Consider the following 142900-nt stretch of genomic DNA (forward strand, 5'->3'; position numbering starts at 1 on the left):
AAGGGGTTTTAATTTTTTTCCTTGTGTTTTCAGAAAGATTGTGCAGACATGGAAAGCTGGTCCTGGATATTTTAATAGATGGAGGCCAGTAGGAGGTTTTTGACCCTACTAGTATGTACTAAGTTCTGCCATATAATGGCTGTTTTTTGATAAATACCTAGTAAATTATTTCTCCTGCACCTTACATTCATTTCTTAGTGTAAGGCTCAATCTTTTACATTTTTCAGCAGTACTAGGAGATTATTGCTATCTGTAAATTTCTCTGAGATTCTTGAATGAAAGTTGCTATGAAAGAGTGACATAGAAGTTAGAGAAGTTCTCTACATAAAAGTTTTACTTCATTTGACAACATTACAGTGATGATTAATTTATCTGCCTTGCAGAAAAACATTTTAATAATTTCCACAGGAGAATACATTGATGTGTGAATACTCAAAAGGGAGGAATTCCCTTTCAGCTACGTATGTCTGTTTATTAGTTAACAATCCTTTTATGTTAGTAGTAAAGGCTCTGAAGAACAAGTGCCTACAGACAGCCTGCATAGTTTGAAAAGCAGTGGTAAGGGACTCAGTGGTTTCTGAAGACAAATGAACATACACAGGAGAAGAGAGGAGCAAGGGCGGGATTTGATTAAAGACGCACACATCAAATGTGGTAGTTCATCACTCTAATTATGTTAGTAGGACTAATGTGCTTCAGCTTGCCAGTTGTATTTAGAACTAGCAACACACATTGCTTATTCTAAAAATGTGCACATCCTTTCTCTCTGAGCTGTAGGATATTAGAGCTCAAAAAGCTGCAGTTGTATGAAAAGCAACAGACAACAGCAACAGAGAAATGAAGAGCATCTGGATAAGGCATGATTGCAAACTTCAGTAGCATCCAGTCTGTTATTCTTATGCACTGAGCAGAGAAACTGCTGTGTTAGTGGTAGAAGGTAGGGCTGTTTTCTGTTTGACCAGGTATCATAGTTTAATCCCAGCTAGCAACAAAGAATCATGAAACCACTCACTCACTCTCCTCTGCAACAGTAGGAAGGAGAATCAAAGGAAAAAAGTAAACCTCACGGGTTGAGATACGAGTAGTTTAAAAATTGAAACAAAACAAAGTTTAATATCACTACTAATAACACTAATAATAAACCCAGCAATAATTATAATACTATTAATTATAGTAATAAGAGAAATAATAATTTTAATGAAAAGGAGAGAATAAAACCCAAGAGAAATGAGTGATGAACAATTGTATTGAAGCCCAGCCCAAACAGCAATTGGTCCCCTTCTGCATAACTCCCCACAGTTTATATATGGACATGATGTTCTATGGCATGGAATACCCCTTTAGCCAGTTCAGGTCAGCTGGCCTGCTCATGGTTCCCTCTGGCTTCGTTTGCACCTGCTTACTGGCAGAGCATGAGATACTGAAAAGTCATTGACTTGAAGTAAGCACTGCTCAGCAGCAGCCAAAAACAGCACTGTGCTATCAATATTATTCTGATATTATGTCCAAAATGCAGCACTGTACCAGCCACTAAGAATAAAATTAACTCTTATCCTAGCTGCAGACAGGATAGTATCCATTCCAGATTCCATGTCATTTACATCATCGCACACTTCCCAATGACCCATCATTTTTCCTGTCTTTTGATAAATATACACACAGATATAACTTCCTTAGTCTATGCATCTTCCCTATAAAAGTCCAATTAATTTGTTTAGACCATGACCTTGGGCTCAATCTGTCCACACCCATCTGGATCAGTGCACGGCTGTGTTTCCACTCTGGGGTATTTGATTCCACATGTACAGGAGCCCCACCAACTGAAAGCAAACTGTGGCCTGCATTCTGCTGCCAAAGGGATGGAGAAAAATATGTCATGACATCAGTTGTGGTGTACCACTGGGCTGCCTTTAACTTGGCTTCATATAAGAATTCTAGCATATCCACTACGGCACTAGTCGGTGGTAGTATGAATTCATTCACAAAATCACAGAATAGGGAAGGTTGGAAGCGACCAGAGTGGGTCATCTGGTCCAACCTACCCGCTCAAGCAGGGCCATCCCTGAGCAAGATGCGCCCAGAGGGTTCTTGAATATCTCCAGTGAGGGAGAACCCATTACTTCTCTGGGAGATCTGTTCCAGTATGTGGTCAACCATACAGTGTGAATTCTTCCTCGTATTCAGGTGGGATTTCCTTTGCATTGGTTTCTGACTGTTACCTCTCATCCTATCACTTGACACCACTGAGAAGAGCCTGGCTCCATCCTCTTGACACCCTCCCTTCAGATGCTTACAGACATCAATGAGGTCTGGTCTCAATCATCTCTTCTCAAGGCTGAAAAGGCCCAGCTCTCTCATCCTTTCCTTGTAAGAGAGATGCTCCAGTTTCTTAATCACCTTCATAGCCCTCCACTGAACCGACTCACCCACTCAAGAGCTCCATGTCTCTCTTGTACTGAGGAGCTCAGAACTAGACACAGTACTCCAGGAGAGATTTTCACCAGGGCTGAGTACTCTACTCAGGATCACCTTCCTTGGTCTGCTGGCAGTGATCTTCCTATTGCTCCCTAGGATACCATTTGCCTCCTTGGCCACATGGACACACTGCTGGCTCACAGACAGCTTGTTGTCCACCAGGACCAAGAGGTCCTTCTCCAGAGAGCTGCCTTCCAGCAGGTCAGCCCCCAGCCTGTGCTGGTGGAGGACCTGCATTTGCCTTCATTGAACTTCAGACTCTTTGATTCTGCCCATCTCTCTAGCCTGTCCAGGTTCTTCTAAAGGGCTGCACAGCCTTCTGGGGTATTGGCCACTCCTCCCAGCTTTGATTCATCATCAAACTTGCTGAGGGAGGCATCTGCCCCTCCATCCAGGTCATTGATGGATAAGTTAAACTGGGCCCTGTATTGAACCTTGTGGGACACTACTAGTGACAGGCCTCCAATTACACCCTGTGCCACTGATTACAGCCCTCTGGGATCTGCCATTCAGACAGTTCTCAGTCCACCTCACTGTCCACTCATCCAGTCCTCACTTCCTGAGCTTGTCCATGAAGATGTTGTTGGAGACAGTGTTGAAAGCTTTGCTGAAGTTGAGATAGACAATATCTACTGCTCTCCCCTCATCCATCGGGGTAGTTGTTTCATTGTAGAAGGCAACCAGGTTGGTCAAGGATGATTTCCCTTCAGTGAATCCATGCTGGCTACTCCTGATCACCTTCTTGTCATGCATGTAGAGAGATGGCCTCCAGAGTGAGGCACTTCATCACCTTTCCAGGACTGAGGTGAGGCTGACTGGCCAGTAGTTCCCTGGATCCTTCTTGCACTTTTTTAAGACCAGGGTGACATTTACTTTCTTTCAGTCCTCAAGCACCTTTCCTGATTTCCATGACCTTTCAAAGACAATGATGATTTAGTCATCTAATTATATTGTCTGCCAGCTGTCTCAGCACTCACAGATGTATCCTGTCAAGGCCCATGGATTTGTGGATGTCAAGTTTGCCTAGGTGTTCTCTAACTCAATCCTCCTTGACCAAGGGAAAGTCCCTTCCAACATTCCTTTACCCTGGTCCCCTCAACATTCCTTTACTGCAGGTCCCCTCAATCAGAGATCCCTGAGGGCTGGTATTGTCAGTGAAGATCAATGCAGAGAAGGTACACAGTAACTCTGCCTTCTCTGCATCCTCTCTTACCAGGGTCCCTTCTTCACTTAGTAACAGGCCCACACTATCCCCAGTTTTTCTTTTGTTGTTGATGTATTTGAAAATGTTCTTCTTGTTGTCCTTCACATCCTTGGCCAGATTTAATTTCAGATGGGCCCTGGCCTTCCTTGTCTCGTTTCTACTAACTCTGTCAATCTCTCTACACTCATTCCAAGTGGTCTGACTTTGCTTCCATCTCCTGTGTGTTTTCTACTTACACTTGAGTAATGACAGGAGTCCTTTATTCATCCACACAGGTCTCCTGCCCCTTTGCCTGATTTCTTGCTCATCAGGTTGCCTCATTCTTCACCCTGGAGGAAGTGATCCTTGAATCCTTGGAACCCCCTTCCCTGCCTGGGCCATGATAATCTGCTGTTAGTCTCCATTCTCTGTTAGACTTTCACACTTGCCTTATGAGACTTTGAAAGAGTGATCAGGTCCAGCTATTCAATCCTTGGCTCTCCAGTTAGTGAATCACCAAATGGGAAGGAATTATGGAGTCTTGGTTGGAGTGATACTGGCACTGGTGCACCATTGTTGTAGCAATTGGTACCTGCTGTTCTTCAGCCTTTAGCAACCACAAAACTGAAGCCCTCTGATAGACTAGGCAAGGTAGACAGCTCCTTAACATTCTCCATCTCCAAGGCAGCTATACCAAAGACCCACTGTTATCCTTTCAGGTCCTTGAAATATCCTCTCCTGATAGTCTATACCAAAGATGCCTCTGGGCCAGTCATAATGAGGTGCTTTTTCCACTTGTTCCCAGTCAGGCTGACTTCAGCCTCCAGTACTGTCAGGTCTTGGGATCCATCTGTCACTCCAGAATAGCTTGATGGCATTAGGGTACACTGTGCACTGGGATCTACTAGAGGCTTGTTACCCCTGTGGAGCTGAGGTGCCAGGCCATCAGATCCACACAGTCTAGCAAAAACACAGTGTTCCTCTCCTTCACCTGGCTGTGGGCAGGCCCCTCTAGTCCTGGTCATAGGATTCTTTACTCACTTCTGGTGAAAATGAATTAGAATTCCTTTCCATAGGATCTGGAGTAAAATCAGCCCTTCCACTCTGCCTGGGGAGCTATCTGGATACACTGGAGGGTGGATAGCAACCTTACTGGAAGAACCTGCACTTGTGATTTTTTTCCCTTGCAATTCAGGTACCCATGCCTCTAGGATTGTGGTAGATTTTCCCTCTCACTTACCCATGTCCTCTCTGTACATACAAGGTACCCCATGGTGTGTACTTTCTATATCCTCTCTCTTGAGCAAAAGAAGGCTTACTGTTAACTGCTGAGATACTGGTCCACACATGGCTCATGTGCATTGGACTTTTTCTGGATCTGTAGGTAATCACATGGGTTTTGGGCGCTAATAAGTCATCTCTAGCATGGTTAATTCCCTCAGGTACTGGATACCTCTCTCCATTGTGGTCCACTTGCCTGGGTGTTGTATAACACCTTCCTTGTAGGGATGCCTTTCCTTTACATTCAACAGGAGTCACTCCGGAGAGTGTGAGGACTTGTGTCCCTTTTACAATTGCCTTGTCAATACACCTTTCCCTAAAAAGCAATCCAGCTGTTTGACTTTCCTAGACTCTTATTCCAGGCTACTGGCCCCCTTATGCCAGCATCAGAGCAACCTGGCTTACCAACAACGTGCTCATACAGCTCACTCAGGGATAGGGATCAAGAGAATACCTCTTGTTCTGCCTCTTCCTTCTGTCCTTGTGATGTCCCTGTTTTGTCCTCCTTTGGTAAACAAGCTGCCTTTCCTGTCCATTTCTTCATAAGTAAAGGGGCAACTGATACAGTTCTGGGTTTGTTCTCATTCAGCTTCATCACCCATCACTGGGGTATGAGAAGCTCTAGTACCTGTTGCTGGGGTTTGAGTACACATTGCTTGTCACGAGGGTTTGAGTAGAAGCAGTGTCTGTTGTTGGAATTTGAGCAGCCACAGTGCTTCTCCCAGGGTTTGGATTAGCCACAAATAGTTTCTTCCCCTAAACAAGATCTGAACCATATCCATGCTTCCTAGAAATAGCACCACGCTGGTTTGAACACCCTAGGGGTATTTGAAATTTCAAAAATTCTCAAACACTATTGTAATTAGGCTGGAGAGGAAGGGAAAAATGTGTGAAGATGTCTTCTCCATAGGCTGGTTCTTTGAGAAAAGGCAAGAGGTGTAATTATTAGCAGTTCTCAAAAGATGGCTCCTGAGGTACAGAGGTGATGGCAGCGCTGAGTTGCATACCAAATTAATTTAAAGACTGCCAGTTCTATCACATCACAAGCCAGTATTACAGAGTACAACAACTTGATAACCTAAACCGAGCCCTCAGTGGTTATAAATAGCACAACAGGAAACACATGCTGCAAGTAAACTGTTAAATAAAACAAACCTGGGAACAAATGCAACTCTGAGAGTAAAAAAAGTCAACATTGTGACTAGCAACTATTAAATTAATACAATGAATGCTTACAACAAATTTGTTCTAATGTGTTCTGGTCAGATCTGTTATTATCTCAACCCCTTGTGCCCTTCATTGGGCACCAAAAAGTACTGTGTTGGTTTAACCCCAGCCAGCAACTAAGTACCACACAGTTGCTCACTCACTTCCTTGTCCCTCCGCTCTGGTGGGTTGGGGAGAACTGGTTAAAAGCAAAATCTTTGGGTTGAAATAAGGACAGTTTAATAATTGAAATAACATTAATAACAACAACAACAACAATTAAAAGGAAAAAGAGAGGGAGAAGAATAAAACCCCAGGAAAACAAGTGATGCATAATACAATTTTTCAGCACTCACTGTCTGAAGCCCAGCCCAACTCCAAGCAGTGATCAGTCTCTCCAAGACAATTCCCTTCGGTTTGTATACTGGTCATGACATTCCCTTTGGAATGTCATGTATGGAATACCCCTTTGGTCAGTTTGGGTCAGCTGTCCTGGCTGTTCTCCCAGCTTCTCATGCACCTACTTGCTGGCACAGTATGGCAAACTTAAGAGTCCTTGATTTAGGTAAGCACTACTTAGTAACAAACAAAATATCATTATGTTAATGATGCTATTCTCATACTGAGTCCAAAATACAGCATTGTACCAAGCTACTAAGAAAAAAAGCAAAGGATTTTTATAATGAAGTCTATGATAACAGAATTTCTTCAGGGGAATCACAGCAAAAAGTAACTGAGACAAGTTGAAGGTGGGTATCACCATCTCAAGTAGATTTACTAGTAATAAAATGATGGGTGACATTCTACATCAATAAATGCAAACTACCTTGGGTGGGAAGAAGGGAGACTCCTAATGATATACATATGCAATTATAGGCTTTAACTTAGCCATTATATCTCAGGATGAAGCTGAGAGCATTTGGGACAGTTCTATATTAACATAAGATTAATACTTAACAGGTGTCAAAAAGACAAATAGGACAGTAAGAAATGTTAGGGGAGAAATCAAGAATAGGACTCTGCTACATATAGATCTTCTGTGTAGCTTCATCTAATTAAAAATTCTCATACAATTTAATTGAAAAAAAAAAAAAAAAAAAAAACAAAAAAAAAACACACAAACAAACCAGAAAAGGAGATCTGCTTTTCAGAGGGCTGTTGCAGAACTTGAAGGGGTACAGCAAAGGGGGTGTGGCTGAACAGTGTTGCTGGCTCTTGGAGGAAGATAAATAGATTAGGATTCCTTGAGCCTAGAACATAAATGGCTGCTGGAAAAAAAAGGGTACATGAATGACAAGAAGGAATAACAGGTAATTAACTGATTTGATGAGCATACAATGTGGAAGACATCTTGTGAAATTTGAAAGTAATAGCTAAGAAAAGAAAATCAAATTCTTGTCTTCTGGAACATAATTAAGGTGCAGGCTATTAAGGTCATAGACTCTCATGACTGTAAAAACAGGAAAACACCAAAGGGGAAAAAAAAAGACACATTGAAACACACTTCTGATCACATGTCAATACGAACTATTTGTATGAAATTTGTATGAGTTATGTTAGCCAAACACTAGCATAACCCAAACTCTGAAGTACAGCACTACCTAGACAGGAAAGAAAAAGAGGTTGTATTTTTTGTATCCACCTCATAACTTAGCTGAGGTTCCAGAGGGCACCTCTCTTGTTTGTGATGGGCTCCAAGAAAAGTCTCTTTTAATAAGCAAGATGTGTATTACCAGCTAAGCTGGCAATAGCAGCTGTTCCCAAGCCCCAAAGTGTTTTCACTTCACATAGTCAATTGCTCTTATATAATTTGTCTTGTTTCAAGCTGTTCACACAACACAGGGAATGCACCACTTCTCACTCACATTTCTCATCTTCATTGCAGATGGGTTTGCATTGCCTCTATCAGCACAAGAACATTATCAATCAAGTTGATTCTTGCTCTGAATGTCTGTTATAGATGACTTTCCTTCCACAATTTAACTGTCACTTTGTTTTTGTTACCATTGCAGTTGACATGAGGGAAAAAAGAAAAAGAAAATTATAATCACCATCAGGAGAGAAGGAGCTGTAATAACCAGAGTGACTGTGTTTTGCATTTGGTGTGAATATTCACTATTTTACAGTCCTCTCACAACTTTAGTATGATGCTGCAGCAGTTGCAAACTGAGATGTATCTGATTTATACTATTTTCTGAATTTTATACCAGTAATAGATGCAGTCTCTTTGAAGTCCTGCTTAGATTAAGGAATGTATTAAAGCAAATACTATTCTTTTATCTACCCTTATGAGAAAGATAGCAATGGTGAAAAGATGTCTTCCTTTTATTTATCACTACTGTGGGATGGGAGGTTCCTCAACTGATGAAAGAAAGAATCATGATGTCAGTTGGCTTACTTAGAAAAGAGAAAGACACAAAGCAGAATTTATACCAGCCTCACCTCTTGCCTTCCACTCATTTGTCACATAAAAAGAAAAACTCCTGGGAGCAGGATTTGCAAATAGCATGGAACTAGTTGGGAGAGCTGTAAATAGTCATGCTTCTTTCTTTGCTGAGTCATAAAGAGCTGGGTAATGGACTACTGCTTCTGGGATTATGTGTCACATGCAACACGAAAGGACAGGCCACGACAACCACCTGCACCATTCAGGTGTGGAGTTACTTACAGTGCCCATTTCCATCTAACATATAATCAGGACAAGCCTACAGATTGTAGAGCATGTTGGAGTTCTCAACCTGCTCTACAGTACTGGTCTCAGTTGGGGCAGTTCACTGCACACCTTTACAGAAAGTTGTTAATGTAATTTTTAAATTCATTAAGCACAAATGCATCTGAGATTTTGTGATTACAGATAAGTTGCCTGGAGATGATTATGTCTGCATAAAGATGCTATCAACAAAACCTTATGTTGACTTAATTTTTCTGCACACATCCCTTCTAGACTCCCAGTCCACTGGGATAAGGTCTTACAAATGTCATCCTTAATTACATTTAACACTGTGTGTTTCTGCCAAAAGGCACTAGACACTAGGTAAATCTCCAGTAACACAGATCCCCTTAAAGAAAAGTCAACTGTAGTTTCAGCCTCCAACATTCCCACAAAACAAGAGGAGCTAGAAGGTTGCAGAGACCTTGTTCTGGACAGGCTGCAAGCTTCAGAGTATCCAAATCTTGATAACTGCCTCTGTCCCCAGAGAAACAACAAATTTGGAGACAATCTGGATCATCATGTGGATTTTCAAGAATTTAGGTTTTGGCCTTTAAACAGACACCATCTTAGACACAACTGAGCTGGCACACTGCTATCATTCTTTTAAAAATAAAGAGCAGCTAGTGAGTACTGAGGCTTGACCGGCTTCACAGTCAGGCTGATGGATCATTAGTCTTCTGGGTTTTGCAAAGTCTATTTCTGCAGTCTAGCTTATTGTTTAAGAGCCTAAGGACCAATAGGCCCGTGGAGGCTATTGGAAAGTGAACAAATTCACTTAGCTACCTGGAAGAAAGTATGAATCTCAGGTCCCACCACTGAAGGTTGAAAGAGAGGACAGCAAGAACATGAAGAGCATAAGGAGGTAAAGATGGGGGCCAGGTAAAGGGATGGAAACTAATCTCAACAGGGTAAAACTGGTCTGAAAAACAATGGGGTTATCCTCAGCAGCAGTGTGAAAGCCCTGGTGGCTTTAATGGGGCATGCAAAAGGGAGATGCACTGGAAGGACCAACCTTTGGCAATTTGCACTTTTAGGAAGCTCTGACACCAACTGCTCGGAGCGGGAGGTTGCCCAAGACAATGGGACCTATGCTAGGAGAAAGACACTTCTAACTGACTTTGGATGTCTTTTTGACCATCTTCACTAGCACATGTTGAAGTGTGCTTTGGAGTGATTGAGTGGTGGCAAAAGAAGGCAATAGGGCTGAGGACCGTAAGAGGTAGAAAATGGCAGTAGCCAATTTGCACAAATGTTTGCTGTCTGTTTTTATTGGATACATATTATTTCCACCTAAAAGCTCCAAATCTTAGCACAAAATACAATTGCAGGCAGTTTGCAGTCAGAGAGAATTATTAGATACACCTATTTTTAGATGGGCCTGGATTCCTGGTATCTCAGCAACTAATTTTCAGAGCTGTGAAAGACTTCATTTTAATTTCTGGTGTAACTTCAGCAGTAGCAGCAAAGACCATCTGAAATCTCAATTTCAGATGCAGAAAAGTTTCTCCAAGTTACAGTATGATGTCCCAGTTCAGAGTATACATATATTGGCATACACATACAAGGAAAACTTAGGCTAGCTGGGCCCTAAATTCAACGCAGACTGTCAGTGTAGGATAAAATAGCAAGACCTGATGAATGTCTAAGCCACTATCTATCTCAGGAACAGCAGAAGTGGTTCAGCCCTTATACTGAGGAAAAATGACTGAGCACTGAGGAAATACCTACCCTTGTACTCTTATCTTGACTATTTATTGCGTCCCCATATATCTCATCTCCAACTATCTTTTCTGTGTCTTTCAAAGCTCAATATTTTTAAGTCCTCTACTTTTCTCTACCATTTGGGTTCTTGGCCAACATTTTTTGCCCATAGCAATGTATTGTTTCTTCTGATAGGAGATATGGAAATGAAAGTGACATTGCTCTGGAGGAATCAGACCACAAGAGTATTAAATGAAACAAAATCTAACCACATACACTTTAGTAAGAGAAAGCGGAACGTTCCAAAGTTCAAATAGAAACAGATTACAATAACCTAATTACATTTTAAGTACTAATACACTAGAGAGTACTATACTTAATTGGAAATGTACATTGAAAACTTATATCTTTGTATATATACACATATAAAGATATGGTGAGCTATACTAAGTCTTCTCCCCATGCAGGAGAAGGGAATTTTGCCATACACTTCTCAGTTTCTCAAGTGATTTTGCTAAAGCTGTGGAATGGAACTTTAGGGTGACATTTTGTGGTCCATGGCACTGAATAATTGAACTCAATTCCACATTGCAATCAGGAAAACAGCATCACCGACAGAGGTGAAATGAACATGTAAGAGATTTTGAAATTATTACAATTCACATTTCCAGTCTCTCGTCGAGGCTGGGAGAGCTAGATTCAGGATAAACCCATACATATTCTTGGCAGGGGATACCTGGAATTCCTTATTAAAAATTATCCTATAGCTGTTTTTCCTTTCATGGAAAACAGCATCTGACAGCTATGACACTCAACAAGAGTGTGTCGTCATTGGAGTAGAGTATGGGAATGGGAATTAAGAGATTTCTGTCTTGTCCAGACAGATATGCTCTATTAGCACAGTCAGCACAAGTGTTCTGTTGTGTTTCATTTAACCTCTCCATAAAAGAGGAAATTGCAGGCACAGCTTGCTGCATGGTCAAACTAATCTGCTTAATATTGTAAAGCTGAGAGGGCAGAAGGCAATATCAAACAGGGGGTTATATATCATGTCAGCTAATTCAGTACTTCTCCTCCAATAAATCTGTCTTACTAAATGAATTTCTGTGCTTAAGCAATGTTGGTACCGCTTTGAAATTCTCCGGGAATATGTAATATATTTATACAGAAATCAAGTCTTTGCATTGCATCACTGCCAAAAAGAAACAAAATATACATTTATTGCAGAAAAATTATGTAAAAAAAAAAAAAAGAATAAATTAAAATAACAGCTGTGTGCAAACAAGGACTTTAAACAACATAAGTATCACTTCTTTTGGTGAAGTATTTGGAGCAGTGTAACCTTGAATCTAAATTTGTGCATAGCAACAGAAGTGATTTTGACAGTGGTGTTTGCATTCTATGCTATTACCTTTTTAAAACTTGAATGTCTTGCATTTACCATTTATCTGGTATAAAAGTAACTGTTACAGGAGAAAAGTTGGGGTTTGATTCTCTTCACCCTCAAACAGAAAGGAAATAGAGTGCTTGAGCACAAGTGCAGTTTTTACAGGGAAGAAAAGGTGGAGGAGAAAGGAACGAGAGATAAAAAAAAGGAGAGGGAAACTCCCTGTTCTCCTTTTGACGTACTGCACCTACTGGTGCACCCTATGACCCCATTGGCAGCTTAGCTCTGCAAAGAGGACGAAGATAGCTGTCCTCATTTCTGGAATGGCCCCCTCTCACGCTGTGCTGCAGCATCTTTCAGCCGCCACACTGGCCTGTGGTCTCCTGATGGTCCGAGTACCACTCCCATTGCTTATGTGAAAAGCAAGTAAAAAAAGCAATTCATTGCTCTGAATTCACTTGACTGCTGCCCTCACTCCAGGTGGAAAATTTTCAAGGGTGTGTAGTCAGGAGGATGCTGTACCAGAGCCCTGACTGGCACGAGAGAGTGTTGCAGTTGCAAGGCAGCACAGAGAAGCATAAAACCTACAAAAGCCAGCCTCTGCTCAAACCTCAGCTGCCCCCATTTCCCTACCCCACCACCCAAAACTGCTCTGCAGCTTGGGCTACGCTGCTGCTCCATGAGGGAGACGAACAAAGTCAGGGTGTATTTTTCCCTCCTGCCCCACACATTCAAGCCCCAGTGTTAACACATAAGGGTTGTGCTCATATTCAACCATCTCTCCTGTGGCCAGGTGACAACAGCCCCCACAAAGTGTGCCTGAGCTGCAGCAAGAAGCAGCACACCAATGCCGTATTCAAGCTCTGGGAAACCTCTTCCCTTCGTGGCTGTTCCAACAGTGCACTGACCTGCCAAAATCAGTTGGACTGGAAGAAAAGCTTCTCCACCAGCACTACCACTACTCTTTTTCCTATCTCAATCATATTTGTGCCACAGACTTAATTTCCTTCTAGAGGGAAGGATGCTGTGGCCATGACTAATGGCCTCTTCTCACAGGCTCAGTGACAGACCTCTCACATCTCAGATCAGGAACCTACTGGGGAGCCCCATCCCAACACAAGAAGGACAGATGTTATTGATAAGACTGCAGGACTTCCTGGGATTTCACAATTCACACTTGGGCTGTAAGAGCTGAAACCTTGCAGCAATAAACTCAGCAAAGTATTCTCGCCACCACTGCAGAGACACGTGCAAACTGCATAGAGGATATGCACAACATGGAGTCATGATTTCATTTATTTCTTTTTAAGCACTCTAGCATCAAATCTTCCATCAAGAAAATACTTTGGGCACACAGTGTATATTAGGATGTCCAGGGTACTAAGTCAGGTGAAACAGGCTAATCATGATTTTTATTAGTCTTTTACTGTTAGGATAAGTTAAATAATCAAATCTGTATTTTTCTTCTTGCTTGGGAAAAAAAAAACCCAAGTAACTCAGGAGTGAAAGTTCATGTAAATCTTTTAGATCCCATACATATTTTCCTACTAAAAAGAAAATGAGAAAATTACATTTTTTTTTCCTTGAGAAGATAGCGTCAAGAACACAGTTATCATTAAAAACACGAGCAGCAGCAGACTGGGGATCTCCCTAGTCAGCATCATGTGTCTTCCAGGAGAGAGGAAAACTCCCTGTAAGGCAGACAGGGAGTTTGAATTATTAAAGCTGAAGGAATAATCTACTCAGACTGATCAGAGCAGGGCTCTCTTGAGAGCTGGTGGGGTTTTTCCGTTGGCAGGTAGACTATGTTGTACGTGAGCTGCATTCAAAGCAGTCACCAATGCATTTCCATACTGCTTTCTCAAGCAGAATTTCTACTGCCGCAAGAAATTTAAGAAAAAAAATCCCCATCACTCCACCACCTCACCCACACATATCCCAAACACCCCTGTAGTTAGAGATGATCAAAAATCAAATGAGAAACTAAGATTGGATTCTCTAGAAAATGAAAGGTAATTCATCACTTCACTGATTCCACAGGAAGAATATGGGGGTCTTTTTTAAATTGTAAAATAGTTGCACCTACAAGTGCATAATGCAGCAAAATGAAAATCAATGGGCACAGGGTTTCCCAGGCAACCTCTTATCAATTGTCTGTTTCTTGGTAATACTGTTCTCTGCACTATAAAACCTTGAATAGCCTCATCTGCCGCAGACTGAAAGAAGGGGGGGAGGCAGAGGGAATCACCCAAACAAGAGGCTCATGAATATATGAATGCTTATATGATTTTTTGATTCCTATGAATAATTTTTGAGCTATCTGTGTGCAAATGCTGGTCATAAAGCAATGCATTTAAGCATGAAGGGAGTTTATTATCCTAAATAATAAAGAAAAAGTATTTTCAGTCTCCTACACAAAACGTATCTTATATTTAAAAAAATATTCCCTGATATCCCTGTGAAATATTTCTGGCTTCTTTCATAATTCAGTTCTGTCACTCACATTTATTATGACTTGCACCTCCTGAGGATTCAGAAGAAATGCCAATTACACTGCAGACATATATAATAATCACTTAAATTGGAATCTGCCTCAAAGAGCCAGGCATCAGGAAAAGCAATCTGATGTCCTGCCATTCTCTTCTCTACATGTCAGTTGCTTTGTTTATAAATTCTCCAAGAGAAGGGGTACAGGGAGATGCTGGGACTGTGCTCTCACCTTCCAGCTTTGCATGGTGTTATCACAGGGGACAAGAAGTCCCAGTGAAGCTGAAATCTTATGAAAGCTTATGCTTTGGGGAAATACTTATGGGCCACAAAGGTACCTACCCGCACTGAGAAAACAATTAAAAAGCCTCCAGTTACTAAATCCAAAAGCTTTTCAGGTTAAAAGAATGCTGCTAGCCATAAGCTTCCCATCCTCACTGCCAAAAAACCTGCATAAAAATTCTCCTATGAATTCCTGCAGTAGCCACATCTCACCTTCTCCTCCAACTCAGTTCTCTGTCCCTGCCCTTTCTTTTTCATGCTCTTTTCTGTCTATTTGCCTCCATGAAAATCTGATGTTTCAGTCAGTCCTTCCAAGGTGGGAAAAAGGCATGTGCCAGTAACCTAATATCCACGCAGTTCCTAAGATCACACTCGTATTTCGGGAGCCATCTTTCACCTCCCATCCTGCTGCACCAGCTACAGTAGTTCCACAGCTACAATGACAAGGCAAACCATATTGTCTTTTGGTCCCTTCATGTTCCCTTGTGACGATGATGAAAATCTGCCCCATGTCCTGGCACATGCACACAGAAGGAAGCAAATACTCGGTTTTGTTTTATTTCCTCCTCATATGGAAAAAAATACTGCAGTCTGTTGTTGTGGGCACACAGCTTTGTGGGTTCCTCCTGAATGTGATTTAGACTGGAGATATGGGAAAACACATGGTTGGGAACCTTCAGATCACTAGTAATTAGCACAGAAGTGAGGGAAGAAATGTATGCCAATACAATGAGAAGGTCAAAAGCTGACTCTGTACTTGAATACTAAACATACAAGCACTGTTCCATTACATTTCCATATTTTTAATGCCATCTTGATTCCAAATTTTACTATTAAGTCACAAGATTAACGCACTGGACACAAAGGAAATGTGACACCAGCTTTCGTAACAGCAGTATCTCATAAACAGCAAGTGAAGCAGAACACACACCCCGGATAGTTTACAGTTTACTGAGATGAAGCTTTTGAGACTTCCAAAGTAAAACCCAGTAAGAGTTATTAAATATTGCAAAAGGAGATTGACTTTATTCGGTCTCCGTACCAAACACTATGATGCAGCTTAGTCCAATTGTTTATTTTTGTTGGCCATAAGTACACATCAGAACACACAAACAAAGAATATTCTGCAAATACATTGAAGCAGACGACAAAAAAATCTGTTAGGTCACATCTACTAGAGGTGGGACTAGGGAGGGATTCATAGAAATTTTTCTGGAACATTTAATACACTTTGGAAGACAGTTAGGGAATCAAGACCCTGATCGCTTTTTCTTTTTTATTTTAGCAGAGCAGCACCTCTGGACAGCAGAGCATCCTGCAAGAACTGCTTCACTATTGCCTAGTCTGGGAAGGGCTGGCCACCAGCTCCCTATGGAGGTAAACACAGGATGAAAGAGAGATGGTGTATGGTCAATACGGGTTTAATCACTGCAGCATCACAGGCGCAACTTCTAATTGCAAAACATCACCTTCACAGGACTAATTCAGTGTGGAAAGAAGTCTCATCAGCATCAATCACGTGCAACTATCAGGAAGCAAAAGCCCTACAGGACTATCTCCCATGACGTGGCTATGGAGGGCCAAGACAATAGTCATTTTTCAATTTTATAACAATATACACAAAATATTTAACACTGTTCCAGACCTCCAACAAAACTTATTCTACAGTAAGTAGAGACTTGGGACACTTTACTTAAAAAACCAATTATTTGCTCCAGTTGAACATTTTCCTCCACAATACTTGTTGTCATGAAGACTGGCCATAGTTCTCCTGGCTAAAAGCCCTTCACTATCACCTACCTTCACTGTTACTTACTGACCAATGGGTAATACAGAACTTAAACTTGCAGCTAAAGGAATAAAACTAGAAGCCTTTTTCCTCAATAAATTGAGGGGAAAAAACATGAGATGCAGCCCATGATCTTGCCAATATTTCTCTACCATTGTAAAATGTTTTATTAGCTTATTAAAAAAAACTTACAAAACACTATCTCATTACAGATAAGTAATCTTTACTCTTCTCCATATATGTTTTCTCCGTATCCATAACCCTTAAAACTCCACTATTAATTACCTTGATTAGATGTGCAAACCATAGCAGGCTATTGAGAACTTCAAGGAAGTAGCAAGTAGCTCACAGGCACAGCAATAGTTTTTCATGTGCAGAACCCTTTGCCTTTGTATCACCAGTTCTAAGCTCTGCAGTATCAAAGGCCAGAGGGGTACAACCATCTGACAGCACTAACAAAATGGCATGAAATTAAGAGTTGTATCCATCCTGGACCCAAAGGAAGTGCCCTTCTCAAATGCAAAATCCGGCCACTGTAAACTGTTAGTACAAGGTTTCTGTTCCCAGTGAGCGAAGAGCCTATGCTACCTTCTCATTGTATTTGTGGGTTTTGACAAGATAAAGGATTTGATGCTGGTTTCACTATCCTGCTGCAGAAGGTGAGCTCTGCTGTAGGTATTGGTCTGCCTTGTGCAACCAGGCATTCCAGGGGACCACCCTGCAGCCACAAGCTCCCCACGGTGGCTTGACTGGGATTGGCACTACCAGAATGGCTTCACTGCACAGACATTACTAGGGGTTTTCATGAATGAAAAGCTCCCAAACTAGAAAAAGTAAGTAAAATAACTGTTATGCTTACCCAATTGTTCCCACAGGAGGAGAAAAAGAGCTTTATGACTGATTTTTTGGCAGCAGTTTTACCCAGTATAGCCTAAAGAGACTGAGCCAAAAGCAGTTACCTGCACATAAGCCTGGCATTACAGTGCTGTCTATGGCTGTTTTCAATCCTGAAGTGAATGTCCAAAATCTCCTCTCACTCAAAAATAGGATCAGTTAAATTTTGATAGCATGAATGCCATTTTGAATGCATTACCAACAGAGTTAACAGGATTCGTCATTTTATTACTTTTCAATAAAACCCAAACAATACGGTTATTATTGAGACCTACCATGCTAGGATATGAGAGAAGCAGAGCTACTTTACTGAGGATACAAGCAGGAGCCTCAAAGCTTAAATTGCATAATGAAAATAAAATAAATAAAGGAAATAATAAATAAATAAACAAATAAATAAAAAAGTGTGGTATAATTAAATAAATAGAAAATTAGCTTTCTGTCAAGAGTAAACAAAATTAACCTAAAACATTATCATGATTACAGATGATCTGCATTCATTTCAGATGTGGAATCTGCAGGGTTACTAAGTTGCAGCATTAAAAATCTGTAAAACTAAAATGTTATTACAGAATTCAGACAGTTGCAGAGGAAGTGCAATTTTCATATATAAAAATGAATCCTGTTATTTCAACAAAATCCTAATGTTTGATATGGAAAGCATAGCTGAAATCCTATTTTTTCAGAAAATGTAAGAGATTTTCCTTATGAATGAGGAGGTTTCAAACGTTTTCCAATGGACTTTATGCCAGCAGCCTGTGGACTTAAAATGTTTACTTGCAAGAGGAATGCATAAAAAGTACTCTTTCACTTTCTTATTAAATATGATTTCTGGTTAAATAAAAAAATGTGCTGGATAACCACAAACTCCTTCTAAAAGCTCCTCTCACCAGCAACATTAGGGACTTATCCGCTGGACCTGATAAATCCAGGTAAGCTAAGAGACAAGCTTCCACCTCTCATTTGATACAACTCTATACTTGGCTGTAAAATGAGAGCATGTAAATAAAAAGTAGCATAATAAACACAGGCATATTTATAGTTGACCCGTAATCTCATTCCACAGTGTCCTGCCAGTTCTCCAGTTTCTTAAAGTTTCAGTATTATAGTGATGGGATGGGTTTCCCTCTCTTGCAGCCCTCTTGTCTTCCAGTTATGATTAGTAATAGAATCTTGGTATTTTCCACTCTGAAAAAATCTTCTCTTTTCAGCCTGATTTGACACAGCATAAGCCAGAGAGAAAAGCCTTCAGATGGGGCAGGAAGAGCTGCAGAGCTTCTCACAGGGTGCATCTTTCCTGCTGGGAAAAAGCAAACTAAAATGGAGTAGTTTGATTTTTGCCCAAAAGCCACCTCCATATCAGAGGGTGTCATTAGTACCCTCAGCCATGCTGGAGTAGTCAGGACATTTAAAAAGGATGAATGTAGAACTTATTTGTCAGATGAAATTTGAAGTTTCTCCCAGTGTTTTGATTGTTGCCAGTAAGTAAGCAAGAAGCTTCTCTATAAGGCCTGGTCTGCAGAAAAGAAAGTTAATGAGCCCTCACAGGACAGATACAGCTTACCCAGCAAGGCTGCTTGTGCTGACATAGCTTATTACTACTGCCACAAATGAAATAAACTGTATTGACTTGTTTGTCAAAATGAGTTGTGTTTGCACAAGGCATTTACTCTGCTGGTGTAAAAATGCTGATTATTTTATTTTTTACCCCACAACCCTCACAAACATCACTAGACTTGAAAAAACTCTTTGCACGGACCTGTCCCAATGTCTTTCCCTCTCCCTTCTCTATTGTCTGCATTTCAAAACTGACTCCATTGTTTGTGAGGTTAATGGACAGCCACATGTCTGCATCAGTCTTTGAACATTTATTATTCACTGTCCTTAATAAGGCTTTCTTAGAAAGCATTTTTTAGGTGCAGAAAAGACAGAAGTGAGTTATTTTTTGTTTTTTATTTAATGAGACCCCAGAAACTAGCTTTAGAATGCAATTGTCAGGAACCAGATCTGGGTGGAAAATTTTGGTGTACCATTTGGCACACACACAATTCCCAAAAGACATGTAGGAACTTCTAGACAGGTTGCTGTGAACTCAGGAGAATATTTCAAAATCATAAAGAGAGGATTCTTCTGAAAGTCCAAGTCCTCTGCACACCATTCCCTGTGATATAAACAACTATCCTGTCATTTAATGGAGGAGACCATCCTGGGTTTGGGAAACACTTTTGTACCTCCTTATAAATCAAGAAAGCATAAGACAGAGAAAATACATTTATCAAAACAGAAATTTAGCATAACTACATGTCAACCTCAGCACTTTATTTAATCCCTTCCGTATATTGACTACAAGTGTATTTTTAGATACTAGCTTTGACAATGCAGTATCAAGTGCCAACAACCTTCCCAAGGTCTTTACAGCAGTAGTGTTAACTGACTGGTGATGGAAGATGTAATTATTCACATACAAGGTCCATTATTCAAGTTAAGGTCCATAGCAAATAATTTGTTAGATTAAAATAAATCAACCAGAAAGAGGATTTTTTTCCAAACTTGCAACTTCTGCAAAATTGTAAAGAAAAATCTACAATAATTAAAAACCAGAAATCTCTGTGTTCTCAGGCCTTTTTCGTCCTTTATTCATGATTCTGTAGTTCCCCCATTTTAAGCTTTTCTTGGCAGAATATCACCACCTAGTGATTGTGTGTGCTCACAGGAGCTTCCAGAAATTACATTAGAACTTGAAAACAGAAGGCTGATGGAAAGAAAAAGAGAAAATTTAAGTGGGGAACAATCCTTTTTGTTATTTACGTTGGAAACACTTCCTAAGGAAGCTGAAAAGAACTTTCTAATGAAATGTAAGAAGATTTTTACAGACTGATTAGTTGGTTAATAATTAAGTACAAGTATCACTTTAGGTAAATAAAGTTAGGCTTTCAGTCTGCACTATCTCAGATCAATTTATTTCAGCAATATCAGATATAACCAGAATTAAATTAATGAGTAAAATATTATGAAAAAGAAAATTTAGACATTGTCAGAAAACCTTCCCAGCAGTGAGACTTATTCACTGGAATTACAGTGTCTTGATTCCATGTCATATTTTAAAACTAGGCTGGTACATATCAGAATTCAATTGAATATTTACCACCACTGCAAATAGTCCAATGGATATTTTCTTTCTCAGATATTTTTTTGGCTCTGAGATACCTAAGAATCAAGATATAGATCTCATTTGTAGACAAGGTAGATAAGGTTCTCCCCAGAAAAAAACCTTATTATTGCAACTATTACGAAGTGGTTCTTTCTGTGAGACCACACCACCAATCCAGTTATATTCTGTTCACCTTCAGAGTAATTTTACAAGACAGAAATACAAAATAAAGATTAATTCAGTACATATTTTCTAAATACATAAAAAAAAAAAAGAAACAAACCAGATTTTTGAAGGTGTGTTCAGAGACCTGTAAAATTAAATGTCATTGCTATCTTGTGCTGAATGTAAGCAGAAGATAAAAAGATAATACACATTTAAAAGCCAGACAAATTAGGTTATTTCCAAAATAATTTCTCCAAAGTGGACATACGTGGACTTTTCAGCTAGCTCAGACACTGAACATAGCTATAACTAATACTGAATAGCCTCACAAGTCTGTGCCAAAAGCAAGGGTGCAGCCAGAAAATTAAATTACCTTTCTGTCAGTTTAACCAAGGAATAATGACCTTGACAGCAAGGCTCTTTAAGGGAAGTTCACTTCAGCATATTGGTAAAGTGCTTTGCCTCTTAAAATGCTTGCTAAAGCTTATTCTCCCCAATTTTTTTCATCATTTAGAAGTACATTAGAAGGCTCATATTTATGGCTTTTCTGCCAATAAAGTTCAGATTCTGGCCCCATTCTGGAGCTTTGTAACTATTTTTTTCCTGCAGTTGCCATGGGGAATCCTGTCAGGGGGAATTTTACCTACATCACTGTGGCTAAAAATAATGACAGTAGAAAATAACAAAAAAAACCAAAGCAGGGTAAGAAATAAAGGTGCCATTTGAAGGCTTCATGAAGAAATTTGCATTGCAAAACCCAAGTACAGACCTTTTTTTGCCATAGATGTCAATAAGAATAGGGTCAAACTTAGGTTATGATACCCAGCTTTATCCTTATTTTTCCTAATTTGTTAAAAATGAGATTTGTTCAAATTAATCTCTTTTTTCCTATGGATTGCAAGATGTCCTGGGTTACACAAAAATTCTGGTGTCCACTTTTTCTTTTTTCTCCAAATATACCTTTTTGGTTTTTTGGTGTTTTGGCTTCTCAACTCATAAAGTAAAGCTGTAGTTCTCAAAAATTTCTGATCCCAAATTTATGTTGACTAAATACAAACTTACTTTGCCACACTTCTTCTTGCTCCAAAAATACTGAGTTTACTCTTAGACATAAGCATTTTGCTTACCTACATTCAAAATAACTTCTTAAAATAAATGTAGCTATTTTCTTCTCAATTACAATACTGCAGTTGTATTAATACTTAGAAAGTTCAGCAGAAATCCCTTTATGAGAGTCCTCGACTATCTGTAAACCATAACTGAGGAGGATAGCAAAGTGACAGAGGCAAGAAATTCATGATCTGCCATAAGAGACATCCCGTAGGTCCCTTTTTGTAGGTCCCTGCAAGCCTGGTCAGGAACTGTCTGAGCAATTACTGCATCTGCAGAAGGGCAGACCTGCCTCCCATCGTGCGCGCCGCTGCCCACCGCATGCCACAGGCTGAAGGGGCAGGGCGGAAAGGGGCTTTTTTTCTTGTGTAATCTTTAGCCTTCGACTGGAGAAAATCTGCAAATTGACTCCAACTTACAAACCAGAGACTCTATGGAAAATTACTAGACTCTGAAGGAAACACAGCTACTGTCTCAAACAGCACGGTAAGCCTTTGGTATAAGGTAGGTTTATGAACGTCTTCTGTTCAAGGTCAGATTTAATGGTCTGTGTTGTACAGGAGGTCGAGCTGTGTGATTTAAAACGGCTGATTCTGTCTTTAAAAGTTGCATAAAGTCCGGGAACATCCTGGGCATAAAAAAACAACAGTATCCCACAGGAAAAAGCAGAGAAAAAACATCCCTTTGAAGAATCTGGTCTTATTTGAGCCTCAGCTGAAATCCAGAGAAAGAAGAAGGGTCAGGTAAAGGCAGTAATGCAAGACTTCCTCTCCTTTGCCAACATCAGTGTTTTTTTACTAATCTTAAAAATTTTATCTACCCACCTTGTTCAAGATGTGCAAAATCAGAAATTACTTAATTGCTTTTGAAGTCTTTGGATTAATATAAGAGCATACAATTCATGTCAGAGGCAGAACAAATGAAACAGAAGCTTCTGGCAAGGATAAAAAAAGCAAATATTTTATTTGCAAATAAAAAATCATGTACAAGGCTTATAACCTGTCCCAATTTCACCTGAGAGAGAGTTTGCTTTCGTCTTAGTAGCTTGTACAGTGCTGTGTTTTGGACTTAGTATATGACAATAACATTTATAACACATTAGAGTTTTGGCTACTGCTGAGCAGTTTTTACCCTGAGTTAAGAACTGTTCAGTGTCTCATGCTCTGCTAGTGAGCAGGTGCAAAAGAAGCTGGGAGGGACCGTGGCCAGGACAGATGACCTGAAGTGGCCAAAGGGATATTCCATAGCATAGAACATCCAGTATATAAACTGGGGACAGATTTTACCTTTATCTGATCCTCCTCCCCATCTCATCAGGTCAGGGAGTGAGCAAGCAGCTGTGTGGTACTTGTTTGCAGATGGGGTTTGTGCTGGTTTAAAGGTAAACCACCAGGGAAATGAACTCAACTCAAAAGAGATTATAAATCAGAATAACAATTTAATAAAATAATACAGTAAGTACAATTATACAGACAAACAATTGGTTTTAACCCACGAAACCCAAATATATAACCCAGCACCCTGGGGCATGAACAGAGTGGTGTTCTTTGGCCCCCCTGAGTCCAAAGTAAAAGGAGAGGGAAAAACCTATTGGTGAGAGTGCTGGTGCAGTCTGGTCAAGAGCGGTGATTGCAGTCCGGTCAAGGGTGATGGTTTCAGTCTGGTTGAAAAGTGGTGGTTGCAGTCCAGTCGAGTGGTGGTTGCAGTCTGGTCGAGAGCAGTGATCTGCAGTCTCCCTCTGGATCCCACGAGTGGTTCAAAAAGTCCCAAGACTCCAAGATTATATATTCTCCAGTTCAGGCAGGAATGCTCAGTACTTCCCTCAGGGCGGGGGTTCCTCAATGGGCCTGAGGACAAAAACACCCTTCTATCTCGCAGGCCTCTTAGCACCCAGTTTGTAGCCTGATGAGTCAGGCTGCTCTGGGCAGAGGGTGCAAATGGTCTATTGACAACAGTTTCTGGGAAATGGCATGGAAGGCTATAAAATATACAGTTTTGGGTTACACCCATCCAGTGATGAACTGGGCCCAGCTGTTCTAACTAGGACAGGGTTAAATCATGATATAACCAAACAACAAAAATATGTGGAAAACACAAAATAACCCTGGTAATAAACAACCAGGACCTAATTATGTTGACTAACTGCTAGATTCCACTCCCCAGATGTATCTGGCATATGCACTGTTTTCTACACCTGGCTCAATCCTGATGAACTTCAGGTAGATATTCCTTGAGCTTTCACCAAGCTTCTCTAGGAAAATCTATTCATTTTTCCTGCCCCAATAGGCCTCTTCTCACATGACACTTCAGTTAGGCCTGGGATCGACACCAAAGGCTAGACAGCTGATTTGTCCCTCTGATTTTGGCACCTCCAGAAGCAGTGCATCAGTAAGATTCACCTCTATCTGTATTTGGTAGTAATTACTTGCAATCTAGCCAAACAGGACTCCTCTGCAGAGTAAGAAAGAGGCCCAGCTGCAGCAGGATTCACAGACTACTGGTAAGTAAAAGGAAAGACAGAGGTATGTATTTTAACAAACACAGCAAGCAGGAAGCACTGTGAGAATCTGCACCTCTCCAGCCTGGAGCTGGAGCTTAGCACCATGCTGCACTTGTCTTCACCTGACCATAAACCAAGGGGGTCCTTTTGGTGGTGCTCCAAATTCAGAGATACTATTTTGTTCTACCTCTGCTACTCAGCACCTTCTCTCCATCAGTAAATGCAAACCAAACCCAAACTTTTATGGCCCCCTTAAGCAGTAAATATGTACATCCTGGTTGCCCCACAGGCCACTGGGAGCACTCCAGGAGACTGCAGAACAATTTGCTGCAGAGCCATCTCAGGCAAGATCAATACAAAAGCTTTTATCTATTGTTTCATTACACAATGCTTCATACAGCTTCCAGTTTGACAGCACAAAGACAATCAAAAAAAAAAAAAGCTGGAGGATAGAGAAAGGCACCAAGTATACAAAATACAGAGCTTATGCCAAGCAGAGAATACGCACTGCAATGGGAACACTGAGAGGCTGAACACTTAGAAATTTTCTCTCTCACTTCAATATGTCAGTCAGTTTCAGGTCTAGGGAGAAAAAGACTCATTCCAGCTTCTATTCTTACAAAGAAACAAATTTATTTCTTAGGGTCTTTACAATCAGGATTCCTCTGCCATGTTAATGAGCATGAATGACCACTTTGATCATGCAGAGAAAAAGGGTTGGGTTGCAGTCAGAGGGAACATGACTAACCTTAGTTTTTCACAAACTACACGTTCAACACATGTTCAGTCTCCTAATTTAAAGTATATAATAGCACATTTTTGTAAAAAGGATACTGATTCCTTCCTCCAGTTTGAATAATACAGCTGATGCAGCAAAATTGTAGGGAAAAGTTACCATCCTCAGTCACTGCTTCAGGGGAAAGATCATCCTCACCACACTCCTGCTGTCAAATCTAGATAAAAAACACAAGTTATCCAAAATAAGAAGGAGATGGAGACAAACTGTAGTAACATTCATACAAATGACAGTGACAGCACAGACATTTTTTCAAAATAAATGCAAAAAAACTTTCTCTATGTAATAAGCTGCTCCCATCCCAACATAGGGAATGAAAAGGCTTCTGAAACGCTAGTTAGAAACAGCTGCATTGCCTTCCCTCCATCCAAATAGTTAGCATGTTTTTTCTTAATTGCTGTTCTGCAGATGTCACTTTGTGGTTTTCCCTAACGATAGGGATCATTATTCAACTTTCCTTTTAAAAAAGAGCAGAGGACAACTTTGGAGAGTCAAATTGCCTCTGCTCTCTGAGATGACAGGGTGAGAGTTGGTGTCATTTTGAGTATTCATCAAAAGCCAAAAGTGATTGTGTTATAGGTGAAGTGGCAAAATGAGTGATGGAGGTCAAGGCTTATGAGTATTCAGAAGCAGTGGAGGAAGAGGGCAAACCAGGAGTGCTCAACACAGATGTTCAGTTGTCATTTCCCTTCATCGTGTACTAGTCATTTTCTTCAACTGCAGAGAAAGGCTTGAATATTAGAAACTATCCCCTTTGTGAACACATCCACATCAGAAGTCCGGCAACAGAGAAAAGCTGAACCTTCCTGAGCTTTCACCACTGATGGGAACGTTCTAGAGCTGAAAAATAGAACTTCCAATAATTTCACAAGGTGCACAGCCATCTTGTGTACTTTACAGCTCATATTAAATATAGTTGAAGTGTGAGACAAAATCATGAAGAAGTTATGAGCAGTCCTGGCAAAACGACAGCAGTAGAGAACCAACTTATCTTCATTTGTGCACAAAGTTTAGAAATATTTCTTATGATAAGTGTCAGAAAATTGGTTCAGTTGATTTCCTGTTTTTTTTTTTAATAAATTAATCACAAATATCTTTCCCACTCTTGTTTATGCTAAAAACAATTTCAAACTTTATATACTTAGCATTTATTGAAAAATTGAGAGCAGAAAACTGGGAGAGGAATAGCATCAGGCACCTAACCTGACTAATTTTTTATTTTCCTACAGACATTTTGTAAACACCCAATTATTTATTTTTTTTTTTTTTTAGCCTGCTATCTTGACATTTTCTATGAAGTAAATGTGTTCTTTTTCCTTTTTTTGATCTGGTGGCTCTTTTGTTCATTTCTCATTTACACCAGATACTCCCCATTTTTTACTTCTAGCATTCTCAACAACTAACTCTCCTTTAGTGAGTAAGAGAAAGTGGCTATTTTGTCACACTTGGCAGTGTTAGGTTAACAGTTGCATTCAATGAACTTAAAAGTCTTTTCCAACCTAAACAACTCCATGACTCTATAAAAAACTGACAGAAAATGTCCCCAATGAGAGAGACAGTGTTCCTACAGCTCATTTTGAAAGAAAACTGTTGCAGTGGAGTTAAGAACTGATTTTGATTTTCCATCTGTCTGCTGCCTCAACTAGAGTGTTCATTTGAGCAGAACCTGCAGGGCACAGCTTCTTAGGAAGGCCTGTTTAAGAAAGGATTGCATCTTGATTGGCAGAGACAAGTAGTAACATGTCAAGAATTTGACTGTTATCTGAATACAGGGGTCTTGTAGGTTATCTTGACCATTTATATATAAATTAAACAGCGTGCTGAACTAGGAATAAATCTATCCCAAGGGAAAAAAGGAGACAAGGATGGATTTTAAACAACATTACTTGGTGTAAATGAGTATTCAGTTCTGGATTTAAGATGAAAACATATATAAATTTTTTTTAATTTTTTTTTTTTTTTTTAATGTTTAAAGATTCCTTTCCTTTAAAATTTTTAGATATAATTTTCCTCTCCTTGTCTCTGATCCAGTGAGCCATTAATATCCCTGGTAGCCTTTTTAGTGGCTGCACCAAGTCCTGCAATAGCCTGTTTCAAATTTAACAAGTTTCTAATGATGCTTTGCCAGAGTTTAGGTCCAAAAGAAAACATCCAGTGGCATTGATCTGGAGTCTTTAAAGTTGTGCACTTAACTTTTTTTTGTTGTTATTTTAACATTACTGCAAACACTACCAGTACGTGCTATTGCAAAGTCTCAAGCAAGAACAAGACTATTTAACTTTCTCATCTCTTCTTTGGCTGTTTATAGCAGCTACTGAAAGCAGGAATGCTCCTTTGCAATGCACACAGAACTGATTGTTTCTCTTCTTGAAAACCTAATTACTAACTCTTTATAGAACTAGCACGAAAAAGAGAACAGAGAAAATGATAGAATATCTCGAATTGGAAGGGACCCATAAAGTGTCATCAAGTCCAAGACCCTGCTCCTTCCTGGACTACCAAAAAGTAAACTATACGAATAAAAGCATTGTTCAGACACTCCTTCAAATCTGGCAGACTTGGTCCTGTGACCACTTTCTTGGGTAGCCTGTTCCAGTGACTGACCACCCTCTCAGTGAAGAACCTTTTCCTAATGTCCAATATGAACTTCCCCTGACACGGTTTCATTCCATTTCCTCATGTCCTATCACTGGTCACCAGAGACAGGAGATCAGCCTCTGCTGTCCCCCTTGAGGAAGTTGTAGACTGTGATGGGGTCATCTCTCAGCCTTTTCTTCATCAAGCTGAACAAGCCAAGTGACCTCAGCTGCTCCTCTTGCCTCTGAGGTCTTTCACCATCTTAGTCACCCTCCTCTGGACATACTCCAACATTTTGATGTCCGCCTTATACTGAGGTACCCAAAACTGCACACAGGACTTGAGGTGAGGCCACATCAACACAGAGCAGAGGGACAATCCCCTCCCTCAACCAGTTGGCACCCTCCAGGACACTGTTGGCCCTCCTGGCTCCCAAGGCACTGCTGACTGATATTCCACTTGCCATTGAGCTGGATCCCCAGGTCCCTTTCCGCAGCACTGCTCTCCAGCATCTCATTCCCCAGTCTGTCTGTACATCTGGAGTTGCCCCACCCCAGGTGCAGAATCCAGTACTTGCTCTTATTGAATTTTATATGGTTGGTTACTGCCCAGCTCTCTAGTCTATCCAGATCTCTGTGCAAGGCCTCTCTACCACTGAGGGAGTCCACAGCTCCTCCTAGTCTAGTATCATTAGCAAACTTACTTAATGTACCTTCAATTCCTGCATCTGGATTTATAAAAATGCTCAAGTAATACTTGCTCTAAAACTGAACCCTGTGGAAATCCATTGATGATTAGCCACCAGCCTGATACCACCCCATTTACTATAAGCCCAACACATCAGCCAGTTGCTCACCCAATATATTATGGGTTTGTTTAGCTGTGTGCTGCACAGGTTATCCAGAAGGACATTCTGAGAAGTTAGTGAGAGATGCCTCTGCCTAAATTAAGGTCCAAATGAGCCCATATGCTAAAGTCTATAATACAGATTTTATTTAACAGTGAATGTGAGATAGAAAGAAATAGAAAAGGTGAGGAGAGGGGAGAGAGGGAGACAAAGAGGTCAAGCAGACCACCTATGGATCCAGCGGCAGCCCATTGGTCTTTCTTCACCGTGGGCTTCTTGGTGATGGGGGTCCTGGGAGTCTTTCTTCCACAGGTACCACCTTTATACAGTCCAAGTTCCAGGTGTCCATGGAATGGTTGCAGATACTGTTCCCATAACTTGGGGTGGCGTGTGTATGAGCAGTTGCTTCCTTTACAGTTTGCCACAGTGGGAATTTTTTTCCAGATGCATTAACCAGGATGTACAAATCAGATCTTGCCTCTGTCAGGTCTGGAATTAGCACCTTCCTGTTGCAAATTCCTCCCTTCGGTGCTTATCTTAAGTTCCTGCTGTGGTGTCTTATCTACGTCAAGTTCCTTCTGGTGGAGAGTGTTTGAGACAGGCAACTGTGCTCTTTAAGTCCTTACAGAAAGTATCAGAAACTTTACTGAAACCAAAAAACCTCACATCTATTGGCTTCCTTTGGTCAGCTAGATGTGTGACCTTGTTATAAAAGGAAAACTAAAGTTGGACCTTCCCCTCATGAACCCTGGCTGTGGCCAATGACTTGTGTTGTCTCTTAAGTGTTTTTCAGTACCTCCAGGAATAACCTTCTCAGAACTTTACCAGGCACTGAGGTGAAACTGACAGGCCCGTAATTAGCAGAATCTTTCTTGTTATCCTTCTTTAAAATTGGGACAATATTTGATAGTTTCCAGTTAGCTGGGACTCCCAAGACCATTGAAAAATAATTGAAAGAGAACGCACAGTAGCTTTGTCCAGCTCTTTCAGTACTGGGGATGAATCCAATTGGGTGCCACAGATTTATGCATGTCCAGCTGGTGCAGCAAGGTTTAAACAAGCTCAGGGTTGGCTGCGAGTTTATCATCCACCCAGTCAAGGTCTTCCAACACCAGGCTCCGGAGCTCCCAGGGCCCAGCACTAGTGTTCAAAACCTCAGTGAAAAAGGCATTAAATGTTTCCATTTTGTCTACCTCCCTATTTGTGAGATGTCTGACCTTGTCAAGCAACAAACTAATGTTAACTCTGATCCTCTTTTTGCTGTTAACATCTTTAAAAACCTTATTATCATCCTGCTCAGTGCTGGCCAGTTTGAATTCTTACCAAGCTTTGATTGCAAAAATTTTCTCTCAACAGTGGTGAACAGCACCTGTATAGTACTCTCATGTTACCCAGCCTTGCTTCCAATGCCCATACACTTTCCTTTTCCACCTAAGTTCTAGCAGAAAATCCCTGCTCAGCTCAGCTCAGCTGGCCTGCCTCACTTTCTTGACTTCAGACACACTGGAACTGCTGTCTCCTGCACTCTTAAGAGATGACTCTTAAGGTTACAACTGAAACAGAGTAAACCAAAATTGCTTTAGGACAACAGAAATAGCAAGAAGCAGAGATCAGTGATACAGAGAAGCCTACTGGTATCTGCACTTCAGCTAGGCAAGGACTTATATTTTTCAAGTGCTGAGGGACCAAGAGGTAATAAATAGACTAAGCTAAAGAATAGAGAAGGTGTAACAAAAAGAAGGGTAACAGAGCTGGTCAAGAGTCTGAGGCACCAGGGCTGGAAGCTGGATCCTGAGCCCTGTCCTGAGCTGACCTTTTTACTTAGAAAAACCATCCTCATGTTCATCATTTCTTGCAGGTAATTAGTAATGTTTACACAAGAAAATTACTACTTAAATCCTTTAATAACTAACATATCATTATTGCTTGTCTAATAATGTCTGCTTTCCATGGAGAAGAAAAACAATTAACAAGTATTTAATAACAGTTCTGAAGACATATCTTCTAATATCTACCTGCACTCTAGCACTTCTCATCATCCTCCTTTTTGGAGAAGTAAAAACTCATGGGTATGTCAGACAAAAAGCAGCAGGCTAATAATACAAATTCCTTACCATAATTCACTACTTTTCCTGAGGAGAGTCCACTTTATTTGCAACTGCTCATAAAACTAGGTTTCATTTTAAACAGTCCTCAGGTGACTAGAGCTCATGTGCTAGTCAACTGCACCACCTAGCTTCACTCTGAAGGATCTTCAGAGCCCTGTTTTTTCTGACACCATTGTCTGTATTCCTTCAAAGCAAATGCTTCTTCCTGTACCACTCCTGCTCATCTGGTGTCTCACCACAGGGAATACAAACAATTCAACAGCTCTGACATGTTCAGAGTTCAGGAAACCCCTCACCTAATAAATTTTTTTAAAAAGTAGTACTGGTGTTCACAGGAGTGTAACAGAGCTACTTTCTCTTTCCATTCTTCCACCTTATACCAACTGGTATGACCTTTCTACCCATGGATACTTCCTATAACTCTTGTGTCCACATTTACCAAAGCTGGACAACACCTGTTGTTGGTTTGATTTGTTACTGAGTGGAGCAACATCTATTAAAACAAACCTTAGGAGATCAGGGCTCTGCCACTTACTGATGATGTGCCTGGGAAGTTAATACTTCCCCTTTTCAGCAATATTTCCTTTCCAGGAGTGTTAAAACAGAGTGCCTGTTCAATCAAAATTGTCCCGACTTTTAAATGGGAACTGGCACATTCCCAGTAGGTTTCAAGTCTGACAAAAGCATGTTTTCTGCAGTTTTTAAAATTGAGTACTGGGAGACAACACAGCAAATTCTGTCTACTTCACCTGGGAAACACAGCATGGTGCGGTTTTTTAATCACTTTCTGATCTCATCCAGCTTCAATGCTCTAAATAGAAACAAAAGCAGAACTAGGCAGCTAACCTTACCTCAACTTCAGACTAAGGAGCACTATGACTACAGCTACTGCAGTCCTCTGATGTCCAAACTAGGCCATGGAACTTTGCAACATATTTTCTCAGTGCCTCTGAAGACAGAAGACCAGCAAAATTCACACATGAAACCTACACCACATACATATTAACAGTTCCAGTCAACCGGGTAAACCAGAAAAATTCAACCAGGTAATCAGGAAAATAAGCTAAAGCAACAGTCCATGGGTCTCTCGGAAGCTTCACAGCCTGTTTGTGAGGTGTCCTGTGGCCCTTTTCTCTTTTCTCTTCCTTCTAGATTGGTACTTCTGCTCCACTCCCTAGGCCTGTCCTTGAATAAAAAGTAGATCCCATTTTCATAAAAAAGCTATGAATAGAGCACAGCAGTTCTCTTACAGCAATGAAATCTTACTTTGTACTTTGGTTTAGGGCATGTTGGAACTTAGCAGTGGATAAGCTGTTGAAAGCAGCAGCCATTGAAATGCTGAAATTGTCGAGTTGCAAGACAGATTTCTTCATTACTAACTGCACTTAAACTAATACAAGAAGCGTGAGTATGAAAAGAGATGCTTAATCTGAAAAGACCCATCAAAACAATCAAAGAAAGGAAGTTTTGTGCTCTTAACTAGACACGCTATAAGTTAAAATTCACAGAAAGCTTGTCGGTGCACAGAGAGTCAGTTCCTATTTCTACACAGCTTGCTTTTAAAACAGATTATCAACATGGTTTACAAGAGCATAAGTTATTAAATCTATTTTACATGTGTCATACAATTTCATTCACAGTTTCTGCCCAGTGTCCAGAACATCCTCATATAGTAGCAACTTTGGCAATTGTGTTTTGTTCCCTATTTCTTAATCTTATTTGACTGCTGCTAGGCTTCACCAGACATTCCATATGGATCGAACAAAGTGGTATATTATTTAAGAGCCTCGAGCTACAACCTTTGCTCATATATCAACAGTACCAAATGCAATATGACCACTCACATAGGCAAACTTACAAGATCAGCTTGTGAATCTCAGAGCTATGCACTATACAACACAAGGCAAAAAATAATGATTTCACATCCCCAAGGTATGAAATTAGCATTAAAACTCCTTCTGGGCTTGACACAAATAAAATACAACCTTTCTGAATTACCTGATTTAATTATGGGCATACTTTTTAATATCTTCAGGACTCTTAATTTTTATTCTCTACTGGGGCTATTCCCTCAGTCTACTTTCATGATTTGTCTTTAAACCCAGATTTACACTTTTGATCTAGGCAACACCCTTTCAACATCTGTCAAAAGAATCAAAACAACAAATAAAGCTTTTAATCCAGAGCAGCATCACCTACTTTCTGGCCTGTGGTACCTGTTAGAAGATGCAACAGAGACAGCTGAGAGCAACATAGCATGATCCACAGGAAGGTAACAGTGCAGCTAAGTGCTAGAAGAAAGATGTAGAGCAACAGGAGACAAACTACTAATGTTTAAAATTTTGTATTATTTGAAAGTAGCTAAGTGCTTGCTTGACAGAAGTAGCTAGAATTGTTAAGCCACAAGTTGAACTTTATCGAAACTATATATGTTGAGTATGTCTAAGTCAAAGACGGATCATAGTGAAACCTGGAGCTAACAATATGAACATTAACAACAGTTAGAATAGACATGGTTATCCCCCAAATATTAGTTAAAAATTAATAGCTGGACCAGACAACCCAGAGATCACGGTCTATGAACTGCAACAACCAGATTGTACCATGGACTACAGAACTGACCCCTACCAAAACCAACCTAAGAGGATGTGAAGGGGACCACATAGCAACCACTTGGTAACAAAACAGTGAAGCAACAAAGAGCAAAAACACCCCAGACCCTAATAATGGTGTTGGTCTGGACTGTCACATGAGGGATGGGGAGTTTAGATTGTAAGTGCATAATTGCCCAGGGATTCCTTTTTATGGGGTCTCTCTTTTAAGGCACCAAGATCAAGCTACTAGGTATCATAATTGATCTGTGCCAATACATCTAACAGATGGAGATGAGAGCCTAGTGACAAAAATTTCTTTTAACAGCTAATGTCATTCAGACAGTGACTGAATACATCTAGAAAGTGGTTGCTCTGGGACAATCACTTCAGCTCCTCATGAGAAAAAAAGGGGGGAAAATTAGTAATTGCAGAAACCACTTTAATTCACTTTAAAGACAAAGCACCTCAGGGTAATTATGGACTGATCCAATCACCTCAGAGAAATCTGCCAGCTATGAGCTGTGATTTCATTTTGACAGAAACTGCAAAAAATTTCACAGTAGAAATTAAACCCACAAGGACCAGAGGAAATGTCTTTATAGCTGTTGGGATGATGGAGCAAAAATTATACTAGTTCAATAGTGGCAAAAAAAATTTAAAAAAGCAAATATTGGAATAAGTAGTTGCAACAAATAACCAATACAAATGTAAGATTTTTATAAAAGTAAAATATTTAACAAAAAAAACCCTTAAAAAATACTTAGCAAACTTATTTTGTTCCTAGCAAAAGGAACCAATTTCTGTCTGTGGCAAAACAGCTTGCCGCTTTTACCTATTTTCAGAAATCTGTTCCTGAGAGGGCAGCACACCTCAGCATTTTCTCAGGAGCCACTGGCAAAGATCTTACCTGCTGCATTGAGGAACATGACAAGAATTTCCCTGAATCAATACTGCTAAGTTTTCATGTATGAAAAAAATTTGCAAGCCTGTGGCTGTCCTCCATTTATGTTTCCTTTCTCCTCACTCCAGTGTTTATGGGCAATGGTCTAGCTTGCAAGAACTTCATTTACTTTAAAGCAGAGTAAATCACTCCTGGCTTACAACCTCCAAGACGGGATTTTTACTGTTGCACAGAAGATGGTGATGGGCTATTTCTCCCATTTGTCATCATAGATAAAAGTTGTCTTTTCAGATACAGAGGGCCACCTCTGTGGCCTTCATCCTGCTTTAGTTTTCACTTCACTGAGTTTAATCACACTCAGTCATAATCAGCCAGATGAGGTGTCCCTAAAAATCCCAGTACAGAGGTACAGCCCTGAAGTTCTTCCACAGAGGGATGATACTGTTGGTAACATCAGACACATGGTTACCAAGATCTGTCTCTTCGGGGATCCAGGTGATACAAAGTGAAAACAGAAAATGTCAGTACACAAGGTTAGGAAACCAGAAGGTGCTTGATGGCTGTAAGGAGTGGTTTTCCAAAACATTCAAAGCTGTGGTCTTACAGACACAACATGAAACCAGAGCAGAGGATTCTGCAGAAAGAACTATCGGGAAATCATTGCTCCATAGTGAAATAACTGTACAGACAGTTTGCAACAATTTAACTGAAGGGATGGCTAGCCATAAAGATGTCCTTATTTCTACTAGATGAGACCTACTAAATTTGTATGGATGACAATGCAGAAAATAAAGGAGTCTCTCTGAGAAAGCAAGGTCGCCATCACACTAATCATCCAATGAGAGAGATCAGAGGGAAGCTTCTTGAAGCTTTTTCTTTCAAATCATTTAAAAGCAAGCAGAATTATGTCCTTACAGATGAGCATTTAAATGCTTCAGCAGTATCAAGAAAAGTCCACTAGATCTGTTCTCCAGACACTAACTTTTGTAAGAGATGGGCCCATGTGAGGTTGGCTGCTGTGCCTGTAAGGCCAGTGCCTATTGAAATGGGCTCCAAGTGGACCAGGACCCTTTTTGATTAGCGGGCACTTACGGAACATGTGGGACAATGTCCACACAATGTTCCTCTGCCAATAGGTGCTACTTCTAAAGCATGACTGATGACCACCCTGGCCAAACTCAATCCAAATCTGTGGGACTGGCCCAGGGGTCCTCAATCATCTTGGGGTACTTCTCTGAACATGTCCTAGTGCCACCTGGAAGAGAGTATCTGCACTTCCTGTTGGAAACTGTAGTTGGATCCCAGACCCCAAAGTGAGACTCCAGGCTTTCCAGTCTGAAACTCAGATGGTGTCCTCCATCTGCTGTGTAACATATTCGCCAGCCAGCTTAAATAGTTTACAGTAACAGATTTGTGACAGCACCTGCTTAGTTCGGTTACATCAGATGCTTGTGAAAGAGTGTCAAGCATCACATTCTGTTTTAACAACTGGTTAGATTACCAAGTCCTCCATTTGGGAGGAACTTGACACAGCATTGTCTGAATCTGAATGAGATGAAGTATTATTCCTGTCTTCTGGGACTCTACATAAAGAAATTTCCTTTTCTACAGCCTCCAGACAATGATCAAATGTTTCACAGGCAGATACTGTTACCTGGAGGATCACACATTGCTCCCCACATTAGTCTGATGGCTTTTAACACAGACAGGGGCTAAAGCCTTCTCCTCTATCACAGCCCCAGGGTCTTGCTGGGTAAGGGATGGATCTTTTTGTAGGTAGTAAACTGCATTCTTCAAATCCTACTCAGTATCTCTAAAAGATATAAGGGGAACTCTGTGTTTCCATCCATCTGACTTGCTCTAATCAAAGTAGAATCTGACATGCATGGGCATGGCAAAGTCCTGAAGTAATCAACTGAGGCACCTGCTACAGGGTCAGGGCTGCCCATGATTCAGTGTATCACATCCGACTTCTAACACCAGAGCGTAAGGGCTTAAGGCAGCCGTGCCAGGTTACAGAATATGGTTACAAACACCAGGCCAACAGCTTCAGGGACAAACAGTCCATCTCCAGATAACAGTACAGGCAAAAATACAGATCAGTAGTACAATTACCTGGGTTGTAACAAGAGCAAGTCAAATAATCCTCCAAGACTGAGTGAGACATAACATCTGGGCGTGCCAAAAATTACATGACTGTGGCTGTGACTCAGGCAGCAGGGCACAATCTCTTCTCCAAACAGGAGACCTACACCAGACAACGCCCTTGAGGAATGCAAAGTCCTTGGCTGGACTGTTCTTATCATCAATCTGCAGAAGCCCTCTTCAGGCTCCTTAACCAAACATTACGCCTACCCCTGCTCTCCTTCTGTGCCAGTTCTGTCCTTGCAGTGCATGTAATCCTATACAGGGCAATACACCCCAGATTTCTTTGTGGGTACAGGTCTGCAAGTACTGTATAAGGTAACACGAGCCTCACAGCTCCCTTGTGTGCACCATCTCCAGAAACACTGCATTAGGCATTACAGCATTACATAGACCCTGCTAGCCTTGGCACTAAACCTACTAAAACCGACAGTTTACATATGGAAGTCACTACACAGAATGCAAGAACAAATATACAGGGTATATTTGTGAGAACATCCTGTGAGAAACTAAGTAGTGGCTCAGGAGCAGAAAAAGCTCTTAACCTGAGAATGACCACAAACATAGTGCTGACAATAAGCAGACTGAATTTATACCAGCCTTATAGTACAGGACGTTAAAGACTATGGAGAAGCGAAATAAAGCAAAACAACAGTAGTATGGAAGAAAGAAAAGAACTTGAAAGACAAGGTATAGAAAGGAAGCATGAACTACACTGAAAGATGACAGAAGTGGTACTGCTAATTATTTTTTATTTTTTATAAAAGAAGTAAAAATCTTCTAATAATGCCCAAGTTAGTGAACTATTAGAGTGCCATTTGGCAACAGGCCTCTGAAAGACTGTTCCAGCTTATCCAAGTGTGAGTACTTCTTAAAGGCAAAAAATATTTGAAACTGGAAACACTACTGGACCAACCCACGCTCAAAAGTCTCATGAATTTAAATTAAAAAGTACTGTTCTCCAGCTGTCTAAGTGTTTGTATGAATATATCCTGCTCTCTTGCACTGTCATACAGAAATTTGCACTGCCATACAAACACTTATGGAATCCTCTAATCTATTTGGAGCCATTTATTCTCAATTCATTTCTTTTATGCAAACTGCAAGATTGGTTAATTGACATTACACTGGTTTCTTTCACACATTTTACTGGATTTTACTGGAGAAGTCTTTAAATGTAAACTGCGTGTTTAAACAGTCTGCTGAGCTACTTTAAACCCAAGAATAACTTACAGGTGTTGCATTGTTTCAAAATCACTTGAACTTTACCATGTTTTTAAATATCTACTGGATGCTACTGTAGAAAAAATAATTCAGTCAAAAACAGATTGGTGGATAATGTTATTGACACTTGTTAAAACTAGGAAACCAACATAATTCCCTCTTATTTTTCCACTCCTAGCTGCACAGTATGACTAGCAGCTTCAGGAATCTGTTGCGCCACCTTCTTCCTCATCTTTATATTGTAGACACGCTGCTGGTTCTTGTGGTTAGAGCTGATGTTCCAACAAACACAGCTAAAAGAAACCAAAAGGAAGAGAATTAGTCCCAAGTGCAACTGCTCTTCCACAACCTACAAGCGAAAGGCAGTACTGTAACAATACACTGTATGTAGACATCTTTTCCTCTATCATAAAACCAGAAAACAATGCATGAAATAACTACCTCCATCACATTATCTGACATGCTTAATCAGTTGAGTTTTTTCCTGCTGAAGGAATATGGTCCCAAAGCTGCAGCAACTGCTCTCCAACTTGTGGTTCCAGCTCCTAGAAATGATCAGGAAATTAGAGAACTTATTAGCACTGCTACTACTGACACAGAAGAACTATTAATTACAAAATTCTTAGAAGAGGTTGCCAGTGAACGCTTTCAACCTTTCTGAAAAAGGTCATTCCTTTTGCCCTTGAGTCATACATTAGAATTCCACACACAGGAAGGGCTCAGCAGGAGATTAAAAACTTCCATAAGCAACCCCGGCCTACAGGCTGTTTGGGTTTTTTTTTCCTTCACTGCAACGTGTCAGTTCTCATGAAGAGAATTCCCAATGAACACATCACCATCATATACAAGAACAGATCCACCACAGAATTCATACCTTCCACATGTCACTTTCTCATTAACTAAAGATTATCATTCTCTACATCTTTTAAGTTTAATTCAATCAAGTGTGGTGGAGAACGTGGAAAGGCAGGTCACAGGTCATACAGTGGCTCTTGGTGGAATCATACAAACCAATATAAACCACTTGTTTTTAGAATCATTGAGATTCTTTAGGTCTTAGGAGCCACTTACAAGAGAAGTACTGTCAGCTACAGCATGTGCTACATTCCTGTCCTTGTTCTTGCAGTATGCTCCTTTCCTCATTCTTACAACTGGAGAGGTTTTGGGGAAGCAGTGAGAAGACAATACAAGTTTAGCTCTACAATGTTGTACCAATGATACGTTTTGGGAAGGGACTGAGGAGAACACAGAAACTGCCAGAGAACTCTTGTGCCAATTCTTTTCCGTCTTTTTGTAGTTGAATTTAGATTTAACAAAGTGGAGAACAGTCCTAAGCTTTATTCCATCTCAAATATCAAGGTTCTCTTCAGGTTTTACAGAAAACTCAAAGCTCTAATTATGAACAGTTATTTGGGTGTGACAGACTATTTCAGGGAACACATCTGAACCAAATATGGAACAAACCTCTGAAATTAAAAAAACCCTCAAACATTCATTTGTTGATGTATCCAGACTTAAATTATCTATTTTTTTAATACAAATTAAGTAATAAACTTCTTTTATTTTATCCAATGTTTCCACTAGTTCAACAGTAATTCTCCATTAGCAAAAGGCACAGTGCAGATCAATGAACTCTGATTCAGATTAACATATATATGAGGACAGCTGAGATGAACGTCAAGGCTGAACAAGTTAATAAACGATACACAATTCTACCAAGTAAAGACTTCAGAAGAGAATAACATTACCTGGCCATCTCTGCTTATTTGTACTTTCTTATTGTCATTCCAAGGGTTGAGCAAATGGTGTGCAAACTGAAAAGGAATGCTTTCTTTTCGGATCCACTCCACCTTAAATACACCTCCAAAACCAGTAGATCCCCAGTCTTGACTTTTCTCACACCCTATTGCTGAATCCATTCTAGCAAAACCCTGGAACAAAAATTTAAATATGTAAGAACAGACATAATGAGAGCATATCTATTTATGTTGGAATTAAATAAATGAGTGGACTTCTAAAATGTTTACATCAAGAAAGTTAGAAGTATCATTTGGCTTTTTCCACCTAAAATATATCTTCTAGAGTTTGACCACAAAGAACGTCTCTGAATTCATCTCTCACAATTACCACTGGAGATTTTTTAAGCTTTGTAACAGAGGCTGGGAAGGTGTTGTAAAAACATTTGAAGTGCAAGGAATCAAGATGAATGTTCTACTACAGAATAGTCCATTAGCTACTCCTTGTTACTTGTAGATACTTCTAGAGCAGATCTATTCCTTCCTTCCCCTGTTCCCTCTCTGTTAAGAAACTTTCATATAGAATTAGAAGAGTGCAGCTGTTCTTCAAAGACAGAAGTCAAAGTTGCTTTTAGTTCCTCCTTCAATGAAGTGGAAAGAAGTTCCAACAAGACAAATATTCAGAAAGAAAATGAAAGAAACCACAAATCCAAGGCTGCATCTAACTTATTTAAGGACACCCCTTAAAAACACCCCCCAAACAAACGAAAAATAAACCAAGGCCACATACAGTGTATCAGCCCTTTAGGCAAATTTATGCCAGTTATGATACAAGAGTCCAAGAGATGCAGTGCACTATGTAAGTTACCAGCACATACTGCTGCCGTAAGACATGCAGTCCTAGATTGCTCAAGCCAGATTTCAATGAAAATTAACAAAAGGAACAGAGGAAAAATAAAGGCAGAAAGAAAAGAGACACCTGGGATAAGAGAATATTATTAGAGAAGTTAATCTCACATTCTCATAAAGGTCTGCTACATTGTCAAAACTGGAAGGGTAAGGCACTATCAACCACCCACATCCTGACTTCGGTGTGTCTTTCCTTCCCGGCTTCCTTGTCTAAGAGCACCAACATAACTGCCTATTTTCAGCATCAACCGGCATGCTGAAAATTACTTTTCCATATTACACTGCATTTGCCAAATCACTGTATGTGTATCTCACTGCAATCCTCCAGCAGTATTGCCAAGATAGCTGTATTTGGGTTGGTTCATTAGATTTTAAATTCAGCTGACTTCTACAAATAGTTTATATGTAAAGAGGTAAATTGAACTTTCTTCACCTGGAACAATTGAGTTTAGCTGACTCTCCAACACAGCTAACCTGCAATTTCGCACTACCAGGTCAAATGTAACTTTAAACTGGCCAAAAATCTGCCAACGAATTGTTGACAAATACCTCACTAAATATGAAGTCAAGACACAGCTCAGGAAGAATCATGGCCATGCTTCCCAGTTTCCTAACTTTTAGAAACCACAATTCAGGCAAAACAGTTTTTATTAAAATCTGTAATAAAGTCATCTGTGAGTTTGCTGACTTTAGAAAGCTGTGATTTGTAACTGTTTGTTCACTTATAATATTTATTTTGGTATGCAGAGAAAAGAGCAGCAATCACTTGCTTTCTGTGGATTTTTTTATTTACTTATTTCATTGTAGTTGTTTGAAAGCATTTATATAGGGTATAAACCCTATTCTGACTCATTATGTTTGGATGCAATTTAGTCTTAGCCTTTGAGGGACAAACTGAGTTAATTAAAACAGTCTATTTCAGAGAAAAATGAAGTACTCTTTTCTCAACAACCAGAGACATTGGCATCCTACTCTACTTATCAGGTCAGGAGTCATAAGGAAAGCCCTCCATACTACACATAGGCATTTGCTGCACCCTCTTAAAACATTAACCACAGCCAATATTCAGTATTAGCTACGAACTCACCTGAAAGTGTCCAGACCCTTGAACAGAAAATATTAAGTAAACCATGCTGCTCTCCCAAAAGGCTCCATTCAGTTTTCGCTCATTACTTGGTGTAGTGGACCATATACCCTTCTGCTGAGAAATATCAATGTTCTGCAAGTTGCTACTTTTCATTATAAAGTACCGAACTGGCATATTTTGTCTTGGTGAAGGAGATTTGGAACACTAGAAAAATTAAATTAATAAACACAATAAAATAAACCACGCTTTAGTTCTAAAGTTTTACACACATAAAGACAGAAATCCCTTCACTGCGCTCCTCCTCTCCTCTTCCAGATTATACAAGAAACATAGAATCTATCAGCTGTTCCTGTCTGAATTGATTTTCACATCTATTTTACATTTCTAAGCACTTTTCAACATAGTAATTCATTCATGAGGGGCAGGAAGCAAGTACAGTAGAACAGGCCTGAACAGTTTAGTAATTACAATTCTTTGAAGGTCTGAAGGACCTGAAGTTCCACACAAAATTAATCATCCTGGACTGTAGCCTGCAGCACACTACTCGTATTCCATCTTCAGGAAACATGAAGTTTTCTCTCTTTAACACTGGCTGAATCTAAAAACTGAAAGACTTAAGAGGCATTACTAAATTTTCCAATGAGTCCATGATGAAAAGAGCAATGGGCTGTCCCCTCAGTGATCTGTTTAGTATTAGTGTAGTTTACTATTCAAGTATATAGAGAGAATTATGACAATAACCTAATTAAAAATGTGTGCTTTGTTAAAATAATCATAAAAAAACCCCAAACGCCCAAGCAGCTGTAATAAGGCAGATAACACAAAACTTATAGAATCAGTACCAATGTATGCTATTACAGAAACAGAGGAAGGCAGAAACCAAAGGGTTCAGAAGTGCATGTGCCGTACACACCTTCACTGTTTAATATACCAAGTTTAAAAAAAAAAAAATCTGATTTTTTTCAACTTTGGATAGCTTTACCTCAAAAGTCTGCAGAGAATAATATTTTTACTGTATTAAACTAGTGCAACAAGGATATTTAGACTTGATTTTAAGTTCCAGAAAGAAATATTATGCACTTGTTAACAATGAAAATCTAAGATCGGTTCTTAATTTACCGATACAATACTTGATAGGTGCTGAAAGATACGAGCAAGAAGTTCTATTCATTTTGAAGAGCAGAGTAATATGGTTATGAGAACTTTACCTTTCCAGATATTGGAGAACAAGGACTAGCACAAGGGCTAGGATAGCTACTGCTGTCTGCAGACTTCACTGATGATCGATCTGACCTGTCATCTGAAGTTTGTTTGGAGTGTAAAATATTTTTTCGTTTGTACTTCTTTGCCTGGTGAAGTGCAGGAGGTGTAGATTTCATTAAAACTCTAAAAAGTAAAGGTAGATACAGAACAAAACACAACTTTTACAAGCAGCCACAGAATAATTTTTACCTATATATCAGCCTATTGCATGACAGTAATTCAAAAACATATTGAACACTAACTAAAAAAATATAATTATCATGCATTGATTTTTGAATGTTACAGTTAAACCCCTCCTGCTGTTTCTCAAAGAGCACAACTCATGGTCAATATTCCTGACTGCTCTCTTAACCAGCAGGCATACATATGAAATACTTCTCCATGAAATCACAACTACAACACAGTGTAAGACAGTATCAAAGCTTTCAGCTGTATTTATACTGTTTCTTCCTTCTCAATACTAGCAGAAATTCAAGCCATGCTTTTAGAGGCAAATAAATTACAGTCTCTAGATCATCTCAACAGCTTACTTTTCAGCATTAGAGGAGTCAGAGAATTCAGTTTCTGCTGCACTTTTTCTGCTGTTGCCTGACCTCCGTGTAAATGCTAAAGGAAGTTCTTCAGAAGCCACAGGTCTTGGTCTCTGACCAATTCCTGACGGTTGCTGCAAACCTGCAGACTGTTCTTCAGCAGTTAAAACAGCTACAATCGTTCTTACAGTTGCTTCATCAGCCTGAGACCACGACTTTGAAGGAGCTCTCATATGACGCAGAAATAAGCTATGCCACTTCTGTCTAAGTTGCAACAGCAAATCAGCAGCCTGTAAGGAATTTAAATTCTGTTAAAGACTAACTAAAATTAGATGAAATAGGAAAAGGGTACCCTAAGTGTTTCCTATCAGGCAGCAGCTGGCATTCTGTCAGACTGAGAAGCAAGACTAAGGTCCCAGAGAGGGGGAAAACCCCCCACATTTAAACTAAGCTGTTACCTTTTCTTTCGTCAGGTGTATGATAATTTTTAAAACATTTCACATAGCTCTGCACATAATTTAAAATTGTATTGTAAACACACTGCATTTTTTATTTTTCACTTTAAAAATTAATCTTTTTTTTAAAAAAACCCTAATATTTTCATGTCTTATGCCTTTTCTATCAGTCAGTCTGTATTCCTGCACTCTTCAGTCATACCTTATGGAAAATAGCTCTGAGTTACTCTACCTCCTACCACAGGCACTTCTCAGTGACCTGAAAACTTCTATCTTCAAAGGCTGAGGTTTTTTGATTCTTTTTCTATAATCTCACAACAATTTTCTTTCAGCAATTCCAGTTTCAGGTGCTCCATTTTGATCCAACTTTAGTCATCCTCTGAGAAGGAAATATACAATATGCTATTGGGACTGTTCTTCCAACTCCCGCTCAGATTTTGGCTAACCAAGCTTATACTAAGGTCTGATGTGTGCTGGGAGCACCACACAGGCAATACGGGGGCCGTAAAGAGCAGAAGGGCCGTTATACAGCCACTACCACCTGCAGCTTGCTCATCCCTGTAGCCATTATCTTTTGTCTGGCATCTTCTTTAGAATCTGCTAACTTATGGAAATGGACCAAACTGCCAAGCTGGAAAGTATAACACATCAGCTTACCCAAAGCACTTTTGAAGCAGATCTAACAGCAGCTGGACTGCTGAGTCTTTCCTGCTTCCCAGTGTGCTACAGGGGACACCCACATCATGACAGAGGAAGAAGGATGAGCACTCTCACTGCTGGCTAGGTAACTAATAATTTTTATTCTTTTTTGTTCATAGGTGCAAGAATTGAGAGTTATGGGTTGTAAGTTAGGAAACCTTACAACTTGGATGTTGAATACATGAATTCACAGAATAGACTAGTCTGGGTAAAAGGGGGTTGAGCCTCTGTTGATCTATTTCTTAACCAACTCATGAAGTAAAGGCTAACTCACAGAGTACATTGTCATGTAAATTCAAGAGACTCAAAGGGACCATTCTTACAGAAAATTCTTTTTTACTCAGATGTTTCACAAATCTTTTTAGGATGATTTAACATAAATATCCTTCTATGTGTAACCAACATGGAAATGACACATTACTTACTTCAGGGTCCAGTCTGAGATGGAGCCATTCATCTAGCTTCAGTAGTGATAAATTAGCAGTTGTTTTGTCCTCCATCTCACTGTCACTGCTTTCATTAGATACCCCACCCCCTGAATTAAATACAAAAGATGCATTAACACCTCTATATTATTTACATTTACATACAAAAATTTGAACACTACCGTATTAGCAGCAACAATTTTCTTCCTAAATTTTATTTTTAAATGTAAACATTTGTAAACACACTTTTTAAATTCTGCAAATACACCTCAGTGAAAGTCTTTGCTTCAGTTAGCAGAACAGAAGCAGCCAGACCTGCCGAGGGCCCAAGTCAGTAAACACCTGTATTGATGTGATAGGACTCACTCATGTACCTTCATCAATATCAACAAGCCACTATCAAACTTTTGCCTGAAGTTGTTCATAAAACCCACACACTGTTCTATGCTTTATTTCCTAGTAAAACAGCATATTTAAAGACCCATTAGGGGAAAAAAATTACATATGCACATGGCTATTTTGGATTCCTTTTTTTTTTTTCCAAAGTGCAATTCAGTCATCATTAACACTATTTTAAGAGTAACAGTTTAAGAGCAAGACAAGAAAGCTTCAAAAATATCTTGGACTCTTACTTTGATTCAAACTAGTATTTTTATAGAACTGACAGCAGGATAGATTATTTTTGCTTCTACTCCTACAGCATTCCACTTAAACATGAAAAAAGAAAATTTTGATACATTCTTTATTGCTTCTAGTTAATAGTATGGCTAACTGTCATTAAAAGTTATCAGTAGAAAATATTCTTTAAAATGCATGTGTCAGCTGGAAGCAATATGACTATTTGCTATATTGACTGTAGCTAAATTATTGTTTGAATAATTTGGTTCAAAGAATCAAATAAACTAGGCTGAAGAAAAAAAGACATACATACTACACTTCTCAGCATTAGTACTGTCATTAGACATTTTGTTTGCATTTTTTATTTCTTTACAAACTATACTGTAACTTCTGAGACTATAGAACTAAGTGTAATTTATAGATATGAATGTACAAGGATTCATAAAGCAGAGACATTTATTACAGAGACTACAAACTATTCTTGAAGAGCTACAGGAACCATAGCTCTGTTGTTTTAAGAATTAGCCAATACATGTGGAAAATATACATGAAAAATAAGCCTTCCACACCACCTACTAGTATATCCCATACTCCAAATCCAGGCTCCAGTATACCTCGAAAGGATGAAGATGTCTGCAAAGCATTACTTGGTAATCTAGCTGGTCCACAGAAGAGTGCCACGGTGACAGGTGTTACCACAGAACAGCACCTGATGTTCGCTATCCTGTGAGCTCTCGTCATTTCGTCATATATAAGCCAGTCTGTTGGGAGTGCCTGAACAGCTGCAGTTTGGCCATTTGCTGGGGGAATCTGTGCAAGAGCAAATAAGACTAGGCTATTTCATCCTCTGTTTAATTAAAATAAATTTTAACGTAATGCTTATTTTATATATGTGTAGAATAAATGCATATTTATATACACACACAAATAAAAAAAGCACAAGGAAATTCAACCAGACTACCGAACTATCTTAAACACTTTGAAACAAAATATTTTGCTATAAAAAAGCATCTCAAAAAAAAAAAAAAAAAAGGCTTTCAGAGCAGAACTTTTTCCTGCTGTTATGAGCACAGATTGTTACATCTTGAAAACACTTTTATAACTAGCTTTTTCTTTTTAACATTTTGTTGTGTTCCATTTGGAAGAACTAACTGAAATATTGGAAAAATCAACCAACTCCACTTCTTCATTCTATAGGCTGCCAGAAAACAGTATTTTCTAAAAAGTTAAGTGATTTTACCTTTTTATACTGAGTTTGACTAAGTACAGAGGTAGGATGAAATCGCACTTTCTTCTCCTTTGGTCCAGTCAAAACCAGGCTTTCTCTGTCTACATGCACAAGATTGGGATACATCCCAGCCACTAGGGCAGCTTTAACTACAGCCCAGTTTTCAGAGTTAGTATTAACATCTCTGATATCAGCTCCTCCTCTGGCTCTAACAAAACCTGAAGAAAGAAGACATAAAAATTGTGTTATACTTGCTTGTTCTTAAGATCTATTTCTTTGCTTCTCCAAAGGAATTGGGAAAAAAAAGTGAAATAAACTACAAATTAGTTGTATTTTTCATGACTACTAACCTTAACAGAACCAAGAAGAAACCATTACACTGAAATCCTTCCTGGGAAGAGTTTTTATACTTGCATACAATATAATTACTTTTTATAATACTAACACCAAGACATTCCTATTGTGGTTTAAAGTTAGTTTACTCATAGCATATCAGAACTTAATTGTGCAGGTTTAAGTCTAATTCCTGATAGCTTAGCATGAGGGGGCCCTGCTCAAAATCTGGTGTAGGTGAACTTCAAATGAACTCTGTTGGCATGAACAACAAAGCAGGGGAGGAAAGAAGAGATACTTTCAGATAAGGGTTGAGACCCTAAAGAGGCCCAAGGTTGGCCCGGGCTAGAAGATAAGAGCAGTTAATGGCCTGATGATGTGGACATGGAGAAAGAAACCAATGAGGCGTTAGAAGATCCCAGACCATAAATTGGTCCAAGAGGAGCGTGTGAGGCACATGCAGGGCACGTGAAGATTATATGCACAGACTGTGAGGGTATAAAGGGCCAGTGATTTCTTTGTTCAGGGTCCCTCTCTGGGGTCATCCAGCTAGAGCTGAAATTAACTGACTCTGCCTCAGAACCTGGGGTCTGAACTGTTTTTTAACAAATTCCTATGGAAACAATTTACTAGAACAGAAAAATCCAAGGAAACATATCTCACACTGAAAGCCAGTAGCACGCTGAACAACCAGGGTGCTTTCAGCTAGATCGGTTGTTCCCCAGCCACACTTTCTCACTCTAGCACCTCCACCATGCCCAGCATGGATGCATACTGTTTCAAATTAAGGAAGGAAAAATCACACAAGTGAACACTATTTTTGTTACAATTTGCATAAACTTGACTCTAAAACTACATTACAACTTTTTCCAAGCTATTACCTGAGGCCCTAAGCTGGCCAAGCAACTGCGTTCTCATTCCTACAATGATTTCCATTGTGGCTTGAGACAGGAAGTTCTTTTCACAGAAGGCTCTCTCCCAGCCATCACTGCGTGCTTTCTGCCACGCCTGTAAAAGATAATTTTTGAACATTTGCCTAATAATTTGATTATGTAAAATTAAAAAAATGCATTTCAAAAAAAAAGAATACATTTACATCAATGAAATGAGGGTACAAACCACTTTGAAAGAAAGAAAATGTAGCAAACCAGATTTTTTTTTTTTCTGGTTAAATACTATATTCTCTTTACCCATCCCCTAACCTAATGACCAATATGTTATTATTATATTATTATAAAGATTATTATGTTAAGATCATTATTTTAAGTTATCCGTGTAGCAGGATATAAAGGGGCACCTTGCTGTAACATTCAGAATTTAACCCAGTTAGCAAATATCACCAAAAAAACGAGACAAAAAGTGTTCTGTCACTAAATTATGAGTCCAATATACAGTAAAGCCACTAGGTAAAAATAAAAAATTTCTTGTCTAAGGACTTAATCATAGTCTACCATTCTATATCCAACTCGATTGGTACATCATTTACTTCGATGTGTGATTACTGAAATGAGGCAATACCTGGAAAGCCCTGAGAAGCACCATATGGTCACTAAATGTTCCTGCAGTAAAACGTTTCCTGCAGAGCATGGCTGCACGCTTTTGAGAGGCCAGCGCAGGAAGGACAAAGGGGTCTCGGTAGGCAAGAGCACAGGCAATGGTAAGAACAGGATCCAGGCACTTCAAAGCTACGGCACACAACACCATTTTACCAAGGTGTGGCTCTACCGGCAGTTCAGTGAGATGATAACCAAGTTCAGTGAGATCTTCCCAAGGGTCCATGGCATCTATAGTCTGATTAAAAAAAAATAAAAAATGAGGGCGAGGGGAAAAGGGCAAAGCGAACAAAAGCAGAAAGGATACGAATACTGGACATTACCCAGACTTGCTCCCAAACACTAAAAAAGCAAGTCAAACTAATAACAAATAGTTCAAGACCAGATCTTAAAGCACACTCTTCCCTTAACATGGAAAAATACATCCACACACATAAAATGAAAACAGACAACAAACAGAAATTCAAAGCATCTTTAAGTAACTGAACAATAGTCTCTGTATAAATAAAAGTCAGTAAGATACATTACCACAAATGATAGTAAGATATGTTACACCACAAATACAGATCATACACAATTCCCACTTAAATCTGTTCCTCTACTGACCTTGAGCATTTGCAGAGCATTTCTCACAATTAAAGCTGGTGGAGGATCAGGAGCTTTCATAAGAAAGTCAACAATTGAACAATTAATTGGAGCCAGAAGTTTTGTGTGCAAACAAAGCTCCTGTAAGTTAAAAAGCAGAAAAATATTGTTAAAGTTTGGGAAAAACAAAACAAATACATGCTTTTTTGCAATTAATAGCATGGTTTGATGATAATGCGTTTTTTAAAAGTCACAATTTTTAACTGAACACGCACCTGAAGTGGCATTCTTAGAAGTTCTGGAGTCTGAAATTCCAACATATTCTGAAATCGGAGCCTGCTGAAGAGACGAAAACAGACTCCAGGCTGACAGCGACCAGCCCTGGAAAATAAAATATGGCAGGGTGTGAAATTAGAATTTCTTTAAAAAAAAAAAACAAACAATCGACTAAAAAATCAACCCACACAAACTTAGGATGCAAATGTAGAAGAATGTCTGACAGAAAGATAATTTTGTGGTTAAGAGGAAGTCCCACACAAAAAGTTAACAGTTTTCCAGCACATTAATTATTTTTGGTAGTATGGAAATTTATTATTAGACTTTTAACCCTACACTGAAAAATCTGGAAAAACAAAAGTAAGGGCTATCTAAACAAAGGGATGGGGATGTTTTGCCAATTCAAGATCAATCTAAATCTCATCCATCCTTTGCCATAAGGAACGTAAGTTGTAAACTTCATTTCTTCTTCTTCACATCCCCCTAACATTTAGATGGTACTCTAGGAGCAAAAGATAAAACGAAGACCAAATAGCTTGTGAGTGAAGGGACAGAGACAGCAAATGCTCACATTCACACTCAAATCCCTGTAGGTTAATGCCAATATCACGTCACAAAATATGGGTATCTGTTGCTACATATCTGTTGCTAACTTTTCAGCCTTCACCCACAGTGTTGGAAAGAACATGTTCAAGGCCTCCTAAATCATGAATAGTTTGGAGACAGTGAATAAGGAATTACTGCTCAATGTTTCTTCTAACAAAGATGCCAGGACATCAACTAAAAACTAGCAGTAGGCAGTCCTTTGCCCACAGATAAGTTGTGAAACACCTTATTGGACACTGTGGCTGCTGCTGCTACATGGGAGAAAGAGGAAGAAGAATAAGTTCATGGGGGAACAACAACCTAGATCTAATACAAGTTCTGGGACATTCTCGAGTGTCACTCTTCTACAACTTAGGAAATGCAGAGCATGAGCGTTGGCCATTGTCCAACATCGTACTGGACTAGGCTAGAAACATTACTCAGTGTGGCTGCTATTATGTTTGTACTTTATTCTTACCGGCCAGGACATCAGATATATGCAAAATAAAAGTCAGTATAAAGCATTTATTACCTGCCTTTTCTCTGGATAGCACTGGCTTTTGAAATCCACACCATTTTTAGCATTGTAACACAACTTAGTGCATCAAAAGACTTCTATAAAAGCAAAGCAGGGAACATAAAACCAAGATTTAATAAGAGTACTTGAAATAAAAGTTAGTAATGATTTATCAACAGAAGTTCTTAAAAAAAATTAAAAAATAACTATAAAAAACATCAGCAGCTTCTGGCACAAAGGTATGTTCTGAATATTTAGTTTCAAATGAATTTATGCTACCTCCTTCACAGTATCTTTGTGCTACAGTTTTCTAAATGGAAGTTTTCTAGTCAATAGGTAATTGTAAGTCAATAAAAGACACGGATTGCATTTTAAGTTATCAGAAACCAAGAAAAAATATGTTATTACAGTGATTAATGTTTTTCTCTTTGTCTCACTTGGAAATTACATCCTTATTTTCTTACATTTGATGCAAAATTACAGAAAAATTGTGTTACTGCGAGAACTTCAGAAATTGTCATATCCCCTATGAAATGTAACTTAATTTTCAAAGCAATACACGAGGTCTTAAACTACCTCATTATGATATCTCACTTTTCCTTACAAGTGATTTAGGAATGGGCATTCAATACATCAAACAATGCTTAAAAGCTTAATGGATTAGATTTGGACAAAGGGAACTTCTGGTGTTCTCTAAGTCTCAGGAAGATGTCAGTCTAAACTGACAGACTTGTTTTAAAGAAAAAAATCAAACAGAAATACTGTTTAAAAAAAAGATATATCACTATAACAACTTACAATAGTTTTTACAAGGCTTTTTAAACAGCTACTATTTACAGTATTTGTCATAAAACAAATAAACATCAAAACTTCTCAGTTACCTTTGTTGCTTGACATGCACTAGCTCGAAGCCTACTATAAAAAAAACAGTTCTCCAAAGTTTACTTCCCAAAGAAATTTTAGGCCGATCATACCTCTTTCACCTTGCCTGAGTCAATAACAAATACAACATCATTGACTGTTATGCTGGTTTCTGCAATGTTTGTAGAAAGAATCTGCAATTATAACAAGAAACAACCAAAACTATAGTTAAAAGCAAACACAGAATAGATCAATATAATACCTGAGGAAGTCCTCTGACACTTACTATTTTGCGGACACCAGAAGGTGGACTTTTAAGCACTTTCTTCTGATCCAAAGTCTGCATATTTGAATGAAGCATGAAAACCTGGTACCTAATCCAAGACAAAGAGGACATTTTAAATATCTTTAAAGAAGAAATATAAACCTCAATCACAGAGACTAGGGGCTTTACCTGTGAGCGTTATCAGCAAATCTCCTGTCATCATAAAGAATACGGTCCCTCAGGCTCACTATCTCATCGTATCCAGGAAGAAATATTAAAATTGCTCCTAAAAAAGAAGTAGGTTTACAGAGTTAAACAGAAAGTTCACTTTCAGTATATGCCAGTACTAGCACTTGGAAGGTTTTACCTATTTCGTATTTCTGAAAAAAAGGCAGGATTTATCAAAAGTTGAATCCACAGTAACTTACTGGGACTGTGTGTGTAATACTTACCAGCCTCACAACTATGACAGATGTTATAAAGTAAGTGCATAATCAGGTCCAGATCCACTTTTTCATCATCAGAACTGTGATGATAAGCTGTCAATAGCTCTCTGTCCTCTGCACTAAGGTCACTACCACTTGTTTGGACCAGGGAACTTTCATCCAAATTTCCAAATCCTGCTGAAGCACTAAAATAGATACACAGACCAGGGTCGAGGCTGTTTGCTTTAGGTTTGCATTCAACCACAAAATCAAAATTAGATCAAAACCAGCAAGACTACTTCTTTTGAAGTTAAATTTTGAAATGCAGTAGAACAGCACCTCCAAAATAATATTACTGTTCACTGACGTGTTAACCCAGCAAGCATGCAACTTGATTTTTTAGCATTTACTGTCATTTTTTTACGCTTCATTGAAACAAAACCACAAGCAAAGATGTCAGAACTCAAGGTAGAAAGACACCACTTATTCATCTGTTAAAAATACTTAAAAGAAGCATATTTTCCAAATATTTTCTCCCCATAAGCAGGTACTACATTGACAGAAACTACACTAAGAGGAGTTCTAAGAAGAGGTCTCTACAAAATGGTAAAAAAACTATGATAACTGTAAGTTAATCAAAAAACAACTCTTGAATGGCCTAGTGTATATGTTATTCCTATAAAGTTTCTTTAACATGGCTATTTGTACCAACAATGTATAGATAAAAATATACAACAGATTTGTTTTCAAAATAAGCATCTGAAATTAAAATGGTACATGGAAGAATCAGGATCTCTGGCTATTTATTTAAGTTATTACAATCACATCCTCCCTAGATATATAATTGTGATAGGAATGCCCACATCAAAATGATAAAAGCTAATAATATAAAAGAAGTCCTATATGGGGAATCTCGGCTGGACCGAGACCCCTGACATAGAATGAAAAGCTGACTGAGAATGGAAGCCTTGGTCCTGACAACATGGTGATGCACTCTGAGGAGAAAAACATCAGGAGAAAGCTGTCCCGTGAGAACAAGGACACTGTCCCATGAGAACAAGGACTTATTATGAACAGAGTGGCTCAGAAAAATATAAACATTAAAGGAAAACAAGAACAGACGTGCAAAGATGTGAAAAAGTAGAACTAAGAAAGCCCACCTATTAGCTGTAAGAATTGACCTGTCTGTGTAATATACGTATGCCTAAAGAGCTGTATTTAAAGAGCTGTAAATTGCAGCTCCAGGCTGCTGCTGCTTCCTTTTCTTTCCAACAAACTGTCTTGCTGGATATTTCGTGTCGCGGTCCGTTCCAACAGCGACATCTGGTGACCCCGACGTGGTACTGCGTCTACATGGATACTGTACGGCAGAGAAAGCGGCGAGGAAGTTGCTGCAGGAACGGAGCTCAGTGAAGCATGAGAGCAACGGAGAAGTTGCCTAGGCTGGCCTTAGACGCAGACACCTGGACAGGTGAGCCACCAAGGAACAAGGGGATAACTCTTAGCAAAAGAGGAATCTAGTGTTGTATCTATGTGGAAGTCTATCCTGTTTAAACAGAGAAGAAGTTAAAAGAACTGGCTTTGCGAATGATGCTGCTTTGGTGTAAGAGCCAGGGATATGAAGCAGACACTGTTACTGCTTTTACTGTCTCTACTTGAAAAAAAATTAGTGAAAAACAATTTGGCGATTTTTATACGAAACAGTAAAAGACATTAAAGCACAGACTGGAAGCCTGTGAGTGAAGTGCCTTTTGCCCACATCCCTGCACGTTCCCCGCCTCCCCCTCCTGCGCCTCCTCAACACAAGTGCAGCTGGCGCTTGGAAGGCAAGTGAAGCTCTTGAGAACTTTTTTCTAGTCACTATGGGGGCAGACCATAAGTGCAAACAAAAGGCATATGTTTATCGTCTGGAAAGTTCTGTTTTGCCTGCTGCGGCTGATGTTTTTGTCTGGAAGGACATTAGAATGCTATTAGATGCCATCATACAGAGAAATTGTTCAAAAGAGAAGTCAGGCGGAGCCAAAGGGAGCCGAAGCAGGACCAGGGGTCATGGAGCGGGGCCGGAGGCAGTCGAGCGGCCCGGCCAAGATGAACGCGGTGCTAGCGACTCAGCAGTACATGTCCAAGACGATCGGGGACAGCGGCTATGGCGTGGAAGTGCTGCTGATGGACCAGGAGACGACCTTACGAACACTGTGACTGGTTTCCACCTTAAGAAGCTTCCTGCTTCTCGTCTGAGCCGTGCCGCAGAGCTGCGCAGCCATGTCAGGTCTGCCCGCTCCAAGTGCCGGGCTGGGTCCTGGCAGGCAGCGATGGCAGCGCCCACAGCTCTGGGTGCCGGCGCGGCGGGCAGTGGCGGCAGCGGCTCCGTGCGTGATCACGGTGCCGTGCCCGGTCCCGGCCGGTGCGATGCCAGGATCGTTGTGGCTGTGGCGGCCCCGACTCAGAGCGGAGCGCCCACACGTGTGCACCAGCAGCTCCCCGGGCAGAGGCGGGTGGGAGGCACTGCTGACAGCCGTGGTCTCAAGCAGTGTGACGGGGGGGTTCCCGTCCCCCTTCTTCGCTGATTCTTTCCTCGCAGAGAGTGTTTCCCCTGCTAACCCTCCTCTCCCTGGAGCGGCGGGTTGATGGCGGTAGCAACGGCTTTGGGGGGTGCAGTCGGGGGAGGGGGCCCATCTATCTTTTCTCGTGGTTACACCAACCCCCTCCCCCCCTCCGAAACGTGTGTATTTGCATCTGTTTCTCCCCCTCCCATGTTTTGTCTTTTCTTAGCAGACTACGTGACTAGGTTGCTAGCTCCTTCTGTTGATTTTCTCCAGGTGAACCTGGTCTCTTCTCCCGCTCCTTCATCCTCCGGCAGTGGGGGGGGGGGGTGAGGTGTTCAAGAGAAACGGGTGACGGGGTGGGGGGGGGGAGGCGCAAAAGACAGAAAAAGGGGAAAAAGGGAAGGCGCAAAAGACAGAAAAAGGGGAAAAAGGGAAAGACAACTTAAAACTGACAATGCCCCAACTTATAAATCAAATAAGATTGCACTGTTTTTACAGCAATAGGTGTTATGCATGTTATGGGCATCCTTCATTCTCCCACAAACTAAAGTATTGTTGAGCATGCTCATGGTACTCTCAAACGTTTTCTTCAAAAACAGAAAGAGAGACTGACGAAAAAATCCCCTGAAGCAAGATTAAGAACAAGGCAACATTCGTGCTTAGCTTTTTGCATATTGCAGAAGGTTGTAACCGAGGCCAAGGCGCAGGTAGAAAATTTGCAGACGGGACAATGAGACAAAGGGGGTAGTCCTGCCCCCTGCAGAAGTAGTTCTATTGCCTTTATGACAGAGTATCATTGCTCTATAAGAAAGGTTGAAGATTTCCAAGCTAATATCCTGTCTTTTCTTGTTATATTTGTCTTTTGCATGAAGAGTTATGCAGGATTTGCAGACTGCTGTTGGCAGCTATGCCATAAATTCCCTTTGAATTATGAAACTGATAAGAAGTGCACAGTCAATGACTACTTGAAATGTGTGTGTGAGTGACGAGTGTCTGAGGTGGCCACCTACAGTGTGACTGGAAAAAGACTGTGTGAAAGAGAAAAGCTACGTGAATGCGTAACTGTATAGACTTAAAAATACTTTCCATCGGTGTCGAGATTTTAAGAAGATGTTAAGACTGAGGTTAAATAAGAGATTCTTACAAAAATTTGGTATTTTTCAGTCTTGTATGAAATTTGTGGAGGTTGAATCTCAGGTGGAGCCTTTCCACTCACTGGTGGTGTTCCTTTTTCATGTGTCATGCTGCCCATGGGTGGGCTGTGCAGGAGGCCATTAGTTTTGGAGCAAGTAGAAACCATAGGCCAGCAAGCATCACTGCGGGCTGCAGAGCTGGCAGAGCCCAAAGCGAGGTACACAACCATATGTCAAGGCACCCAGGAACCATTCTTGCAATTCGTCAAAAAGCTGCAAGAAGCTGTAGAGAAACAGGTTTTTGACACTCAATTACAGAAGCTACTGGTTACACAACTAGCCAAAGACAATGCCAATACAGGCTGTCAAAAAGTAATAGAGGTACTGCCGGGAGAACCTACCCTTGATGCAATAATACAAGTTTGTGCCAAGGTGGGATCCTTAGACCATCAAATAACTGCATTTGCATCTGCTATGGCAGTAGTGAGAGTCGTTTGAGCTTTTCTGTGTTTTCAGGGGTTTGAATCAGGGGTTGTCGATGTTGTTGCCTTGCTTGGTTAGCCTGTTGCGGGGGGACCCTGCAGACTACCAAGGCCATCCTGCGTGCCTTCTCCAGGGCATCTGCAGCGTTGTGGATGGTGTGTCTTCAGGTCTCCTGGCTGGAGGCCAGAGCAGACCAGTCATGTTGTTCAGTGTGGCCAGAGTTGAAGTGTTGTTTTAAAGAGTCCTTATTGCTCACATAATCTCACTAGTAGATGTTTAGGATTATACGAAGACAACATGAGTTAAGTCCCTTGTTAATCGGTTGTTCTAATAATACACTTGCAGGACCTTTTGTTCATGTTGCAGTCATTGATGCTAATTATACAAGGTACATCTGTGCTATAGTTTTCACACCTCATCCACCACTGATAATTTCTAAAAGGGACACAAATAGCTCAACCTATACCTTTTGTGAGTTATGTTCCTCAAGCAGAGTTTCGTGAGTCTCGGGATGAGGAATTTGGTTCTACTGATGCACCACAAGTCTTTCGGTCACTGCTGATTTCTGCGTAGCATCCACAACTGACCTGTACTCTCTGCGATACTCAAAGCTTGCTGTCAGTCGTCCAGGCGAACGAACTTCTGTAGTCACGGCAGGGGATGGGGTTGTGAGACTAGGAGGTACTGCTCAGAGTTTTTGGGTTTTTTAGACCATACAGTGCTCATTACTGATCCTGAAAGTCAAATTGCTGCTGTCAGGCCATATGTCACTGTGGCATTTTTAACCCTGTGAGAACGAGATGCTCTATCTCAGTGGGGAGTAAAAGTTCACTACCGATTGTTAACTAAGCTCACTATATTGCAAGGTGTGACACAACTCACCATTGCTTTAAATTGGTTTACAATTATCCTGTGTGAGTTAAGCAGAGGCTCCTACCTACAGAACAGCTGTTGGCCCTGCAACAGCTTGCTAAAGAGCAGCTTGATGCTAATCACATTGAACCATCTCAGAATCCTTTGACTACCCCTGTCTTTGTGAGGAAAAAAAAAATCTGTGAAATGAAGACTGCTGCATGATCTCAGAAAAATTAATGCAATCATAGTTACCATGTGAGCATTACAGCTTGGTTTACTGCTTCCTTAAGAATAACCCATTGTTATTATTAATTTGACAGGTTGTTTTTTCACAATCCAGTTAGACCCCAGTGATAGAGAAAAAATTTGCATTTTCAGTTCCATCTATTATTCGTGCAGAACCCTACAAGCATTATCCATAGAAAACCCTCTCCCAAGGAATGAAAAACTCTTCTATAATTTGTCAGTGGTTTATGATTCCAACATTATTTCCTGTACTAATGCAATTTTCTGACTGTCTTTTACTGTCATTATATAGATGATATTTCTGCTGGCTGTGGCCACTGAGGATCAGCTGGGTGTGTGTTGGACGCTGAAACCAGAAAGCATCTACAATTCTTTGGCCTAGTAGTTGCTCCTGACACGGTGCAGCGACAGGAATCCTAGAAATATTTAGGGTTCAAGTACACAGAAAGCAGTCATTCCTCAACCGGTTCAACTGGATATTAATGTTAAAACTCTTACTGACATACAGTAGCTATTACGGTCTTTAGATTAAATTAGATCGTACTTGAAATTGCCAAACACCCAGCTGGCACCTCTATTTGACCTGCTTTACATTCTAAATTTGTTTCACGAATTGATCATCGTCAGATTGTCTAATTTTTCGTTTTTGCATATCACAGTGTTCCTTTTAGAGTATTAGTACAGTGATCTGACCATTAATCTAATCCACGGCACATTGTGGAGTGGCTATTTTTGCCTTATTGGGCTCAAAAACTGCTCCTGGATTGTTTGAGCTCATAGTTCAAATCATCATTAAGGCTAAAGAAAGGTGTGTAGAGTGTACTGGCACAAATCCAGCTCGCATTGCTGTACCTGTACAATCTCATTACTTTGAGTGGTGTCTGAAAAACATATATGAAGTACAAGCTGCTTCAGCTAGGTTCCACGACCAAACCTCCATGGTTTGTAGGTATGGGATATGGAGGAAAAGGTCAAGTAATTGGAGCAGACAGAACGTTCTTTAACACCTGCAGTTTAACAGCATGGGTATCGGTATCCTTGAAGCAGTGTCTGTACTGATGATGTCCAGTGGATTTGTCTACCAATAATGACTAAGTTGTTGCTTCTGTTTGTCTTAGTTAAAACATCTTTCTGTGGAAAAAATTGACCCTAGTTACCTGTTCAACACTTGAATCTCAAGGCTTGTATTACTTCTCTGTAATTCTGTATCTTAAGCCATAATTGGTGTTAAAAGGTTGCAAAAAGGTAAATCCCCAAATGCTTTTTCTCACACTAATGACCTTGCAGAATGAAATGTGAATATTTTTGCTTAAGAAACAAAAAGCCCCTAGATGGTCTTACAGTCTTTACGGACAACTTGAGGAAGACAGGTAAAGCTGCGGTAGTGTGGAAATAGAATTTGGATGGCAGCATCAACTTATTCATCAAGAAAGTTCTCCTCAAATTGTGGAACATCGAGCTGTAACTCTTGCTTTTCAGTTATTTCCTAATCAACCTTTAAATGGTATTACTGATTCTGTATATGTCGTTAACTTGTTACAGCGACTTGATCAGGCGGCGTTGTATTGTCCATTTCCAGGTCTTATTTTTCAAGCGTTGTTTGTACTCTAAAGAACTCCTTTGCACAGGCTTGTTCCAGCAGGTTTGCTATGCTTCGATCCAGCGCAGCTTCATAGTTTTTTACCTCTTTTAGAGTTTCGGGAAAAACACGCTGTGCTTGGCCAAAAGCCTCCTCCAAACTGATGATCTTGTGGTCTCTGCGGAAGCTGAGGACAGAGCACAGCATGCAGAAGGCTTCAGATGTCGATTTGGCTTGATTCATTCTATTGCTCGCTCGATTGTTGCCTCTTGTCCAGATTGTCGCAGTGCCTGTACTCCTATTTTAGTACTAACCCTCGAGGTCTTACAGCCTTACAGACTTGGCAATTGGATGACACTCATGTCAATGAAATTGGTAATTTGGAGCATGTCCATGTGTCCATTGACATGTCTTCCCATGTGGTGGTTACTAATGCACATATTAAACAAAAAGGTCATGGTGTCATTGAATACTTCCGTCGTGCTTTTGCTGCATTTTTGAGTGCCCACTTAGGTGCAGACAAACAATGAGCTGCCTTGTGTCTGTAAATCTGTCCAAGTTTTCTTTGCCTTGTGGAAGGTCACTCATGTTACGGCTATTTCACAATCCCCTACAGGACAGGCTATCGTGGAGAAGATGTATGGTGCCCTGAAGCAATTGCTTCAAATAACAGACAGGGGGAATTGTGGGGAATCTCGGTTGGACCAAAACCCCTGATATAGAACAAAAAGCTGCCTGAGAATGGAAGCCTTGGTCCTGACAACATGGTGATGCACTCTTGAGAAGAGGAGAAAAACATCAGGAGAAAGCTGTCCCGTGAGAACAAGGACACTGTCCCATGAGAACAAGGACTTATTTTGAACAGAGTGGCTGAGAAAAATGTAAACATTAAAGGAAAACAAGAACAGATGTGCAGAGATGTTGTGAGAAAGCAGAACTAGGAAAGTCCACCTATTAGCTGTAAGAATTATGGTTTGTGTATTCGAATTGACCTGTCTGTGTAATATACGTATGCCTAAAAAGCTGTATTTAAAGAGCTGTAAACTGCAGCTCCAGGCTGCTGCTGCTTCCTTTTCTCTCCAATAAACTGTCTTGCTGGATATTTCGTGTCACGGTACATTCCAACAGCGACAGTCCTACATCTCTGTAACTATATTTATCCTAGGACTTGTGCAAACATAATCACTATGACACTTTTTAAAAAAAAAAACAAACGAGTTTTAGAAACATTCCTATTCCCAAATAAATCTTGCTATTTAGGTCAAATTTTAAGGCATAAAAAGTTAAAAACTGTTCCGATTAAAAGACAAAATACAAATTTCCCTTACCACGTTACACAACTTTTTCTGCAAATCAGTTATAGTTTACCTGTAGGATTCCAACAGGTCAACAACCTCTGTCTGTCCAAACCGCTTAGCCCAGTCCACAGCCATCCTGAAAGATTTACATAAAAACCTTAATTAAATTTTCACTTCAAAAGAAAGACGCATAGCCTAAAATAAAGATTTTGTAATTAGGAATTCAATCTAGAATTTAGAGAATACAATGTGATGAATAGAAGTTAGAAACTCTTTAGACGTCAAAACCTATTACTGCTTACAGTAGTCAGATAAGTTAGCAATTAGTTTAAATATTATAGAAATTTCTCTATATATATTTGTATATAATGACAATTATACAAATTTATTTGTATATTGACAAATAAATCCGCATTTTGGTTTGTCTGTTTGTTTTTACCAGCCATTAGATGATCTGCAGTGGATACTTGCTCCCATACTGATCAGCTGTTCTACTTGATTCAAAAAGCCTCTCCCTGCAGCAATCATTAGTGCAGTCGCACTGGTTTCACTGTGTCTATAATCAACTGAGAAGTACAAAATAAATAAATAAATAAATCAGCAAACACAATAAAAACATTCTTATTTTTTCATCTAAATGTAGTATGAGTATGACTTATAAGACTTTTAAAAACCAAGCCAGAGATATTTTTTGTCCTCCGTTCATCTCATCACTCAGTTCACATGAATTTAACACTACTTCAGATACACGTTGTAACATCTGTTAATATTCCAAAACAAGTACAACAAGTAAGGAAATAATTCATTAATTCTGCTAGTTCTATTCACTTTTTCAATAGGTATCAGAATTCAAAGCTAACAACATTTGAAACTAGAGATGGAATAGCTACAGAAATTCAAGTAGTTTTGTTACTGGTTTTGTCTTATGTAATAAGATGAGAAACTTACCGCTGAGATTTTCAGTTAAAATAAGGTGGAACACTTGAGCAAAGGAATCAATATCTTTATGCAACCAGATGTCAGAAAGACAAGAATCCATTTCTTTTATTAGCCACGGTTCAAGGCAATTCACATCTTTTTCAGTCTGAAGAGAAAATACAGTATTTAAAGATTAATGTCTTCCAAGAGTTGTCTTTATTCTCATACATTGCACACAAAAAAACTGAACAGTTAGTTTTCCAAGTAACAATCAGAAACTCAGCATTCAGTACCAGTTAAAGCATTTATTGTACCATATGCAAGTATTTTAAGCAATGGAAGTTCAGCCATTTAATCTGAAGAAAAGTTATGTACAACCAATGTAATTGAAAAGCACACTTCAGTACTTTATGATAAACAAAAAAAAAAATCTTTAAAATACGTTACTATCCTTCCAGAAATTCTACAGGAGTAATCTCTTTAGAGAATAGTTTTTAATGCAGACTTAAACACACCTACCAACAAAAGGAAAAGCTTACCAGTTGATTAAATACTGTGTCACCGCCATCACCCAACAGATTATACTCTTCCATTGCCCTTGGGACAGATTTTTGTCTCTGAGGTTCTAGTGTGCTATTATTTTCTTGAGCAGAACACCATTCAGTAAGAGAGCTTTGCTGCTTCTCTTCTAGAATGCATAAAGTATTTCCACAGGAAGTGTTACAGTCATTTTAATAATCTATTATTTTCAGTTACAAAAAATAGCCATAACAAATCACAAAGTTTAACCTATTTGATCTCTTATTTAATCTAGAACACTGTTACCAGTCCAATACAAATTCCATGATTAAGGGCACCTAAAGTGCACCATTGCAAACATCTGCTATATAGCAAGGTAAAAAATACCACCTGGGTGCTTAATGCCCTAAGCCTCCAGTATTCCAGCTTGCTGCATTCAAAAAAACTTCCTAAGTAACTATCTTCTAACACAGTTCTCAGTGCAGATCTTTCTTCAGGAGTGAAATGTCAAGGAGAAGTGATACAATTCCTGCATATTACAACTAATTTTTGTGTACAAGTAGAAGAAAACAGTAGCAGACACCGGTGACTTAACTCAGCTTTTTCTATCCACAGTGATCAGAGCCAAACTCCATGATAAACATGTAGTTAGGATTGTATGTTACAGCTTTGAGGTTTGTCTTTTTTTTTTTTTCCATTTTAAATACTCAGTAGGATCATTACTTTCAGCTGCCAGGAAAACTTTTCAAATAATATATCTGCCTAACCAATTGAAAAAACCCCCCTCTTTAGTTCAAGTGTGTTACTGCTTCTGGGCTATATAAGTTAAATACACCTACGTCTGAAGAATGCAGTGAAAAATATTAATAATAGAAACCACTTCTATGCAAAATGTACAAAATCCTGCCTTCTCTAATGGCTGCACTTTAATTTGGCTGCACTTTAATTTGCACCCTAAAGTGAGCATATAGTATCTTATGGTTCTATAGTTTTCAAGTGGGCAAAGGCCACAGTTACACGTAATTCTACTCAATAATAACTACAAAAAAATTAACATTTATGAACTGAAAGCGATGAGAAGTGCAATCACTGAAAGAAAGTGAAAATTTTTTTTAAATCACTGTCCTAGTTAGAACAGCTGGGCCCAGTTCATCACTGGATGGGTGTAACCCAAAACTGTATATTCTATAGCCTTCCATGCCATTTCCCAGAAACTGTTGTCAATAGACCATTTGCACCCTCTGCCCAGAACAGCCTGACTCATCAGGCTACAAACTGGGTGCTAAGAGGCCTGCGAGATAGAAGGGTGTTTTTGTCCTCAGGCCCATTGAGGAACCCCCCGCCCTGAGGGAAGTACTGAGCATTCCTGCCTGAACTGGAGAATATATAATCTTGGAGTCTTGGGACTTTTTGAACCACTCGTGGGATCCAGAGGGAGACTGCAGATCACTGCTCTCGACCAGACTGCAACCACCACTCGACTGGACTGCAACCACCACTTTTCAACCAGACTGAAACCATCACCCTTGACCGGACTGCAATCACCACTCTTGACCAGACTGCACCAGCACTCTCACCAATAGGTTTTTCCCTCTCCTTTTACTTTGGACTCAGGGGGGCCAAAGAACACCACTCTGTTCATGCCCCAGGGTGCTGGGTTATACATTTGGGTTTCATGGGTTAAAACCAATTGTTTGTCTGTATAATCGTACTTATTGTATTAAATTGTTATTCTGGTTTATAATCTCTCTTTTGAGTTGAGTTCATTTCCCTGCTGGTTTACTTTTAAACCAGCACAATCACAAACTACATCAACATTGTAAACACAGAGTTTCACAATATTTGCTGTTATCTAACTTGCTGTCATCTCATTTAATATTCTGACTCTAAAATTTTAATTTTCAATCAATCAATGAGACTCATCACCACCCTTTTAGAATAAAAAGTCCACCAACCTTGCTGCTTCTCTTTTTTGTACTTTATCATCTCTTTGTTTGTATACCCAGTACTTCGTAAAATGTCCTCCAAAAACATTTCTTTAACTTCAAAAGGTCTTCCTTGGACTGAAAGTATAAAAAATTCATGAAAGATTAGATATTCCCTAGCTTTAATTATCATATTAATTTTTAAAAATAATTTTTATAGACAAAAAGAAGTGAATTAAATATAATTAGGGCCTGATTTAAGGAATTATTACTTTTCTTGAAAAGTCTTGTAAGAGTCCCTTCATTTAAGTCTATTTTCATTAAATGATTGGGCCACAAAAAAACCCCCACAATTCAAAAGGGAAATGCCAGCTGCATAGCTTGTTTCTCATTAATTCTTTTAAGTGTTGCAGTAAGAGATGTAAGACTGACAGTTATTTACTGCAATTTTATCGAATGAGAAAAAGAAAACAGACATTTTTGTTTAGGGGCACCAAAACAAATTCACTGCGTGAGACACCTGAATTCCATAATATAGGAGCAATTAATACAGCTTTACTGCAAGGTCCCACGAGCAAACCGGCACCTTTGTATTCAACTACCTTCTTTCATAAGAAGTATATGAGGAGAAAGACTCCTCTCAATGTCCTTAATTAGTGCAGCCAAATTTGGGTCTCTTTACCAAATACTTCCCAACAAATGAGACATTCCAATGGTCTTTATCTCCTAAGAATTTACTCTGATTTCTCTTTTAACATCACTGTTTTCTAGACCTTACTTGACCTAATTTATGGACATAAAATTCTGGTTTTATACAGGAAAAATTAATATCTCTACATTTTAAATTTCTGGTCCCTTAGCAGACATTTCCCACAGCTGAGTTTGTATCACCTAGGACTTTTCTATCCTTCAGAAAGAACAAGCTACAACTCACATATTTTTAGAAGCTGTTATGGAGGAAGTCTTCTAACATCAATCACAAACTCTACTACAGAACCCACAACTACAGCGTGTTGGATTCTGTGGTCAGGATTTTGCCAGCTATACTGCTGAAAGAGAATCAAACCTTTTCCATTACATTAACAAAGTATCTAAGCCCTATTGTTTTAATTTCTAAATTATCAAAAATTTAAAAAGCGCCTTTTCAATTGTGATTAGCCTGTGAAGTCCACTATCTGATAACAGTATAACCACTGCAGTAAAATGGAGACAGCAGTCAAAATTTCCAAAATAAACCTACTGAGCTAAAAGAATAGGAAGCTGCCATAAGAGTAAACTAGAAAGCCACACACCAATTACAACGAGGTTTCTCCTCTCAGAAAAAAAATTACCAAACACTAAAATCTGTGTCATTTCCAGATTCCTGCCTCCAACAAGCTGCAAGCTTCATTTTACTAGGCAGAATTTCCAAACTGAGAACTAGAAATAAACACTTCTTTACGTAAGTAAGAAAAATTAACTCTTTCTCAGGAATATCCACTAAAATTATCCAATGATTTTTAGAGAAGACTCTAAATAAAGCAAGGCATTGTGTGATTAAAACACAAAATCCTCATTTGCCTATGACTGTATTTCTGAAAAGAGCAGGTACAGTTATCTGTCTTTTATCCAGTAACCTGGATAAAAACAGTAATCTGTTGAGGCCTGAAGAACTAAAATCTACTGGTATGTATTAATAGACACATAGACAACACTCTTATAGATCCTAGGGTCTATATTGCCACAGACATTAGCACTTTGAGAACCTTTTCCTCCCTCCTTAACTGAACATGGAGGGGGCCAGGACAATCCTGCATTTACAGAACCTCCAGTGATAAAAACACTTCCCTCTGTAGTAGGTGCAAATAGTTACGAAACAACAAACATGAGTAAACAAAGAAAAAGCATTGCTGTAACTCCCAGTGTATTCATCACACGGCTTTTGTCAGGATGGTATGGTACAGTTCGATAAGATCTATGAGTTTCAGGGCAGATATTCTCACTTATCTGAGAATAAGTGTTCACATAAATACTTACTGTGTATTACTGGACAACATCCAAAATACCTAATAAAGAGATTTGCATCTAGAGCTGCACTAGAAATAATGAGTTTTAAATTAGTCTGGGTTTGCAACACATCTCTCAGTTTTATTAACAAGAAGTCACTGAACCTATCCCTCTCATGTACTTCATCCTATAACGAAAAAGAAAGAAAAACAAAAATAACAGATAAACATCACAGATACAAGATCACAACTTTTCACAAATACAAACTTTTTAGAAAATTAAAATATGTAATTTGGTGGTACATTACATTAAAATGTGGCAGTCTAGTAAGGATCCGTAAGTAAGGATTTTTTTAGAAACTATCCAAAAGTAAAAAAATACTCCAAAAGGTTTTATAAAGACACCAGAGCAGACTGCACTGTAATGTAAAAACCACACAGATCTTGATTTCAGAGATCAAAGTGAATGTCTGAAACTTCTCTAATTCTTGTACTTGAATCTCACTCCCAAGATAATACTGGAAACCACAAATCCTACAAATCTTATTTCAATAAAATCTCCCTTCACAATTGATGAGCATTTAAAGAACTGTATGGTACCAAACAATCACAAAAAAGATAGATTGCTTAAATCCGTTAAATCATGCACAAAGCTTATCATTAAGGCACGTGACCAATTAATCATTTTTGTCTATCTTCTGTTTTATGACATGAATGAATGAAACAAGAACCCAAATACAAGATTTGCAGGTTGAAGTCAAGCATGTATAAATCAGTCTCAGACTTTTTTACTCTTTAGTAAACAGACAGGGTTTTTTTCTGTTTTCAGCACTAGAGAGCTCTGGTTCCACTGACTTATCAAATTCCACAATACGAAATTCACATAATCATATATGAACATACTTAAGTAATTTGCTAGAAATTAGACTACGTATTATCTTGAAAACATTAGGCAAACAAATGAACTGCAAATTTGGTACTGCTAAAACAAGGACATAATAACAGAAATTCTGATATTCACACTGAACTGTATCTACATAAATCTCTCTAAGGTTTTTCTGCTGACAGAGGAAGTTCAGAAAAATTTAGACCTCTGCCCTCTACAACTGCACAACAATTCCAAAATTAATTACTGGTATGAACCTAAAATGAGATGCTTTTACAGGAGAAAAAGACCCAAAAATGGAAAAGCATGCATGCTACAATAAAAGCTCAGTAAATCTTTAAAGTTAACTGAGATGCTAACCAAACGAAAACAACTTAAATATTCAGTAAATTAATGCAGAAAACTAGGATGTCACCTTGCAGTTAACAAGTAATACATATTGCTCCCCCTCACATGAAATACAATAAAGTCCTTACCACAATAACATGTGTCACATTAGATAGGGTGCTGTCTCCTGCCATGAGCGTGCGAAGCAGGATGCCGTTAGTGCAAAATGTTACCAATGTCTTTGGAGAAACCCTATTGAACAGTTCATAAAGATACTTCAGTTTTTTGCACCACTTAAATGCTACTAGCTTTCCACTATTTATTGAAAATTAAAGGATTGAACCGCTGTTTACCAGAAGTGGAATCACAGTTCTCTCACCAAAGAGTTCATGCATACTCCTTGTTTATAAACTATGCCTGTTCCCAAAAAGTTCCTAAGGACTCCTAGTGCTCATGCTCCAAAACTTCAGACAAGGGATTAATTGACACGGTGAGATTCAATCTTTCTCTAAATTAATAAGCAAGTGAAACAGAACCTTGAGAACCCCTCCATGCTGTTTAATTTACTGGAAAATTCAGTGTGGACTGCTTTGGAAAAACAGGTTTCAATTCTTCAGCATATGCTTGGATATAGTCTTGATATTTGCCTACATGCGGTGGGTTGACCTTGGCTGGATTCCAGGTGCCCACCCAGGCTGCTCTATCACTCTCCTCCTCAGCTGGACAGGGCAGAGTATACAACAAAAGGCTCATAGGTCAAGATAAGGACAGGGAGAGATCACTCACAATTATCATCACAGGCAAAACAGACTTGACTTGGGGAACTTAGTTTACTACCAATTAAATCCATGTGGGAAAATAAGAAATAGAACCAAGTCTTACAACACCTTTCCTCACCCCTCCTTTCTTCCCAGGTTTAACTTCCTACTTTCTCTACCTCCTACCCCTCAGCAGTGCAGGGGGACAAGGACTCACTGGGAGGATTCATCACAGTCTTCACAAACTACTCCAGCATGGCGTCCCTCCCATGGGGCGGTGTCCTTCAGGAACAGACTGCTCCAGCATGGGACCCCAACGGGTTCACAAGTCCAGCCAGCAAACATGCCCCAATGCAGACTGCCCTCTCCATGGGGCCACAGGTTCTGTCAGGAGCCTGCTCCAGCACAGCCCTCCCACAGGGTCACAGGGTCCTTCAGGTAACCACCTCCTCTGGCATGGGGTCCTCCACAGGCTACAAGGGAATTTCTCCTCTAGTGCCTGAAGCACCTGCTCCCCTTCCTTCTGCACTGACCTTGGCATCTGCAGACTTGTCTGTCTCACAATAATCACAACCCTCTCTTTGCACTGCTGTTACTGCTGTGCAGATTTGTTTCCCCCCTTCTTATATATGTTATCCCAGAGGCACAACCACTGTCACCAGTGGCCTCAGCCTTAGCCAGTGGCTCCTCTTAGAGCCAGCTGGCACCAGCTCTATCAGACATGGGAAGCTTCTTCTCACAGAAGCCACCCCTACAGCCCATTCACTACCAAAACCTTGCCACACAAACCCAACACACTGTAACTGACTGAGTCACAAAGAAGTCAGCTGAACCTTTTCAAATGCTTTCATTTTTCAGGAATTTAAAAATCTTAAAAGTACATACTACCTCTTGCAGAGTTAGCTGTGCAAGTGAAAACTGCAATTGTCACTACTTTCTCCAGCACTGCCACTTAAGTAGTGAAAATTTCCAGAAAAGAAGGAAGATATAAGCTCACTAGGTACTATAGGTATATTTCTTCCCAAGTTTGGAATTCATCCCTCACTTCAAAAATCCTTTTACATATTAAATTCAAGGAACTCATACAAGATAGAAATGCTTTACTTTATCCATCTCTACTCCTTTCTTCTTCACTAGCCTTCTATAAATCAAGAATTCTGTGCTACTATAACCACTTCCACCCAATATCTTTTTTGGCAGGTGGAAACATTGTCATCTCTCCCTTTTGCTTTTTCTCCAGTGAACTTCTTGATTCGTCTTAAGCAGAGTCTTCTGCACCAGTTCCAGTAATTCTTCCATCTGACCTACACTTTATTCTTCTTCAGAGAGCATAATTCTTCCACACATTAGTCATCACCTTATTTGCAATTCATCTTTACTAGCTCTTTTAATCTCTTAATAGCCTTATGAGCTTTTGTATGACATTCAAATTCTTCTTTAACTTGGCTTTGCTGTTTAAATGCATTCATTAGCTATGTATCTTTATCCATACAAGCAACATAACCAGCTATACTTTTTGCCATCTTCTTCTCACTCATATGCCACCTAATGTCCATTCCTGAAAATCCCACTATCTACACAATTCAAAAACTTTAGCAACCACACACAATCTTCAGATTTACATCCATTTCTTCTCTGCTTTAGGATCAAATTCTTCAGGTCATCTAAAAATCTCTACTTTCATAGCACTTAATGTTTGAAATAAAAAAGCTGAAACAGAGTAAATTTAACCCAAAATAAATTGGTAAATAATGCTCAACTTCATAATTCACTTTCCAGTTTTGCTGTTGACCCTTTAACGTGCCCTATCAAGTCTCACCATGTAGCATTTGTTACAACATGCTGGTCTTCCTACCTATCTTCAAAGTTTGCAGAACTTTTGGATTGACAAATGTCAGAAGTAGGGAATAAAAAATAAAAGGGGGCAAGTGTAGACCTAATTTGAAAATATGACAAGGATTTTCACACACATCCTCCCTAGAAGACATCAAGAGAAATCACTTGCAGTTCCATTCTATAAAACAACTTACTACATGAAGCTCTAAAATATCAGAAGAAAACTGTCGTTTTCACTCTTAAATATTCATTACCCAAAATAACATATCCTACCTATACTTTACCCATGGGGATTTTACTGGGCTGTATCCCGAACATACTATAGTTTAAATCTACACAAGACTCAAGACACCAACACAAGATCAACTGACTTTAAAAAATATCATTATTACCTGCTTTCTAATCGGATCTGATAACCAATGGTCTGGCCAATCTTTTCTCTTCTTTCTGCTGCCACTCTTTCAGCCACAGCAAGTGCTGCCAAACGTCTTGGCTGAGTGCAAAATATACGACAGGGAGTTCCAGTTTTGTAACAGTCGTCAAGAATAAACTGAGGGATCTGTAAAGAAGTGGTTCAAATTTACTTTTTAGTTTGATAAAGTCATAGCTTTTTTACCATGGTGAGACAACTTAACTGCATCTTAATATTACATAGGTTGCAAAAGGCCTCACAAAAGGATTATCACCGCAAAAGTACTTGAAGTGGCAGAAAGGCCAAAAAAATAAATTTTTGCTGTTAAGTCTAATCTGTTTTAAAAAAACAAAACAAAAAACACAAGCAAACAAACAAAACTCAAACAAACAAAAACACCCTGAAGCTTCTCTCTCCTGTCTCTCAGAAAGATATAAAAAAAGCTGTGTAGGTAATCTTTCATTTTAATATGATAATATTCTACTCTAGATACTTAGAACAGAACTAGCTTTGAAAGGAAAAAGGCTGTACAAAATCATAGCTACCTTCCCTTCGATATTCTGTGATTATTTTAATAAAAAACTCATATCTATGAGAAAATTGTGCAGAACCATTTATGGTGTTAGTATGTAACTGTTGGCTTAGTTTTTAAAAAGTAGGAAAGTTAACTGAAACACAAGACTTTCAACCTTACAGGAAAACAAAAGCCTTAAAACTAGAGTAAAGAAATCCCTTATTACAGAAACATTAAAAATCTAGCATTACATTTTAATAAATACTGTTATCTCTTTTTATTTCATTAAAGAAACATACTTGAGTAGTTTTTCCTGATCCTGTTTCTCCTACAATCAAAACAACTTTATTGTCCTTTATTATTTTGACAATTTCTTCCTGTTTTTCAAAAACTGGTAGTGATTGCCTGAAGGAATCAAAGTCAGATTCTCCTCTTTTCACTGGAACCTGGGGTATACCATCATTGAGTCGTCCACTTGTCTTAATCACTTCTCTGCTTTCTGTGAAGAGAAGTCAAAAAATTACTTACACAGATACAAAGGAAAATCATTAAAACACTGCTTAAAAACTGTACTTGAAAAATTAACATTCCTAACTTTGTGTGCATCCCTGTAGATAAAGTGACAAACCCATCACATATTCAAAAATCATATTTGCAATAACACATCCTGTAATGGTACTTAAAATAAATATTTTTCAAAGGAATTTTTACTTTCATACATATTTTGAACAAAACCGGACTATTCCAATACATTTCTGAAAGTCAAAAATGAAGAGCTAAAAGAAAAATAGAAACTAAACCACATTGCCTTGGCCTTTGTAGCTGCTTACACATTCATATCTGCACAGCTTGCCATGAAATATCCACCATACAGTTAAACATTTAAATTATTCCAAAGTGACAAGCACGTCTTCTAACAAAAGGATAACTTTATTGTGATTCACATGCCTTCTTTCACATCCTCACTGGTCTTTTAAGACCTCCTTTCTGTCAGTCTTGCATAACCTAATATTCCAGTCCATAAGACTTGTGTTAACACATACCAATTGAACCATGCTGTATCTAGAGCCCTGGACCCACACAGCAGTGTGATGTATTAGAAAGCAAGGCATAAACAGCCAAAAAAAACCTGCTAGTCTTCTGAGGAGGCTACTTCAAATTCAGTACTGTAAATGCTATTCTATAATTCTGTAATAATTATTTTCCAGAAGAATTAGAAGCTCACTGTAAACTCAATTATACATATTTAGTGTGATTAACAGATTGACTTATTAAATTACAAGCATTCTCTTACCAAGACAGAAATGGACTAACAGATTAAAAGAGCCAAGGACCATTCTGGAGAAGAAAGATAAATTTTACACTATTCATTAATTTATGCCTTACATTCCTAAGGAAGTGCTTTTCAGTACTTTTATTATAGTTTCACTCTGTTCATTAAACAATTCTATTAAACAAATTAAACAACTGAAAAGGAAAACTAGCAAAGGAAGCACTTAAAGCATGAACATCATGAATCAGAAATACCTGATGAAACAAGCCATACTGGTATGTTTTCTGTTCACCACACTCATTTGTGTGTAGAAATACACCATACCTCTTACCTTCTCTTCCAGAGAAGAGCAACGAGGCTGGTGAAGGGACTTGAGCACAAGTCCTATGAGGAGAGGCTGAGGGAGCTGGGGTTGTTTAGTCTGGAGAAGAGAAGGCTTAGAGGCGACCTCATCACTCTCTTCAACTACCTGAAGGGAGGTTATAGCCAGGTGGGGGTTGATCTCTTCTCCCAGGCAACCAACAATAGGACAAGGGGACATGGGCTCAAGCTCTGCCAGGGGAGGTTTAGGTTAGATGCTAGGAAGAAATTCTTTACAGAGAGGGTTATCAGGCATTGGAACGGCCTACCCAGAGAGGTGGTGGATTCACCATCCCTGGAGGTTTTTAAAAAGAGATTGGACGTGGCCCTTAGTGCCATGATACAGTAATTGGAGTTGGATCAGGGGTTGGACTTGATGATCTTGGAGGTCTTTTCCAACCCGATCTATTCTATGATTCTATGATCTGTGTTAAAGAAACAATGTTATTAAAAGCATTGTTTAAAAAACTCCAATATTATATTATAAGTTATATACATATATGATATCCAGCAAACTCTTATATACCCTAGAAATCAAGAAGTTTAGGTAATAGCCTCTTAGAGACCAAATCTATTTTAGAAGATGACAAAACAAAACACAAAGTTCTTATTTTATCAAGAACACCGATTTCAAAAGGTAGAAAAGCCAGTCTCATCTTCTCATAAGGATGTTCTTACACAGAGTCACATTAACACTTGTTATTTCAATCTCACCTCATGGAACTTGCAGGAACCCACATTTCAGAAACGTACTTCTAAAAAATTTGGCTGGAACTGGCTCAAAGATTCAAAACTAACTCGACACAAGGGAGACACTGCAATGTGAGTGACATGACTGCCTGAGCTCCTCAAGACACCAGTTTTAAAAGACCCTATAATTAAAAGTCAAGAAAATTAATGGGATTGTTTGGAGGGAAGGGTGTCAGGTAGGGCAGGAGAGGAAACAGAATACAGAGGGGTGTGTTTTGTGGTTGGATTGTACATTGTTTTGACAAGTAGTGTTGATTGACAAGTCCATATCAGAAGACACACTGAACATACCAGATTCAACAGCACATGCACTCCCTCGCTCTGTCTTCGGCAGAAGTTCTGTTCGTTCTTTATTTGTGACAGGGAAATTCCGAATTAAAGTACAAACAGCATGTTTTGTAACAGGAGTCAAGGCACAAGTCATTACTGCACGTTTTAGTTCTGATCCATCCTTCTTCCTTACAGTTAGGTATCGATTTGCCCCTTTTCTGGGGAAAACAAAAAAGGCATTTTAGGAATAAGCAAACTAGTTACCCAAATGTAACAATCTTTGATCATAATTTTTTCAAGATAGTTGTCAATTTTTTTTCAAATATAATGTTATAACTAGAAACTTCCAAATTATGCCCTAAGTAGCATAACGCACACCAAAGTAACAGCAACATCCCCAATATCCACTACCAAAGGCACACTGTTCACACGAGATAGTGCAGCAGACACTGCAGACTTCAGATCACTATGCTCAGCACAACCTTACAATTAGGCCTCTGTAATGTGACATTCTTCTGCTGTCTTTGGTTAAAGGTCCATTACTGCATTTGCCTCCCAAAATACAGGCAGCTCTATCAATCAATACTGAGAGTTACTACACAAAACTAATTTCTAGACTAACTTAAGAGATCTAGAGGTTAAAAATCAACAAATAGGCAAAGCAGGCAAACAAGGTGCCTGCTAGTGACATTCCAAGCCTTAACAAAATCCAGTAAAACAAATTAAGATTCCCAGTATGTTCATTATCAAAAATCTTCTATTTAGAAATAGTGCCATAACATTTAATTGTATCACTGCATTTGTCCTCAGACTGAACTCGGACACAGAAATGTAAAGAGTAGTTGTAAACAAATTTGAAACGGAACCATCTTGTGCCTGGGCTACAATGACATAATAACCCTTTGAAAATGACTTCTCAGGGTAAGAACAGAAGGTCACACTAAGAGCCCAGCGCCCCGTTCCTGTCAGAAGCAGAAGAGTGGTGCAGGTACCCAGGTGCTGGCCCAGGCAGACTCTGTGAGGAGAGGCACAGCCACTCTAGCAGACTCAGTTTCTGTCCTCTTTACATCCTCACTTTAAGTATTTATACACACTGATGAGATCCCCCTGAGCCTTGTCTTCTCCAGGCTGAACAGTCTCTCTCACCCCTTCCTAAAAGGGGACATGCTCCAGTTCTTTCATCACGTTGTTGGTCCCTCATGGAACTCTCCCCCATCTAGGTCTCTGTCCTCCTGGTGATCCCAGTACCGGACACAGCACTCCAGGTGTAGCCTAATCAGTGCTGAGTAGCGGGCAAGGATGACCTCCCTCCACCTGCTGGCAACACTCCAACCCTCTTCTGCACTTCCCAATAGAGGCACTCTTTTGGACCTGCTGCTTGAAGTTACATTTCATCTGTCAAGGTGTGAGATTCTATGCAAAGCCTTTGAACATACAGGAGTCCATGAAAAAAACCAAAAGGAAGAACACATCTTGGAGAGAAGTCTTTTTTATGGACATGGAGTCCACAGGAGCAAGCTACCTCAAACTAGTATGTCACAAGGTTTTTTTAAGCAGACATCAGGTGCTAAATTTTATGTCTACGTTATAAAGGTTTTATTTTTTTCTAGTACTATTCCCTGGAACAGCTCAAGATATCCTAGAAGTACAGATCGTTTTCATGTTAGCAATGAAATTCCATAAATTCGCACCAAAAAGAGAAAATAATACATAGAAATCAGAGTCCAACTTACCCTTTACTTTTAGATATCAGTCCAAGAGACTGACAGAGCCGGTGAACAAACGCTCTTTCAGTACTAGTGAAAGAAGAGGGAAATTCCATTTCTAGAAAGATAATTTTAAAAAAGTAACAGCGCAGGAGGCAGTACTCTTGACATATTACCTCGATCCTACGAGGGTTTATCAATCCCCGAACCCACCACGCTCCCCCAGCACACCGGGACTGGCTGCCCCTGCACGCCCCTAAGGGGTCCCGGCGGCGCCGCCGCCCCGCTCGGGCAGGTCAGGGCCCGGCAGACGCCGCTCCCGGGGAGGAGCCCGCGGGCTCCGGTGTCCGCCGGCCCCGCTCCGGCCTCACCACTCCCCGGGGCCGGGCCGCCGCACACACCTGTGTCCTCTCCGTAGCGGAACCGCTCCAGAGCGAGGTTCACCGCGATCTCCACCTCCTCGTCCACGCGGACATCCCTCAGACCTTTGCCGCCTCGGACGCGGGCCGCCGCCGCGGCGGTGCCCGAGCCCCCCGCGCCCCTGCCGGGCTGCCTGGGCGGGACGTGCCTGGGCCGCGACATGGCTCCGCGGCGGGCAGGGGGCTCCGCGGCGGGCAGGGGGCTCCGCGGCGGGCAGGGGGCTCCGCGGCGGGCAGGGGGCTCAGCGCACCCCCCGTGAGCGCAGCGCCGCCGGCGCAGCAGCGGGCCCGGCCGGCGCGGGCCGTGACGCGCTGCTCAGGGCCCGGCAGGGAGGGGAGGGCGGAGCCGCCCCCTGCGCTGGCAGCGGGCGGTGCCGAGACCCGGCGGTGGTGTCTGCGAAGGGCGCAGCCGCATGATAAAGGAAAGGAAATGACTCTTAAAAGTGTGTACCGTTGGAGTGGTGCTAGGCAATAGTATCGCAGTCGGCCGTAACTAAAGAAGTAGCACTGATACCTGTCAGGTCAGGAATTATGCGATTTAATTGAATGACGGTATATGTAGGGTAACATCATCGCAGTCCTCAGCGTTGTTGTTTTGAATGTTTTACAGAATCACATAGTCATCAAGATTTTCCTTCTCTTTCTCCCCGTTCCATCTTTATTTCTTCCTCTCTTGTTTTGTCGTGACAAGGCGCAGCTATCATATTCTACCCCTTGCTCTGTACCAAAGTCTGTGCTGAGGACTAGGAGCTTGTTGAAGTTAGTTGTAAAAGTTGAGAGCTTGTTAATCAACACTTCTACGATTATAGAGTGGTCTAGTTGCCAGAATTAAGGCAATTGTATAATAAAAGGATAGGAGTTCCCTGATACATGGACTGGTATCTTTGTTCAGCCCGATGAGAATTTACAATGAACATTACATCCCCAGCCAAATGGGTCGCAGTGTGGTCGGACAGGGAAGTTTCCTTAAGAGTTTGGCAATCCAAATGGGACCCTAGCCCACCACTGTCAGAGCCCTTTTCCAAACATCCAAACTAGCAAAAAGGGAACAGCCAAACTGTGTGAGTTCACCTGGGACCTTTGGAGCAGGGAAGATTCAAAGGATGAGTGTTAAAATTCTCAGAGCATATTCAATATAAATCATAAGAATCTCAAATTATTACTATTAAATTTCTCAGATTATTTTAGTCTCTCTGTTGCTGCAGCATTTTTTACATAGTTGGTGAAATTACTGTAGTGGGTCAAGTATGGGTGAGCAGCCTGATCAGCGAAAGGCACACATAAAAGGGAGTTTTTAGGGTCTCTCCCAAGTCGCACAAGGGACTGAGGTAGCTCGTAAGGCGTGCAGAGGACTGGGGTCCCCTGTAAAACATGCAGGGAGCTTGGAGTCGCTCATAAAGCATGCAGGGGCTCATAAGGCGTGCAAGGGGACTTCAAATTTAGAGTCTGCTGTTGAACATCGGTCAGTCAGTCCTAAGCACCAGGAAAGCGCTGTTCCGAATGGATGGTTCATGATCTCTGATGGTCTTCACTGATTGGAGTGGGGAGATTGGTTCAGATCCCCAAATCTGGAGTGGCAGAGATGGGTGGTGCGTGGCACCTAGTCTGCTGATGTAACCCATCCCAGAGAAACCATCACGAGCTCTGGGGAGAACTCCACCGGTGCACAGTAGGCTCTCACCAGCCCGTGGCCATCCGGGGGAGGGGGAAATTCTGCAGCAGGCTGTACCCGTATCCACAGCAGGTCTCCAAGGTGAACAGCCCATCTCTCAGCATTGCATTGCAAACACTGGGGGATGATTTGAGGGATTAACTGAACCTCAGGATAGCAAGAAAAGATTGATAGGAGAGTTGCTTAAGCATTTAGAAAGATATAGATGTGCTATATCATGTGTGATAGGCAGTGTTTTAGTGTGTGGTGATTCCTTCAAGACAGTCTAAGTTTTCTTTGCAACTAATAGGCAATTGGTGAACAGATGGATCATGTCCCTAGAAAGCACAAACACCCACTGAAAGAATTGTTCGCTCTGGGTTGCTGCTGTGTGCACATGGAATCTCTTCAAAAAGAGGGAACCACGAAGATCTGCATGTAGAGGCACACCATGTGCTATTTGTAACTACTTGAATTGATTGTTTTGGTGTAAATTGGAAATACCATGCCTGGAGGAGGTTCTCTAGAAGACATATGTCAGCTGAAACACTGCTTTATTTTTTGTATGTATATGAGATTCTTGTGGACTACTACTTGCTTGTAATGATGGTAATTTTGTGTATATTTTTAAAAAATTATAAAAGCACATTTTTCTACGTATGCATTTATTTCGGTATCAGCTCTTGTACAATCGGTTCATGTAGGTGATTTCTCATTAGCAAATTGTGATGAGAATGCTTGTATACTAGATGTATTGCACTAGCAAAAAGGGAACAGCATGCATCTCCATCCAAACTTCAGCTGTGTCAAAAGGAAAGATAAATATTTGGCTGTATTTTGGGGAAGGGGCAATGAGTGATAGATCCAGAAAAAACAGAGGCCATAATTAAACTCCCACGTCTGGTTTTCTTGGAGCTATGGGATTCCCAGTTAGGAGAAATGGCTAAGTCTCTGACTGAGGCAACTGAGAACTAGGAGCCAGAAAATAGCTAGTGGAGAGGTACTGTAGAAATTCGGACCTGATGAGAGATCTCTTGCAACCAGATCCAGTTGCAGCAGGGGCACCAAGTCAATTGAACCAGACAGGGGTGCTCATTTTACAGCAAATATAATCAATCAACTGAATATGTCATTAAGAGATCAGTTGGTTTGAAGATGGTGCTAATAACACCAAGTTTGCAGGTTCGATCCCCATATGGGTCATTCATTTAAGAGTTGAACTTGAGGACCTTGTAGGTCCCTTCCAACTCAGCGTGTTCTGTGTGTGAACTTATACCCCAGTTAAGACCAGCTTGTTGGATGGAGATGAATACTTGTCCCAGTACATTGACAAGTAGTGAATGATGAGTAACAGACTTTTGAGAATCCTGTGTGATTTTATATTGATAATCATTTCTGCCCTTAATTGTGTTAAGTTTGTTACTTGTTATAATGTTGTATGTTAGGGCAGTGGTTAAGTGCCTTGAAACTTTCCTTTTGTCCCTTTCAATGTATTAGCTGGTATGCTCAATTAAAACAAAGTTAGGACTGTTGAGGAGTACATTCAGTGCAGATAGGTCAGTGTGCAGCTGCAGTGCAAGCTGCAAATTGGGCTCTGGATAGCAGGAGCCTGAGATAAAAGGTCCTGAACTAGTGCTGATATTTGCATAAAAGAACTTTCCTTAAAAGACATAAAGAAAAATGGTCTTAGAGAAGAGTTGTCCTGTGGGTCAGGAGAGGCCAGAAGCCACCTAGTATTTCCTGCACACTCAGGTGGCCCCAGCAGACAGAGCTCCCAGGATTAGCTCTGCAGAGACCTCCAGCAGTGTGGCCGACCACTGTAGCAGACAGAAGGCCAGCCATTGTCCAAGAGAGAGGGCCGCCTCCTCCACGCCATGCGGAGCTGGTTTTGCAGCAGCCTGAATCTGAAGGAAGGATGTCTCTCTACAGCTCTTAGAAAGTGCAGGGTTTGAGTTGCGAGGTTTGAGATGGAGGTGCTAAAGTTATTTGTCGTGCCTTGACGTGCTGAAACAGAGAGGAACAGAGCCAAGGTTTAGGGACCTCAGGAACCCCTCTTGCCAGAGTCACCCCACCCAGCCCTTCCCATGGTCAGAAGGGAGTAGGAACTAAGAGGGTAAGCCCTAAACTGTTTGCCATGAATACCACACAAGCTCGCCTAAAGTCTCTCTCTGCTCTGCCCACACTGCCCTTTGTCTGGGCAGGGAGCAGAACCCTCTCCAGCTGTCCAGGATCCTTCCTCCTTTCATGCCAGTCCCTGCTGACAGCCTGCTGCCCTCATTCACCCTCACAGGTGACCTGGAGCAATTCTTCCTGCCCCCTCATGTGCCACCTGATGTGCCCTAGGAACACACAGCCTATCATGGCCTCAGCAGCACAGCTCCCTGACACCAGCGCTGCCAGCCCAGCTGCACGTACTCCTCCCCTTGGCAGGACTGAGCCACGTATAAAGCACAAGGGCAAGGGTAGGAGAGAGTGGCAGAGAGTCCTGAGACGTAGTCAGGGTACCACAGCCACTGGGCTGGGTCCTGCTGCCAGTGCAGCAGCTAGAGCTGAGGCCAAGCTGCAGTGGGGCGGCAAGGGACTCTGGGGGTTGTGGCTCACCAGTGAGCCTGATGGCTGCCTCTCGCATGGCCTTCTGTGGGCTATGCAGGTATGACACGGACTGGCGCAGGTACTCGTCTGCTCTGCTTCTGTCCTCTGCCAGCTAGAGAGAGCAGAAGGGGACACAGGGAAGGGTTGGCACTGATTCTTTCCCTTGGCTGAGCAGCTCCTGCACCCAGGACTGACATTCCCTGCTTGGACACCCATGACACCCAGCCAGCAGCTGGCTGGTGCCAAGGTTTGAAGGGAGCAGAGGGCTGAGTGCTCCCCAGGGAGCCCCAGTATCACTCCGATGCCAAAGCACAGCTGGGTCAGGACTCTGTCAGCACCCTGGCTCAGGGAGGGAGAAGAGCCTGGAGAAGAGCTTGCTGGGCCACACACCCGAGGAGAGTAGTGCGTGGGGTGCAGGCTGGTGGTGATGCGTGCAGGAGTGGGCAGGGGCCACAGCTGGCACCCTCACACACTGAGTATCGGGAGCAAAGAGCTTGTTCAGGCTGGGTCTGGGGCTTCAAGGCCATCCTTACCAGGCACTCGCCGAACCTCCACATCTCTTCTGTCTTCAGCAGCTCCTCAAGATTCCACTTCTTCAGGAACTTTGTTGCTTGAAGCAGGGTTTCCCAAGAGGCCTGCAGAGTCAGAGAGACTGGGAGATGGCACAGCAGCCCAGGACACAGGACCTGCATCCCTGTGGCCAAGGCCAGGAGGAGGCAGGAGCACTGCAGTCTGCAAGGTGTTAGGGCAGAAGGCAGTTGAGCCCCCTTCACAGGGGACAGCAGGAGCTCAGAATCCTCACCTGCACCACACACTGGTTCTCATCATACATGTGATAGAAGAGCGGCAACAGGCTCTGGTGCACATTCTTCTCCAGGAGCTTTTTCTCCTCTTCTGGTACCAACTCCATTAGCACTTGAAAGAGGTGAATGGAGAGGAGCTGCACATGGCTAGTGTCCTAGTGGAAATGAAGAGGGCAAGACCTCAGCACCAGCGTCTCCAGGCCCACCTGAGCATGGGCCTGAAATTCCACAGGGTATAAAGTTTCGTGGCAGCACCCAGTGCCCCTGGCAGGAGGCACAGAGCCTTACATTCTCAAATAGTGGCAGGAGTGCCTCAGCCAGCTGCACAGCAATGGAACTGACAATTGAGACATCTGCGTCCCGGATCACCTCACTGAGCACAGAAAGGGTCATGCCCACCACCTCTCCGTCCTGATCCTTCAGTACCTCTGTGAAGCTTTCAGTCAGGGCCAGGATTGAGTTGGCCTGCGTGGAGCACAAAGCAATGTTCTGAAGCAATCAAAGGCTGCATTGCCAAAACCACTCCAGCAGTTCAACCACACGCCACTGCCTCAGAACGAAGAAGCCAGAGGCCTGTTCTGAAGGACTCTGGTGGCTGAATGGGGAGTCAGGAATGCTGGCAGCAGGTGACACAGCTCCTGAAGCCCAGACAAGTCCAAACTACTGTGTTACCCAGCCCCACATGGCCAGCACAGCTTCAGCCAGCTGCCTGCTTCTTACCATAGAGGGTCTCTTGCAGAGCAGTAGGAGGCATCTGAGCAGCAGGAGATGCATCTCTCTGCAATCTCTCCTGAGGTAGATTGGGACAAGCTGCAGGATGCGTTCATCCCATTTATCTAAGTTTAGGCAAGGCAGAAGCTGAAATGACAGAGCAGTGAGAGCAGTCATACCTGTCACCCCTGCAGCAGGGGGCCAAGGGCGCACAGCAGAGCCCACCCTCTGCCCCAGCTCCACAAACTGCAATTCCACCAAAGCTGTGTGTCAAACCGGGCAGAGTGGAGGGAGGCAGCTCAGCGAGGCAGCACTTGCCATCAGGCTCACCTCAACAAAGAATGCCATGGCAGAGACTTCCCAGCGAGCCTCCTCTCTGCGGAGCAGCCTGAACAGGTAGCGTGCAATCCGGTAACACAAGCACTGTGAGACCCTGAGCATTGCTCTGGAGGAGGAAAAAAGGCATCATTGACCCTGAGCAGGGTGGGCAAACCTCTCCTGAGACTGAATTACCAAAGCCTGATCCTTCCCCACCACCTCTCAAAAGGAGAAAGGCAGTACCCAACACCAGCAGGGACTGTTGAGGATGACCAGACTGAAAAAACACCTTCCTACGCACAGGGGATATGAGCAACCAGGCTGTGGATGGCCATCAATGGTTGGCCCCAAATCTCTCTGGCCCTGACAGGCTATCCTCAGTGAGGTTCCCTGCAGACAGACCTCTTGTTCTGTGCCATCAGCCCAGGACTCACGGGAGGCCATGCCGGCACTTTGGGTTGTGGCTGTTCCAGAGCACCCAGCTCTCCCAGGCTTTTCCACTCTGCAGGGCCATGCCTCAGTGACAAGTCCCTCTCACCCACGACCACAGGGATTATGTCGGGGCCACCTCATCTCCTGGGGAGAAATGATAGGGGAGCATGGAGAAGGGAGGTCTCACCTGGCCAGCAGACCCACTGCATACTGGTGATTGTCAATGTTGAGGAATGTGTCCCAGCCACACTCATGTTCAACTTCAGACACCACATCCTCATACTCAAGATGGCAGAGCAGTGATTTCATGGTCTGCACTATGAATCTGTGTACAGAGCAAAGCCCAGGTCATGCCAGGATTCCTGAGCCCAGCTCCAAGGGCATGGGAGGGACGGGAGGACTGTGATGGAGCACCTGTTGGGGTTGGTGGGAAGGCAGTGCTCCTGCTGGCATCTCCTCCAGAAGGTATTGACATCTACTGGCATCTGCGCTGTGCTGGAGAAGATTTGGAATAGCAGAGCCACAAAGAAGCAGGGGAAATACATCATCAGTGCCTCTGGATGGTTGGGCAGATGGGTGATCTCCCACAGTGCTACAGTTGCCTGCAAAAAACAAAACACCCAGAGACTGCACTCAGCCCTGAGACATCCCCATGGCAGGGCCCAAGTGTGGGAGGGTGAGGTTCAGGCATTGCCCTGGTCCAGGGGAGATGCAGGGGGAGCTTCTGACATGGCTGCCTCTGAACCTGCCCTTAACCAAGATTTCCAGCCCATCACATGAGGTGGGGAGATCACTGGTGCAGGAGGAAGGATAGAGAGATGCCAGAGAGGTAGCCCCTGAGGATGTGCTACGGTCTAGTCCAGCAACTCACAGCCAGGGAGAAGATGTCTGAGTCGTCCTTGTCAGAGGTGGATGTGCTGTGCAGCGGCCAGTCCTCCAGCACGCACAGCAGCTCCGGCAGCACCTTCTCCGCAGCTCTGCTTGAGGAGACGATTGCCTTCCACATGGTCACAGCAGCTCTGCAGGCCCAGAATTCTGTGTCAGTGGGGTCTTGGTCACAAGACCATGGCCTGGGCAGCCCTAGAGGCCCTGGCTGGCCACCAGCCCTGCCTCTGTCCACTGAGTAGCACTCAGTGAGCCTGCCTCTGCAGGTAGCAGGCAGACAAGTAATGGTGCCCTGGAGGGTACAATTGACATGGCACAACAGGGAAACAGAGGGGTCATGGGTCCGATGAGCTCTAATCGCTTGTGAGTCCTCAGCACTCAAAGCAGATAAACCTCATACCTGTCACATGATGGGGCACAGCGCAGAAGGGTCACCACCACATCATGAGACTGTACAAGGCTCATCTCCTGAAGGCTCTTGTCCAGTCTGTGCTCAGCAGACACATCCATTATGAATGTGAGCCATTGGTACATGTCCCTCACAATGCTTGGCACCTGGAGGAGACATAGCAGGGAACTGGATTGCTGATAGAGCATGGCATTTCCCCAGCTTCCCACGAGAAATGTTTCCTTTTCTACAACACTGTGCTGGCCTTAAAAGGGATTCTGAGTCCCCAGGATGAGTCTAGGGCTTTGAATCTATTCTCACCAGGCACTTGTCAACACTCCATGTCTTTTCCAACAGTTGCTCGAGCTTCCTCTCCTGCAGGAACATGTTAGCTTGAAGCAGAGTTTCCCAAAAAGCCTATAGAGCAGCAGATACCGGGAGATGGAACCACTGATGAGGGCACAGGACCTGCATCCCTTATACCTTGACAAGGCTCCTGGCCTTTCCTGGCCCTTAGTGGGAATATGCAGCATCTGGGAAACTTGTCCATCAGTGGGTTTGGTGCCTGGGTAAAGTGATGGGTCAACCCCCATCTCAGGCATCTGGTGCTGCCAGGACAGGAGAACAGAGGTTCCCAGAACTGCTGCTTTGTAGCTAAGAGCAGGAAGAGATGGGAGCGCAGGAGGCAGTTGAGTCACCTCCAACATGGACACCAACATTTCAGAAGTCCTCACCTGTGCCACACACTGGTTCTCATCATGCAAGTGGCGGAAGAGTAGGAACAGGCTCTGGCGCACATTCTTCTCCAGGAGCTTTTTTCCGTCTTCCTCTACCAACTCCATTAGCACTTGAAAGAGGTGAATGGAGAGGAGCTGCACATGGCTAGTGTCCTAGTGGAAATGAAGAGGGCAAGACCTCAGCACCAGCGTCTCCAGGCCCACCTGAGCATGGGCCTGAAATTCCACAGGGTATAAAGTTTCGTGGCAGCACCCAGTGCCCCTGGCAGGAGGCACAGAGCCTTACATTCTCAAATAGTGGCAGGAGTGCCTCAGCCAGCTGCACAGCAATGGAACTGGCAATTGAGACATCTGCGTCCCGGATCACCTCACTGAGCACAGAAAGGGTCATGTCCACCAGCTCTCCGTCCTTATCCTTCAGTACCTCTGTGAGGCTTTCAGTCAAGGCCAGGATAGTGTTGGCCTGCATGGAGCACAAAGCAATGTTCTGAAGCAATCAAAGGCTGCATTGCCAAAACCACTCCAGCAGTTCAACCCCACACTACTGCCTTAGAACGAAGAAGCCAGAGGCCTGTTCTGAAGGACTCTGGTGGCTGAATGGGGAGTCAGGAATGCTGGCAGCAGGTGACACAGCTCCTGAAGCCCAGACAAGTCCAAACTACTGTGTTACCCAGCCCCACATGGCCAGCACAGCTTCAGCCAGCTGCCTGCTCCTTACCATAGAGGGTCTCTTGCAGAGCAATAAGAGGCATCTGAGCAGCAGGAGACGCATCTCTCTGCAATCTCTCCTGAGGTAGATTGGGAAAAGTTGCAGGATGCGTTCATCCCATTCCTTTATGTTAAGGCAAGGCAGGAGCTGAAACATACAGAGGACTGACTGTGGTCATATGTGGTGTTTGTGGCATAATATGATGCCGAAATACAGGCAGAAAGTTATTTGCTTCTTGTCCTTCCATCATGTCCAGGCACTGCATGTAGATAAGCAAAAGAATCTTGAAAATGTGAAGCTGAAGTGGGAAGCAGGCTTGACTCCAGCAGCAGGGGGCCAAGGGCGCACAGCAGAGCCCACCCTCTGCCCCAGCTCCACAAACTGCAATTCCACCAAAGCTGTGTGTCAAACCGGGCAGAGTGGAGGGAGGCAGCTCAGCGAGGCAGCACTTGCCATCAGGCTCACCTCAACAAAGAATGCCATGGCAGAGACTTCCCAGCGAGCCTCCTCTCTGCGGAGCAGCCTGAACAGGTAGCGTGCAATCCGGTAACACAAGCACTGTGAGACCCTGAGCATTGCTCTGGAGGAGGAAAAAAGGCATCATTGACCCTGAGCAGGGTGGGCAAACCTCTCCTGAGACTGAATTACCAAAGCCTGATCCTTCCCCACCACCTCTCAAAAGGAGAAAGGCAGTACCCAACACCAGCAGGGACTGTTGAGGATGACCAGACTGAAAAAACACCTTCCTACACACAGGGGATATGAGCAACCAGGCTGTGGATGGCCATCAATGGTTGGCCCCAAATCTCTCTGGCCCTGACAGGCTATCCTCAGTGAGGTTCCCTGCAGACAGACCTCTTGTTCTGTGCCATCAGCCCAGGACTCACGGGAGGCCATGCCGGCACTTTGGGTTGTGGCTGTTCCAGAGCACCCAGCTCTCCCAGGCTTTTCCATTCTGCAGGGCCATGCCTCAGTGACAAGTCCCTCTCACCCACAACCACAGGGATTATATCGGGGCCACCTCATCTCCTGGGGAGAAATGATAGGGGAGCATGGAGAAGGGAGGTCTCACCTGGCCAGCAGACCCACTGCATACTGGTGATTGTCAATGTTGAGGAATGTGTCCCAGCCACACTCATGTTCAACTTCAGACACCACATCCTCATACTCAAGATGGCAGAGCAGTGATTTCATGGTCTGCACTATGAATCTGTGTACAGAGCAAAGCCCAGGTCATGCCAGGATTCCTGAGCCCAGCTCCAAGGGCATGGGAGGGACGGGAGGACTGTGATGGAGCACCTGTTGGGGTTGGTGGGAAGGCAGTGCTCCTGCTGGCATCTCCTCCAGAAGGTATTGACTTCTACTGGCATCTGCGCTGTGCTGGAGAAGATTTGGAATAGCAGAGCCACAAAGAAGCAGGGGAAATACATCATCAGTGCCTCTGGATGGTTGGGCAGATGGGTGATCTCCCACAGTGCTACAGTTGCCTGCAAAAAACAAAACACCCAGAGACTGCACTCAGCCCTGAGACATCCCCATGGCAGGGCCCAAGTGTGGGAGGGTGAGGTTCAGGCATTGCCCTGGTCCAGGGGAGATGCAGGGGGAGCTTCTGACATGGCTGCCTCTGAACCTGCCCTTAACCAAGATTTCCAGCCCATCACATGAGGTGGGGAGATCACTGGTGCAGGAGGAAGGATAGAGAGATGCCAGAGAGGTAGCCCCTGAGGATGTGCTACGGTCTAGTCCAGCAACTCACAGCCAGGGAGAAGATGTCTGAGTCGTCCTTGTCAGAGGTGGATGTGCTGTGCAGCGGCCAGTCCTCCAGCACGCACAGCAGCTCCGGCAGCACCTTCTCCGCAGCTCTGCTTGAGGAGACGATTGCCTTCCACATGGTCACAGCAGCTCTGCAGGCCCAGAATTCTGTGTCAGTGGGGTCTTGGTCACAAGACCATGGCCTGGGCAGCCCTAGAGGCCCTGGCTGGCCACCAGCCCTGCCTCTGTCCACTGCCCCTCACCAGCAGCACTCAGTGAGCCTGCCTCTGCAGGTAGCAGGTAGACAAGTAATGGTGCATTGAGGGACACAAAGGGAGTGTGGCAATGGGCTCTGTGGCTGGCATAGCACAGCTGGCACACAGAGGGGTCAGAGGCACCTGAAAATCTCTATCTGTCTGGCAGCCCACATGAGATTGGCTCTGTAGGCTGGTGGGCTCTAATGGCTTGTGAGTCCTGAGCCCTCAAAGAAGGTGGGCTCCGTACCTGTCACACGATGGGGCGCAGCGCAGAAGGGTCACCACCACATCATGGGGCTGTGCAACTGTCATCTCCTGAAGGGTCTTCTTCAACCTGTCTTCTTGAGACATATATGTGATCTTCATAAGCTGTTGGTGAATGTCCCTCACAATGGTTGGCACCTGGAGGATACACAGCAGAGAACTGGAGTGTTGATAGAGTGAGGCATTTCAACAGCTTCCCATGAGAAATGCTTCCTTTTCTACCATATTTTGCTGATCTGAAAGTCTGTTGGATGGCCAGCAGACCCAGCTTGAGAGGGTTCACGTTTCATGGGGGACTCCAACCCTGGCCACAAGTTACGTACTTTATTCAAATGGGAGCTGCCACTTCCCATGATAATATCTGCTATGGCAGCACAATCCTCTGCTTTGCAGGAGCTGGAGGTTGCCGTGCCCCCAAGGACCATGGTGGTCTTGTCTTCATGATCAGTGGTCTTATGGAAGTCTGAAAACATCTAAGGGCAGGGAAGAGAAGGATGTCACATCCAGTGCTCTGACAGCTGTCATCCACTAAGCAGAAACAGCAGCCCCATCCCAGGCATGGAAGTCTGGATACCTGTGTGCATCTGTAGAAGAGTCCATGGGTGTGCTCCTCCTCTGGCAGTTCCCCAAGTGGATCTGGCAAAACCCAAGAACAGTCAGAGCTTAGGGACTGCAGGAGAGGCTGGAGAACACAGTCAAGCCTTCCACTCCCCTGGTGGGGACAGTCCTGGGACATGAAATAGTGGAGGCACCAACCCCTGTCTCTTCTGGCAGCAGCTTGGGGCTGAGGGTGCCTGGTGGATGGAGATGGATGCTGGGGTAATCAGCTCCATTCCCACTTCCCCTTGCTCCCTGGGGATGTCCACGGGGGATAGGATTGGGCTGCAGCCCTAGCCCTATGGCCCAGCTCAGCCACTTACCTGTCTGCAGTGGCTGGACTGTTTCCACTTTTTCAGTCTGTTGTGCTTGGGCAGCCCCTCGGCCTTTCTCCTCCTCCCCCTCCTCCCCTCCCCCCCCAACCCAGGCCAGCCAGGGCATACTGGGCAATTTTTCCGCCATCCCACTGAATTTTGCATCAGAAAAGCATGAAGTGGTTGTACAGAGGCTCCTTGCAGCACCCCTTTGTCCTATCCTGTCTTATTTTGTCTGCCAGCAGTATGTGGGGTGGCTGTGTCAATGCCAGAGACAGGTCACAAAGGCAGTGGCTCACAGAGGGCTCTGTGACATGTGCCGACAATTGGCAGTGCCTATTGTGGTAGGTAGTTGCTGTGAACATATGTTTATTGATGGAGAGATCATGTTCATACAGAAGATGTCTGAACTATGGGCATGTGTTGCCTTGAGGATGGCTCCAGACGTGTTCTTTACCTGGATTCTCTGTCAGATCTTTTCTCAAACCCCTATGTCTTCATCCTCCAAGGTTCTCATGCTTGTCCCAATGGGTCAGACAGCAACCTCCCCACAGGCCTCTTGTAATACAGCCCAAATAGACAGGGAGACAAAACATACCACATCAAAGTCACCTCATTTGTAGCACAAAAAAGCACAACCCAGAAGGCCTTTCCCTCCTCAGCAGGGCATCAACACCGATGACAATGCTGAAAGTGGGGATACTGGGTTCTTCTGCCATACTCTACCCCGGCACCACCATCATGATCCAACCAGTGTCTTTGGAGTGACAGTGTGGACACCTCTTGCCTTCAAGGTTAATAGGACACACAGTATTATTGAGTTGCAATGCCTACTGTGGATTATCATTCTTCAAGTACCATTAGCAATGAACAATCAATCAACAATGAGAATAAATAAGCATGCAGTAGTAACCAACATCATAGGAACAATTAACAGTAGCAATGGACAAACTTAGCATTCTATGAGGATATCTAACGTTGACAGGAGGCAGATGGGGAATGTCAATTATATAGGTCAGTTTGGGGAGCATGTCAGTGTCACAGGTGGGGTTTAAGGGAGTATATTTTACTGTGGAGACTGATTTCATTATAGTGATCTTAATGCAATGGACAGTGATCCAAATTACAATAATCACAATTATAATCATTATCAAAGTCTGAAAGAGGCTAGGTAGCCACCCTGACATGGAAAACCCAAATGCATTTAAAATTCTCCCTAGCCATTAGTTACCAGTGCAGCAGCAATGTCCCAGAGGTGGAAAACGCTGTCACTTCGTTGATGTGGGATACTGGAATTTCAGGGAAATCAAAAGCAGTAGAACCAGTAAGAATACAGTTGAAACCTGCTGCCAGACCAATAAGGCAGAAACAATATCCTTTGAAGTTAGACACTAGGCAAGGGTTAGAAGAATTAATAGCTAAATTTTTGCAACATGGATTATTAAGGGAACATGAGACAGAATATAATTCTCCTATCCTACTGCTAAAGAAGCCACATACCAGTGAATACTAGCTAGTGCAAGATCTCAGAGCTATTAATAAAATAGTGCAAGACATATACCCAGTAGCAGCAAATCCTTATGAACTTTTAACACAATTAAAGGATCTGATGAGCAGTTCAGTGTTTTGGATCTTATGGATGCTTTCTTCTGCATACTGCTTGAAACTAAGTCAACCATTGTTTGCCTTTGAACGAGAAAGCCCAATGGCCTGTAAAACCCAATTACTGTGAACTGTTCTCCCAAAATGGTTAAAAATAGCTCCACTTTGTTTAGGAACCAATTGGCAAATGAATTGGAAATATGGAAAAAGGGGAATGAAGAAATCACTTTGCTGCGGTATTAGATGATATTTTAATTGCTACAGAAACTCAAGCTGGATGCATTAAAACTACTGTAAGTTTACTAAACTTTTTGGGATAAGCTGGTTACAGGGTAACCAGCAAGAAGGTCCAGATTGCCAAAAAGCATGTGACATATCTGGGATTCACCATTTCCTGGGTACAGCAAAGCCTCAGAACAAAAAGGAAGGAGCTTTTTTAGCATACTCCCGAAAAAACTGGCAGCCCACGGCTTGGACAGGAGCCCTCTGTGCTGGGTTAGGAACTGGCTGGAGGGTCGGGCCCAGAGAGTGGTGGTGAACGGTGCTGCATCCAGTTGGCACCAGTCACTAGTGGTGTCCTCCAGGGATCAGTGTTGGGCCCAGTCCTGTTTAATATCTTTATTGATGATATAGATGAGGGGATTGAGCGTACCATTAGCAAATTTGCAGATTGTCCAAGTTGGCAGGGAGTGTTGATCTGCTGGAGGGCAGGAGGGCTCTTCAGACAAGCTGGAGAGATGGTCTGAATCCAACAGGATGAGGTTTAACAAAGCCAAGTGCCAGGTCCTGCACTTTGGCCACAACAACCCCATGCAGCGCTACAGGCTGGGGACAGAGTGGCTGGAGAGCAGCCAGACAGAGAGGGACCTGGGAGTTTGGATTGACGGGAAGCTGAACATTGTGGCAATGGATTTGCCATATGTAGGATGGAAGAAGTCCTGTCAGAGATGGACTAGTGAAGAAAAATAAGAAAACTACTCAAATGTTATAGAAACAGAAGTTTTCAATGTGGTTTAAACAGGTTTTAAAATGGCTTTTGCTTTTTCTGCAAAGTCATTGCTCCGTGTTCCCGACACCCCCTGTGAGGGACTTGTCTCCCATACAGGAGTATCCTGAGAAGATGTCCTGAGGTGTTTCTCATTGGTCCTTGTTAACCCCTTCCTATTGGTTGTTAACCTTTTACCTGATTGGTTTTTTCTGTGCCCCTGAACTTGTAATTGGTTCCCCTTTGACCCTCCTAAAAGCCTTATAAACCCCTACCCCACAATAAACTTCCTCTTTCGTCCATCCCTCCCTGGTGGTCTGTGTGGCTCCTTACGGGGTCGCCGGGCCACGTGGCGGGGGGCAGGGGGGAAGAGCATTTACCTTCCAGGTGATGGGCTGGATTCCAGGGCCTGAAGGTCTCCCCTTCCCACTAATCTGTCGTAGAACATGAGCCAGCAGTGTGCCCAGGTGGCCAAGGCCAATGGCATCCTGGCCTGGATCAGGAAGAATGTGGCCAGCAGGTCCAAGGAAGTGATTCTTCCCCTGTACTCAGAGCTGGTGAGGCCACACCTTGAGTACCGTATCCAGTTCTGGGCCCCTCAGTTCAGGAAGGACATTGAGGTCCTGGAGCAGATCCAGAGAAGAGTAACAAGGCTGGGGAAGGGACTCGAGCACAAGTCCTATGAGGAGAGGCTGAGGGAGCTGGGGCTGTTCAGCCTGGAGAAGAGGAGGCTCAGGGGAGACCTCATCACTCTCTACAACTCCCTGAAAGGAGGTTGTAGCCAGGGGGGGATTGGTCTCTTCTCCCAGGCAACCAGAAGTAGGACAAGAAGGCATGATCTTAAGCTGTGCCAGGGGAAGTTTAGGTTGGATATTAGGAAGAAATTCTTTATAGAGAGTGTAATCAGACACTGGAATGGGCTGCCCAGGGAGGTGGTGGATTCCCCGTCCCTGGAGGTTTTTAAGATGGGACCAGATGTGGCACTTAGTGCCATGATCTAGTAACCACGCTGGTGTTGGATCAAGGGTTGGACTTGATGATCTCAGGGGTCTTTTCCAACCCAGTTGATTCTATGAATTTGCCAAACTCTGGAGCCATGGTCTGTTCGTGAGTTAAGAACATTTCTAGGAATAGTGAGTTGGTGTCAGCTATGGATTCCTAATATGGACTGTTGGTAAGACCTTTATATGAGGCCCTGAGAAACTCTAAGGAGATACTACAGTGGAGTTCAGAATACCAGATGGCTTTCAGAAACTTAAGTACAGTTCTAATATCAGCCTCTGTGTTGGAATTACCTGATTTGACCAAACCTTTTGAACTGTTTGTACATGAACACTTACACCTTGCATTAGGTGTGCTAGCTCATAGGCTGGGGGCATGGAAAAGGGCCATGGGATATTTTTCCAAAGAACTGGACAATGTAAATAAGGGACTTATAACTGCCTATGGGTTGTAGCAGCAACTGTCCTTTTAATACAAGAAGACCAGCAATTGACCATGGGCCAGAAAATTGCTGTTTATGTTCCACACATGGTTATCTCTGTTCTAGAACAAAAGGAGGGGTCACTGGTTATCTCCAAATAAGATGCATAAATATCAAGTCATCCTGTTGGAACAGGATGATGTAGAACTGAAAATGACTACTGCCCAGCTATATTCCTTGAATCTGTACCAGAATGCTAAGACTTACAAAATTACTGTCTTCTAACTATCACGCAGGTTTACTCCAGCAGACAAGATTTAAGGGATACTCCAGTAGAAGATCCGGACTGGGAACTATTCACAGATGGGAGCAGTTTTGTTTGCAAAGGAAAGCAGAAATTTGTGTATGCAATGGTGACCCAAACAGAAATAACTGAAGATAACTTGTTACCTGTTAACATCTCTGCACAAAAAGCTGAGCTCATCGCTCTGCAGTGAGCCCTAGAATTGTCTGCAGGTAAGAATGTCAACATATGGACTGATTCTAGATATGCATTAGGAGTATGGAGCTATCTAGAAAGAAAGGGCTCCTTTCAGCACAAGGATTCCCTGTCAAATTTGGAGATGTTATTAGGAAATTACTAGAAAATATTCAGTTACCAACTGAAGTGGTTTTCATGCACTGTAAAGCTCATCAATTTGAAAATACACCAACTAATGTAGGAAATTGACTAGCAGATAGAACTTCTAGAGACATGGCAGACAAAAGCATCCTAATAGTTGCTCCATCAAAATGCATGAACTTTTCAAATGTAACCCCAGAGTACCAAGCTCAAGATGAAAAGTTAGCTGAAATTTTGGAAGACCATCTAAATTCTGAAGGATGGTGGGTAACAGCAGAAGAACAAGTCATAGTACCTCAAGAAGTGATGAGACAAGTAACAGAAGATAAACACAGAGAAGTATTGATGAAGAGGTACAGACAGATCACTCACAGACCAGTATGGTCGGCAAAATGTCGGCTTTATTAGAAGAAAGACACCTTATATACTGCTTATGACACTCAGATGTGCATTTATTGTACACAGAGCATTGGACACATAAGGAAAACATGCTTTGTTGTATGGTGCTAATTGGATCATAGCAGGTGGCCATAGGAGATGAGAACACTTGTTCACCTGCCAAAAACTTCTCCTTGACCTTGGCAAAAAGCCTTTTTTGTTCTAACTTCAGCTCCTGTAGCCATATTTAACTACGCAGTTAGTTTTACTGTCCACACCCAATTATGCCAAGGCAATGCTCACAGAAACGCAATAGAAATTGTTCACATACAATCTCTATACTCCAACAGAGAAGCACACTGGGGAGCAGAAGCTATTATAGATAACTTGAAGCATCAAGCAATCAATGTAAAAAATGGCTGGAGTCATCAAAAGTGTAGTCAGTAAGTGTAAAATGCGTTTGCAAAACAATCCACAGTCCTACAAAAGCCCTCCTTTAGGGACTACAGAGAGAGGAAACGGTCCTGGAGATTACTGGTAAATAGATTTTTCTGAGTTGCCTTGACAAGAAGGATATTGATACCTATTCGTTTTAGTCGATGTGTTTTCTAGATGGCCTGAGCTTTTCCCTGTTGTACCAACAAAGCAAGGGAAGTTACTAAAGTATTGTTAAAAGAAGTAATACTGCAATTTGAAATTCCATTGGGAATGTTCTCAGATAGGGGACCTCAATTTGTAGCAGAAATTGTGCAAAAATTGTCCAAAACATAGGAATCAAATAGAATTTACATACACCTTGGAGACCACAATCTAGTGGGAAAGTTGAGAGAATGAACCAAAGCCTAAAAAGGCAGATAAACAAAATCTGTCAAGAAATCTCACTTAAATAGCCACAGGTTCTTCCCCTGGCATTGTTGAGAACCAGAATCCAGCCAAGCTGCAAGGAAAAGGTAAGCCCATATTGAATCTGTTAAGGGAGACCATATCAAACTGTAACTATTCCTAGAGAGAGCCACATGATAGGTAATCAAAATTTAAGAGAATATGTAATTTCCTTGGGAAAAACACTTTCATCACTGCATAAGTTCATTTTAGCCACACCAGTAATCTTGGATGTTCAAGTAAATCCTCATCAGATGGGAGACTGGGTGTACATGTGGTCATGGAGTGAAGAATCACTCAAGCAGAAGTGGAAAGGACCATTTCAAGTTCTTTTGACTGCCTACACAGGCGTGAAAACAACAGGCAGGGATTCCTGGATCCACATGAATTAAGCCAGCCTTGGACACAGAAGGATTGCACTGGACAGTACAGCAAACAGCAAATCCGCTGCAGATAAAGCTCTGCAATAAGAGATGTTAAATGGTGTATCTTTTTGTGTTTTCAGAGCAGTGTTTCCAGTATTGCAGCACAGTCATTTGTGCCTGGAGTAGTCAACCACCCTAGCAAGGCCTTGCAGCTAACAATTGTAGTGGCAAGTACGGCTTCGAGTCCCTGAAGGGTAAGAGGGCAAGAAGGGAAAGAGAATTATGTCCTTTTCCCTAAGGACCACTCTAATATGACAAAAATAGGACAAATACTACCTGACCCTTGGAAGAAAAATTCACACTGAAAACTAATGCAAGCTAATAACAAAAAGCAGTTACTCTTGGATTTGTTCCCAATTTCCCGTTCATTAAGATGAAAGTATTCAGATGATGGGACTTCCAATACAAAGTGTATTCTCCAGTGCTCTTCCTCTAACTGGAGTGATGCTTCTTTTGGAGAGAAAAGCAGTCCAATCCTTCTTCATAGATCCACAAATTCTGTCAGTTGAAATAGCAGTTATTAAGACCTCTGGTGTTCAATGACACTTTTATAACGAGACGCAAATGAAATTTAAATCTAATAGTTTAGAGGTCCTCTGGATTCCATAAGTTTGTGAGAGGACTTCTACCATGGTTAGGGGGACCTGAATTGGAGAAAGCTACAGTGAACATATCGAGACTTATTGAACAAACAGAAAACCAAACAAATGATCCAATTTATTTGCTACAAGAAATTACCAGCCTTTCAAAATTAGTCAAACAAAACTGAACAGCTCTAGATCAGACTTCGAGGATTCAGATTGATTTGGAGGACATTCGAAAGAACACCAGAATCTTTCATGAAATACAAGAAAATCAAGGGGAAAATCTGTTTAGTTGGATAATGTCATGGATCCCAAATTCAAGTGCAATCACAAGAAAACTTATTGGCATAATTATCTTAGTTTTGGTATTAATTGTTGGTTTATGGATTTTATTCCAAATTAGCAAAATGGGATGTAACAGAATGTGCAGATCTAATGAAAACTATCTTATCTAAAACTAAAATAGGTCTCAAAAGGATGGCTGGCTACTCTGTATAATGGAATTTTTTTATAAACTTAAATTTGTTCACATAGTGTTAAGGATCTTCATTAGTACTGTTAAGGTACTGGATAATTTCAATACAATAAGTTAAGTTAGTCTTAAAAAAGATTAGATTCCATGTTTTCAGATATGAAGTACTCTGATAAAAATAATAAGCTTGATCTAATAGGTTTTATTTACAGTTTAGTAGTTTAATAGCAATTATTATATTTTAATCTCTTAAATTTTACTAAATACTCAGTAATTTGAGTGAATGTTAAGTAATCTTAAAAGAAAAAACTAGGATCACTTCCAATGAAATTATATAACTTTTTAATTGTTTTAATTATTGGTTTTAATTAACTTTTAATTAATTGTTTAAATTAATCATAGCCAATATATTAGTCACAAACAGTGTGTTATTCTTAAATTAGTTTTAGCCAGCAGTTAGCAAAGTTTGTCATAAGCTGCTTTTCTGTGAACAGAGCTTGGGAAAACTACTGAAACTTTAAGTTTTGCTAAGCTAACCTTAATATGCTTCAGTGAACAAATCCTGGGAGAGATGTATTGCTGAAATTGGACACAAGAAGTGCAGAATTTAGGTACCACAAGGACATTTTGCAGAAACACGAAGATAAAGAAGAGGCCAAAAAAGACCATTCAGTATGTGACTCCTTATCTGGTAAAAAGAGTGAAAAACGTGAACTAATTACCATGAGTAGTGAGAAATCAATAACCAATACAGGATAGAATACTAATTATTAAAGAGAATTTTGTAATTTAGAACCAATGAACCAATTTGTTTGCTAAAAATATCTAAATTCCTGGAAAGGTTGTGTGTGTGAGCGTGTGGGAGCCGGACTTTATTCGCTACACACACACACACCCTGGCAAGCATAATGTAAAGCAAGACTCACTAACACATAAAAGACAGTGCTGGAGGATTTCATTTATTCCACCTATTTAGGTGACAGAGCCAAAAAACCCATCTGTGGTGTATAAATATAATACGTAAATAAATTATACGAACCCAGCGAGCTGATTGGGGGTTCTGAGCCAAATCCTCTTTTTTCAAATGAGAAAACACCTTATATATGCACCTCAAAGCCACTTGTGACTCCCCTGACCAATCACCAGGGGTACCTCATTACCCATGTGCATGGGAGTACATTTGGACTTCATTTCCCTGGATGCCTCATCCAGAATCCTTCCTGAAATCCAGTCCCTACACCCACCAGCTGTTCTAGATGTCTTCTGATGTTGACTGCTAGCTTGGTCTCAAGACTAGATAAACAGCAAAAACGCAGCTCTTTCTCTCTTCATTTTATTTTTAATTGAGAAAGGAAATCAAAGGAGAGTTTTCCAGTCCCTTGCTGGTAATGCTCAGGAATGTAATTTTACGTAGGAGAAAAAACTGGCTTGAAAGACATGGAATGGGGAAGGATGCTTTCAAACTTTGCAAGGCTTCTGGTTTTCTGTTTTCCTCACCCTGCCTTCCTGAGGCCTGCCCACCACCTCATCTCTTTGGTCTCTGCCTCGTAACTCCCCTTTTAAATGGCACTTGCCCATTTGGGCCCACTGGTTTCCTCCTACCACCACCTTCAAAGTCATCCCACATTGGGTTTTAACTTTCTTTTCTTTCTCTCTGTATGTCCACTCTAGTCAGTTCTCTGTGCCTCACAGATGTGCCCAGGGAAGCTCCTGCAGGTGAGTCACAGAACCCAGAGGGCTTCTTTGCGATGCCAGAGCTCTGCAGCAGCAGGGTGACGTAGGTTTGTTACTTGGCTTTCCCCACTAAGGTGTCCTTCTTCCTTCATCGAGCCCTGTAAGTCACTGATCAATGTTAGCCGTGCAGTAAATGGGGAAAATGACAGGCTTTCAAATTTAGGGAGCTCTCCTAGGTAACTGAAGCAAGATTTCCTCAACAGAGTTCCCATCTAGAGCTGGGGCTTTCAGCGATTTCATCAGTGTTCCTGTGCCACTCTCAGCCATACCTCCAGGAATTCATCCACCTCTCAGCCTGTTCTCCAAGTGCCTCCTTTCTCTCTATTTACAGCAGAGAAGCTACAAGAGCTCGACAAAGACCCCTCCTTAGCAGCTGTGCTACCCTCAGTGTTAGGACTGTGAGAGCTGAAAGGCAGATCCTTTGCCCGGCAGTGTTCCCTGGCATGCTGAAAGGGAATTGTGTCGGGAGGGAGGTTCCCTTTCAATCAGACAGCACTGATCATTTCAGCAAAATGTGTTTGAGTTGCTAAGCGTGAAAAGTCCAGTGTAAAGCTCCTGAAACACACTCTGTTGCCCACCAACAGACAAGAGTCTTGGCATGTCTGTGCAAGGTTGTGCACCACAGGGGGGTTTGGAACTGCTTTGGGACAGAGGAGAACTCTGCAGGTTCGTCTTCTGCGTTTGCTGCAGAGAAGGTTGGGTTGCTCTGCGTAAATTCACAAACCCACCTGCAGCGGCTGCCATTGTGATGTCATGGGATGTTGCCACGTCACAGTGCTGTCAAGGGAAGGTTACCCTGGTGCCTGGGAGGCCTCACTGTCCAGAGCAGCTCTTTGGCGGGCTCAGTGCAGGAGGATCCTCCTGATCGAGGCGTCTCAGCCAACAGTTTGCACCCTGACGGGAGCGTTCTTTTGTTCTACTCTTGGTGTTGTACGGTCGGCGGACTTGTGCAGCACCGCTCCAACGATGGAGCCACTCTGTGGAGCAGTTTGCACTGCTTTTTCTTTGGCCTATTCCGGCTACTTTTTGACTCACCTGACAAGTAAGTAGAGGGTGCAGCATCTTCAAACAAATGATGCTTGCATCTGAGGTGCAGCATCTCGAAACAAAACTGCCACAAAGATGGCATTAGTTAGGTAAAGCTCCTGTCAACAACTTCAGCTAAGAAGGGGGTGTTTCTGGCCAGTGGGGTGTGGGCAGCATTTGGAATGTAACTCGCAGGGCTTCCCTTCCCTCCATGAGGTGGTCTGTACCAGTGGAATCTGTCATTTCCTTAGTTTGCTGGCTCAACTTGCACAATGCAGACAGGGAGACCTTGCCAGGAGTCCTTCTAAAAACTGTGCAGTTCTCTCCAGAATTGAGGAAGAGCATCTTTTTCTCTTCATTCCCTCAATAAAGGATTTGACTGTGTGACTTGACACTTTCTGTGTGTGCTGACATAGCAATTCCCTTTGTGATGAAGTGCAAACTCCAAAACAGTTACTGTATGCTTGTGAACCCAGCAGCTGCTCCCCTTCTATGGCAGAATAGAAGTGCCACAGCTAAGGGAGATTCTGGGGCTGCTTTTCTGGGGAAATGTCTTCAGAGAGCTAACAGGAATGAGAGTGTGCAATTTATTAAAAAAAATAAAAGTACAGGAACATGTTCCCGGTTTGGGTTGACTTGTTCTTCGGGATTCCCCAGCACAGACAGTTTTCTAACAGTATCTGGTTGCTTTTCCCTTTCCTCTTGCAGGACACATCACACGTGGATGGAGAGAAGCCCATCCTTCGGTGAGTGGGAAAGGCCCTTTTGACCTTCCTGGTGCTTGAGAATTGTGGAGCAAGCTGTGAGCTTGGCCTCTTGCAGTAGAGTGCCAGCCTGGTGGGCTGAAAGATAGTCCATTTCAGTGCCTGCATCAGCAGTAGCAAAGGGATCGCTGCTGTTTCCTAATGTCCCATCAAAGAGCTTTTTAACACAGAAAAGTCAAGGTTTGCAACAGAAGGTTGCTTGCTGATTGCAGCCAGGGTGCAATATCGAATTCACAATAATATGCATTACTGTCACATGGGTCTAATTACCCCATTTGCATGTACTTTCAAGGACTTAGAATCCTCCTTCCATCCAAGTTCATGATTTCTCTGCAGTCCAGCAGGAAATAGAAGCTCAACAAAAATCAGGTCCGAAAAGACAGGTTACTCCCTGTTCCTCACGCTGCTGTCTGTCCACAGAGCACAACACCAGCATCAGAACCTCCTCTGGCTCTCTCTCTTCCTGAAGATGAGGCTAAAGAGGAGGGCCGTGCCAACGCATTTCCACGTGTTGCCACTCCACAGCCTGAACATCCCAAAGCAGTAAGTGGCAGCTTTGCTTGGCACTGTCTCTGCTGCAGTGCAGAGCTGCAAGTTTCTGCTCACACAGCACTTGCCCTTTGTGGCTGAAGATGCTGAGGGCTGGAGTTTCTCTGTGACACCAGCACTCCACCGCAGCCCCTGACACCTGGAAAGTGGCTTCTGAACCTTCATGTGTAGCCATCAGTTTCCTGGTATCCTGAGCGGCCCGTGAATCTCTCTTGGTATCAGAGAAGAGGTAGCACCATGTCCTTGCATGCTGCCAGTGGAAAAGGGAGCAGATTTGTGCACAGTGTCTGTGCAGGCTCCCTGTTGACAGCACACAGAGCCGTCCAAAGACACAGTTCACAGCCTTGCAGGATACCAAGGAGACACTTTCCCCTGGGGGAAGCTGCCCCTCTCCATGGACTATCTAAGTAGCTTCTGGCACAGCTTAGACCACACCCCCAACTTTGACAGGCCCCAAGGCTGGGGAGAAGAATCCTACCCAGCTCTGCATTGGAGAGGGAAGGGCTGTGTCTGAAGGGCTGGCAGGCACTTCCTAAGGGCTGTTCCCTAAACCTTGGAAGACTGAGGAGAAGTCAGTTGAACAGATCAGAGAAGGGAAATGCTCCCTGCTTCTACTGAGACACGTACATACCAACTCCAGGGTCATTTTGCAGGCCCTGACAGAAGAGCTTTCTGCCCGTCAGGACTCCACAGCCCAGATGGAAAAGGTGGAGTGGCAGGAGAGGATGGATGGAGGGCTCAGTGTCCCAGAGCTCCTGTGAGTGTTAAGCTTTCTTGCTTTCTCTGGACAGGGGTGGGCATTTCTGGGCTTTAGAAAGCCCACCATCAAAGAAGGAATTTTGCCGGCTCATCATCTGTAGCACAGACAGGAGAAGGGAGCACATGGGCTTGAGGAAGTCCCATATCCAATGTATCAAAAAGGAGAATAAGACCTAGCAGGCAGGAAGCTGTTCAGTTGAGAATATCTGAGCTTCCTGGAAAAGGAAGCTGATTTCTGGAAGGTTGTTTTCCTTTCTCAAGGACAATTGTTTCACCTGCATCAAGGACAAAGGGTGACACAGCTCTAGTCAGGGAATTCTAGCATTCCTTCAGTGGAACTAGAAGGCTGTTGGAAGTCACTCCATCTGTGGGACACAGGACGTAGTCTTAGTTTTGGAAAGGAGACTGTTTTGCTCTTAAAGACTTGTTTGTCTGTCCCGTTCTCACAGACCAAAGCAGCTGGCAGTAGCTGAGAGAAAACCCTCCTTCTCAGAGCGGGAGTTGGCAGTGGTGGAAGAGACAGTGGAGGAATGGCAGCTCCAGAAGGATCTGCTGAAGGAGGAGAAAGCTGACCTTACCAAGGCACTGGCAAAGGTATGGTCACTTTCTTCCTCGGTGGCACTTATGGAAGAGGGAGTTGCACTGGCAAGACCATCCCAGATGCTGTTCTGGGCAGTAGAAGGTGGGGACTTGTTCTCCTTAGAAAGAAGCAGGACCAGGGCAGTGACTGTTGCCCTGTACTCAGCACTAGTGAGGCTGCACCTCAAATCCTGTGTTCAGTTTTGGGCCCCTCACACCTAGAAAGACATTGAGGGGCTGCAGCGTGTCCAGAGAAGGGCAAGGGAGCTTGGGAAGGTTCTGGAGCACAAGTCTGATTAGGAGCAACTGAGGGAGCTGTGGGTGTTCAACCTGGAGTAAAGGAGGCTGAGGGAGGTCTTCAGCCAGACTTCCATGAGTTTAGAAATGACAGTGGGCTGCTCCCTGCCAAGGCTCCCCTCATTGCATGCTGCTGCTTGACACACTGAAGGAGGTGACACCTTCCTCTTGGGCTTTTAGTTTTGGTTTTTGTTTTTTCCTGAGGAGGAGTATTCCAGTGTCGTCTCACTTCCTTCAGCAAGCAAAGTTGCTTTTGCTCAACCTTTCCTGAAAGTTTCCAGCACTAGAGTTTCAGTTTGTAAGGTGTCAGTTCTGGAAGTACTGTTGTAGGAAAACGTTGTTTGGGGGAGGAACATTTGTGGGGAAGGAGCTGTTCTGGTCCCAGGCAAGCCAGCAGGACCTTATACATCCCTTTGGAGTTAGCAGTGCCTGTGCCTTGTGGCAGCCCTGAGTATTAGTATATGTTGTGTTATGGGCATGGGGATTTAGCAGAAAATACCCCTCCCTTGCATCCCAGATGGTCCTCAGGGATCAGAGGGGCTGGGTGTGGCTGGGCTTCATTTCTGATTATAGCCACTTTAGCACTGTTAAGACCAGACGGTCAAGTTCAACAGGAGAACTTGCACAAGCACAGATGCACAACTGGTGCAGTTACCAATCCAGTGCCATAGGTCTGATCGCATTCCCTAAGCACTCATATGCTCCAGAGTCACCAATAGTGCTGCTTATTGAAGTAACAGGAAAGCAAGTTCAGGATTGCCAGTGATAAATGGACTAATTACCTAAATGTTGGTGTGTGTCAGGACAGAAAGTGTAGCAACGGAGACCTAAGTGCGAGACAGACAGAAGACAGATAGATAGATAGATAGATAGATAAAATATCTATAGTCCTGGGTATGCTAGAATGCAACGCTCCCTTGTCTCTTTAGTGAACCTGCCTTTTAACACTTTTGCTTTTTCACAGGGAAGGGAGCGTGTCTATTGGCTGCTACAGAGGCGTGGTGCTCTTCTGTGCCTCACTGAAGCAACAGCGGTGCGTGAGACCTCTGCTTCACTCCAGACATCCCGCAGTTTTCAGGCCTTGCTGGAGCCAGGTGCAAGACAAGCAAGAGGCCCAGCTCCTCTTTCTCTCCCCCAGCCTCACCAGTCAGGTCTTCACCGTCTTAAAGCAATAGCGTACCATTCTGACCATTTACCAGAGTGTGCCATGCAGCACACGTGCTCTGAAACTTTGAGCCCACAGATTCCAAAGTGGAAGGGTCTGGCTCTGCACAGAGCTCCTGAGGAAGGATTCTTACTGTAGTTTGTCCCGCTTTCAGATTTGCCACCAGCCCAAGTCAGCTAGCAGGGGTCTGGAGCAGCTGCTCCAGGACTTCTCTTGCCAAGGGCACACCCTGGCCCAGGTGACCAGAGAGAAGGAGTTGCTGGTGCATGAGAGGGCTGCCCTAGAAGCCCGAGTGGCAGCCATGGAGCGGGACCTACAAGGCCTTTCAGAGCAGCTGGCAGAGGCCAGGTAAAGGCAGGGAGGAGACCTCCTGGTGGGAGGGACAGGATTGAAGAGTCTGGAGGACAATGGAAGAGTCTGGAGGAAAAGAAGACAGTGATTTGAATGTTACTTTTTGGGCAGCTTAAGCTGGCAGAGCTCTCCTGAGCCTTGGGCTCCCGTTTGTGAGCCCCTGCACATTCCTGTGCCAAGTCCCAAGAAAGCCAACTTGGCTCTGAACTGAGTAGTAAGGAAACCATGCAGATGCTCACTGAACCCTGAAGTTTCCCTCTGTCTTTGGTTTCTTCTTCTGTGCTTCTGAACAGCAATGTTTCCTTGCCAAGTAGTTTGACATGGAATCTTCAGAATTCAAGGCCCCTACGTGCAAACACTGTGAGCGGGTTGCTGCCATTTAGGGTGAAGCTGGAGGGTCACGCTGAAAATCTTGAGAGCCTTCTGAGCTAACTCTTGTGAAGCATGTGCAGGACCTAGAGTTGGTTACAGCAGAAGCAGGGAAAGGTCTTTTGACTCCTCAACAGTGTCTGGGCATTCTTGCTCCTCATTCATGTCCACCCACCTCTCTAAACTGCCAAGTTCCTTTGGGTGGTCCCTCTTCCTCTTTAAACAGAGCCAAGTCATTTGGGGTACCACCTGCTTAGGGAACAATAAGTAAAGGTAGCAAGTTTTTCTGTTACCTTCCAGTGATTTAAACTGCAGGACCTTGAGCCACATCTGACTGGAAACCCTCCCACGGTGGGTGTGAGGAGCAAGAAAGTGATTTCTCTTCATCTCCGCAATTTGTAGGTCTGTGAAGGAGAGTGTGCAATGCAGCCTCTTTGAGGCTCAGCAGCACGTTTCTCAGCTGGAGATGGTCAGGAGTCACCTGCAACTCCAAGTTCACACAATCACGCAGGCCAAGGAGGTGATACAAGGTGAGAGCCTCGTGCGCTTTGTTTCTGGTGATCCCCCTGCCCAGAGAAGTGTCTATGAAACCAGCTCTGTCTGCTGGGCCCCTGGGGAGAGAAGGAGCTGGGGGCAGGTCCTTCCCAGACTGAAACCGAAACGGCTTAAAGTCAATAAAGTCCTACTGCTTCTGTAGACTCTGAATCTTGCTCTTTGTTGTGTTTGCAGGGGATGTCCAGTGCCTACGGCATGACCTGGAAGCACAGAGATCCCTCATGAAGCAGGAACGGGAAGAGGTGGCACAACAGCTGCAGTGGACAGAAGAGCAGTGCAGCCAAACGCTCGGGCTTTGGGAACGTGCTCAGGAAGAGGAGAAAAGAAAGCTCCTGCAAAACCTGGTAGGAATCAATACACCTCTGAATGTCTCAGGCAAGCTTTGTGACTGCCCGTAGCAGAATAACAGCATGAAAGGGCAGCACTTGTCTGCCATAGGCCAGAAGTTGCTGGGCAAGGCAAGAGAGCCAAGGGCTCGTACTTGAAGGCCCATGAAGACCCACAGGACTGTGCTGGGAGAGTAAATGCAGCCACTGATTGAGGAGCATAAGACGAGTTCCCCAGAAGGCTGCTGGTCCCTACCCAAAGCATGGCAGCAAAGGGCAGGATCTTCCTGACTCCCTCCTGCCATGAAGCGGGTTGCTAACGTTGCTACCAAGTGCAGTCGCTGGAACTGGCTTCCTTTCTTTCTGTCCTTCCACCACGGACAGAGATGTTACCTTTGGTCTTGAAGCCTGTGGAACAGGCTCCTTATTCCTTATCCTTCAGTTGGTGGCCTGTGACTAGGGCATTGGGGTACTGGCCTCCTCCTGGCCCTGCAGTCTGTCTGCAGCTTGTCCTGCATGAAAAGGCCCATGAACTTTGGCTATGGAACCTCTGAGAATAAGGAGGAATCCTGAAGAGAAAGGTGCCAGGAAAGGGGCAGCCACGAGAGAGGGGAAGGGGACCTCTCCATTCTTCCCCCTGCTGAGCCTCCCTTTCAGTTCCTTGCTCAGACATGATTTCTGGAGGGCACAGATGAAGCTTCCCTTTCTTTATTTGAGGAGCTTGGCTGGGGCTTCACATCCAAGTGTCTTCCTCCCCTCATCAGGCAAGTGAGCTGAAAGGCCAGCGTTTGGAGATGCAGGAGCTGCTGAAGCAACAGCAAAACCTCATGGCAGAGGTAGAAAGGGAGCACGAGAGAACGCTCTTTGAGATGATGCAGGAAGCTGCCACCATGAAAGCTGAACAAGAAAAGGTAGGAGGCAGAGCCAAGCAAGAGGGCAAGACTGTGAAAGGAGGGTTTGTGTGGTCCTTTTGAATCTTCTGGGCTCCCTATGGTTAGTGCTTCGCTGGACACCGCCTGTCTGGGTAGAATTGTCTCTCAGATGCCCCTTTGTAGACAGGAATGATGCTTTAGCAACCATGGGAGCTTGGGCCACGAGGGACAGGGCCTGTCATATGAGAGGCTCCCAGAGCATAGATTGAAGGAAGGCAGGGACAGCGTTGCAGGCCTGAAGAGAACACGAAGCCCAGAACTGTCTCTTCTTGCACAAGAGGAGGGATAGCCCGGCCAGCAAGGCTATCAGACACTTGTGCAATGCCACCCATTTCCTCTTAGCTGCCTAAGAGCTGTCTGGAGTTTCAGTCATGGCTGGACCATGTTCATATGGCCTGTCTCAGGAGTCTGTGCCTCCCAGTGGGCAGAGGATGTCCCAGGAGAGCAGCAGCCCAGTGCTTTGGGAATGCATGAGCCTATCAGTCTTTGAGCCTTGCCACACCAACGTTGTGTGGGAAGTTTAAAGCCATCGTGTCTTCCTTTCTGTGCAGCTCCTGCAAGAAGTCGAGCGTGAGAAGACTGCACTGTTGGAGAGGCTCTGCCAGACTCAGGTAGAGCTGCTCCAAACCCGGCAGCAGCTAGGGCAGCTCAGGCAGCAGGTGAAAGAGGAGAGAGAAAATGGGCAGGTAAGCCTGAGTAGCCCGCTGGCAGAGGGGAGGGCCTGCAAGGTAGACCTTGGGACTGAGGAGGGAAGGACTACAGCAGGCCCTGAAAGCACAGAGCCCTGCAGGCTCCAGAGATGAGCCCCAGGAAGGAAGGCTTAGGCTGGAAGCAGAGCTGGGTGCAGAAACAGAGCCAAGTGGCTGAATGAATGGGATTTTGAGCTTGCCAGAGGGAAAACCCGAGCGTGACAGCAGGTCCCAGGAACTTTCTCTCCCTTTGTGTTGTCAGAACATCAAGGAAAAGCTGGAAGCAGAGCTGCAGGAAGCTCGGAGTAAGATGAAGGCAGCGGAGAGGAGGCAAAAGGAAGAAATGGCAAGATTGCAAGAGGAAATCAGCCTCCTGCTTCAGCACAGGGAGGCTCTACAAAACCAGGTGAGTGAAACAGCGGTAGGCACTGCAGTCAGGCAACAGGTGCTCTCTGCCCTTCTTGCCTTTCCATTGCAGAGCAGCAGGCTGGTGGGGGTAATCCCTCTGACTGCCATCCTGCTGTGGTCTGCGTCGCAGCTGCTCTGAAGGGACTTACTGGGCCGCTGACTCTCAGCTGCCACCCTGGACAGCAGGGCTAGTCCTCTGGCCGCTTGGCCAGCAATCATCCCCATGCATTTCTGCTGGCCTGTGACTACCAACCTGGTTTTGAGGCGTTTGTTCGGCTGAACGTGAGGACCCAGATACATTTGGGAACAAGTTGTCCGTATCCATTGTGCATCTTGTCCTCATTCAGCATGGGGTGAACTTTCAAGCTGTTCTTTCCTTTTCCTCATGGTCTCTGATATGGCTGACAGTGACAAGCTGTAGTCTCAGACTTTGCTCTGTTTGCCTGGAGGTGGCAGAGTGGACATGTCAGCTCGCAACCTCACACCAATGTTGTGTGGCAAGTTGAAAGCCATCTCCTCCACCTTCCTGTGCAGGTCCTGCAAGAAAAGGCACGTGAGAAGACCGCTCTCTTGGAGAAGCTGTGCCGGACTCAGGTAGAGCTGCTCCAAACCCAGCAGCAGCTAGAGCAGCGCAGGCAGGAGGTGAGAGAGGAGCGAGAGAATGGGCAGGTAAGCCTGAGTAGCCAGGTGACGGGGGAGGGCAGTAACAAGGGCCTGCAAAGTAGATGTTGGGAGTGAGGAGGGAAGGACCACTGCAGGCAAGTCCCAGCAGGTGATGGGTGTCAAAGCTGAGCAAGATCTGAGTGAGGCCCAGGAACTGCCAAGGCAGAAGGTGCTGCAGGCTGAACACTTGCCTAAGATTTGAAGGAACAGAGGAGACAATGGGAGGAGATCGAACATCACAACAGGGAGCTGCAAGGGTGTCTGCAGTCCTTGGAGGGTGAAGGGAGTAGTTGGGACGAAGTGGAGCGGTCATTGTTGCAGTCATTTCTCAGAAAATCTGTGAAAATGTTTAATGAATCAGTTTAAGAGCCCTGGAGGCGGCATCTTCGTGAAGCCTTGCATTTGAAATGTGATCTCTGGTCTCTGCCAGCCACCTTTCTGACACAAACCAATTGCTTGTTCCAGATCTACAGAGGCGAACCTGACAGCGAACCCGTGGCTGCAGCAGCCCCCTCTAACGAAGCCTCCACTCCCCAGCCTGAGAACTCGAGCCCCAGCAGTTCGTCCAGCTCACGCCTGGACGCAGAGCAGCTGCGAGAGCTGAGAGAGGAGCAGTCCCTGAAGCTGCTGAGTACGTCCTGTGTATTTCTTGTCTGCTAGAGCAGCGTGTTGCGTGCATGTCTCAGCATGAGCTGTGCCACATGTTCCTCCTCACTCTGCTGTCACAGAGGGCTGCCTTTTGGATCTGCTGGAAACTGCTATCTCTGCTCTGAAGTGAGCACGTTGCATTTTGCTTCTTTCAGGGAGCATTGTGAGTGTGGGAGATCCACTGAAGAAATACACTGGATGGGAAAATATTGGCAAAGGGTGAGTGCGACCACACTTCCTTCGACAAAACCAGGGGCCAGGTATTTTGCTGGTGCCACATTCAAGCGGGAAGTCAGGCAAGCTCCCAGCGTGTTCAGACACAGGGCTCAGAGTCTCCCGTCTCTCAGTGCTGATCAGAATTTCTTTGCTGCTGTTCTGTTTCTAGGGGTTTCGGCACCGTGTACAGAGCATTCGATGCTGTCACGGGAGGAGAGGTATGTGCCAACAACCCCGCAGCTTTTGCAGCTCTCGAGTGCTCTCCTCTGTGGCTGGAGCTCTGGGTCGCCGTTCTTTGCTGCACAGGCTGTTCCCCTGAAGCCCAGGCTAGAGGCAGCCTGCAAAATGCATTTGGGGCAGACTTTGTCCTTCTTCACTACCTGAAAGAATGCAAGGAGGGCAGCGTTATCTTTCAGAGAAGGACACGCTTGCGTGGTCTCAGTTGATAAATGGGCATTGACTGGCTGACGGCAACTGCCCTCCTTCAGGCCCAATTTCTCTTCATGCCAGGTTCAGACACAGAGAGCATTTAGCTTTTTTTCCACCAGGGCTTTCATCTTGAAAATCTAATGCAAAAGCCAATGAAGGAGAGACCACGTTTGCAACACAGCTTTGTGGTTCAGTCCTAGTGAAGCTAGTTGGCACACACATTGACCAATGAGAACGCGTTTACCAAGAGCAAAGATCTCTCCTGAGCAGTACCATCCTGGTTTGGTCTGATCTCCAAGAGAGCCCATTACAGAGATTCTATTTGTAATAAGCAGACACGGTAGTGTCTTAGAGAGTCCCACTGCTCTTTGGGGTTCCAGCTCCACATTCCTGAATTCTCGTTTCTGGCTGTCAGCAAAGACATCAGAATCTTCCTGCTACTTCCTTATCCACCTGCACTGCTGTGCTTGGGAACTGTGCTTAGAGAGAGGTCTACAAGGCATCTAGAAGCACTAAGCCCCACCTATCATCTAGGCCGTATCCAACTGCAAATCTCATCCATTTGCTCTGTGATATGATTGCTTTCCTGCACAACTGAGAATAGCAGCAGGTTGTGAAATACGCATCAGACCCCCTAGAAAGGCTAAGGGATTACCAGCTGTTTGGATACACTTTCACAAGAGCATCATTGCTTTATGCTTGCAAATCATAAATGATAACAGCTGTGACAGACTAAGGCCCTCTGGGAAGAATGTGGATGCAGAGTGTTGTTAGAGCTTTGTGGTTGCTAGTTTAGAGACCATTTCTGCCAAGTGGACAAGGCAAAACATCCATGGCCCCGGGCCCTGTCACTGGCACCCGAGCCAGCAGAGAAAGGGGCTGTTGTCAGGTCAGTTACGAATTGCTCTGACATTGGACCACGAGGCCGTTGGGCTCAGCTTGGCTGTGTCATTCCAAAATCTTACACTCAGTGCTCCTTGTGGTCTCCTGCAAGAGACGTCTCAAGTTCATGGTTTTCAACGTCATTTTAGGTGGCCATCAAGCTAGTCAATCTCCATCAACAGAGAAAAGAGGAACTCCTGAAAGAAATCCTGGTCTTGAGGGAGAAGAACCACCCCAATATTGTTACCTATGTAGACAGGTAGGCAGCTCTGGTGTTATCATGGGAATGTTCATTTACAGGCTTTCAAGGCAAAGGTTAAAACACCTTTGACTCCCTGGCAGAAAATGGATCTTTTCATTATTATTAATCTACTTGGATAGCATGTATGGGAGGAGAATGCATTTTGTCTGCATTGGTGCTTCCTGGCAGACACAGTTTGAAGACTGTTTTCCAAAACCTGGATCTCTTACTAAATCAACAGCCTCTACATTCTCTCCCTCCATCTTTTCTCAAAGGGTTGACCAAATTCTGTCCTCAGTGCTGCATACCCTCCTTGCCTGGATAAAGGTTGTGAAAATTGTGTCTCCTGGCTGCTGGAATGAAGGGTGGAATTGATGTGTTAAGAGGATGAACCAACTGATGGCATGTGTCCCAGTTCCAGGTTCATCTTTGCTGTTACTAAACTGCCTTTTTGCCTTTGCTTGCCACCTTAGCCAGCTCCTTTCTTCATGGAGATTGTAAGCCCTGTACAGCCCAGGCAGAATGTCTCTTCCTTTTAGTCTGTCTCCATGTACAAGTGACCTGGAAAAAAAAATCAGGAGAGCAGGCTTTTCCATAAGGCAATTGAGCTGTGCACATTCCTCTCCATGCTGTTGTTTTCTTCTTCCAGCTACCTTGTCAGTCAGGAGCTCTGGCTGGTGATGGAGCACATGGACGGAGGCTCTTTGACTGACGTTATTAGCGAGACATGGATGGCCGTAGGACAGATAGCAGCTGTCTGTCAGGAGGTAAGGGATCCCACTTGTGCTTCTGATGGCTTGGAATGGATTGTCCTTGTAAAGAGGCGGTGTGAACAGCACTGATTTCATCTTCAGAGCTTTGGTCCTCTGCTGCTCTTATGATCCAGAGGAGAAAGAGGCTCTCAAGTGAACTGCCTGCCAGTGTCCCTGCACTTCCTATACTCTGCTCTTAGGATACTCTTATCTACCCCGGTTGTACTCTCTCCCTCTGTGGTTTTTCAAATGTATTTCCTGTACCCCACATGGCCTCTCTAAACATTTGCCTGGAGCCTGTCTGTACTGCATTGCTTGCCTGTAAAAGCAAAGGTGCTGGTGGCAGAAGTTGGAAGGAATAGCGAAGAAAACTCCAGACTCATTGCTGCCACTCCTCAGCTTCAAAGGACAGCATTGCACCCAAGATGGTGTTTGCTTCTGAAGACTGACTAATGGGTTACTTCCAAGGCTGCTGGCAAGGCTAGCAAGAAAATCTTGATCGTGCAGCCTCCCGCCCAGAAGCCACCCACTTCATGCCATTTGTTTGCAAAGCCTCTTTAGTCCTCTGGGCGCAGAGAGCACAAGCACTGCAGCAGCAGTCATTCTGGCTGGGTTTGCAGGGCACTGGAGCAACAAGGCCTGTTTCTCTTTCAAAGCTAATATGCCTTCACTTAGAAAGACACTGCTCTCCTAGTGTTGCAGCAGCAAGCTCTTCCTCTTGACAGCACCATGCCCTGTCATTGCTGACTGTTCCTCTAGAAATGGTTGAATCGTTTACAACAGTTTCCTCTCTTGGGTGATGAAATCCGATCGCTAAGTTTTACCCTCCTGTTTGTTTTTTCTCTCTCAGTGCCTGCAGGGACTGGCTTTCCTTCATTCCAACCGGGTCATCCACAGAGACATCAAAAGTGACAACATTCTTCTGGGCCTGGACGGAGCGGTGAAGTTGGGTGGGTATTCTTGCTTGGGCTCAGCGTTCCGGGGATGCAGCGTGGGGCTGCCGTGGAGTCACTGCCACATCCCCAACAGCGGTGCTTGGCAGAGTGCATGGACCACTCCTGCAGGCAAAGAGCACAGCTGCAAGGGGCAGAGAGGTCTAGAGAGGAACATGGTGTTAAGAGTGGCTCTGGTTTTTGTGTGTCCCTTCTAGAGGCGGGCAGTTACAACCCAAACCTTCAGGTGAATAAATGAAAGGCACTGCATGAAGCATGGGGCTTTGTTCAGGGGACAATGCCTTATTTGCTTGGTTGCAGCCTTGAGGAAACAGAGCACGGCCACTTTCCCTGATAGATCCAGCACCACACTCTCAGACTTTGTGTGCACAATTCTTTTCCTTGGTTTCCTAACCGAGGCTTGTTTGAACAGTGTTTGTCTTTCTCCTCAGCTGATTTTGGCCTCTGTGCTCAGCTCACCCCTGAGCACGGGAAACGGAGCTCCATGGTCGGGACTGTTTACTGGATGGCCCCTGAAGTTGTGAGAAGCCAACCCTACGGCCCCAAGGTGGACATCTGGTCTCTCGGCATCGTGGCAATAGAGATGCTGGAAGGAGAGCCTCCTTACTTTAAGGAAAGCCCTTCCATGGTAAGGTGCAAAGACCCTCAGACACCGGTGTCTTTGTAATCCGTCCCATCTTCTGTCTCCCATGAGACAAATGCCATTCCCACCAGCTTGAACTACTTCCACCAAGGTCCGCTTCTAAAAATGTCCCTGCAGCACACCAGCATCTGCTGGAGCTCTCTTGCCCTCACGGGGAGGACCTCAGAAGGGAGGTTCGTGGCACATAGACACTTCAGAAACCTTTCCTCTTGGCCTTCAGCGATGCTTGAAATATCTGGTGCGCTTTTTGATCTCTCTGAGCTCTGTCTCTCAACCAGATAGTTTCAGGCTTCTAAATCATCTCTGTATTGTTCTGTCCTGTGTCTGGGTGGTCTGCGTAAGTTTAGGATCTTGCTTTCACAGACTGCAGCCCTAACTGTCTGCCGAATCCTTGGCTGTTTCTTGGGACATGAAAGTAATTGAGGGGCTTATTGCCCCTTTGCAGCTCCTGCAAACACGGATTTCCTTTGAGCTGGACTTGTTTCTCTTTGCCGGCTGCATCACAGGAAACCAAAGTTCAGCTTCCCATAGACCTTTTTCCGTGGTTGTAGAAATCTTGCAAAGGGGTGCTACGTAGCTAAAGATGACTCCCTCATGATTTGTGCTGCTGAAGAAATTGGCAACTGAAAGAGCTCCGCTTGTCCTGGCACTGCTGTTCCGCAGTCAGGTGAATGTGGCTGGAATCCACTGCCTGCAGTCGGCACGGGTGCCGTGTTCCCTTCTGCTGAGGGAGCAGTAACGTCCCTCGGGGAGCACAGTTAGAAACACAGTGAGGACAGGCACTGCAGCTCCCCACTGTGTCCAGTGACTGGGACCAGCTGCAGAGGGACAGCATAAGACTGATTTGGTGGCCTTTTACGCCACTGGAGGTTGGAGCTTAACCAGTGGGGTCTGGGTGCTCAGGTGCAGCTATGGAAGAAAGAGGGAGTCTCATGTTTTCTTCTTCTTCAGGCTCAAGACCTGATAGCCAGAGAAAGGACACCAAAGCTGCAGAACCCCTGGCTACACTCCTCTCTCCTGCTTGACTTCCTGAACTGCTGCCTGCAGAGGGACGAGGAGAGGCGAGCGTCTGCCCAGGAACTTCTGCAGGTAAGGAGGGAAGCGGCTGCAGGTGGAACAGCTGTCCCATCTCAGGCATGGCTTCTCAGCTAAACTCCAAGGCATCAGATTGGCCCCCCTCCTGGTAATCTCCACGCCTGGTGCTTTTCCAATGAAAACTAAGTAGGATCCTACACTGCTTGGGGTTGCAAGGCACCTGTGAAGGTCATCAAGTCCAACTGCCCTGCCCTGGACGGGGACACCTTCAAGGAGGTCAGGTTGCTCCCAGCTCCTTCTGGCCTGACCTCAAATGTTTCCGGGGCTGGGGCACTTCCCAGTGTGCCCAGTTGCTCTCTGGGCAACCTGTGCCAGCGAAGGAAGCAGAAGACACCCTGAGGAATGGATTTGTGGATTATGGGCCAGCTTTGCCTGGGATAGCAAGGTCCTGGACATGAAGACAGAGATGCAGATGGTCCCCTCCATCCTATTTCTGCATCTTTCTGGCAAGCAGAGGAGTCCTGCTTGAGCCTGTGAGAAAGGGAATTTAGAAAGTAATGTTTCCTCTCTTTTTTTTTTTTTTCCCTTTGGGCAGCATCCATTCCTACAATCAGCCGAGCCTGTCTCCAGACTGGTTCCTGTGATCATTGCAGCGAAGCAGTCGAGGGAGTACAGGAGATAACAAGACCGTTTCCGGACGGTTTTCTTAAGTGGGACTCAGAATAAAAACTCGGTAAGACCTCAACTCTGCTGGAAGATTCCCTTCCTTGTCACCCCGTGAAGAAACTCTACATTCACTTCTCAATTGTTTCTTACAGATGGAAAGTCCCAATTCTGCGGTTTTTGGTATGGTCTGGAACTGGGAGAGTCTCTGTCCTTGATCAACTCCACAGTGAACTGAACGGAACAGAACTGAACTGAAGGAAGGGAGGGAGGGAGAGAGGGCTGGGGGAGGGATGGAAGGGAGGCGGGGAAGGGAGGCAGGGGAGGAAGGGAGGGAGGAGGGGGAAGAGAGGGAGGGAGGGAGGTGGGAGAGGAAGGGAGGTGAGGGGAGGGAGAGAGGGAGAGAGGCAGGAAGGAAAGAAGGCCAGAAGGCAGGAAGGCAGGAAGGAAGGAAGGTAGGAAAGCAGGAAGGAAGGAAGGCAGGAAGGAAGGGCGAGAGGCATTTCTCCTGTGAGTTGAGTCACCAAGGTGAAAAGGTAAAAGGTGTAATTCTGGCTCATTCCCAGTAGACAGCTCCCAAAGCATGGAGGGGACAGCAATGCTGAATGGCCCTTAGGGAGATTGTTCAGGGGTGGACATGGCTGTGTTTTGTTACATTCAATGATCTTAAAGATCCTTTCCTCCCTGCACAATTCTGTAACCCTGCAGAAACCTTCAAGTGGTGGCAGAAACCCTCTCCTGATGCCAAACCCTGTAGGAGCCCTGACCAGGCTTGTCAGGGACATGCAGGTCTGGCCGGCTTCTTGCCCACATCAGCAAATGAGTGGACAATGGTGTCATGGTTTGAGATAGCCCCAACATCCAATTCCCTAGCTCCATTTCCCCTCCCACATCTCAACCTAATGTGAGAGAGGTTTTTCCAGACAAAACACACCAGACTCAAAGTGGGGAAAAGGGAATATATTACAATGACTGTACAAATAAATACCATATCACATTATACACATGATCACAAACTATCTCTACCATGACATATGTATTTACAATGGATCAGATCTCTTCTCTCCTCCAAATAAAAGTCCAGGAGGGAAAGAAGGACAGATCCCTTCCAGTCCTGAACAGCAGCATCCTCTGAGGCAGCAGGTTTCTTCTTCTCATGCATGCAGCAGCTGATAGCTGGCTTTCTGCCAGCATCCACGAGGGAGGTATTCAAGCTCCCCCGGCCCCATCGCCTCACAACCGAGGGGTCTTCCGTGGTCTTCGTAACCCCAGACAAGGTCGTTTCACCACGTCATATCACGAAGACACAGGGGGGTCTTCGTGACGGTCTGGTATCTCCAGGAGATTCAAGCTCCTTGCAGGGCCTCTGTGCCCTGTCTCTCAGGTTGCCACCGTGGCAGCAGTGCGAGGGGGGGGAGCCAAGGTCGCCCCCCCCCCACATTCCATCTGGCCGTCCCGGTCCAGCTGCGGGACGCTGTGAGCTTCTCAGCTCCTCTCTCTCCGGTGCTGCATGTCTAAAACTGCTCTCCAAAATAGGAGTCCATGTCCCTCTTCTCCAAGAGGGGTCTCAAGGGAGTTTTGGGGGAGTGTGGTACAGTCTTACCCCCAAGAACTCTGTAGCTCTCAGCTGCTGGCTCTCCTTTCCTCGACTCTCCTTCCAGGAGTCTCCTCTGCAGTGCTGCATGTTGCTTCTGCTGCTCCTCCAGTTCAGGTCCTTATCTCTGGCTCTCTGCCACCGTTTCTCTGGTCAGCATCGGCTGCTGCTCTGTGCCCATGGAGAAAACATCTCCCGGCATAACTACAGGCACCTAGCCCAGCTTTATGCTGTTCCAGGTCCCTGCAGCCCCCCAGCCAGGGGCTGGGAGGGGGGCCAGAGGCCCCAAGGGGCTCAGAGCCCCTTCCTCGTGGCTCTACAACATGGCCACCTCTCCTACAACAACCAAACTACAACTCTTCTTTTCCGGTCTGGTTGTGGTATGTTTACATTTCTGCAGGAGCGCCCATTGGGCAGAACTTCAAAACTTCCAGGGGTTTCCACCCCTTGGGGTCTACCACTTCTCTTAGCCTCTGGGGAGAACAAGGTTCAAACCACTACAACACTCCACCCCTCGCTCCTGCGAAATGTCAACATATCACAACAACTGAAAAAAAACTCTAATCAACATTCAATCTTCAATAAACTAAAATATAATCAAAATCTCTCTACTACACATCAATATAGCATTATCACAAACTTAACTCTACTCTTAATACTTAACTTACATTACTATAGATAGTCTTACTTACTCTACAATGGTACAGTCTGTGTTTTGTCTGGAAAACTCTTTCTGTTACCACAAGCATCATGGCTCTTATCTCTCTCTCTCGATGGTTCGCAACCATCCCCCTCGATGGTTCGCAACCATCCTCTGCTACCATTTATGTCATGGTTTGAGATAGCCCCAACATCCAATTCCCTAGCTCCATTCCCCCTCCCACATCTCAACCTAATGTGAGAGAGGTTTTTCCAGACAAAACACACCAGACTCAAAGTGGGGAAAAGGGAATATATTACAATGACTGTACAAATAAATACCATATCACATTATACACATGATCACAAACTATCTCTACCATGACATATGTATTTACAATGGATCAGATCTCTTCTCTCCTCCAAATAAAAGTCCAGGAGGGAAAGAAGAACAGATCCCTTCCAGTCCTTGAACAGCAGCATCCTCTGAGGCAGCAGGTTTCTTCTTCTCATGCATGCAGCAGCTGATAGCTGGCTTTCTGCCAGCATCCACGAGGGAGGTATTCAAGCTCCCCCGGCCCCATCACCTCACAACCGAGGGGTCTTCCGTGGACTTCGTAACCCCAGACAAGGTCGTATCACCACGTCATATCACGAAGACACAGGGGGGTCTTCGTGACGGTCTGGTATCTCCAGGAGATTCAAGCTCCTTGCAGGGCCTCTGTGCCCTGTCTCTCAGACTGCCACCGTGGCAGCAGTGCGAGGGGGGAGAACCAAGGTCAACTCCCCCCGCATTCCATCTGGCCGTCCCGGTCCAGCTGCGGGACGCTGTGAGCTTCTCAGCTCCTCTCTCTCCGGTGCTGCATGTCTAAAACTGCTCTCCAAAATAGGAGTCCATGTCCCTCTTCTCCAAGAGGGGTCTCAAGGGAGTTTTGGGGGGAGTGTGGTACAGTCTTACCCCCAAGAACTCTGTAGCTCTCAGCTGCTGGCTCTCCTTTCCTCGACTCTCCTTCCAGGAGTCTCCTCTGCAGTGCTGCATGTTGCTTCTGCTGCTTCTTCAGTTCAGGTTCTTATCTCTGGCTCTCTGCCACTGTTTCTCCGGTCAGCGTCGGCTGCTGCTCTGTGCCCATGGAGAAAACATCTCCCGGCATACTACAGGCACCTAGCCCAGCTTTATGCTGTTCCAGGTCCCTGCAGCCCCCAGCCAGGGGCTGGGAGGGGGCCAGAGGCCCCAAGGGGCTCAGAGCCCCTTCCTCGTGGCTCTACAACATGGCCACCTCTCCTACAACAACCAAACTACAACTCTTCTTTTCCGGTCTGGTTGTGGTATGTTTACATTTCTGCAGGAGCGCCCATTGGGCAGAACTTCAAAACTTCCAGGGGTTTCCACCCCTTGGGGTCTACCACTTCTCTTAGCCTCTGGGGAGAACAAGGTTCAAACCACTACAAATGGGAAAAGGGTGTTTCTCTTCTTCTGTTTTGATGGGGATACTTCTTTAAAAGAAGCTTCATTGGCCCATCAACTGCAATTTGCCAAGTCCAGGGAGAATTCTGCTAAGGAGGGCTCCGCCCTCTCCATCTCTTGAAAGGGCCGTGTGGAGACCTTCCAGTCCAAGACAATTTCTCCTCAGGTGCCTTTTCAATTAACTTCAATTCTCTTCCTCATAGGAACACACTGCTTGGTCATCCGCCAGACAACCTCTGCTTTGGAAACTCTTCAGTACTGGATGTCAAGACAAAAGAAAAAAAAAGAAGAAGATGGTGGAATGGCTTGTAATAAATAGTTGTTGCTCCATCTGCACTTCCCAGCGTTGAAGTCTGAATGTCTGTAGTGACAGTCCCTGGGACCTGAGTAGCCCCAGGGCTTGCCACTGGAACGTGAGTAGCTGCACTGCTTATTGCAGGGAGTGAAGCAGCTGGAGTCTGAGTGGCCCCCCAGTAAATGCAGTGCCTGGTGCAGGGACAGAAGTGGCCGCAGTGCCTGTGGCTGGAGATTGAGTGACTGCAGTGCTTGTTGTGGGGACTGAAGTAGCCCCCATGCTTGTCAGCAGAATTTGTGCAGCTGCAGTCGCTCTCCTTTTCCTTCGAGCTGCAGTGCTTGTCCCTGGGTTGAGGTGACCACCAATCATGGCTCATGCCTAAACAAGATCTCAACCACAGGCAAGCCCATGCTGATTCCCAGCAAAAGGGCCAGGCTGGCTGCAAGGGTAATTCAAAGGACATTGAAAATCTTCAAAATTCTCAAATACTTCTCCAGTCAGCCTAGAGCGTTATTCTTCCCCAGGTGAGGACCCTGCATTTGCCTCAGTTGAACTTCCCATGGTTCCTCCCCAGCCTGTCGAGCTCCTTCTGAAGGGCTGCACAACTCTCTGGGTATCACCCACTCCTCCCAGCTTTGTGTCCCCAGCAAACTTGCTGAGCAGGCATCTCTCCCTCCATCTCCTAAACCAGTTCTGCAGAAAACATGAGAATGAAAACCTTAGCCCAGGCTCCATGGAGGATAAACATCACCCCATGGAACACAGACAGCAAGAGTGGTAGTATGGAAAGAGCACCTGAGCACACGTGCAGGAACACTGAGAGCAAATGAAACAGCATAATGGCAAGCATCTATGCAACTAGTCAAATAAGTGCTTGTAACAAATTTGTTTTAACACACTGTGGTCTGATCTCAACCCTTCTCAAGCCCATTTTCTCAACCCTTCGAACCTCATGTTGGGTGCCAAGAAGGACTATCATGGTTTATCCCCAACTGACAACCAAGTACCATGCAGCTGCTCACTCACTCTCTCCTCCCCAAATTCCCCCTGTCTGGTGAGGAGGAGAACCGGAAAGAAAAAAATAAACCTCGTGGGTTGAGGTAAGAACAATTTTAGAATTGAAACCAAATACAATAAGAACACCAAAGTAATAAAGATAATTAGTAGTTCTAATAATAATGCTTATGGCAATAATAAGCCCAGCAATAATAAGCAGTGGGAGAGAGAGTGACAGAGACCAAGGAAAGCAAGTGATGCACAGCACAGTTGGTCACCACCTGCTGACCACTGCCATGAGGGGCGGCTGCCGCTGGGGGGCGCCAGGGGCCGGGGGCGCCATGGCCGCGGTGCGCGCGGGCCGGGGCTCCTCCATGAGGGGAGAGCCTTCGCCAGCTCCGAGCCGCAGCAAAAGGGATCGGCCTCTGCTTGTTCCCCTGTCATTTAGGTCCCTTCGTAGCGAAGAGTAAAGAAGGCTTGAAATGAAACACTTTCCTACCGTTTCCCACTCTTTTATTTTGGGGGGGGGGGGCGAAGCTCTCTGCTGGAGGCGACCCGAGTGTCTACAGAAATGCAGCCCCCTCAAAACCCTCTTGGCTGTCCCACAGGTTGTCATCACTTGTTCAAAAGTACCGCCCAGCTCTGGCAGGAGAAAGAGCCCGCAGCGCAGCGGGCGCCGCCCCTGCCCAGCCGGGGCTCTCTGGCAGAGCAGCAGCAGCACAAGCCCCTCTCAACCCGCCCTTGCCTTGGCTTCCCCTGGGAAGCCAGAAGCCTCTGTAACTCAGCAGGTTCCCAGCTTGGATCACCTCCTGCTGGTGGGCAGATCCTGTGGGTTCCGACTGCTTCTGAAAAGTGACAAAGGCAGAGGTACAGACAGACAGGCAGAGGAGCCGTGGCAATGTCTGATAACTGTGCAATAGATGGCCCAGGAGGGGCGTTGCTTGGAATTATTACAGCTGTCCTGGCAATAGTGCCTCCTCTGCTGCTTCCGTGCAATGCATCGGGCCATTTTCTCATCCCCAGCAGTCACTCCTAGCCGCATTCCCCGGTTGCTGTTACTTGCATGTCAAAGCACAGTCGCCCGGGCTCCTGAGTTCCAGCTCTCAGCCTGGAGCACCAAGCTGTGGTGTTCCTCATGAACGAATGTTCTGTCCCCGTTTCACTGTGCTTGGAGCAACCACATTTGCTAAGAAGCAGGATTTAGCAGAGAATAAAATTGATTGGAAACACTTGGGTGGGAGCAGGCTGCTAGAGTTTTCTGTTCCTTTCTTTTGAAGGCGCAGTTGTGTTTCCTGAATGGAGGACCACGTGTGGTTAGCAGGGCTTTGGGGAGTGTTTTTGCAAGGCATGTGTCTTTGAAGCAGTTTCCTGATCACTGATCTAGAAGAAAATGGGGTCACCTGCCAAAATTTTCAAGCTTCAGGATTATGCCATTAGTCAGCAGGAAGAGTGGTGTCTGTAGATCCAAAGAAGTTGCACGTTCCTCATCTAATCAAGCTTGTCTTGGGAATTGTCCTGACTTTCAGTCAGACCCACACAGAGGATCTGAGTCAGGACAATATGCAACTTCCCAGATTTCACAGTGGGAGTTGAACCAGCTGCTCTCTCCACTGCACTTTGTGGGCTTGGGCACTGCCAGTGGTGATCCCGGGGCTTTGAAAGAACTTGTGCAGAGCCATTTGAAAATGCTACCATGGCTGCAAAAGTAGACAAAGAGCAGAAGCCCAGGTCTTTCTCTCTTCATTTTATATTTTAACTGAGAAAATAAATCAAAGGTGATTTTTCCAGTCCCTTGTTGGTAATGCTCAGGAATATATCTTTACACAGGAGAAAAAAACTGACTTGAAAGACACGGAAGGGGGAAGGATGCTTTCAAACTTTGAAAGGCTTCTGGTTTTCTGTTTTCCTCACCCTGCCTTCCTGAGGCCTGCCTACCACCTCATCTCTTTGGTCTCTGCCTCGTAATTCCCCTTTTAAATGGCATTTGCCCATTTGGGCCCACTGGTTTCCTCCTACCACCACCTTCAAAGTCATCCCACATTGGGTTTTAACTTTCTTTTCTTTCTCTCTGTATGTCCACTCTAGTCAGTTTGTGTGGTGCTTTTGAATCTTCTGGGCTCCCTATGGTTAGTGCTTCGCTGGACACCGCCCGTCTGGGTAGAATTGTCTCTCAGATGCCCCTTTGTAGACAGGAGTGATGCTTTAGCAACCATGGGAGCTTGGGCCACGAGGGACAGGGCCTGTCATGTGAGAGGCTCCCAGAGCGTAGATTGAAGGAAGGCAGGGACAGCGTTGCAGGCCTGAAGAGAACACGAAGCCCAGAACTGTCTCTTCTTGCACAAGAGGAGGGATAGCCCGGCCAGCAAGGCTATCAGACACTTGAGCAATGCCACCCATTTCCTCTTAGCTGCCTAAGAGCTGTCTGGAGTTGCAGTCATGGCTGGACCATGTTCATATGGCCTGTCTCAGGAGTCTGTGCCTCCCAGTGAGCAGAGGATGTCCCAGGAGAGCAGCAGCCCAGTGCTTTGGGAATGCATGAGCCTATCAGTCTTTGAGCCTTGCCACACCAACGTTGTGTGGGAAGTTTAAAGCCATCGTGTCTTCCTTTCTGTGCAGCTCCTGCAAGAAGTCGAGCGTGAGAAGACTGCACTGTTGGAGAGGCTCTGCCAGACTCAGGTAGAGCTGCTCCAAACCCGGCAGCAGCTAGGGCAGCTCAGGCAGCAGGTGAAAGAGGAGAGAGAAAATGGGCAGGTAAGCCTGAGTAGCCCGCTGGCAGAGGGGAGGGCCTGCAAGGTAGACCTTGGGACTGAGGAGGGAAGGACTACAGCAGGCCCTGAAAGCACAGAGCCCTGCAGGCTCCAGAGATGAGCCCCAGGAAGGAAGGCTTAGGCTGGAAGCAGAGCTGGGTGCAGAAACAGAGCCAAGTGGCTGAATGAATGGGATTTTGAGCTTGCCAGAGGGAAAACCCGAGCGTGACAGCAGGTCCCAGGAACTTTCTCTCCCTTTATGTTGTCAGAACATCAAGGAAAAGCTGGAAGCAGAGCTGCAGGAAGCTCGGAGTAAGATGAAGGCAGCGGAGAGGAGGCAAAAGGAAGAAATGGCAAGATTGCAAGAGGAAATCAGCCTCCTGCTTCAGCACAGGGAGGCTCTACAAAACCAGGTGAGTGAAACAGCGGTAGGCACTGCAGTCAGGCAACAGGTGCTCTCTGCCCTTCTTGCCTTTCCATTGCAGAGCAGCAGGCTGGTGGGGGTAATCCCTCTGACTGCCATCCTGCTGTGGTCTGCGTCGCAGCTGCTCTGAAGGGACTTACTGGGCCGCTGACTCTCAGCTGCCACCCTGGACAGCAGGGCTAGTCCTCTGGCCGCTTGGCCAGCAATCATCCCCATGCATTTCTGCTGGCCTGTGACTACCAACCTGGTTTTGAGGCGTTTGTTCGGCTGAACGTGAGGACCCAGATACATTTGGGAACAAGTTGTCCGTATCCATTGTGCATCTTGTCCTCATTCAGCATGGGGTGAACTTTCAAGCTGTTCTTTCCTTTTCCTCATCGTCTCTGATATGGCTGACAGTGACAAGCTGTAGTCTCAGACTTTGCTCTGTTTGCCTGGAGGTGGCAGAGTGGACATGTCAGCTCGCAACCTCACACCAATGTTGTGTGGCAAGTTGAAAGCCATCTCCTCCACCTTCCTGTGCAGGTCCTGCAAGAAAAGGCACGTGAGAAGACCGCTCTCTTGGAGAAGCTGTGCCGGACTCAGGTAGAGCTGCTCCAAACCCAGCAGCAGCTAGAGCAGCGCAGGCAGGAGGTGAGAGAGGAGCGAGAGAATGGGCAGGTAAGCCTGAGTAGCCAGGTGACGGGGGAGGGCAGTAACAAGGGCCTGCAAAGTAGATGTTGGGAGTGAGGAGGGAAGGACCACTGCAGGCAAGTCCCAGCAGGTGATGGGTGTCAAAGCTGAGCAAGATCTGAGTGAGGCCCAGGAACTGCCAAGGCAGAAGGTGCTGCAGGCTGAACACTTGCCTAAGATTTGAAGGAACAGAGGAGACAATGGGAGGAGATCGAACATCACAACAGGGAGCTGCAAGGGTGTCTGCAGTCCTTGGAGGGTGAAGGGAGTAGTTGGGACGAAGTGGAGCGGTCATTGTTGCAGTCATTTCTCAGAAAATCTGTGAAAATGTTTAATGAATCAGTTTAAGAGCCCTGGAGGCGGCATCTTCGTGAAGCCTTGCATTTGAAATGTGATCTCTGGGGCATCTCTGCCAGCCACCTTTCTGACACAAACCAATTGCTTGTTCCAGATCTACAGAGGCGAACCTGACAGCGAACCCGTGGCTGCAGCAGCCCCCTCTAACGAAGCCTCCACTCCCCAGCCTGAGAACTCGAGCCCCAGCAGTTCGTCCAGCTCACGCCTGGACGCAGAGCAGCTGCGAGAGCTGAGAGAGGAGCAGTCCCTGAAGCTGCTGAGTACGTCCTGTGTATTTCTTGTCTGCTAGAGCAGCGTGTTGCGTGCATGTCTCAGCATGAGCTGTGCCACATGTTCCTCCTCACTCTGCTGTCACAGAGGGCTGCCTTTTGGATCTGCTGGAAACTGCTATCTCTGCTCTGAAGTGAGCACGTTGCATTTTGCTTCTTTCAGGGAGCATTGTGAGTGTGGGAGATCCACTGAAGAAATACACTGGATGGGAAAATATTGGCAAAGGGTGAGTGCGACCACACTTCCTTCGACAAAACCAGGGGCCAGGTATTTTGCTGGTGCCACATTCAAGCGGGAAGTCAGGCAAGCTCCCAGCGTGTTCAGACACAGGGCTCAGAGTCTCCCGTCTCTCAGTGCTGATCAGAATTTCTTTGCTGCTGTTCTGTTTCTAGGGGTTTCGGCACCGTGTACAGAGCATTCGATGCTGTCACGGGAGGAGAGGTATGTGCCAACAACCCCGCAGCTTTTGCAGCTCTCGAGTGCTCTCCTCTGTGGCTGGAGCTCTGGGTCGCCGTTCTTTGCTGCACAGGCTGTTCCCCTGAAGCCCAGGCTAGAGGCAGCCTGCAAAATGCATTTGGGGCAGACTTTGTCCTTCTTCACTACCTGAAAGAATGCAAGGAGGGCAGCGTTATCTTTCAGAAAAGGACACGCTAGCGTGGTCTCAGTTGATAAATGGGCATTGACTGGCTGACGGCGACTGCCCTCCTTCAGGCCCAATTTCTCTTCATGCCAGGTTCAGACACAGAGAGCATTTAGCTTTTTTTCCACCAGGGCTTTCATCTTGAAAATCTAATGCAAAAGCCAATGAAGGAGAGACCACGTTTGCAACACAGCTTTGTGGTTCAGTCCTAGTGAAGCTAGTTGGCACACACATTGACCAATGAGAACGCGTTTACCAAGAGCAAAGATCTCTCCTGAGCAGTACCATCCTGGTTTGGTCTGATCTCCAAGAGAGCCCATTACAGAGATTCTATTTGTAATAAGCAGACACGGTAGTGTCTTAGAGAGTCCCACTGCTCTTTGGGGTTCCAGCTCCACATTCCTGAATTCTCGTTTCTGGCTGTCAGCAAAGACATCAGAATCTTCCTGCTACTTCCTTATCCACCTGCACTGCTGTGCTTGGGAACTGTGCTTAGAGAGAGGTCTACAAGGCATCTAGAAGCACTAAGCCCCACCTATCATCTAGGCCGTATCCAACTGCAAATCTCATCCATTTGCTCTGTGATATGATTGCTTTCCTGCACAACTGAGAATAGCAGCAGGTTGTGAAATACGCATCAGACCCCCTAGAAAGGCTAAGGGATTACCAGCTGTTTGGATACACTTTCACAAGAGCATCATTGCTTTATGCTTGCAAATTGTGTGTAAATGATAACAGCTGTGACAGATGAAGGCCCTCTGGGAAGAATGTGGATGCAGAGTGTTGTTAGAGCTTTGTGGTTGCTAGTTTAGAGACCATTTCTGCCAAGTGGACAAGGCAAAACATCCATGGCCCCGGGCCCTGTCACTGGCACCCGAGCCAGCAGAGAAAGGGGCTGTTGTCAGGTCAGTTACGAATTGCTCTGACATTGGACCACGAGGCCGTTGGGCTCAGCTTGGCTGTGTCATTCCAAAATCTTACACTCAGTGCTCCTTGTGGTCTCCTGCAAGAGACGTCTCAAGTTCATGGTTTTCAACGTCATTTTAGGTGGCCATCAAGCTAGTCAATCTCCATCAACAGAGAAAAGAGGAACTCCTGAAAGAAATCCTGGTCTTGAGGGAGAAGAACCACCCCAATATTGTTACCTATGTAGACAGGTAGGCAGCTCTGGTGTTATCATGGGAATGTTCATTTACAGGCTTTCAAGGCAAAGGTTAAAACACCTTTGACTCCCTGGCAGAAAATGGATCTTTTCATTATTATTAATCTACTTGGATAGCATGTATGGGAGGAGAATGCATTTTGTCTGCATTGGTGCTTCCTGGCAGACACAGTTTGAAGACTGTTTTCCAAAACCTGGATCTCTTACTAAATCAACAGCCTCTACATTCTCTCCCTCCATCTTTTCTCAAAGGGTTGACCAAATTCTGTCCTCAGTGCTGCATACCCTCCTTGCCTGGATAAAGGTTGTGAAAATTGTGTCTCCTGGCTGCTGGAATGAAGGGTGGAATTGATGTGTTAAGAGGATGAACCAACTGATGGCATGTGTCCCAGTTCCAGGTTCATCTTTGCTGTTACTAAACTGCCTTTTTGCCTTTGCTTGCCACCTTAGCCAGCTCCTTTCTTCATGGGGATTGTAAGCCCTGTACAGCCCAGGCAGAATGTCTCTTCCTTTTAGTCTGTCTCCATGTACAAGTGACCTGGAAAAAAAAATCAGGAGAGCAGGCTTTTCCATAAGGCAATTGAGCTGTGCACATTCCTCTCCACGCTGTTGTTTTCTTCTTCCAGCTACCTTGTCAGTCAGGAGCTCTGGCTGGTGATGGAGCACATGGACGGAGGCTCTTTGACGTTATTAGCGAGACATGGATGGTCGTAGGACAGATAGCAGCTGTCTGTCAGGAGGTAAGGGATCCCACTTGTGCTTCTGATGGCTTGGAATGGATTGTCCTTGTAAAGAGGCAGTGTGAACAGCACTGATTTTATCTTCAGAGCTTTGGTCCTCTGCTGCTCTTATGATCCAGAGGAGAAAGAGGCTCTCAAGTGAACTGCCTGCCAGTGTCCCTGCACTTCCTATACTCTGCTCTTAGGATACTCTTATCTACCCCGGTTGTACTCTCTCCCTCTGTGGTTTTTCAAATGTATTTCCTGTTCCCCACTTGGCCTCTCTAAACATTTGCCTGGAGCCTGTCTGTACTGCATTGCTTGCCTGTAAAAGCAAAGGTGCTGGTGGCAGAAGTTGGAAGGAATAGCGAAGAAAACTCCAGACTCATTGCTGCCACTCCTCAGCTTCAAAGGACAGCATTGCACCCAAGATGGTGTTTGCTTCTGAAGACTGACTAATGGGTTACTTCCAAGGCTGCTGGCAAGGCTAGCAAGAAAATCTTGATCGTGCAGCCTCCCGCCCAGAAGCCACCCACTTCATGCCATTTGTTTGCAAAGCCTCTTTAGTCCTCTGGGCGCAGAGAGCACAAGCACTGCAGCAGCAGTCATTCTGGCTGGGTTTGCAGGGCACTGGAGCAACAAGGCCTGTTTCTCTTTCAAAGCTAATATGCCTTCACTTAGAAAGACACTGCTCTCCTAGTGTTGCAGCAGCAAGCTCTTCCTCTTGACAGCACCATGCCCTGTCATTGCTGACTGTTCCTCTAGAAATGGTTGAATCGTTTACAACAGTTTCCTCTCTTGGGTGATGAAATCCGATCGCTAAGTTTTACCCTCCTGTTTGTTTTTTCTCTCTCAGTGCCTGCAGGGACTGGCTTTCCTTCATTCCAACCGGGTCATCCACAGAGACATCAAAAGCGACAACATTCTTCTGGGCCTGGACAGAGCGGTGAAGTTGGGTGGGTATTCTTGCTTGGGCTCAGCGTTCTGGGGATGCAGCGTGGGGCTGCCGTGGAGTCACTGCCACATCCCCAACAGCGGTGCTTGGCAGAGTGCATGGACCACTCCTGCAGGCAAAGAGCACAGCTGCAAGGGGCAGAGAGGTCTAGAGAGGAACATGGTGTTAAGAGTGGCTCTGGTTTTTGTGTGTCCCTTCTAGAGGCGGGCAGTTACAACCCAAACCTTCAGGTGAATAAATGAAAGGCACTGCATGAAGCATGGGGCTTTGTTCAGGGGACAATGCCTTATTTGCTTGGTTGCAGCCTTGAGGAAACAGAGCACGGCCACTTTCCCTGATAGATCCAGCACCACACTCTCAGACTTTGTGTGCACAATTCTTTTCCTTGGTTTCCTAACCGAGGCTTGTTTGAACAGTGTTTGTCTTTCTCCTCAGCTGATTTTGGCCTCTGTGCTCAGCTCACCCCTGAGCACGGGAAACGGAGCTCCATGGTCGGGACTGTTTACTGGATGGCCCCTGAAGTTGTGAGAAGCCAACCCTACGGCCCCAAGGTGGACATCTGGTCTCTCGGCATCGTGGCAATAGAGATGCTGGAAGGAGAGCCTCCTTACTTTAAGGAAAGCCCTTCCATGGTAAGGTGCAAAGACCCTCAGACACCGGTGTCTTTGTAATCCGTCCCATCTTCTGTCTCCCATGAGACAAATGCCATTCCCACCAGCTTGAACTACTTCCACCAAGGTCCGCTTCTAAAAATGTCCCTGCAGCACACCAGCATCTGCTGGAGCTCTCTTGCCCTCACGGGGAGGACCTCAGAAGGGAGGTTCGTGGCACATAGACACTTCAGAAACCTTTCCTCTTGGCCTTCAGCGATGCTTGAAATATCTGGTGCGCTTTTTGATCTCTCTGAGCTCTGTCTCTCAACCAGATAGTTTCAGGCTTCTAAATCATCTCTGTATTGTTCTGTCCTGTGTCTGGGTGGTCTGCGTAAGTTTAGGATCTTGCTTTCACAGACTGCAGCCCTAACTGTCTGCCGAATCCTTGGCTGTTTCTTGGGACATGAAAGTAATTGAGGGGCTTATTGCCCCTTTGCAGCTCCTGCAAACACGGATTTCCTTTGAGCTGGACTTGTTTCTCTTTGCCGGCTGCATCACAGGAAACCAAAGTTCAGCTTCCCATAGACCTTTTTCCGTGGTTGTAGAAATCTTGCAAAGGGGTGCTACGTAGCTAAAGATGACTCCCTCATGATTTGTGCTGCTGAAGAAATTGGCAACTGAAAGAGCTCCGCTTGTCCTGGCACTGCTGTTCCGCAGTCAGGTGAATGTGGCTGGAATCCACTGCCTGCAGTCGGCACGGGTGCCGTGTTCCCTTCTGCTGAGGGAGCAGTAACGTCCCTCGGGGAGCACAGTTAGAAACACAGTGAGGACAGGCACTGCAGCTCCCCACTGTGTCCAGTGGCTGGGACCAGCTGCAGAGGGACAGCATAAGACTGATTTGGTGGCCTTTTACGCCACTGGAGGTTGGAGCTTAACCAGTGGGGTCTGGGTGCTCAGGTGCGGCTATGGAAGAAAGAGGGAGAGTGTGAGGGAAGAGGAAAGTGACTGGAAAAAGTACCAAGCATGGAGGCAGATTTATAACCCGGAACAGACAGCACACACTGGAGTGGACACTTGCTTGCTGGATATGACATATACCGGAATTGACAGTTTTTCCCCAGTTTCCCAAGTTTATTGTTGTATTGTTGTATTGTTGTATATATGTACTCCAGTTGTTGTTTTAAAAACCCTATCCTCCATATTGTCTTCTTCTCCCCTCATAGTTTTCCCACCAAAACCTGTTGTCCTCCCCTGTTTTCCCACTCCTCTGCCTGCCATTGGTTGATGTTTGGTGCAGTGCAGAGGTAGCTCCTATTGGCCCATTCCCCTGGTAACACCCAGACTCCGCCCACCTTCACCCTGTTGCCCTATCCCGAGAGTCCCTTAGTTGTCAATCCTTTGCTCCTCCCCTCGCCTGGTTCCACCTCCTTATCCTACCCTATTTAAGTCTCTTGCTCCCCTAATAAATTCGGCATTGCTTCACCGACCTCTGCTGTGTCAAAGACCCTTTTTGCAGTGCCCGGTCCCATTCCCTTTCCCTGTGGGCCGTGGCAAGTGGCGCCCAACGTGGGGCACAGTAGAGGTCTTCTGTATCAGGAGAACTCCTGTGCTGCTACTTGGGTACAGGCAACTCCAGGAGGGGAGATCCTTCCGCCAACCCTCCTTCACAGGACAGATGACTGTGGACTTCGTGGAAGCCGCACAGGTCGTGCACCAACGAAGGTGAGCTGTGGAGGACATTCCCACACCGTACCCAACACCTACCCCATAACAAAACTTAAACAAAAAGGAGGAGTAACATCAGAAAGTTGTGAGAAAACCTAAATTAACACCATGGGTCTCACGCTTTCCACCTCTGAAAAGTTTGTATACCACCGCCTCAAGGATTTTATTATTGAGCACGGTCACCCATTGGACAAAAAATCAGCCAAAGCTCTTGCCAGATGGCTTGACTGACATGGCCATAAAGTAAATGATAACACCACGCTTGAGAAGTGGCAAGCCTTGGGATATCACCTCTGGCGGGAGAATGATAAGGGTGACCGGCTCGCGAAGAAGGCGTTAATTGCCTGGAGGCTTGTTCTGATGGTGCTACAGCACCATATGATGAACAAGAATGTCAGCCTCTCCAACACGTCTGCTGAATCCTCCAAGAACACCACCAAGAGCACTAATAACACCGACAAGGACACTAAGCATACAGACAAAGACACTTCAATCACCCCACAAAATGGCGGGAGGGAAGAGGACACCAGTGACACACAAGATGGCAGGAGGGAGACAGTGGACTCAGATGCGCAAAATGGCGGGAGGGCGCAGAGAGCAGCGCGTTGAAGGTGAAATGGCATCAAGGAGGCTGGACCCCGAGATTGCGCGGACAGGAAGGAAGGGGAACCGTGGGAGAGACCGGCACGGGAAAAAAGGAGGCAGGCCCCCGTAGCTCCACCCTCTGGGCCACCTCCGTTTCCACCCATGCGTGCGCGGAGTCCTTCCTCTGACACGCCCTCCACCATGCCTACTTCCGCCAGTCCAGTCTCCTCCCCCGAAGTGTCACCCTCCCGGAAGCCACGGAGAGCAGCGGGCGGGGCAAGGGCAAAGGCCAAACATAACATCCCCCAAGATGGCCACGCCCGTGGGCCACCTAACACTGAGGCCTACCCCACTTGCCACTACCCCACACCTGATTGTGACCGGGTGCCGTGCTCCTCGGAAAGGCCCGCTACAGCGCCAGATATCTGGCCTTCCGGAAGGCCTTCCAAGAGGAAGCAGCAAGCGCCAAGGACGCGGAATTTCTGCGTGCCTTTCCAGTTTATTATGATGAGGGGAACGCACCCGAATGGAGGCCCATCTCGTACCCAATGCTTAAAGATATAAAGAAAGCAATAGTGGAGTATGGGTTGGGTGCCCCATTTACCATCGGGTTGCTCAAGTCATTTTTCCTTGCATACACCCTTATCCCATTCAACATTAGAGCAGTAATTGGAGGGTTGTTTACAACCGTGCAGGCTTCGGTTTTCGAAGCGGACAGGAGAAAAAAGATCATAACCTTCGTAAATGACAAAATGGAGAGAAGAGGCATTCCCCCCAGGCAGGCAATAGACATGCTCTATGGAGAGGGAGATTACTCTACCAGAGCGGATCAAGCCAGATTAGACCCCAAATTATTAGACATCACTAAAGAATTGGCATTAGAGGCCGTACAGAAGGTAGCTGATGCTTACGTACAGACACCTTCTTTCACTTTAATAAACCAAGGGCCTAAAGAACCATTTGTGGCTTTTTTAACTCGGCTTAAAGAAGCAATTAGCAGGCAGGTGTCTCAGAAAGAGTGCCAGGAAATTCTATTTAGTAAATTGATTCTCGAAAAGGCCAATGAGGACTGCCAAAAGGCTTTAAAATTATTAAAAAATCCGACTCCACTGGAGATGATCGAAGCATGTAAGAACATTGGATTGAACTCCCATAAAGCACGCCTATTGGCTGCCGCATTTACAGGGCCGCAACACTGCTTTGGATGCGGGGAAAAAGGACATTTTCGGAAACACTGTCCTAAACTGTCAAAATCCACACCTGACTTACCAAAAACTTTGTGTCGCAGGTGTGGAAAAGGACGACACTGGACTTCCAGTTGTCGTTCTGTTACCAACATTAACGGCGAACCTCTCTCTCCCAGACAGTCACCCAGATTAAGAAAAAGAGTCACCTTCTCGTCGTTGCCGGATCTAAGGTCGTGTGAGTGTGAGCCGTCGGGAAACGGGGAGCAGAGCGCTCGGGGGAGCACTATGACACAAGTAGCCCCTCACCTGCGCTCCATTCTGCGCCAGCCATCGCGCCCAGCTACCCCGTAGCCCGATGGCCGCTCCCTGACCCGGTGCCAGTAGAAAAACAATGTTCTCCACTCCCATGCGTAATCCTCACGGTTGTGCACCCCTCCATACATTTAAGCTCGTACGAGCAATTAGTCAAAGTCTGACCGTCAGCCCCCATCGACCCGGACAGAACTTATCTAATAACATCTCATTTCTCGGTAGTGGATAAAGGTATAATAGTGGTACCCACAGTCCTGACCAGTTTGACGAATTCCAACATAGCCATATGTTTATGTGTCCATCTTCCCCCCGTGCAGCTAGAGGACCGCTTCCCAGTTGCCAAAATGGTCTCCATGGACGACCTGCTGTGCGTGCTGCCGGCGGATGAAGAGCAGAGGAAGAGGGAGCAGAAAGAAGTCCTTTGGGCTGCAGATGTTAAATCCCCTCGCCCTCTGCTAACTTGTTTGATTTACTATTCACAGCCTAGACAGCCGCAGCGGGTCAAAGTGGAGGGCCTTTTGGACATGGGAGCTGATGTGACTATCATCGCCTCCAAGGACTGGCTGCACGGATGGCCCGCACAAACGGCCTATGTCCAAGTCAGCGGCATGGGGGGGACGCAATATCCGGTCAGGAGTCGGGAGGTACTCACTGTTTACGGGCCGGAGGGCAGACCAGCATCCCTCCAACCATATATTTTAAATATTCCATTCACACTATGGGGAAGGGACACCATGGAGCAGTGGGAGCTCAGCTTGAGAACCCTGTCCCATGAGGAAAATTTTTAGGTGGGGTCACTGAAGTACTGCAGCTCCCCAGACTGAGCTGGAAAACAGACATGCCAGTATGGGTCGATGAGTGGCCCCTACCTAAGAAAAAGCTGCAAATTCTCAATGAGCTAGTGAATCAGGAATTGGCTAAAGGACACCTGGAGTCTTCCACCAGTCCCTAGAACACTCCAGTGTTTGTCATCCAAAAGTCCTCAGGTTCCTGGAGATTTCTCCAGGACCTGCGCAAAGTTAATGAAGTCCTCGAACCAATGGGAGCCCTCCAGCAGGGAATGCCATCACCATCCATGCTCCCTGCTGAATGGCCCCTAGTGGTAATTGATATAAAGGACTGTTTCTTTCACATTTATCTTAATCCGGCTGATTCGGTCAAATTCGTATTTTCAGTCCCTGCTGTCAACGCTTGTGAACCTCACCGCAGGTTCCAGTGGCGAGTGCTTCCCCAGGGGATGAAAAATTCCCCAACACTCTGCCAGATGTTCGTGGCAGAAGTGTTGTGTCCAATCAGGCAGAAATACCCGCAGTCAATCATCTTCCATTATATAGATGATGTGTTGATCTGCGCCAAATCCCAATTGGCAGTAGACAAGACCTTAAATTCAACCATTTTGGCTCTAAAAGCAAAGGGATTGGAGATATCCCCTGAAAAGGTACAAAGGGAAGCACCCTGGAGGTACCTTGGACTTCAGATTACGGAAAAGGCCATAAGGCCCCAGGCAGTAGAAACTGACAGAAGAGTCCACACGTTAAACGACCTCCAGAAGCTGCTGGGAGCGATCAATTGGATCCGACCTGTGTTGGGAATCACAACCGGTGATCCCTTATTTGAGCTGCTCAAGGGAGATGCTGATCTGTCCTCCCCCCGTACTTTAACATCAGAAGCTGAAAAAGCACTATCCACTGTTGAGAAAAAGATTTCACAAAGACAATCATGCAGGAGGATGGAGGGACTGCCATCCTCCCTAGTAATCATAAGGGAACAACATCAGCCCTTGGCTCTCTTGGGCCAATACACTGACGACTGCAAAGATTTCTGTTTGTGGGAGTGGATATTCCTCCCTCATCAATTTGGCAAGATGATCACCACCATCGCAGAAATGATTGGAAAGGTAACATTTAAAGGTCACACTAGGTGCTTAGAACTTAGCGGTGAGGAGCCGGATTCTATCTACCTCCCACTAACTTCTGAACACCTAGAACAGCTGCTGCAAACCTCCATAGATTTTCAAATTGCCATCAGGGGCTACCCGGGAGAAATTCGGCTTCACCTCCCGGCGTGCCCATTTATTCAAAGGTTAATCTAAATTCCATTAAAGTTGAAAATTGTACAATCGGATCTGCCAATAAAAGATGCCAAAACAATTTTTACCGATGGCTCAGGGAGAACCGGAAATGCGGTAGTAATTTGGTGCGAAAATGAAGATTGGAAACAAGATATCCACAAAGTACAGGGTTCTCCCCAAATAGTGGAGCTTTCTGCAGTTGTGCGCGCCTTCGAAATTTTCAGTGGTGAGCCAATTAATATCGTTTCTGATTCGGCTTATTTGTGTGGTGTGGTCAAGAGAATTGAAAATTCATATCTCAAAGATGTGGCAAACGAAAATTTGTTCCGATTGCTGACCAAATTGTTGTTTTTAATTCAAAAAAGGGAATTCGGCTTCTTCATTGTCCACACCAGGTCACACACTCCTCTACCAGGTCCTGTGGCGGAGGGAAACCAGATTGCCGACCATCTGGCAGGTATGGTGGTCACTCCCAATTTACTCCAACAAGCGAAGATATCCCACGAGTTCTTTCACCAAAATGCATGATCGCTGCAAAAACAATTTGGCCTCAAATTATTCCAAGCAAAAGAAATTTTAAGGACGTGCCCTGATTGTCAAATTGTCACGCCAGTCGTCCCAGAAGGGACCAATCCAAGAGGCCTTTCAGCACTAGAAATTTGGCAATCAGATGTTACGCACGTAGCTGAATTTGGTAAACCAAAATATGTACATGTGTCCATTGACACTTTTTCTAAGATGATTGTAGCCACCGCGCATTCTGGTGAGAAGAGCCATGATGTAAAAAGACACTTTCTGTCCGCATTCGCAAGGATGGGAGTCCCTAAGCAGATAAAAACAGACAACGGGCCCTCCTATGTGTCTGCGGACACGAAACGGTTCTTTGAGCAATGGGGGGTCCACCATACCACCGGGATCCCTCACAGTCCCACAGGCAGGGTATAGTAGAGCGTGCCCACCAAAATATTAAGAATATTCTTAAAAAACAAAAGAGGGGGAGTATTGGCGTGTCCCCCCAAGAGAAATTAGACAAAGTGATGTATGTTTTAAATTTTTTGAATATGATGGAGGAATCAGAAACTCACACAGACAGAAGTCCAGTAGATCGCCACTTTAAATCTGATTCTTTATCGTCAACATCATTACGAGCGAAAGTTATGTACCGGGACCCACTGACAGAAACCTGGACGGGCCCTTTCCCCTTAGTCACCTGGGGGAAGGGCTACGCCTGTATTTCAGGTCCAGACGGACCAAAGTGGGTCCCAGCGCACCGTGTGAAGATCCATCAGGCGTGAAGAGAGAATAGAAGACAACCATGCACCAGCTTCACTTCACCATCTTCCTCATCATCATCAACCCTGCACTCATCCTTCTCAGCACTTCAACACCACTGCGGGAATGGATGAGCCAACCGGGCAAGAACTTATGGGTAACGTTAGCCAAGGCTACAGGCACGGACACCTTGTGCCTGGCCTTGGCTAGTGCAGGCAGCCCATTCCGAACGTGCCTGGTGGGGATCCCGGTAACACCGGCCGAGTGGGATACCTTTGTATCTCTAACTCGGAGCACAGGATCCCTACCCCTGAACTCCCCCAATCTAGCCCAAACCATATCCGCTCTTACGTTTGTCGATATGCCTTTTCAAGAAATTGACCTTTTAGGTTCTCTCCCTACCGTTGCATGCGTTATTTTCCACCGTTACACCCAGCCAGTTTTGTTCACCCCCCACAATGTCACAGCTAACAAGCAGCTTTACCGAGGGACCACTTCGCCGTGGTGCAACAATTCTATTGTCACCACCATCCCGACGGAGCACGTTCCTCGGAACATGCGGCTCCCGAAGGGATATTTCCTATTGTGCGGAGATCGGGCATGGCCGGGAATTTGCGCCTACCCGGAGGGAGGTCCCTGCACAGTAGGGAAGTTAGCACTGTTAAACCCGGCAAAGTTCCGATTGGCCAATGAGTTTGTGTTTTCCAAAAATCGTGAGAAAAGGTCCCTTCGGGTAAAGCGGAGCTGGTTCCCTAATATTCAAAGAAAGGTCGAAGGTTGGAGGCTCCCCCCAGAGCAACCCAAACCCCAACCTCCTGTCTCAAAACTAGAGGCCACACCCCCACAGATCAGGCTCCAAAATTCCCTCCCAGCGCCACATGTGAATATCGGAAAGCCGCAATATTGGGCCACACCTCTGCCCTGTTGTGATTCGAACATTCACATCTGGTCAAAGGTAAAGAACTTCTGGGCATCCTTCCCTATCCCTAGGATAGGGACAGCTCATGCCCTCTCTTTGCTCACGCACCTTGGGTGCTGGCTCACCAAAGAAGCGAACGCCACCACACGAGCAATTGAGGGCCTGTTAGCGGACACCCAGAAGTTAAAAGAGGTCAGTTTACAGAATCGAGCAGCCATAGATTTCCTTCTCCTGGCACATGGTCACGGGTGCCAGGAATTTGAGGGAATGTGCTGTATGAATTTCTCGGACCACGCCGAGTCCATCCATGAGAGTATCAATCAGTTAAAAAGCCTGGTCCGGGAAATTCATCAGACGGAAAACGAAGGGCTCGATGACCTCTTTGATTGGCTCAAACTTCCAAATTTTCCTAATTGGTCGCGAAAAATTATTATCCTATGTTTATTGTCCCTTTTTGGTTTAATTTCTTTATGCACTGTTTTACCTTGTTTGTTTTTATGCCTACGTAAGATGCTGATGTCAACCATCACCGCCAACCTCTCAGCCATTCAAACAAACAAAGAAGGGGGAGATGTGGGGGAAGAGGAAAGTGACTGGAAAAAGTACCAAGCATGGAGGCAGATTTATAACCCGGAACAGACAGCACACACTGGAATGGACACTTGCTTGCTGGATATGACATATACCGGAATTGACAGTTTTTCCCCAGTTTTCCCAAGTTTATTATTGTATTGTTGTGATGTTATATGTACCCCAGTTGTTGTTTTAAAAACCCTATCCTCCATATTGTCTTCTTCTCCCCTCATAGTTTTCCCGCCAAAACCTGTTGTCCTCCCCTGTTTTCCTGCTCCTCTGCCTGCCATTGGTTGATGTTTGGTGCAGTGCAGAGGTAGCTCCTATTGGCCCATTCCCCTGGTAACACCCAGACTCCGCCCACCTTCACCCTGTTGCCCTATCCCGAGAGTCCCTTAGTTGTCAATCCTTTGCTCCTCCCCTCGCCTGGTTCCACCTCCTTATCCTACCCTGTTTAAGTCTCGTGCTCCCCTAATAATTCGGCATTGCTTCACCGACCTCTGCTGTGTCAAAGACCCTTTTTGCAGTGCCCGGTCCCATTCCCTTTCCCCACGGACTGTGGCAGGAGACTCTCATGTTTCCTTCTTCTTCAGGCTCAAGACCTGATAGCCAGAGAAAGGACACCAAAGCTGCAGAACCCCTGGCTACACTCCTCTCTCCTGCTTGACTTCCTGAACTGCTGCCTGCAGAGGGACAAGAAGAGGTGAGCGTCTGCCCAGGAACTTCTGCAGGTAAAGAGGGAAGCGGCTGCAGGTGGAACAGCTGTCCCATCTCAGGCATGGCTTCTCAGCTAAACTCCAAGGCATCAGATGGGCCCCCCTCCTGGTAATCTCTAAACAAAAGAACTGAAGTAGGATGATGCCAGGCCTGAAATGGTGCTGGAGGAACCCAACAGAACCAGTCCCAGCCGAGCAGTCTGAGATTTGGCTGTGTTTGAGGTGGTGGAGGATCCTGCGCAATGGCTTATGCCTTTCCTCTCTTTGGGCAACTAAACTAGCCCGTGCCTGGAGAAAAGAGGAACCTAGGGGAGTCTCCTAAAAGGAGCAAAGCCCTGGGACAGCAAGCAGCATTCCCAGTGTGCTGTCAGGGCAAAGCTCCCAGGAAGCAGAAGACACCCTGAGGAATGGATTTGTGGATTATGGGCCAGCTTTGCCTGGGATAGCAAGGTCCTAGACATGAAGACAGAGATGCAGATGGTCCCCTCCATCCTATTTCTGCATCTTTCTGGCAAGCAGAGGAGTCCTGCTTGAGCCTGTGAGGAAGGGAGTTTGGAAAGTAATGCTTCCTCTCTTTTTTTTCCCCTTTGGGCAGCATCCATTCCTTCAATCAGCCAAGCCTCTCTCCAGACTGGTTCCTGTGATCATTGCAGCGAAGCAGTCGAGGGAGTACAGGAGATAACAAGACCATTTCCGGACGGTTTTCTTAAGTGGGACTCAGAATAAAAACTCGGTAAGACCTCAACTCTGCTGGAAGATTCCCTTCCTTGTCACCCTGTGAAGAAACTCTACATTCACTTCTCAATTGTCCATTGTTTCTTACAGATGGAAAGTCCCAATTCTGCAGTTTTTGGTATGTTTTGGAATTGGGAAGAGTCTCCTTCCTTGATCAACTCCACAGTGAACTGAACGGAACAGAACTGAACTGAAGGAAGGGAGGGAGGGAGAGAGGGCTGGGGAAGAGACGGAAGTGAGGCGGGGGAGGGAGGGAGGAGGGAAAGCCAAGAAGGAAAGGCAGGAAGGCAGAAAGACAGGAAGGCAGGAAGGAAGGAAGGCAGGAAGGCAGGAAGGAAGGGTGAGAGGCATTTCTCCTGTGAGTTGAGTCACCAAGGTGAAAAGGTAAAAGGTGTAATTCTGGCTCATTCCCAGTAGACAGCTCCCAAAGCATGGAGGGGACAGCAATGCTGAATGGCCCTTAGGGACATAGTTCAGTGGTGGACATGGCTGTGTTTTGTTACACTCAATGATACTAAAGATCTTGTACTCACTGCAGAATTCTATAACCCTGCAGAAACCCTCAAGTGGAGGCAGAAACCCTCTCCTGATGCCAAACCCTGTAGGAGCCCTGACCAGGCTTGTCAAGGACATGAAGGTCTGGCCGGCTTCTTGCCCACATCAGCAAATGAGTGGACAATGGGAAAAGGGTGTTTCTCTTCTTCTGTTTTGATGGGGATACTTCTTTAAAAGAAGCTTCATTGGCCCATCAACTGCAATTTGCCAAGTCCAGGGAGAATTCTGCTAAGGAGGGCTCCGCCCTCTCCATCTCTTGAAAGGGCCGTGTGGAGACCTTACAGTCCAAGACAATTTCTCCTCAGGTGCCTTTTCAATTAACTTTAATTCTCTTCCTCATAGGAACACACTGCTTGGTCACCTGCCAGACAACCTGTGCTTTGGAAACTCTTCAATACTAGATGTCAAGACAAAAGAAAAAAAAAGAAGATAGTGGAATGGCTTGTAATAAATAGTTGTTGGTCCATCTGCACTTCCCAGCGTTGAAGTCTGAATGTCTGTAGTGTCAGTCCCTGGGACCTGAGTAGCCCCAGGGCTTGCCACTGGAACGTGAGTAGCTGCACTGCTTATTGCAGGGAGTGAAGCAGCTGGAGTTTGAGTGGCCCCCCAGTAAATGCAGTGCCTGGTGCAGGGACAGAAGTGGCCGCAGTGCCTGTGGCTGGAGATTGAGTGACTGCAGTGCTTGTTGTGGGGACTGAAGTAGCCCCCATGCTTGTCAGCAGAATTTGTGCAGCTGCAGTCGCTCTCCTTTTCCTTCGAGCTGCAGTGCTTGTCCCTGGGTTGAGGTGACCACCAATCATGGCTCATGCCAGCAAAAGGGTGTTGGAGAACACAAAGCTGAGTGGGAAGAGTTTCAAGCATGGCGAAAAATCTATAGCCCTGAATAAGACACTCTACACCGAAAAGACACTACTTTACTGGACTTTGCTTTATTTTACCGGACTTGATATCACCCTGGATTGGACAGTTCATCCCCAGTTGTTCCCGGTTTATTATTGCATTGTTATACTGTTGTCTGTACCCCAGTTATTGTTCTTTAAAAATTATCCTCCATATTGTCTCCCTCTTCCCCTCACAGTTTTCCCGCCTAAACCCTGTTTTCCCGCTCCTCTGCCTGCCATTGGCTAGTGTTTGGTGCAGTGCAGAGGTAGCTGCCATTGGCCCATTCCTCCGGTTATACTAGGACTCCTCCCCTCCTTGCCCGGTTGCCCAATCACATTCATCCCTGAGTTGCCAGTCTTATGCTCCTCCCTAGCCCAAACTCCGCCCTTGAGTCTACCCTATATAAGTTATTGTAACCCCTAATAAAATTGGCATTGCTTCACGAGATCTCTGCTGTGTCCCGAACCCTTCTTGCAGTGCCGCGTCCCCATTCCTATTCCCCCCGGGTCGTGGCAAGTGGCGCCCAACGTGGGGCACAGTAGAGATCTCCTGTATCAGGAGAACTCCTGTGCTGCTGCTGGGCTCAGACGACTCCAGGAGCGGAGCTCGTCCCGCCGACCCTCCTCTGCATAGCTGACAGCTGTGGACTTCCATCGAGTCGCACGGGTCGCACGCCTGGAAAGGTGAGCTGCAGGGGACATTCCTAACACCCTCACCCAACACCTCATCCCCGTAATCAAAACTAAACAGGGAGGAATAACATCTGGAAGTGTGGTGAGAAACCCGATTAACATCATGGGGCTCACACTTTCCACATCCCAGAAATTTGTTTCCTGCTGCCTCAAAGACTTTGTGATAGAGCACGGTCACCCGCTGGATAAGAAATCAGCGAAAGCCCTCGCCAGATGGCTTGACCGTCATGGTCATCAAGTTAACGATAACACAACATTTGATAAGTGGCAAGCCATCGGGTTCCAGCTATGGCGAGAGAGCGGCAAGGGTGACCGGCTTGCTAAGGAGGCGCTCATAGCCTGGAGGCTTGTTCTGATGGTGCTTCAGCACCAGATGATGAACAAGAACATCAGCAATAACATCCAAGGCGCTGAATCCTCCAAGTTAATAGAAGAGAACAAACCAAACACGGACAGGGACACTAAGAACACTGACACAGACACTTTTCACTCGGATAAGGACACCGCAAGTTTCCATCAAAATGGCGGGAGGGAAAAGAAGGACATCAGCTCCAACACACAAGATGGCGGGCGGGAGACGGACAGCGAGTCCCAAGATGGCGGGAGGGCGCGAAGAAGAGGATCGCGTCGATCTCGAAATGGCGTCGAGGAGGCGGGGCCCCGGGTTTCGCGGGAAAGATCGACGCGGGAAAAGCGGAGGCGGGTTCTTGTAGCTCCAGCCACAGCGCCATCTCCGCCCCCGTATACACGCGCGCAGAGCCCCTCCTCAGATACGCCTTCCTCCACGCCCACTTCCGCCACTCCAGTCTCCTCCCCGGAACCATCTCCCTCCTGGAAACCACGGGGTGCAGGGGGCGGGGCAAGGGCAAAGGCCCAGACCAACATCCGCCAAGATGGCCGCGCCCATAAGGCCCAGGCCACCGAGGCCTACTCCGCCTGCCGGCACCCTCACTCTGACTGTCACTGGGCGCCGTACTCCCCGGAAGAGCCATCTGATGCTCCGGATATCTGGAGAGCCTTCCGGGAAGAGGCGGCATCCGCCAAAGACACGGAGTTTTTACGGGCTTTTCCTGTATATTATGAGGAGGGTAAACCACCCGAATGGTGTCCAATTTCGTACCCCATGTTAAAAGACATAAAGAAAGCCATCGTGGAGTACGGGTTGGGCACCCCCTTTACCCTCGGATTGCTCGAATCCTTTTTCTTAGCGTACACATTAATTCCATTTGACGTACGGGCGGTGATGGGAGGATTGCTGACAACCGTACAGGCCTCAGTTTTTGAGGCGGAGTGGAAAAAGCGAGTAGTAACCTTTGTGAACGACCGAATGGAGAGGCGAGGTATCCCCCCATGGCAAGCCATAGACATGCTTTATGGTGAGGGAGATTACGCTCGTAGAGGGGATCACAATTAGACCCTAAATTGTTAGATAAATCTAAAGAATTGGCATTAGAAGCCCTAAAGAAGGTGGCCGACGCTTATGTGCCGACCCCCTCCTTTACAATGATTAATCAGGGCATAAAAGAACCATTCACAGAATTTATAACTCGGCTGAAAGAGGCTATTGCCCGGCAAGTTCCTCAAAAAGAATGCCAGGAAGTTTTGTTTAATAAATTGGTCATCGAAAAGGCTAATGAGGACTGCCAAAAAGCGCTTAAGCTTTTAAAAGATCCCACTCTACTAGATATGATAGAAGCGTGCAAAAATATAGGATCGAACTCTCATAAAGCACGTCTAATGGTTGCCGCATTTTCTGGTCCCAATCATTGTTTCGAATGTGGGGAAAAGGGACACTTTAAAAAACATTGTCCAAAGTTGTCTCAATCCACACCCGACTTACCCAATACCTTATGTCGCAGGTGCGGGAAGGGACGACACTGGACTTCCAGTTGCCGATCCCTCACAAATATTAACGGTGAGCCTCTCCCTCCGCACCGTTCACCTAGGTTGCGAAAGTGAGTGACCTTCTCGTCACTACCGGACCTTCGGTCATGTGAGTGTGGGCCGTCGGGAAACGGGGAGCTGAGTGCTCGGGGGAGCGCGATGACACAAGTTGCCCCCCACGTGCGCTCGATTCTGCGCCAACCATCGTGCCCAGCTACCCCGTGATTCGGCGGCCGCTCCCTGACCCGGTCCCGGTGGCGAACCAGTGTTCTCCACTCCCCTGGGTCATCCTGTCGGTTGTTCACCCCTCCCTTCACCTCAGCTCATATGAACAACTTGCCAGAGTCGAACCATCAACAACGGTTGACCCTGATGCTACCTATTTAATCACTTCACACTTTTCAGCAGTGCATAAGGGCATTATGGTGGTACCTACTCTTCTGACTGGGCTTACGGGCACTAACATCGCTGTCTGTCTATATGTTCATACCCCCCCTGTGCAGCTGGAGGACCGCTCTCCCGTGGCCAAGATGATATCTATGGACGACTTGCTGCGCGTGCTGTCTTTTGACGAGGAGCAGAGGAGGAAGGACAACAAGGAAGTCCTATGGTCAATGACTGTTGAATCCTCTCGCCCTCTATTAACATGTTTAATTTATTATTCGCAGCCCAGACATCCGCAGCGAGTCAAAGTAGAAGGTCTCTTGGACACGGGAGCAGACGTTACCATTGTCGCCTCCAAGGACTGGCCGCACGGGTGGCCTGCACAAACAGCATACGTAAAAGTTAGCGGCGTGGGGGGGACACAATACCCAGTCAGAAGCAAGGATGTACTTACTGTTTATGGGCCGGAGGGCAGACCAGCATCCCTCCAACCATACATTTTGAATATACCAATCACACTGTGGGGATGGGACGCTATGGAGCAGTGGGAGCTCTCTTTGAGAACCCTGTCTCCTGAAGAAAATTTTTAGGTGGGGTCACTGAAGTGAAGCAGCTCCCCAAACTGAGCTGGAAAACTGATGTGCCAGTTTGGGTTGATCAGTGGCCCCTACCTAAGAAAAAGCTGCAAATTCTCAATGAGCTAGTGAATCAGGAATTGGCTAAAGGACACCTGGAGTCTTCCACCAGTCCCTGGAACACTCCAGTGTTTGTCATCCAAAAATCCTCAGGTTCCTGGAGATTTCTCCAGGACCTGTGCAAAGTTAATGAGGTCCTGGAACCAATGGGAGCCCTCCAGCAGGGAATGCCATCTCCATCCATGCTCCCTGCTGAATGGCCCCTAGTGGTCATTGATATTAAGGACTGCTTTTTCCAAATATACTTGAATTCGGCTGATTCGGTCTGATTTGCATTTTCTGTCCCTACCACCAATGCTTGCGAACCCCACCGCAGGTTCCAGTGGAAGGTGCTTCCCCAGGGGATGAAAAATTCCCCAACACTCTGTCAGATGTATGTGGCAGAGGTGTTGCGTCCAATTCAGCAGAAATACCTGCAATCAATCATCTTCCATTATATGGATGATGTGTTGATCTGCGCCAAATCCCAATTGGCAGTAGATGAGACCCTAAATTCAACTATTTGGGCTCTAAAAGATAAAGGATTGGAAATATCCCCTGAGAAAGTTCAAAGGGAAACACCTTGGAGGTATCTTGGACTCAAAATTACAGAAAGAACCATCAGACCTCAAGCAATTGAAATTGACAAGAGAGTCCGGACATTGAACGACCTCCAAAAACTACTGGGTGCGATCAATTGGATCCGACCTGTGCTGGGGATCACAACCGGTGATCTGCACCCACTGTTCGAGCTGCTCCGAGGAGATGCTGACCTGTCCTCCCCTCGTCACTTAACACCCGACGCAATAAAGACCTTATCCATTGTTGAAAAGAAAGTGTCTGAAAGACAATCGTGCAGGAGGATGGAGGGACTGCCATCCTCCTTGGTAATCATTAGAGAAGAAAGACAGCCTCTCGGCCTTCTGGGACAGTTTACTGGTGATAAAAAGGACTTCTGTTTGTGGGAGGGGATATTCCTCCCGCACCAATTCGGCAAGACGATCACCACCGTCTCAGAAATGACTGGCAAGATGATATTTAAAGGCCGCACTAGGTGTTTAGAACTCAGCGGTGAGGAGTCGGATTTTATCTACCTCCCACTGACGTCTGAACACCTAGAACAACTGCTGCAAACTTCCATCGATTTTCAAATTGCCATCGGGGGCTACCCGGGAGAAATTCGGCTTCACCTCCCGGTGTGCCCATTTATTCAGAGGTTAATCCAGATTTCGCTAAAGCTAAAAATTGTTCAATCGGATCTACCCATAAAAGATGCTAAAACCATATTCACTGATGGCTCTGGGAGAACTGGCAACGCAGTTGTAATTTGGCGAGAAAAAGACAATTGGCAACATGATATTCATAAGGTACAAGGTTCTCCCCAAATTGTGGAACTTTCGGCAGTTGTGCGAGCTTTCCAAATTTTTAGTGGTTAGCCAATTAATTTAGTCTCAGATTCGGCCTATGTCGTTGGTGTGGTCAAGCGCATTGAAAATTCGTATCTAAAAGATGTGTCCAATCGGAATTTGTTTGAACTGCTGACTAAATTATTATTTTTAATCCAGAACAGACAATTCGGCTTCTTCATTGTCCACACCAGGTCACATACCGCTCTACCAGGTCCTGTGGCAGAGGGAAACCAACTTGCCGACCATCTGGCAGGTATGGTAGTTACTCCCAATTTATATCAACAAGCAAAGATTTCTCACGAGTTTTTCCACCAGAATGCGCGGTCGCTACAAAAGCAATTTGGCCTCAAATTGTCGCAAGCAAGGGAAATTTTGAAAACGTGCCCTGATTGTCAGATTATCACACCAGTCATCCCGGAAGGGACCAATCCGAGAGGTCTTTCGGCGTTAGAAATCTGGCAATCAGATGTTACGCACATCCCTGAATTTGGCAAACTAAAATATGTGCATGTGTCCATTGAC

At 44.5% G+C, this 142900-nt stretch overlaps 4 protein-coding genes across 6 annotated transcripts; 2 read left to right on the forward strand and 2 right to left on the reverse strand.

Annotated features, from left to right (window-relative positions):
• Positions 1-37654: 37654 nt before the first annotated feature.
• LOC113982226 (3'-5' RNA helicase YTHDC2) lies at positions 37655-75136 on the reverse strand. Of its 2 annotated transcripts, none has more exons than XM_027710240.2 (30): positions 74847-75136; positions 74473-74563; positions 72761-72957; positions 70386-70585; positions 69553-69719; positions 66716-66818; positions 65385-65541; positions 63399-63506; positions 61464-61612; positions 60955-61090; positions 60446-60572; positions 60077-60142; positions 51894-52072; positions 51631-51727; positions 51463-51550; positions 51290-51370; positions 50331-50413; positions 49213-49318; positions 48959-49078; positions 48318-48590; positions 47681-47807; positions 46479-46684; positions 45853-46048; positions 44621-44730; positions 43042-43331; positions 42457-42634; positions 41249-41452; positions 39265-39447; positions 37958-38061; positions 37655-37809 (listed from the first exon to the last, which is right to left on the reverse strand). In XM_027710240.2, the coding sequence occupies exons 1-29, from the start codon at positions 75025-75027 to the stop codon at positions 37981-37983; spliced, it is 4284 nt and encodes a 1427-aa protein (XP_027566041.1). In that variant the 5' UTR covers positions 75028-75136; the 3' UTR covers positions 37655-37809; positions 37958-37980. The 2 variants fall into 2 exon arrangements, with proteins under 2 accessions (XP_027566041.1, XP_027566042.1); XM_027710241.2 differs by having other exon boundaries at positions 74473-74535; positions 74847-74909.
• A 3015-nt stretch (positions 75137-78151) lies between these two features.
• Positions 78152-87530, reverse strand: LOC113982279 (maestro heat-like repeat-containing protein family member 7). Its single transcript, XM_027710333.2, has 23 exons — positions 87284-87530; positions 86938-86999; positions 86687-86836; positions 86347-86501; positions 85847-85994; positions 85390-85577; positions 85163-85300; positions 84556-84670; positions 84100-84237; positions 83668-83844; positions 83379-83534; positions 82966-83061; positions 82657-82811; positions 82243-82390; positions 81786-81973; positions 81559-81696; positions 80952-81066; positions 80631-80768; positions 80199-80375; positions 79910-80065; positions 79641-79742; positions 79117-79219; positions 78152-78519 (listed from the first exon to the last, which is right to left on the reverse strand). Exons 1-23 carry the CDS (start codon positions 87420-87422, stop codon positions 78296-78298), a joined length of 3306 nt encoding a protein of 1101 aa, XP_027566134.2. The 5' UTR covers positions 87423-87530; the 3' UTR covers positions 78152-78295.
• A 9630-nt stretch (positions 87531-97160) lies between these two features.
• On the forward strand, positions 97161-112550 carry LOC113982241 (serine/threonine-protein kinase STE20-like). Of its 2 annotated transcripts, XM_039383102.1 has the most exons (23): positions 97161-97423; positions 98116-98153; positions 98592-98714; positions 99374-99477; positions 99929-100073; positions 101320-101388; positions 101675-101868; positions 102643-102770; positions 102970-103139; positions 103886-104032; positions 104605-104739; positions 105005-105148; positions 105685-105819; positions 106279-106444; positions 106617-106680; positions 106847-106895; positions 108138-108247; positions 108879-108996; positions 109832-109931; positions 110366-110562; positions 111529-111666; positions 112208-112345; positions 112431-112550. In XM_039383102.1, the coding sequence occupies exons 1-22, from the start codon at positions 97348-97350 to the stop codon at positions 112292-112294; spliced, it is 2637 nt and encodes an 878-aa protein (XP_039239036.1). In that variant the 5' UTR covers positions 97161-97347; the 3' UTR covers positions 112295-112345; positions 112431-112550. The 2 variants fall into 2 exon arrangements, with proteins under 2 accessions (XP_039239036.1, XP_039239037.1); XM_039383103.1 differs by lacking the exons at positions 97161-97423; positions 98116-98153; positions 99374-99477 and having other exon boundaries at positions 98577-98714.
• Positions 112551-117671: 5121 nt separating this feature from the next.
• Positions 117672-135567, forward strand: LOC120323611 (serine/threonine-protein kinase PAK 3-like). Its single transcript, XM_039383101.1, is given in 13 exon segments — positions 117672-120015; positions 120281-120424; positions 120961-121095; positions 121559-121724; positions 121897-121960; positions 122127-122175; positions 123422-123531; positions 124163-124212; positions 124215-124276; positions 125112-125211; positions 125646-125842; positions 135041-135178; positions 135445-135567. Coding segments are annotated over 12 exon segments (1290 nt in total). The 5' UTR covers positions 117672-120015; positions 120281-120328.
• Positions 135568-142900: the final 7333 nt, after the last annotated feature.

This window comes from Pipra filicauda, unplaced genomic scaffold (genome assembly GCF_003945595.2).
Source record: "Pipra filicauda isolate LSUMZ 115617 unplaced genomic scaffold, ASM394559v2 scaffold29_size4552773_pilon, whole genome shotgun sequence".
NCBI lineage: Eukaryota > Metazoa > Chordata > Aves > Passeriformes > Pipridae > Pipra > Pipra filicauda.

Coding starts and splice junctions, on each gene's coding strand:
- LOC113982226 (XM_027710240.2), bottom strand. CDS start 75,027: ATGTCGCGGCCCAGGCACGTCCCGCCCAGGCAGCCCGGCAGGGGCGCG. Junction 50,414..51,289: donor ACTCAGGCAAGGTGAAAGAG/GTATGATCGGCC, acceptor TTGCTTTTATAG/AAGTCTTTTGATGCACTAAG. Junction 42,635..43,041: donor GACTCCTCTAATGCTGAAAA/GTAAGCTGTTGA, acceptor TTTACTTTTTAG/AGTTTTAATGAAATCTACAC.
- LOC113982279 (XM_027710333.2), bottom strand. CDS start 87,422: ATGGCGGAAAAATTGCCCAGTATGCCCTGGCTGGCCTGGGTTGGGGGG. Junction 84,238..84,555: donor CCATGGCATTCTTTGTTGAG/GTGAGCCTGATG, acceptor TGTATGTTTCAG/CTCCTGCCTTGCCTTAACAT. Junction 79,743..79,909: donor AGAACCAGTGTGTGGTGCAG/GTGAGGATTCTG, acceptor CTGACTCTGCAG/GCCTCTTGGGAAACCCTGCT.
- LOC113982241 (XM_039383102.1), top strand. CDS start 97,348: ATGGAGCCACTCTGTGGAGCAGTTTGCACTGCTTTTTCTTTGGCCTAT. Junction 103,140..103,885: donor GAAAGCTCCTGCAAAACCTG/GTAGGAATCAAT, acceptor TCCCCTCATCAG/GCAAGTGAGCTGAAAGGCCA. Junction 106,896..108,137: donor ATGCTGTCACGGGAGGAGAG/GTATGTGCCAAC, acceptor ACGTCATTTTAG/GTGGCCATCAAGCTAGTCAA.